This window comes from Equus przewalskii, chromosome 14 (assembly GCF_037783145.1).
Source record: "Equus przewalskii isolate Varuska chromosome 14, EquPr2, whole genome shotgun sequence".
In the NCBI taxonomy this organism is placed as follows: domain Eukaryota; kingdom Metazoa; phylum Chordata; class Mammalia; order Perissodactyla; family Equidae; genus Equus; species Equus przewalskii.
The window spans coordinates 12,471,823-12,612,580 of record NC_091844.1 but is presented as its reverse complement, the minus strand read 5'-3'; the positions used below and the strand labels follow the sequence as shown (position 1 = coordinate 12,612,580).

At 52.3% G+C, this 140,758-nt stretch overlaps 2 protein-coding genes across 11 annotated transcripts; both read left to right on the top strand.

Moving 5' to 3' along the window:
- The first annotated feature begins 20,516 nt into the window (after positions 1–20,516).
- Positions 20,517–37,465, top strand: PROM2 (prominin 2). Of its 3 annotated transcripts, none has more exons than XM_070573572.1 (24): positions 20,517–21,730; positions 22,419–22,468; positions 22,901–23,103; positions 23,197–23,317; positions 23,607–23,670; positions 23,958–24,047; positions 24,367–24,566; positions 24,952–25,026; positions 25,819–25,882; positions 26,135–26,294; positions 26,639–26,791; positions 27,774–27,897; positions 28,403–28,494; positions 28,622–28,706; positions 30,860–31,006; positions 31,514–31,585; positions 32,432–32,524; positions 32,665–32,718; positions 33,046–33,126; positions 33,342–33,410; positions 34,216–34,305; positions 34,530–34,636; positions 34,975–35,049; positions 35,264–37,465. In XM_070573572.1, exons 1-23 carry the CDS (start codon positions 21,256–21,258, stop codon positions 35,036–35,038), a joined length of 2,733 nt encoding a protein of 910 aa, XP_070429673.1. In that variant the 5' UTR covers positions 20,517–21,255; the 3' UTR covers positions 35,039–35,049; positions 35,264–37,465. The 3 variants fall into 3 exon arrangements, 2 of the variants coding, with proteins under 2 accessions (XP_070429673.1, XP_070429674.1); XM_070573573.1 differs by having other exon boundaries at positions 21,325–21,730; positions 22,901–23,051; XR_011526349.1 differs by having other exon boundaries at positions 21,329–21,730; positions 32,665–32,938.
- Positions 37,466–40,068: 2,603 nt separating this feature from the next.
- KCNIP3 (potassium voltage-gated channel interacting protein 3) lies at positions 40,069–135,710 on the top strand. 8 transcript variants are annotated; one of them, XM_070573581.1, is made up of 11 exons: positions 43,405–43,512; positions 57,485–57,650; positions 63,992–64,116; positions 64,240–65,305; positions 125,674–125,798; positions 126,277–126,346; positions 126,667–126,737; positions 131,249–131,356; positions 132,035–132,139; positions 132,838–132,900; positions 133,541–135,710. In XM_070573581.1, the coding sequence occupies exons 4-11, from the start codon at positions 65,167–65,169 to the stop codon at positions 133,586–133,588; spliced, it is 729 nt and encodes a 242-aa protein (XP_070429682.1). In that variant the 5' UTR covers positions 43,405–43,512; positions 57,485–57,650; positions 63,992–64,116; positions 64,240–65,166; the 3' UTR covers positions 133,589–135,710. The 8 variants fall into 8 exon arrangements, with proteins under 8 accessions (XP_070429681.1, XP_070429676.1, XP_070429679.1 ...); XM_070573576.1 differs by having other exon boundaries at positions 126,589–126,737; XM_070573580.1 differs by lacking the exons at positions 43,405–43,512; positions 63,992–64,116; positions 64,240–65,305 and adding an exon at positions 40,069–40,319.
- The last annotated feature ends 5,048 nt before the right edge of the window (positions 135,711–140,758 follow it).

The following is a 140,758-nucleotide window of genomic DNA, read 5'->3' as shown; positions in this document are numbered from 1 at the left end:
AGACCTGTGTTGTGGGGTGTGGGATGTTGGATATCTACTTTTTAGAAAGTGACTATTTGAGTCTTTTGTCCATTTAAAAAAATTCTGTCTTTTTTAGAGCTTCTGCAAGGCAAAGGAAACCAGGATCAAAACAAAAAGACAACTCACCAACTGGGAGAAAATATTTGCAAATCATATATCTGACAAAAGGTTAATCTCTAAAATATATAAAGAACTCATACAACTCAACAACAAAAAAACAAACAACTCCATCAAAAAATGGCCAGAGGATATGAACAGACATTTTTCCAAAGAAGATACACAGATGGCCAACAGGCACGTGAAAAGATGTTCAACATTACTAATCATTAGGGAAATGCAAATCAAAACTACAATGAGATATCACCTTACACCTGTTAGAATGGCTATAATAACCAAGACAAAAAGTAGCAAATGTTGGAGAGGATGTGGAGAAAAGAGAACCCTCACACACTGCTGGTGGGAATGCAAATTGGTGCAGCCACATGAAAAACAGTATGGAGATTTCTCAAAAAGTTAAAAATAGAAATACCATATGACCCAGCTATCCCGCTACTGGGTATTTATCCAAAGGACTTGAAATCAACAATTCGAAGAAACTTATGCACCCCTATGTTCATTGCAGCATTATTCACAATAGCCAAAATGTGGAAGCAACCCAAATGCCCACCAACTGATGAATGGATAAAGAAGATGTGGTATATATATACAATGGAATAGTACTCAGTCATAAAAAAAAGAGAAAGTCATCCCATTTGCAACAACATGGATGGACTCTGAGTGTATTATGTTAAGAAAAATAAGCCAGACAGAGAAAGGCAAACATTGTATGATTTCACTCATATGTGGAAGATAAACTAACACATGGACAAAGAGAAGAGATTAGTGGGAACCAGAGCAGAAGGGGGCTTGGGGGTGGGCAAAAGAGGTAAATGGGCACATTTATATGGTGATGGATAAAAACTAGACTATTGGTGCTGAGCACAATGCAGTCTATACAGAAACTGAAATATAATAATGTACACCTGCAATTTCACAATGTTATAAACCATTATGACCTCAGTAAAAAAAAATTCTGTCCTTTTTATTCATTTGTGGAAGTTCTTTATATATTTTTGATACAAGTCCTTTGCTAGATATCTGTATTGGGAATTTTATCTCCCACCATTTGTTATGATGAAATGCAGAAAGTGGGAGCCCTTCCTGCTGGCTCCTCCATCCTTTCCTTTGAGCACGCCCTTGTATTCCGATAGGGCAGGAGGTTCAGGCTCACTTTGTCCATTCCTTGCACCAAATCTGGAATCAGCCATTTTCCAAGGATTCTTGGTTCCTTTTGGTGAGGAATGATCTTTTTTCTTTTTTTGGTTTTGACATCTGGAGGTAGTTCTTATGTTTATGTGAGCAGGATTTATTAAGTTTTAACCCAGCATTTCCATTTTAAAGTGTGGGGAGTTTTACAGAACATCTGCCTCACCTAATGCTGATACAGTAGTTTACACAAATGTTTATTCTCCTTATTTTGCTGCTGATGTAGAATTGGATTCCTCCCAACCTTAGAAATAAAAGGAAACTTATACACTGCTGATGGGAAGGTAAAAATGCTACTGCCACTTTGGGAAATGGTTTGACCGTTTCTTATAAAGATAAACATATACCTACCCATTGACCCAGAAATCTGACGCCTGAATATCTACCCGAGAGAAATGGAAACAATTGTTCACAGACTCTCATACAAGTATGTACTTAGTAGTGCTATTCGTAGTAGCCAAAACCAGAAACAGCCCAAATGTCCATCAGCAGTATAGTAGAAAAACAAATTATGGCATCTTTACACAATGGACTACTACCCAACAAGAAAAAGAATGAGCTACTGAGGCATGGATGAATTTCAAAAACATCATGCAGAGCAAAAGAAGTCAGAACACTACGGTACGTGCTGTACGATTCCATTAAACGAAACTGTAGAAAAGACAAAACTGATCTACAGAGACAGAAGTAGAAGAATCACTGCTCCTGAGAGGAGGACTGCCTGGGTCGGCGCACAAGGGAACTTTCTAAGGTCATGAGCATGTTCCTTATCTTGATCGGGGTGTGGATTACAGAAGTGCATGTCTGTTTGTCAAAACTGTGCAGTTAAGATTTCTGCATACGTTCAACTCTATCCCAATCAGAATCCCAATGACATTCTTTACAGAATTAGAACAAAGAATCCTGAAATTCATATGGGGCAACAAAAGACCCCGAATTGCTAAAGCAATCCTGAGAAAAAAGAACAAAACGGGAGGCATCACAATCCGTGACTTCAAAACATACCACAAAGCTACAGCAATCAAAACAGCATGGTACTGGTACAAAAACAGGTGCACAGATCCATGGAACAGAATTGAAAGCCCAGAAATAAAACCACTCATCTATGGACAGCTTATCTTTGACAAAGGAGCTGAGGGCATACAATGGAGAAAAGAAAGTCTTCTCAACAAATGGTGCTGGGAAAACTGGAGAGCCACATGTAAAAGAATGAAAATTGACCATTCTTTCTCACCATTCACAAAAATAAACTCAAAATGGATCAAAGACCTAAAGGTGAGACCTGAAACCATAAGGCTTCTAGAAGAAAACGTAGGCAGTACACTCTTTGACGTCAGTATTAAAAGCATCTTTTCGGACACCATGTCTTCTCAGAGAAGGGAAACAATAGAAAGAATAAACAAATGGGACTTCGTCAGACTAAAGAGCTTCTTCAAGACAAATGAAAACAGGATTGAAACAAAAAAACAACCCACTAACTGGGAAAAAATATTTGCAAGTCGTATATCTGACAAAGGCTTAATATCCATAATACATAAAGAACTCTCACAACTCAACAACAAAAAATCAAACAACCCAATCAAAAAATGGGCTGGAGACATGAACAGACATTTCTCCAAAGAAGATATACCAATAGGCACATACAAAAGGATGGCCAATAGGCACATGAAAAGATGTCATCATCACTGATCATCAGGGAAATGCAAATCAAAACTACACTAAGATATCATCTTACACCCATTAGAATGACAAAAATATCTAAAACTAATAGTAACAAATGTTGGAGAGGTTGTGGAGAAAAAGGAACCCTCATACACTGCTGGTGGGAATGCAAACTGGTGCAGCCACTATGGAAAACAGTATGGAGAGTCCTCAAAAAATTAAAAATAGAACTACAATATGATCCAGCCATTCCACTACTGGGTATTTATCCAAAGAGCTTGAAGTCAGCAATTCCAAAAGTCCTATGCACCCCAATGTTCACTGCAGCAATATTCACAATAGCCAAGACGTGGAAGCAACCTAAGTGCCCATCAACAGATGATTAGATAAAGAAGATGTGGTGTATATATATATACAATGGAATACTACTCAGCTGTAAAACAGAACAAAATCGTCCCATTTGCAACAACATGGATGGACCTTGAGGGAATTATGTTAAGTGAAGTAAGCCAGTTAGAGAAGGACAATCTCTGTATGACTCCACTCATATGAGGAATTTAAAAATGTAGGCAAAAAGAACAGATTAGTGGCTATCAGGGGAAAGGGAGTTGGGGGGTGGGCACAAAGGGTGAAGGGGTGCACCTACAACACGACTGATAGACGATAATGTACAACTGAAATTTCACAAGATTGTAACCTATCATTAACTCAGTTTAAAAAAAAGATTTCTGCATACAACATATATAAAATTTTCCTAAAATGTGTATAAATATGAGTGTGTGTGTGTGTGTGTATGTGTATGTGCGTGAATTATGCCTCAGTTTAAAAAGAAATAAAAAGGGAAGGAGGGAAATATTAACTGCCTGGCCCAAACTCAGAGTTAGCTGAGTAGATCCCGTTAATTTAACTTCAGGGGAACATTTTGGCCACAGGAGAAAACTGGAGGTCTCTGCAGAGTTGCTGGACTTCAGGACGCTGCTGTCCAGGAGCTCACCTTTGATTCTACATTTTTAAGAGTTTCTTGGCCTTTTGAGAACTGCCCTGTAGTTCCTTTAGGTTTCACCAGGTGGCAGTGTTGTACCACTCAGTTAGGAGCCTAAGAGGACTCAGCTCACAGAACACACCTGTGCTCACGAGAACTGGTTTCCTCCTGTCATTACCATCATTCACTTTCAAGCAGACAGTATTACTCATCTCCATTACCTATTTAATTCACCAGCCTAAGCTGAAAATGACTTTTATCTTTTTCCAAAGATTACATCTAGGGTTCAAATGTGCCACCATGGCAGGTATTCAAGAGAATGTGCTGCGGGCCTGTTGAGAGAGGAGCTGAGGAAGAATTCCCAAAATGCCAAAATGTAATCTCCCAGAATGGTCGACCTGTGGCACCGTCCCCCATGGAGGGGTTCCGGGAAAGTCTAAGTGCTTCACCTCCCATGGTCACTCCTTCACAGAGCCACGCGCTCGGGATTTTCCATTTATCCAAGGGCCCCAGGCTTCACTGATCATTAGTACCATTTGCTGAGCACTTGCCACATGGCAGGAGCTGTTTTAAGTCGGAACATACATAGTATCATTTCTGCTTTAGGAGGTAGGGGCTATTAATAAAGCAAATTCTCAGGTGAAGAAACAGATGAAAAGGGGTTCTGTGATGTCCCAGTGCGAGGAAGAGGGGAGCCGGGCCTGACCCTGGCAGTCGGGCTCCAGGGCCACAATCAAGGCAAGTGGACCTAGGACTAGCCCCGGCCAGGGGCTGAGCAAAGCAAGAGGAGCTGCATCTTGGCTGACATTTCCAGGACAGCATTTTGCTTTTTATCCCTTCAAAACCCTGGGGTGGCTTCACCAGTTCAGAGATTGTCATTCTTAACACAATCCGAGTACTTGCTGACATTTGATCCGGGACTGCCAGCCCGTCTGCTTCCAAAGAGGATGAGGGGGTTGGTCTCTTTAGAAACCTTGTCTGTGGAGCAACAAGAAGAAGAAGAAGAAAATGATTCTGGGGGCCAGCCCCGTGGCTGAGTGGTGAAGTTCATGCACTCTGCTTCGGTGGCCCGGGGTTCGTTGGTTTGGATCCTGGGCACGGACCTAGCGCTGTTTATCAGGCCATGCTGTGGCAGCGTCCCACAAAGAAGAACTAGAATGACTTACAACTAGGACACACAACTGTGTGCTGGGGCTTCGGGGAGAAAAAAAAGAAGAAGATTGGCAATAGATGTTAGCTCGGGGCCAGTCTCCCTCACCAAAAATATATATATATTTTTTTTTAAAAAGAAAATGATTCTATTTTCCTGTCATTACTTGGCACATTTTTGTACCTGATCCCTTCAGTCGTTCCTACTAATTTAGTCTGCTCCTTTTTTATTTCTAAGGGGATAGAGTTACAGAAATATTCCTCCATTCGCCTGTGCTTCCAGCGTGGGGGTGAATACACAGTAGGTGCTCAGTGAAGGTTTGTGCACTGAATGGCCTTCTGAATTCTTGGCAAAATGCACCTGAAATTATTTTTAGTGAATTCCAGTTTGCCTCATTATGAGGAATGTCCTAGTCTCTGTTGGTACTTGTTTTTGAAAGATGCACTTTCTCCAGGGACGACTTCAAGCCAAGTTTAGCCCCTTTGGTTTTAGGTTTTGGAAGCACACCTTTGTCCAGGGTTTCTTATAAGGACTCCAAATCATGACTCTTTGTTTTAACTTTAAACACACACACACACACACACAGGTTTTAAATATTTATTTTTCTTCCTTTTTTTTAGGGCCCCAATTTTTTCATTTCACTTTTTTTTAATTGAGATATAATTGACATATGATATTATATTAGTTTCAGGTGTACAATATAATGAGTCGATATTTGTATGTATTGGGAAATGATCACTACAATAAGTCCAGTTAACATTCATCCCCTCACATGGTTACAATTTTTTTTCTTGTGATGAGAAATTTTAAGATCTACTCTCCTAGCAACTTTCAAATATACCAAACACTATTAACTGTAGTTACCATGTTGTACATTACATCTCCTGCCCTTATTTATTTTATAGCTGGAAGTTGTACGCTTTAATCCCTTCACCAATTTCTTCCACCGCCACCTCCCTGCCCCCACCTCTGGCAACCATCAATCTGTTCTCTGTATCCATGAGCTTGGTTTTGGTTTTTGTTTGTTTGTTTTAGATTCCACTTATAAGTGAGACCATATGCTATCTGTCTTTCTCTGTCTGAGTTGTTGCACTTAGCATAATGCCCTCAAGGTCCATCTATGTTGTCGCAAATGGCAAAATTCCCTTCTTTTTTATGGCTGAATAATATTCCACTGTATATACCACAATTTCTCTATCCATTCACCCATCGATAGACATTTAGGTGCTTCCATATCCTGGCTATTATAAAGAATGCTGCAATGAACATGGGGGCACATATATCTTTCAAGTTAGTGTTTTTATTTTCTTCAAATAAATACTCAGAAGTGGATGATCCATGAGGTTGAGCACCTTTTTCTCTTCCTTTTCATTTGCTCAGTTTGGGGCAGGCTGCTCCTAGCTGATGCCTGCTGCTGATTTGTGCCCCTTGCAGCCCAGACAGGACCAGTAGCCAGCACGCTGGCTTGTCACCCAGTCTCCCGCTGAGTCAGGTCTATAAAGGTGTTGCTGTAGAAACAACCAGAATAGGGGAAGCAGATTCTGACCTGTGGTGAGGAGATGGCTCTGACCCTGCTTGTCAGATGGGGAAGGAGAGCCTCATGGAAGGTGCCCTGGGGAAGGGGCTGAGGGGGTCTCTTGGGACCCCCAAAACAAGAAGCTTTGAATTGAGGCTCTTCTGGCTGCACATGGAGGTGAGACCTCAGATCTCTTGCCTGGAAGTGCGCCCTCCAGGTGGTTCTGTCTCAAGCGAGGCCTTCACGCAGAAAGCCTGTTCCAAGCTGTGTCCTGCCAAGGCTGCTCTGAGTTCTTCCAGTCAAGTAGACTCGTTTCTCAGAGACTCACAGTAAAATGGAGAGATGAACAGCAACATAATTACTCCATCAGAGGAGAGGTGTGGCCACGGAGCCGGGGCTGGGGCCTCAGACCCGGGGGCCCAGCCTGGGGCGCTAGGTCAGTCCTCCCTGGGTGGTGCAGTTGGAGGCTTAGCCACAGAGAACCACAGGAGGCACCTGGGTCAGGACACAGCAAGGCCGAGGGCAGAGAGACAGAGGCATGAGAGACCGGCACGTTCCGGGGCAGAGACAGCTTCAGGGTAGCTGTCATGGGGACAGAGGGGTGTAGCAGATGTCGCTGGAGATAGCAGTGGATTGTGAGAGGTTTCGCCAACATGGCCCTGACTGCCTGGTCCACACAGTAACTTAACTAGTTAGGATAGTCTCGGTTATGCCTCATTAACAGATTCCCTCCAGATCTCAGTGCCTCATCCAACAGAGATTTATTTTCACCTGGTCAATGTCTGATTCTGGCCGGGGTTGGTGTGTGTGTACGGGGGCTGGGGGTGGGGAGTGTTGGGTTTGGCAGCTTTGCCGAGGTCCAGGGATCCAGGCTGTTAGAGGTGCCACCAGCCTGTGACATCACCATCTCATTGTGCAGCTTCAGGTGCCCCGCGGCAGGGAGGCGAGCGTGGGACCTCACACCTGCTTTGCTGAGCTTTAGCCAAGAGTTACTTTAGCCAAAATAACTCACTTTGCTTCTACTTGTAGCCTGTTCACCAGAAGTGGTCACGTGGCCCCAACCCAACCACGAGGGAGGCTGGGAAGCACAGTCTTCCTCAGCACCCAGGAGAGGAGCTGAAACGGGGCTTGTGAACGTGGAGCCGTCTCTGCTGTAGCGGTCAACAAGTGTTGGGGACAGAACTTTATTAGGGCACTGAAGTATTCTAAGTAGGGCAGTGCAATGATCAGATGGGGTCCCCCAGGGGCCGCTCCTCACGATGGTGTGGCTCTGGGACTGGCAGTCCGCTGTCTTCAGCCGACTTGGGGGTGCGGAGGCCCAGGGCTGCTCCACAGTGTGGCAGGTGATGCTGAAATCTCAAGGGTTTTCTGCCACAGAGAGACAGAAGAGAGGGATTCCAGCTGTGCCCTCTCTGACCTGAAGCAAAGGCCACTTCTCCCTGAAGGTTTCCGGGGGGCTCCTGGTTGCCTGACATCGACCCAGGAGAGCTACATTTGACCCTGAGGCTTCTCGTCAGAGCTTCAGTTTGGTGGAACCTGGAGGCTCTGAGCTCACCGCAGAGCTTCTGCCTCCAGGGTTCACGCCCAGACCTGCTGCTCCGGGCTCCCAGCAGCTGCGGAGCAGAGGCCTCCTTCTTCCTGCTCCCTGTCTGCTTCCCCGCCCCGGGCTGCCTGCTGCCTGCTGAGTCTTGCCTTTGCCGCCCCGGTGCTTTCATCTCTGCCCTCATCTGGGTCTCACCTGCATATCCAGCTCCTGCTGTGCTGAGCCTGCTGCCGCCCCTCAATGCCAGACTTCCATCCACCCGCCAGTTTGCCGCCTCATTGCTTCACCTGACTTTGAAATAAGTGTGCGTCTGGCCTCCCTATTTCCTGCCTGGTCCCTGACTTAGCTTGGATCCTTGGTTCAGCTTATTCTGTTAGCTGCCCCCTCCTGGGTCCATCCTGCTGACACCATAATTCCCATTTTGTCACTCCCCTCTTTGAAGGGCCCAGTCTTCGTTTGGGCTCAGTGCCTCCCTCACCAGTCCTCCTGGCCTGGCCATCCTTGAGCAGTCTGTGTCCCCAGATTGTGGTAGTTTATCCCACAGGTCACCCCACTGGGTCATCAGCATTCACTCCAGTTGCCCCTCCATCAAAGACCCGATATTCTAGGAATCTTGGGTTTTCATCCTCTCTCCCTCTGGGACCAGGGAGACCCTGGCTGCAGGAGTAAAGAGCCCGACTTGAGCTCCCCCAGCCCTGGAAACTGGTGCCTCATCCTTGAGAATGATGCTATCTGGGCCAGAACTCCTCCTCCGGGCAATCAGCAGTCAATCTGTGAGGGTGAGGGGTCAACCTCAGGGGTCAACAAGGCCAAACTTTTGCATATGAGGAGATGGAGATCCTTAGAGGTTAATGAGTCTGAAGCCAGAGGCCAGCCTGGAACCCAGAGCAGTTCTCTCCGAGCAGAACGTGTCCTCAAGTGTCACATGCAAAGGCCATGCCAGTGGAGGGGGCTCACACCTCCACCCCAAACAGAACCCCACACAGCATTATCATCAGGTTACAAGTCTGGGTTTTCAATACCAGGATCTGAGACAGGAGGACGACTTAAGACAACAAGAGGAGGAGTGGGGGCTGCAGACGGACGGAAATTCCCTGTGGCGGGGATTGTGAGCGGGCTGTGAGGAACATGATGACTGACATTCGATTGGAAGGTTTTTCCTTCCTCTGTGGCAATTACCTTCCATTACCCCCTAACCTTTAGTCAAAGATCCTTACATAAATCTTTCAGTGGTGATTCAGGGACGAAGAAAAAGGGCTCAGCTCCCAGATTCCAGGTTGTGACGAGCAGTAAAGTGAGCAGAGGGACAGGAGACAGTCTTCCTTTGACCGGAGGTCTCTGACAGAGGAAAAGACCCAGAAAGGAAGTGACCTTGAGAGGGGTGATGTGGGCTGGGAGCTGAGCCACTTGGTTTGGACATGAAAGGAGGGGAGGACCTGGGGACCTCCAAGCAGAAGTCCCTGGATTATCCGTTTGTGCCTGCTCCTGCCCAGAGCCCAGTCCCGGGGGTACACTGGTAGGAATGGGCCCCAGGGCAGGGACTCGCTGCTCCCCTGCTCCCTGAGGGTCACAGGGAGCGGAACACTCACGGTATTCCACATCCGAGTTCGAGCAGAGGGAAATACGAGTGAAAGGGAAAAAGGAAGACAGGAATTATGTAGTTTAGGTTTGATCAGCACAGGATTCTGTTTTGATACAATTTATGGATGAATGTTTCTATTTTCCTCAGTACTATATAATTTAGTCTTAAAATACCTTCACTACTTGGGGACTAGGAGAGTAGAATACACATGTGTTGGGCAGCCAGAACGTCAGATGTTATTCCACAGTTGAAGGAAAACGTACACACTTTCTGAACTGTGCTCTGAGAACCAAGGCATCCGCAATCAAATAGGCCTGGGAGACCCAGGGTGGCATGAAGGCTGGATCTACCCAATGTCCGCACTCCCCTTTTCCTGAGTCGCAGAACCCTGGCGTTATTCCAGGCAGCAGAGCATCCAGCCCATGTTTCCCAGCCTCCCTGTAGCTATGTGTGGCCTTATGATCCAGCTCTGGCCAATGAAATGTAAATTCAAGGTCTGGGAAGGCTGCTTAAAGGAAGTTGCCTCAGCCAGGAGGGATATCAGCCCCTCCCAGCCATCCCCCAGCTTGGAATGTGAATGTGATGACTGGACCTCCAGCAGCTATCTTGTTCTGTGAAGCAATCGCGAGGTTAGAAACTGCTTTAGGATGATGGAGTAAACAAAAGAGAGAAGGAGCCTGGGTCATTGTCACTTCATGGAACTGCCAGGTTAACCATGGATGGCCAACCTCCAGTCTCATTTCATACAAGAGAAAACACATTTCTGTTTTGCTTTAGCTGCTGTTATTTTGGGTATTCTGACATATTCTATGGAATCTCTCCTAACAGATACACCTGACACAGAAAACTCCCTTCTGGGAGAGTCATAGTTCACATTAGCAAATTAAAGACAGAGAGAAGCTTTGCAATAAAGAAACTTATCACAGGCAGGATTCTAAAGATGCCCCTTGAAGATTCTTATCCCCTGGTTATTCAGTCAAACACTATTCTTGTAAATACCGTGATGGGACTTTGCAGACATAATTAAGGTTACTAGTCAACTGACTTTAAGATAGGAAGCCAATCCTGGAACATCCAGGTGGGCCCAGCGTGTGTCCCTAATCACAGACGAGGAAGCAGAGTCGTCAGCCAGAGAGACAAGGTGGAAGAGGCAGGAGAAATACAACAGACGGGGAAGTCAGAGGGATTCCGCATGTGGGAAGGATCCAGGGCTCCATTGCTCGCTGTGGGATGTCAGGCCTCACAGGCAGGGAGCAGAGAGCAGCTTCTAGAAGCTCAGGGTGGCCCACGGCTGACGGCCAGCAAGGAAACAGAGACCCCAGTCATGCAGCCAAAAGGAACTGGACACTTTCAACAAGCTGAAGGAGCCTGGAAGTGGGTTCTACCTGGAGCGTTCAGATAAGCGCTCTGACAATCCACCCACACCTTGATTTCAGCCTCGCGAGACCTGCAGCCAAGGAAACAGCCAAGTTCACCAGGACTTCTGAGCTTCAGAACTGGGAGATAAGAGATTTGTGCTGTTTCAAGCTGCTAAGCTTGTGGTAACTTGTTTCAGCAACAATAGAAAACAAATACAGAGACCTGATTACCTTTATTTAAAATATTAAACTTTTGTCAAATAACACATTCACATGGTTAAAAAATAAATAGTGTAAAAGGGATTATACTGAAAATCAGCAAAACCCTACCTACCCTTCTCTGTCCCTGTCACACTTCCCTCTCTTGATTCTCTTTTCTGATATTACCTCTATATTTCTAAATAATATGCTTATGCTGCTATATCTAGAGTTATGAAATTTACGAACTGTAGACATACCAACTTTCTACTATGAGCGATTAAAATTTAGCTCTTTTTTTCTTTTGAGGAAGATTAGCCCTGAGCTAACATCTGCTGCAAATTCTCCTCTTTTTTACTGAGGAAGATTGGCCCTGAGGTAACATCTGTGCCCATCTTCCTCTACCTTATATGTGGGACGCCTGCCACAGCATGGCTTGATAAGTGGTGCGTAGGTCCACGCCCAGGATCCAAACTGGCGAAACCCAGGCCACTGAAGCAGAATGCGTGAACTTAACTGCTGCACCACCGGGACGGCCCCTAAAATTTAGCTCTTTTATACCATACCTCTTCATCTTTCGTCATTGTACCAAAATAACTCTATGCTGACTGAATTCCCTATTCAAGGTTGGCCTGGCTTGTATGTGTGCAATGAGTACAATGCCTTTCGTATTCTGTTATGCAACCTACCTTGTTTGATAACTTCCATAATTTACTAGGCACATATGTTTATTTCCAAATAGTCCATGAGGCGCCTTCTACAGAGTTCTCCTTTATCCTAGAAATCCACCTCTTTAGGTACCTGTCTCCTCTAATATCACACACACACAAACACACACACACACACACACACACACTCAGTGCTCTTCTCCTGCCCTGATCTGCCCTGGGTCATCTCCAGATCTGAACAGCTGTCGCTCTGAGCCATCTCTTTGCCTCTCTCTTGGCGTGGCTTCACTGTTTCCCAATTCTTGCATCTTTCACATTCTTGGCTTGTGCCATCATTTTCAGGCAGTACATCCTCCAGTAACTTCCACGAAAAGGATGCAGGATATATGAATGTTTTAGGTCCTTCAGGTCTAAATTTTTAGGTCCTTTAGGTCTAAAATTGTCATCCATATGCCACTTAAATGATAGTTTGGCTAGTTACAGAATTCTGGTGGCGGGTCATGTGGCGTCTGCATTTGGAAGTCCTTGATCCACTGTCCGACGTATTAGGAAGGCACTGCTCTGCTGTCCTCTGAATTTGAAAGGATCTGCCCCACCGTCCAGCGCATTTGGACGTCACTGCTCACTGTAATCTTCATCTGGAGGCACTGCTCCAATGTCCTCTGCATCTGGACGGAACAATTCCAATGTCTTCTGCATTTGGAAGACACTGTTCCGCTACTCTGTGGATTAGTTCTGCTGTCGTATGTGCTTGGAAGGCAGTGCCCCACAGCCCTCCTCGCTTGCAGGCCCCCACCCACTGTCTGCTGCTGTGGAACCACCGCTTCCCTGGCCTTTGCAGTTTGAGGCACTGCTCCACACTCCTCTCCATGTGGAAGTCCATGCTCCCCTGTCATCTGCATCGAAGAAGCACCGCTCCACGGTCTTTTGAAGGCACAGCTCTGTTATCACTATTTTGGATGTCACTGCTCCAGCATCTTCTGCACTGGGAGGTGGTATTCCTCTCTGCTCTGCATGTGGAAGACTCCATCGCATTTGGAGACAGTGCTCCACCATCCGTTGAATTTGGACCTCCCTGCTGCTCTCATTGTTTCATTGGGAGTTCCCGCTCCAGTGCGTGTCAAAGGCGCAGCTGCAGTGTCCTCTGCATTTGGAGCCACTGCTCCTCTACCCTTTGCATTCCCATGGCACGGCCCCACTGTCCCCTGCAAGTGGGAGGCACAGCTCTGCCGTCCACTGCACTTCCTTGCCCTGCTCTCTTCCGCATTTGGAAGGCACGGCTCTGTTCGCCTCTGTGGCAGGGGCGTGGCCCTGCTGCCCCCCACATTAAAAGGCACTAGAGCTCTTTACTCCGCACGTGGAGGCCCTGCTCCTCTCACCTCTGCATTTGGATGTCACTGATCCAATGTCCTGTGCTTTTGGAGTCGCTGCTCCATGGTCCTATGCTTCTGAAAGGGCTTGCTCCCGTGTTCTCCACATTTCAAGAGTGCCATTCCGCTCTTCTCTGCATTTGGAAGACTCCTTCACTCCCCTCTGAATTCAGAGGAACTCTTCCGCTCTCCTTCACATTTTGGAGGCACTGCCCACCGTTTCTGCATTTGGAAATCACTATTCCGTTGTCCACTGCACTTGGATGTCCCTGTCCCAGCATCATCTTTATTTCAAAGTCTTTCCCCAGCTGTCCTCTGCATTTGGAAGGACCAGCTGGAGCGAGGTGGGGACCCTCTGGTGGCAGAGCTACTCTGGTCACCGACCTCGTCTGGTTTCCTGCTGGCATGTTAGCCCATCCCTAAGAGCTCCACTGTGGCCTTCCTGGCCCCCAGCAGTCCGTTAGCGCACCCACAGGCCGCCCTGGCCTTGGCAGGGAGTTCCCTGCAGCTCCCAACATTCCGGGGAGAGTCTTACTCCCCCACTCCCAGCTGGCCCGCAGCTAACTGCAGACTTCCCCAAAGATGCTCCCAAAGCCTGCATCCGCCCGAACCCCACCCCTGGAGATTCACATTGAGTGGGTGCAAACTGGGCATCCGCTGGTGATTCTAGTGGGCAGCCCAGTTGAGACCCCTGGGCGCCCCCTCCACTGTGTGGAAGGCCTTCATTCTATTCTTGCCTGTTCTTCCTGGCTGAGCAGCAAAGTTCCTGCTCAGATAACAGCTCCCTCACAGCCCCCAAAAGCCAGTTCTCCAAACCGAAGGTCTGGGGACTCACACCTTATCTCATCAGAAGGTCTCCCACGGGAATGAATAGTTTTGCTATTGTCTCTGTTCCTCAAAAGCTGGCGTTTCTTCGGGCGTATGATTCAGAAGGCCCTCCCACAGTTTTATGTTACTCATTTATGTTTTGGGGACACAGAATGACGTGTCATTCACACCCCACAGTGTCACTCCTGGTGGAGTGTGTCCACATGTTACACTTTGTGATACTTGGGTTTTAATTAGCAGTAACTGTGTGTTGGGTAAATGCACAGTGTGACACCTGTCACAGTGGGACCCTCATTCTGGAGTTGCCTTCTCCAATGAAATGGGGGTGAGGGCAGAGCTCTCGCTGTAGGTCACCTGGAGAGGAAAGACCTTCCTTTTGAAAGAGGCCCAGAGAAGCAACTGTCCACTTCCTTCCCACGTGCAGTGTCCTGCCTCCTGGAGGGACGCCACTGCGGACACAGGTCTGAGGGGCCAGCTGCAGTGGTGCGGGAGTACCTACTTATGACCTCTTGGGTATCAGAGTGGTTCTTACGTCCTCTCCCATGGTCTAGGGGGATCCTGACACTTTCAGCCTCATCCTTAGCCAGGGGAACACACCAGCTGCATAGAAAAGGGAAATGCTGCTGGGAGCAGAGCCCCGAGAGGGCTGGCTTGTCCCTGTCCTCATCCTTCAGTGGCTATGAACCAGGCTTGGGTGGCCAGGTCTGTAGAGTGCAAAGAACGCAGGTGAGAAGGGGTGGGAGGAGACAAGACAGACAGGTCTCTTGGCTGCTTCCAAATGTGGAAGACCAGAAGCCATTGGGGTCTTTTACGCTCACCTTCCTGCTCCTCCTGACCCTCGGGGTGGCTCCTGTCCTGGGCACGGGTGGCCTCTCACTGCACGGTGCTCCAGCCCTGACTCATCTGGTCGTAGCTGTTGCTACAGGGACTTCTAGCTCCAGGGCAGGGCTGAGCTGCACAGGACAACAGCACTGGGCCTCTGCAAGAGAGGCCTTCGACCTCTCAGGCCGGCTAGCATTACAAAGGCGTCTTAGGTATCTGGCCTCACTGTTGACTCATGCTAAATTGTGGTCAGCTAGTCCAGTATGCTCTTTTTGTTTCCACAAATCGTTATGAATCTAGGAATCTAGATTCTAGATAGTTTGTGAATTACCTATTACATTTTTCCTGGCTCCATTTCACGCTGCAGGTTTGAACCCACCCTTCCAGTGGACTGATTTTCTCTTGACCCTCATTCTGCCATCATGACCATGCGCCCTTCCTCCTGGCTTTGCGTAGTGGGTGTTGAGCAGGAGACGGGTTCTGATGCAGAGCAGGTGACACTCTGACACTTCCCATGGGATGGTTTTTTCAACCCTCTGGGGCATCACCCGTCTCAGTCTTCTGGTTATGGTTAGGTGGGCTCATCTTTCAGGCCTAATCCCCCTCTTCCAGGCCTCCACTCCTGAGGAGCCTCTGCTCCTACTTCCTGTCCTAGAGCTATCTCAAGGGGACAGAGGGTGGAGCCACTTTTTCCTAGCTGCGATATAAGATGTCTCTAAGACTTTCGGCATTGGTGCTCCTGGGCATCTGGGCAGGACATGCCCAAGAGGAGACTCTGGGGTCAGATGGAGCTCCTGAGAGTCTGATCAATGGTGTTGCCATGAGCCCCCAAGGAAGAAACGGACGCAAGTCACCTCCAGAGAGGGAACATCGACCATCTTCTCATGTGCCTATTGTGATGGGAAGACACTGGACTGGAGGAGATGTTGCAATATGGCCAGTGGCTCGTCTCCAGCGTGTGGCTGTTTCGCTTCTTCTATGTCAGGTCCTACTGGGAGCACAGCCTGCTCTTGTGATGCTCCTGGACAACGTGAGGACCCACATTGCCCCAAGATTCTGGAAACCAGACTTGCGTCTGTCTTCTCCCCCAGGGGCAATGGCTACAAGTGCTATGGGGTGAGGAGGGAGCTGACGTCAGTGTCAGATGTGGCCTGTTCCCTGACCTTGAGACAAGCTCTTGCTCCTGACCTTGGAGAGAAAGGGCAGCTGAGGGGGCTGTGGGAAACAAGGAAGAGGATGCCAGATAGCTGTGAGGAGGTCTGGCTCAGGCCAGAAGGTGCTGTCCTCCCAACTGACACAGACCAACAAGTCTTGAGGACATGGTGACCTTCTGGTCTCGAGGGGCTCCACCTGGTCACGCAGAAGGTGCAGAGCCTACCCAGGGGACCCGGGCTGCAAGGCTGAAGTCTTCGGCTGACCTGAAGCCTTCCTACAGTAAGTCTTTCTGGAGGATCCAGTCAGTACTGGGCCGCATCTTCTAGAAGCTCACCCTGCCACAGCAAACCAGAGCACAGCCATCTCTGTCGGCCTGGGCCCTGCCTGCCAGACTCTGACCACTTCTGACAAAACTGCCTTCCCGAGCTCCTGACACATCTGCTGCCTTCTGGGCAGTGCCCAGGTGGCCACCCTGAAAGTCGCACCTGGCCTGCACTGGTTGTCACAGAGACTCAGGAGCACTTTGCTGAAACCCACAAGCACCCCCGTGGCCTCTCTTTGGGCTGTGCCCGTCCTGACTGCTTGGCAAGGCTCAAGAAGACATTCCCAGGGACACGTCCTTCACCAAGGAGCCTCCTCCCTTTCCCGCCCCATCCCACCCCAGCCCTTCCTCGCAGCTTCACTCGCCACGGCAAGCACAGAATTTCCATTCAGGGACTCTCCCATCTATTCTCAAATCACATTCACTTTCAGACTTTCTGGCTGTGAGAAAATGTCCTACCTTTAAATGTTTTGAAATCTGCTTTCTTCAAGTCTAGGGAAACATTTATGGAGAGTACTCTGTGTGCCGGGTTCTGTAGTCTCGGCTGACGAGGGTGTGAGGATGAATAAAATACAACCTGTTTACATGGGGGAGACAGACTTTTTTTTCATGAGGAAGATTGGCCCTGAGCTAACATCTGTTGTCAGTCTTCCTCTTTTTTTCTTTCTTCCCAAAGCCCCAGTACACAGTTGTATATCCTGGTTGTAGGTCATTCTAGCTCTTCTATGTGGGACACCGCCGCAGCATGGCTTGATGAGTGTTACGTACATCCGCGCCCAGGATCCAAACTGGCAAACCCCAGGTCACTGAAGTGCAGCGTGTGAACTTAACCACCCGGCCAGCCCAGGAGACAAAATCTTGAACAGGTAATATGGAAGCAGGCTGAAGGTTTCCCCAACTCAGCCTGGGGGAGGGCCCGGGGCACCTCCTAGAGAAGATGCCCACCAGCCAAGTCTTAAAGGATGAACAGAAATGGGTGAAAGAGGGGGATGAGGTGGAGAAGGAAGATCAGACGGAGGGGAGTGTAGCAGTGAGAGGAGAGCACTACAGGAAATTGCCAGGGGCGCTGAGAGGGCTCCAGTGGCCGAGGGCCTGGTGAGACAAACCAAGGTATTCACTTTTACGCTGAGGCTGGTGCAGGAGCCACTGGAGAGTCACATGGTCCTATCTGCATTTGTAAGGGTCCATTCCAGAGAAACACTCAGGAGTTGACACTGGAAGGACACAGTTGAGTGGCTGGATGCAGGAGTGAGGGATGGAAGAAGTCAGGGGCGGTTTGGTGGTTTGGGGTGCAGTGGTAGAAATTCTCCAAAATATTCCCACAAAGTTACCCCATCTTCCCCTCTTATTGAATTCTTGCCCAGAAGCTTTTCACAACGATATACAGTGGGTGGCCCACGTGCCTGGTGCCTTTTTGGAACAAGAGTTCTGCACCCATGACTGCGACCAACATCCTTCTGACATTACCTCCTGCTCAGAAGACCGTCCCCACACACCCACCACACACCACGGTGGGCCCAGCAGCTGTGACTGTACCATGGGAGGCCGTCACCGAGGGCTGGACTGTGGGGGCCTGGGGGATGCTGCCTCAGATTGGCGCCGTCAGTTTCTTCCTGCTAGGACTCCAGCGCTGTGGGCTCTGGGGACAGTAGACCTGGGGACACAAGAAGACCCGGATTGACAGGACGGCCCTCCCTACCCTGTTGCACACACAGAGGCCAGTCCGTAGAGGATCCTGGCCAATGTGCAGTGGGGAGAGGCCTCAGCCCAGAGAGACCATCTGAGACAGAGCAATGGTACTCGATGGGTTTCCTATATCAGGCTCTGAGCCCTCCTGAGGCCCAGCACCCCCTCCCATGCTTGGACTCCTCAAATGCCCTGTAGCCCTATAATAAACTCTCACTTTTCAAACCCCTCACCGGCCTAAGTGGGTCTTTGATTCTTGCCATCAAGGAGTGTAGACTAAGACAACGCTGTGCTCTTTCTTCAGTGAGCTGTCCCCTTGGATTGGTTTACAACCCATTCCCAGGGCCCAGCACGGATGCCTGAGGCCAAAAGGAAGAGGAACTGGCCCTCTGCCCCACTGCGTCCTTGAGAACCGTGGGGCATCTCCTCCTCTCTGCTCCCAGTGGGGTGGCCCATGAGGCAGTCGGAGGGCCGTACCTGCTACCCTCGGCCCGACTGCTTTCTGAAGGGCAGGGTTCCCCCACGCCCAGGTCTCCACCGCCACTCCCCCTTCCCCAACCTCAGGGCTGTGGGGCTTGGGGACCATCAAACTTCTGAGGATGTGTGAGTCAGGGCTGGGAAGGTGGCCCCAGCAAGTGTTCCCAAGGTAACCAGGGGCAGCTCATCCCAGGTCGACCTAAGAATTTCTATGGAGGACAGAGGATCCCACGGGGGCGGGAGGAAGGGACATGCAGGTGTGCCCAGAAAGCTGTGAATATAAAGAGAGGGCAGGACAGGACCACCCTGGGACCCCCTTCCTCACTTCCAGAGGCCCTCTAGGCCTGCTGCCTGCAAGCCCCACACCCTTAGAGGCTGCTGCAGGGGCCTCCCTGCTACCGCGACGGCCCAGCCCCCACACAACTCACTTGGTCCGCCCCTCCAAGAACTTGATTATCCAGCAGTTTCATCTCCTCTTCTGCCCAGCACCCAGGGCTGGCCCCTGAGCTCCACTGCTCTCCTGGAGGGGCTGGGGGAGGGGAGGAGGCTGGGGCTGGCCGGCCGCTCTGATGATAGATTGTTCCATCAGGATCCTGCTCAGGAAGGAGACTCCTGGCTTGGTCACTGATTCGGGAAAGTCCCTTCTCCCATGCCTCACTTTATCCACCTGTCAAATGGGCAGATTCAGTGTCTTCACCAACCCTCCTGCCCCTAGGCTAAGAGAGAGGATTGGTATGCCTTGTTTATTTTTCTTGGGGGAAATCTTACCTTCAAAGTACAGTGCTTTTATTATAGACACTTACGAAAACAACAGCGGTGACAACTGACTGACTTCATTGCAATAGTTGAGAAGACAGAGAGAGTGGGAAGCATGACCTGGGGCCTGGGCTGCTCATTTCCCAAAGTCCCAAGGGTTTCTAGTCCTCCCCGGGGAAGCTGGGACCGAAACTCCCCTGCCACCTGTGCACCCAAGTCAGAAACTACAAAAAGCCTAAATGGCAGGTATGAATTGCACCACAGGTGGATTATATGAAGCTGGGAAAGGGCTATTTCCATCCCGCCGGTGGCAGGACTAGGATGAGAGTGATAGATCCCAGGGGAGTAGTTCCTTCTCACAGCTCACAGTGAGGAGGAGAGAGAGAGGAGGAGCAGGCCCCTGGGAGACCAGCCTCCCTGATGGCAGCCTCCAGGGGGCCATGGGGGCCCCAGCAAAGGCGGAGGGCTCGGTGAGTCAGATGGGAAGGGTGAAAGGTGGAGATGGTCACAGGGCAGTGTGGTCAGGGGCCTCCCTCCACATGCGGGGGCTGGGCCTCCAGGGGCAGTGCTGGCCCTGGACCCTCCCCAGACCTGAGGTGCCAGGTCACCCCCAGCCCATTCCTCTCTGCAGCCCTGATCCTCATCTCTGAGTCACCCTTTGATGAGGTTCCATTTCCTGTCTGCACCCCGTTATTAACTGGACTGTTCCTTCTATGTCCGTGTACTCTTGCGCCGTGGCTCTGAGAAAACTTTCGGGGCAGTGACAGGAAGTGTTAAGGACTGTGCCAAAAGCCCAGCCCCATCTCAAAAAAATGTCACTTCTTTATCACTGACCTTCCCATAGCAGCCAAAAAGCCCTGTGCCCCTCACCCACCCCACAAACGACAGCTGAGTTTGGGGGTTGCAGGGGCCACAGACCCAGCCCCTCCATCCAGGGCTCCCGTTGAGGGGGGAGCTGCCATGAAAACTCACAAACCTCTATTCTTTGAACACAAATAAAAATAAACATGTGTTTATTGCACAGAAACCAGAAAGTGCAGATGAGCAGAGAATTAAAAACTGCCCACGATCCCACCCAGAGATGATCACTGTTTCCTGCCTAGCCCTGTGCACTGTTTCATAATCAGCTTTTCGCACTTGTTAACACATTGTATCTTTCAGGTCAAAAGAGCCATTTCCACATCATTTTCTGGAATGACTGCCCAGTGTGTCACGTGAGTTGCTCATTTTACCAACTCCTTCGTGGAGGTGGCATGGGGACTGTTTCTGGTATGGTGAATAATGCTGCCAGGAACACGCTCCCTCCGTTTAGCAATATCTCCCTACAACCTGCTCAGCTATCCTCTGGGTATTGGGCACGCAGCCATGCACGGAACAGAGACCTGCGCAGACACATCTCCGGGTACATCCTCAATTAGTTCTTTCAGCTGACGACCGGATGGGGCACTGCTGGGCCGCAGGGCACCCCTCTGCTGGGACTCACCATCTCAAAGGACCGAGCCTAAGTGGCCCCTCTGAGAGCCACTCTAGACAAAGCCTCACGGCTTCTCTGCTCCAGATGGCCTGGCGCATGACTGGAGAGGACAGACCAGGCCCCAGGAGAAGCCCGGAGAGGAGCCTGGTTCCCGGGCCTGTGTACCAGTGTTGCCACCCCTTGGGCCAGGGCTTCACTGGGTGGCTGTTTTCCCAGCCTCCAGATTGGGCTGCCAGGTCTCGGCACGAAATATAATATTTGAAGTTGGGCCACCCTAGATAATACAGAACGACGGAGGTGCCTCCCCTCCCCAGTTCAGAGGCAGCCCTCTCAAGAGGATCTGGGGAGGGGAGAGGGCACCCAGGATCCCACCCCAGGCTATGAGGGCGGGTCCGGACCTGGCCCTGCCCCCCTACCCCAGGCCTCCGCCCCTGCCCTTCCAGCGTTCCAGGCGGGTCGGCGCCCAGGTAGATCGGGAGCCCAAACCTGTCGGGCCGGTTTTGAGAGCTGTGGGACCGAGGCTGGTGAAGGATGCACGGCCTGCCCCGTGCTCCGCCCGCTCTCTCAGCCGCCTGAGTCCGGCTCCTGCCTGCCCTGCAGCCCACCGGGCCGACCCCATGATGCGCGCGCCAGGCCTCCTGGCGCCCCTGCTGGGCCTGGGGCTGGCCCTGAGACTGCCGGGGTCGGGGGCCGCGGACTGCGGGTCCCTCGGCCCGGTGGACCGCCTGGCATTCGCCCCGGCGGCCAGGGCGCCGTGGATGGCCCCTCGCGTCCGCGCGCCGGGTCCCCTGGACCCCCTCTATGGCACCGTGCGCAGCTTCCTCTCCGTGGTGCAGCTGAACCCCTTCCCCGCTGGTGAGTGCGCCTCCTCCCCCGGGCAGTCTTTGGGAGTTGTTGCGTCCCCAGCCAACACCCCTGCCCCGCTCCACCGTGGGGTGTGCCTGCCCTGTTAGCAGGCACTTGGAAGGCAGGGTCTCCATCATTTCCCACTCCCATCTTCCTTCCCAGAAGCCCCGGGGACCCAGGGGTATCACCTGGAGTCGCTCCAGGACCTTCCTGTGTGACCTTGGGCAAGCCCCTTTTCCTTTCTGAACCTCAGTTTCTGGTCTTAAAGTAGAGGAAATTACGTTAGAAGTTCCCAAAGACCTGGTTAAGATTTTCTCTGGGTCCAGTGGTGCCAAGGGTTGGAAGAACCAGGAGGGGCTGCGCGACCCCTCCCAGCCTGTCTCCTGTCTCTTGAGGGGAAGGGTGCTAGGCCAGGCCCCTTCTCTGCTTTTTACCAGGCCAGTGGTTTCCCTGCTGCAGGGCCTAACTGTAGGACCCAGGAGGAAGGGCTGGCCAGGCCTCTCCTCAGCCACCCCCTTTCCTAGTAGCACCCAGACACTGCCTTCCCGGAGGTGCCCAGGTGGGGGGGGTGGGGGGGGTGGGGGGGGTGGGGGGGGTGGGGGCCCTCTGCAAAGCCCACCTTTGCCTGGCAGTGGGGGTGAGCACCGGGGCAGGGCAGTCGCTGCCCCCAAACCTCCAGCGTGGCTCTTTCCCATAGGGCTGGTAAAGACCCTGCTGAATGAGCCAGCTTCCGTGAAGGTGGATGAGGTGAGCCCTGGGGGAGGTGCAGGCGAGGCAGTTGGGTGAGCATGAGGGGCAGAAGTAGAAAGGCCTTGCTCAGCTCAGCTCAGCTCAGCCCACCTTGCAGCGTGTCCCCCAGGGTGGGGTCTCGGGCATCCCTTCCCCTCTTGCATGAGCGCTGTAGTCGGCAGACCAGGGTTCAATCCCCAGCTCTGCCGTTAACTGGCTGTGGGTTTGCAGTCAGCCCCAACCTCCTTGAACTTCAGTCTCCTCATTTGTAAGACGGTAAATAACAATGAGACCCTGCACCTCGTATGGGTTCAACCAGTTGCGTGCCCGTGCCTGCGCGTGCGTTCCCCCGCGTGCGTTCCCGCCCCTTCCGGTTTCCCCCTGAAGTCGGGTGGGGGCGAGCGGGGATGGGGAGGTCAGTACAGCGCTCAGGCCGTGCTCCCTGCCCAGGTGGTGCGGTACCAGGCAGGCTACCTGGTGTGCGCTGTGATCGCCGGCCTCTACCTCCTGGTGCTGCCTACCGCCGGCCTCTGTTTCTGTTGCTGCCGCCGCCGCCGGCGCTGTGGAGGCCGCGTGAAGACGGAGCACAAGGCGATGGCCTGTGAGCGAGGCACCCTCATGGCCTTCCTGCTGCTGACCACCCTCGTGCTGCTGTGAGGGGCGCCCAGGCCAGGCGGGAGGTGTGGGCCGAGGCCGAGGCTCCCACGGGCACCCAGCAAGCCCCTTCCTCCTCCCTGTCCCCGTAGGATTGGTGTGGTCTCTGCCTTTGTCACCAACCAGCGTGTGCATGAGCAGGTGGGCCCCAGTGCTGCGGCTGTGCCTGAGACTCTGCTCAGCCTCCGGGGGCTGTTCTCTCATGTCCCCCAGGTGAGCACCGAGTAACGCCTTATCCCCACACGGCCCCCTGAGCACCAGACCCAGGAGGGACAGAGCAAAGTGGGTCCTGCAAATTAGCCCGTAGCCTGCAAACTGGAAAGGGTGCCCCTTCCGACATGCACCTGACTGCCACCTGCTGGAGAGTCGCTGTGATACATAAATGCACCCGCAGTGTCCTCAGGGTGGACACCCAGCTGTACACCAGGATGGGGAAAGGGACCAGAGCGGGAGCTGTCGGGTGACAGGGGAGGAGCAGCCTCATGGCCCTGTGTTTGCCTAGGAGCTGCAGGCCGTGGCACAGCAGTTCTCTCTTCCCCAGGAGCGAGTCTTGAAGGAGCTGGATGGTGAGGGTTACAGCTGGCCGGCAGGCTGGCCAGCCCCAGGGTCCCCCTGCTCCGGCCTTCCTTGGGGGGCCCTCTCATCCCCTCATCCCAGGCTCCACCTGGGATCACCCTCACAGAGGTGGGGCTCGGGCCCAGCAGGGCAGCACAGCAGCCACTCTGCTGCAGGACCAAGAAGCCAGTGCCCACCTTGCGGAACCCAGTGCCAGGGTCTGGGGAGGCTAGATAGACGGGCGGGGAGGGCCCCTAGGCTCCTGGGGGGCAGCCCTGCAAACAGCCTTGCTCTCCAGGTGTAGGCGTGAGCATCGGGAGCGTGATCCACACCCAGCTCAGGAGCACCGTGTACCAGGCACTGGCCTCAGTGCACAGCCTGGGCCAGGGTGAGTGGGACCATCTCCTGGGTGGGGGTGGGGCCCAGCAGGCGCCCTCCTGGGGGCAGGCCCCGCTCTCATTCAGCACTAGTTTTCTTATGCCACCTCAGCAAGCCCCACCCATGACTTTCTCATGGCTTTATCCCAGGATCCCCTCTGGCATCCCTGTCTACCTCCTGGTTTAACGGGCCCTGGGGCAGTTCCATTGTACAGAGATTGTTGACCGCAGGTCCCTTTGCTTGGGGGAAGGGAAGACGTTCTGCCTCTTGCAAGGTCTCTGAGGATACCAGGAGCAGTGGAGACTTCTCAGTCTGGATGTGGGTCTCAGCCCTGCAGGTCTCCGTGGACCACCTCCGAGCCCTGAACGCCACCTCGGTGGAGCTGCTGGAGGGACAGCAGGACCTGGAGCCGGCTGTCCGGGAGCGCCGGGAGCACCTCCTCGCCCTGCTGCAGGAACCCAGCTGCCGGGGCTGTGCAGAGGCCCTGAGCCAGGCCCGCGCCCTGGAGCTGGGAGCCAACTTCAGCCAGGTGCGGCCCCAGGACGGAGGCCTCTCGGAGAGAAGCAGCCCCCGCTGCCTGCTGCCCCAGGGACCCCAGGCGGCCTGTGTTCTGGTGTTTCCTGAGATGGACTCCTGATCCTTTCCTCTGGCTGCTCCTCCCTTGTCTCCACACACCCAGCTTGATGAGGGTCGTCCTGGCTGTGGCCAAGCCATTTCCTAGGCAGGCACTGTGCGTGAGCTTCCGTATATTAGCCCCTTGAGTTCTCGCTGCCACTCCGGGCAGAAGGGTCTCTGGTGATCCCCATTTTGCACACAAGGTCACTGAGGGTTCAGAGGGCTCTGCTCCCCACCCTCCCCTAGGGACCCCTCTCAGGCCTCTCCATGGACTTTGTCATATCCCTCCCCCTTTTCAGATGCCCGCCATGGACGATGTCCTGCATCAGCTGAAGGGTGTCCCAGAGGCCAACTTCTCCAGCATGGTCCAGGAGGTGAGTGCCTGCCTGGTCTGCCTGACCTTTCCCCTACCTGGGAACTCAGTGAGGGGCCTCAGTTTCCCCCTTTTGGGGTGGTAACCTAAGACTTGGTTCAAATTAAGGCCTCACCTACCACATGGCGCCCTGGGCTGGAGGCTCATGATGCCCATTCTCGAGTACACATGGTCTGGTGGGGGAGGCAGGCCTAGAACTCAGAAGGAAGAGCTAGGACCCTCAAGGCGGGGGCTGGGTGGCTAGGTAGCAGGCACACAAGCTGAGCCCCAGAGGACAGGCAGGCTATCTTGGGTGGAGACGGGCTGTGGGGGAGGGCGCAGCGTGAGTCAACAGCTGTGACCCAGGGCCTGGAAAATGCCGGCGTTGGGGAAATGGTGAGTCAGCTGTGCAGGGTGGCTGGAGCGGAAGGTTCTAGGAGGGAGAAAGTGGGAGCTGAGGCTGGAAGAGTAGGCTGGAGCTGGACTTTAGGGAAATACACCTGGCAGGATGTGCGGGATGGATGAGAGAGATGAGAGGATGGCTGTGAGTCTACTGCAACAGTCTAGGCGAGAGGGGTGGGAGAGAAAGGAGGGGTCTTTGAGGAGCAATGTTTTGGGGAGTTGAGTCAGGCCGGGCCAAGGGAGGGGAAAAGAAGGCATGGACTAAGAGAGCAAAAGGAAGCCTGTTTCCTGATTTCTTGAGCTGGGAGAACCAAGGGGGGTGTCCTCCCTCTGGGCCTACTGACGTTGGGGTCCCCCAAGCTGGGACACCCAGGCAGAGAGTGGGAGGCACAGCCACCTTTGGTTCTGGCAGGAGAACAGCACCTTCAACTCCCTCCCGCTCTTGGCTGCCCTGCAGACGGCCGACATGGTCAGAGGTGAGGCCCTGCGCAGGGGCCAGGCTGGCTGTCCAGCGTGCCACCCCCACCGCACCCCTACCAAAGAGGCTCGTTGAGAGAGGAGAGGGGCGGTGGTGTGGGGTGGGGGAGAGGGAAGGCTGTCCTCTTGGCTGGGCCTGGACAGAGAACAGCCCCTCTCTGTGGGTCCCAGATGTTTTTCCTGCACATCTGTCTCCTCCCCGGGCGCCCGGGTGCCTTCCCAACCCCGTAAGTCCCTGCTGCTTTGGGCAGAGCTGAAGAAGGCCATGGCCCAGGAGCCTGGAGGGCTGAGGACACTGGCTGAAGCGTTCCCGGCCTGGGAGGCAGCCTCTCGCTGGAGCCGGGCACTGGAGGAGGTGGAAGAGAGCAGCCGCCCCTACCTGAAGGAGGTGCAGAGATATGAGAAATACAGGTGCCCGGGAACCCTTGGGGGTGGGGGTGGGCAGCCCAGCCTCTCAGCCACCCTGGGCCCAATTTCCAGCTCTCATCAACTCCTCATTATGCTAAGCCTCTGCCTCCCTTTAAGCCAAGACCCCTTACTCCGTGGGCCTCCATGTCCCCACTTCGGCTGTGTGCCCTTGGGATCTGAGCTTGGGAACCCCATTGGAGCAGAGGGTCCTCAGGAAGTGTCCACATCTCACTTCTAAAGCCTTAACCTTGGGGTTAGTGGCCTCACTCAGCCACCAGGTCCTACACTAGCCCATCCTGGTACCCAGCTGCCCGTTCTTGGTGACACCCGTACCTTCTCTGTGGCAGGTGGATTATGGGCTGTGTGCTGTGTTCCGTGGTCCTACTTGTGGTGGTCTGTAACCTGCTGGGCCTCAACCTGGGCATCTGGGGGCTGTCTGCCAGGGAGGACCCCAGCCACTCAGAAGCCAAGGGCGAGGCTGGAGCCCGCTTCCTCATGGCGTAAGAAGGGCTGGGGAGAGGAGGGCTGGGGAGGGCTCTCCCCACTGGGCTGGGCATGTTCCCCTCACGCCCGTGGACAGCTCCTAGTGTGGCTACATGAGCGGGTCCTGGGAATCGAGAGACTGAGCTCCACTTCTCACTCTGGCACCAACTTGCGGGTGGCACTGGACACACTGCTAGCCCGTCTGCGTCTCAGTGTCCTCATCTGTATAAAAGGGTTGGAATGAAGCAGGAATAGCAGATAAGAAGTGCTTCCTCCTCCCACACCAGTGGCAACTATAATAATCAATGGGCACTCATTCCCACCGAGCCCAGACACAGCCTCAGAATCCTTCTTAACCTAGCATCCAGGCAGCACCACCAATAGGAGGTGGCACCAGAGGTAGAATCTGTTTTACATCCCTGGACTAAATGATCTCTAAGGTCAGGGCTGCCACATTCACTTGTGCAGGCTGGTCGCTGCATAAAAGTGCCTGGCCAAAGGGGAAAATGGGGGCTGAAATCCAGCCCATGTTTCACTCTCCAAGCCTCAAAACCTGGCAGGGGGCTGTGCGTCTCTCACAAAGAAGCCCTACAGGTCAGCGGCACTGGTCCTACTCAGGCCCTCTAGGTTGTTGCCCCTGCTCTGGTGGGTCACGCCTGGCCATGCTGAGTAGTCCTGTTGAGGGCTGAGCTCTGGAACTGGTCACCTCCACATACCGCAGGCCCAGAGGCAGGCAGACCTGTCTCTTCAAACAAAATGGCTCCTGTCTCCCTTAGGCTGCCAGGGCACCAGTGATAGGGTAGGGATGGGGGAGGATGAAGTGGGGACACAGTTCTGAGTTCTCCCTTCTGCCCAGGAGGCCGAGTCCCTGGGTTCCTCTGCCCTGGGGCCAGCTCGCTGACCATGCTGGCCCTGGGATGTGGGTGGGGGCAGAGGGTGTGGTCCAGGGCAGCCAGCCTCCTCTCTCCTGCCTCAGCCCCGTCCCTCTGCCTTCCCCAGGGGTGTGGGCTTCAGCTTCCTCTTCGCTGCACCCCTCATCCTCCTCGTCTTTGCCACCTTCCTGGTGGGTGGCAACGTGCAGACGCTGGTGTGCCGGAGCTGGGAGAGTGGGGAGCTCTATGAGGTGAGCCTGCCCTGCTCCAGGGCCCCTAGGCAGGTGGAGGGACGTATAGGCAGAGCAGGAGGGCAGAAGGAGGTGGGAGCCAGAGAGGGCAAGAGGGAGACAGCAAAGGAAAGACAGAAAACCATTGAGGGATAAGGAGAGAGAGAGAGCCCATGAGTCCCTGGGACAGTGCTCAGGCCCCAAGGCAGGGACCCCCAGGGATCCCCCAGGCCTGAGCCCTTCTGTTCTCTGAACACTGAGTCTATGAACTGAGAATCCTGGTTCCCTGGCGCTTCGAGCAGTGAGCCGAGATGTTGGCCCAGATTCTCTGCTGAACACCAGGCTGGCCACCCCTCCTGGAGATTCAGGAGTCAGGGCCCAGGGTGGTTTGAGTTAAAGGCAGGGTTGGGTAGAGTCACAGGGTGTGGTCGCTGCTGTGCCAGGGCAGCATGGGACTAGGCCCTCGGGAGCTGGGACGGCCTTGCCCCCACCCCGCTCCAGGCCTTTCTCCCTGCCCCATCTCCAGTTTGCAGACACCCCAGGGAACTTGCCCTCGTCCATGAACTTGTCCCACCTTCTTGGCCTGAAGAAGGACATCAGCATCCTCCTGGCCTATCAGTGAGTGGGAACCCTGGGTGGGGGACAGGGTGTGAGAAGGAGCCAAGGTGGCCGTCCTGTTAGGGTGGTGTTAGCCCCCGCTTCCCTTTCCTTTCTCTCGTCTTCCATGCCTGCTGCTCCTCCCCAGGCAGTGCAGGGAAGGGGCTGCTCTCTGGAAGGTGCTGCGGCTCAATGACTCCTATGACCTGGAGAAGCACCTGGATATCAGCCAGGTAAGGGAAGCTTCGGAAGGCTGTGCGGACCCCTCCTGCAGCTCCCTCCTCCTCTGATCTTGCCTCTCTGGTGGGACTAGCTCCTTGAACCCTGCAAGAGAAGTCTGCAAGAGTGATAGGTACCTCGGGGGCAGAGTTCCCAGGTGCAAACTCAGGGCCTGCCCCTGGCTGGAGCCCAGGGGGGTTTGTAAGGTGTGTGGGTGGAAGGGAGCATGCCTGGAGGCTACCACCAGCTCTGAGCACTGTGCTCCGGGAAAACTGAACACAGCTGAGGTTGTAGCAGGAAAGGATGGTGTGTGTGTCATGACTGAGGACAGGCATTGGTTGGAATGCTGCAGTCAGAGTGGGGTGGTTGGGGTAGGGGATGTGACAGTGAAAATGATGGGGATGGAGTCAGGTGTCACTAGACGAGGCCTCCCCACAGGCCCCTTGCTGAGTTGTCACACCCAGTAGGTGGGGGCAGGATTCGAACCACCCAGCCTGTTCCCTTACCCACTGGACTTGGCTGGAACTTGGTGTGTAGAACTGGAGAAACTTATCCATGCTGGCAGAAGCCAGTTCTAGGACAAAGAGAAGGAAGAGCCGCTTCACGAGAGGGCATGTACTTTGAGAATGTGGTTCACCTAAGGGTGTACAGAAGCTGTGAAAGATTCCCTCCTTTCTTCTCTGCACGCCTAAGTGAGGTGGGAGGAAAGCTGCCTTGACTCCCAGGGTCCCTGGGGAGCCTTTCTCAAGCATATCCTAGGAAAACCCACATTTCTCCCGCCTGCTTCTCCTCCCATCCCCCCACCCTTAGCATAGTGACTCCTGCTTCTGCATCCTCTCCAGAGACCCTTCCCATGCCTCTTGAATCCACTGCCCATTCTCAGCCCATGGGGTAGGTTCGTCAGGTGGCCCAGAGTTCAGTCCCAACTCCACGCCTTAAACTGTATAACCTGGGGCAGTTTGCGTAATGCCTTAGCTGCCTCCTCCATCAGCATCTCTAACCAGATGAGAGGTCCAGGAGCAGACAATATCCCTGTGCTTGGCCACAGACGCTGCCCCATGGATGGGGGCTGGCCAGGGAGGGCTGCAGCAGGGAGCCTGGGCAGAGGTCCCATGCTGTGCTGGCTGGAAGTCGTGGCTCTCAGAGGGAGGGGTCTCAGGCCTGGTCCTGGGAGGGGAGGGGTCCGGTTCACAGAAGAGTCTGGACAGATAGGGCTTCAGAGGGAGTGAGCATTCCTTGGGGGCCATCTGGCAACATACAAATGTGACCTTAAGAGTACGTGTCCTGAAAGGCGATGATAACGAGCTTGTGATGCAGAGATGAATGAGACAAGTTGTGCTTTCCAGGGTGCCAGGAGGGCTCTGCCCGCCTACAGACATCTCCTGTACCTGTCAGTCACTGATGCCTGAAACGCTGGCCTAAGACCCCCATCTCTGAGAGGATTAGGCCTTTTCTCCCTGTGGGGAAGGCTGCATGTTGGGATAGGGAGAGGTGAGCAGAGCTGGGCTCCATTCTCTAACTTGCTGCGAAGCCTCGGGCAAGTGAATGCTCCTCTCTGGCCTCAGTTTCTCCTCTGTTAAACACTGTGGCTGAATTTCATGCCCTTTAAATCTCTTGCAGCAATGGTTGGAAAATACAGAGAGGCCCTTTTAAACTGCAGTCTGTCTTGGAAATCTGCTTGTGTCCATGCATTCATTCATTTTCACACACTCAACAAACTTGTACTGCGCCCAACATGTGTGAGCCTCTGCTCTAGACACTGAATGCTGGGTATGGATTGGGCAGACAAGGTGCCTCTCTCTTGGAGCTGGTGGCAGTAAACAAGTACACAAATAAATAATGTTAGAGTGACAGGTGCTATAAAGACCTTAACACAAGCTGATGTGATAAAGGTGGGCCGGGGAAGCTATTTTCTGTTGAGTGGCCGGGGAAGCTCTGTGTTACTATCCATTAGCCAGATAAGTGCTGAAGGAGAGCTGGGTCTTAGTGGGGTGGGTTGGAGTGGGGGTGGGGTGGGAAGCAGAGGCCTGCTGGGCGTGTCTGGGGGTGGCCCTAGGTATCCAGAAGGAGGACCCTAAGAGCCTGGTGACCACTCCCCTATGATAGCAGCTCTGGGGCTCTGGCTCAGTGACTGGGCATGCCTCCTGCCCTGTCTCCTCCCTCTCAGTACACCGCCAAGCTACAGCAGGAGTTACGGAGCCTCAAACTGGAAGTGAAGAATCTGGACTTGCTGAGCCCAGCTGCCCGCCGGGACCTGAAGGCCCTGCAGAGCAGTGGGCTCGAGAACATCCGCTACCCTGGCTTCCTCGTTCAGGTCAGCAGTGGGCACGTCAGGCCAGACAGGGGCTGAACAGAGGAGCCTGCAGCTGAGCTGGTTGAGGGGGGTGTCTCGCCTTGTCCTGGCCCTCCACCTTCCCTCAACTCCTCCACATGTCCCTGGGGCCTCTTCCTGTTGGGGGTATCCCCAGGTCACGTGCCGCAGGCGGGTCCTGGTGCTGCTACCTGGGCTGGGCGGGAATGAATCCGCCCCCACCCAGCAGCGTGTGTTGCTGTCCTTGGTTCTGAACCCACTACTGTGGAGAATGTTGGTGGGAAGCCCCCTGTTTGCTAGGTTACACGAGAGGATGCCTCAGTTTTGTTTTTTTTTTCCTTCTGTCCCAATGGGAAACGTCTGATATATTTCACAGGTTCAGGTCAAACCCACCGTGACTGATGTGTCACCATAGACTTAGCTGGTGTGGGGTTCTTTTGAAAAGACTGGGAATTGGGGGCTGGAGGAGGTGGAATCCATCCCCTCTTGGCCTCTCCTGTCTGTCTCCAGATCCAGAAGCCCGTGGTGAACACTGACATGGAGAAGCTGGCCCAGGAGCTGCAAGGACTGGCCCAGACCCAAGTGAGAAGGGAACAGACCCCAGTGGGCAGGCAGGAGTCAGCGAGAGACCTGGGACATGGGAGAGGATAGGAGTGCTCGGATTGGGGAGGGGGTGAGGGCAAAGGCAGGGGATTGAAGGCTGAGGCTCTGGACCCCCCTGGCTGGGCTTAAGGTTGTTGCAGTGTCAGTTCTGACTCAAGCTCTGCCACCAATTGGCTGTGTGGCCTTGGGCAAGTCATTCAACATCTCTGAACCTCAATTTCTTCACCCATAGAGTGGATTTTCCTCAACCTAGATCAGATGAAGTAACTGATCTGACATCATATAGTCAGGCAAGCATTTCTAAGTGCACACTGCTCGTGGACAGGATAGGGGAGTGGTCACCAGGCTCTTAGGGTCCTCCTTCTGGATCTGCAGGGATAGGCGTGAGGACAATACGATGGATCAGATATTATGACAGCTGCCCTCTAGGAGTTTAAACTCCGCTGGAAAAAATAGCAGTTTGTATTTATAAATATTTAAAGTTTAAGAAGCTCTCTTCAAGATCTCTCATAGACCCACACCAACCTTGCATGATGGGTAGACCGAGGAGCATTCTCAAGTTCAGCAGATGCCGTTGCGACTCAGACTGGTTGTGGGGCTCACTTTGGGGCACCGAGCAAGCTGGGAATGGACGTAGAACTTGGTCTTAGGCCCCCAAACCCAGGTCAGGCCGAGGAGCCTATGGAGGCCTCGGTTCTCTGCCTCTGAGCCCAGCGCTCTCCTCCTCCCCTTGGTTTGTCTGGTTGAACAGCTCAGTAAAGGATATACTGGCAGAGGCTGTCCTGTCCTGGGCAGAGTGCCATTCTGATCTCTGTCTCCCCTCAGGGCAGTGCTGTGCTGGGACAGCAGCTGCGGGAGGAGGCCCAAGGGCTCAGAAACCTCTACCAGGAGAAGGTCCTCCCCCAGCAGAGCCTCACGGTAAGTTTGGAGGCCCAGGGAGCCTGGGGCCTGGGAGAGAGGGGAGGCAGGGTGGGGGAATGAAAGAGGAGGGAGGTGCTGGGAACCACTCCCTCCCTATCCATCCCTTTCCCTAACCAGCCCTGATCTCTTCTCCACAGGCCAAACTCAACCTCAGTGTCAGGGCCCTGGCATCCTCTGCCCCAAATCTCCAGGTGGCTCCTGGGGATGGGGAGGATGGGGTGGAGCAGGAGGGCAGCAGAGGGAGGAAGGAGGTGTGGGCCCAGCTGGCTTGGGGCCTCGCCTGGTCTGCCAGGTCCCACTGGATGTTGAGGGTGGGGGTGGGAAGGAATAGGGGTGGAGGAGCGGATCCTTGAGGACCACCGTCTCCAGCCTCTGTGTCCTTAGGGTCTCACACCCCCACCCCGCCCCAAGGTGAGTATGTTGTGTGTTCTATGTTGAATGAAGGAATGGAGGAGTGAATGAGTGGCTGCTTCCTGACTGAGCAGGGCACCGAGTTAAGTCCCTCCCCTTTCCCACAGCTGGAGACCTCCGATGTCCTGGACAAGATCACTAACCTAAGAGGAGAGCTGCCTACCTGGGCCACCCATATCCTGAAGAATGTGAGTCGGGGGATGGGACGGGGCTGGGGGCTGCCTCAGAGCCGGAGGTGGGCTGCAGGGGTAAGGCACATGGGGCTCCCACCCCAGGCTTCTCCAGCCCTGTCTCCTCATCCAGGAAAGCCAGCTCGGCCTGTCCTGATGGTGCCAGGCATTGGGGGTAGAGGGTGCTGGTTCCTGGGACTCCTGCCAGCCCAGGGCTCCTCTCTTTCCTGCAGGAAAGTGAGTGTTTCCTGACCCGGGAGATGGGCTACTTCTCCCAGTACGTGGCCTGGGTGAGAGAGGAGGTGAGTCAGGGCTCACACCCCTCCTGGCCTCAAGCAAGCTCCCAGCGGTACCAGCTATTCTCTCCTCTCCCCTCCTCTGCCCGCTTGACCCCCTTGGGAGTGCCCGGGGCCTTCAGGATTGAACCCCAACTCCCGAACCTGGCATCTGTGCCCCTGCTCGTGCCCGACCTCTGCCACAGCCCTTCTCTGAGGCCTTAGTGTGAGCCAGGCTGGCCACAGCCTTCTAGAACATGCTGTCTACACCTTGCCCCCAAGCCCTTCCTCATGCCAGCCCCCTCACCCAGCTTGTCTGAGGCCAACCCAGTCATCAGAGTCCACCTCCTTCTGCTGGCCTTTGCTGACCCCAGCAAGCTATCTGGCACCCACACTAGGCCAGCAGGCGTCTTGGTAACCTTGAGTGTGTCTGCGTGTGCATGTGCACAACTATGTGAGCATACGCATGTGTGTACACACATGAGTGCAGTGCATATGTGTGTGCACGCACACACGTGTGTTACCTCTCCAGTGGGAGTGTGACTTAAAGCACAGTGCTTGGCACACAGTAGGGCTTAATACAGGCTGGAGAATGGGATGGAAAGGGCAGGAGCTGAGCAAAGAGCCCAGGTCAGTGCGTCCTCATCTCTCTCTACTCCTGCATCCATGTGTCTGTGTATAACTGTGCAGTGGCTCCAACTGCGTCCCTGTCGACCTCTCTCACTGAATATGGGTTGTGATGGGTGATGTCCAGGATGCTGCCTTGACTTGGTCACCAGACACTGTGGGTCTGTGTGTCCCTGCATGTACCTGCCTCATGTTGACACCACAGGTGACTCAGCGCATCGCCACCTGCCAGCCCCTTTCTGGAGCCCTGGACAATGGGCGTGTGGTCCTGTGTGACATGATGGCTGACCCCTGGGTGAGTGCTCACAGTTCATCAGGGCTCATGGACACTGAGGCCCCCATGGGAGGGGCAGCGTGAGCAGAGCCTGCCCCCAGGCCTGCCCTCAGCCCTTCCCCTCAGCTCTGAGAATGCTTCCCCATGCCCCTCATTGAGTCAGTGAGGGGACTAAGGGTGCAGAGTGGGCTGGAAAGGAGTCGCTGCCCAGCCACGGTGAGTTGACCTCACATCCTCTTTTCCAGAACGCCTTCTGGTTCTGCCTGGCATGGTGCACCTTCTTCCTGATCCCCAGCATCATCTTTGCTGTCAAGACCTCCAAATACTTCCGTCCCATCCGGAAACGCCTCAAGTGAGGAGGCTGCCAGAACCGTGGGGGGCAGCAGGGGCCCAAGAAGGAGACCTTCCAGCTGCCGGGCCTGGCCCCCTGCCACACCCCTCCTGAGACCTCAGGGGAGGCTCGGGCCCAGCCCTGAGGAGTCACACACTATGAGGAGCTCCAGGGCCAGCTCTGTGTGTCTGCCCCATAATCTTCTTGCTGCAACTCGTCCACCCAGCTTAGCTTCCTGGACTGTTTCTATACTGGAGAGATTCTGAGGCAGGAAAATCCGGGCTCTGGGTTTGCTCCCTACGTCGGGGCTGAGGCTCTGTGCCTGGGGACTCACTCACTCTCTTTCTGCGATGCCACAGCTCCACCAGCTCTGAGGAGACTCAGCTCTTCCACATCCCCCGGGTCACCTCCCTGAAGCTGTAGGACCCCAGTGGGTAAGTTTCCCCACCCCTTTGATTCGTTGGTGCCAGGGGCGGGGGTGGGGAGGAATGGGGAGGGGTTGGGATCTGGGGTCTCCAGGGCCCAGGAGGGCAGGAAGGTTCTGGGACTTGGGGTCTGGGCACTGGTCCCGTCCAGCAGGGGGCTGACAGCCTGAGGCCTGCTCTCCCCTCCTTCCCCCTCACCTATTTGGTTCTTAATCCGTGACAGGGATGTTTGCAGTACAAAGTGATGCCCAGGTTGCTGCCTGCCCCCTTGACTTGGCCTGGACCAGAGAACTCCTGTCGCTCTTGCCCCCAGAGCCCAGGTCACATGCAGGCCTGGATTGCCGCCCACTCCAGTTGTCTGACCCCATCTTACCTGTCTACCTCCATTCTGCTCAAGACCCCTTCACTCTTCCTCAAAAATGCATTTAACTTCTGTTGAACTACAGGGCCAACAGGTTCTTCCAGATGTCTATCCCTTATCCTCCTTGCTGCACTATATCAGCACCAGGAAGAGCCTGTCCTCAGCCTCTTGCGTGGGACAGACGCCCTGTCCCAGCCCACTCTGTCACCATGCCCCTCCCCTTGCCCACGCCTCCCCCCGCTGCTCTGCAGGCTCCTGGCCCCTTTCCTCATCTACCCTCCCCACTTGCCCCAGCTTCATTCTGTCCCCTCCCCAGCCCTTACGTCCTCTCCCCAGGGAAGCCCTTCTCCCCTTTGTTCCCTCTTGACCTTATCCCACCACCTTGCTGGCCCTCAGGGACCCCTGCCCAACCAAACTAATCAGTAAAGCCACCACGTAGGCCAGGGGCCAGCACAGCCCAGGTCTGGGCCGCTTGTGGGCTCGGCCTCATGGCCCCCAAGCCCTCCACAGACCCCGGCCTGGATTTCTGGTCCCCCAGGGTGTGAGAGATGCCTGTCACGAGGCTGAGCCCCTGCTTGCACCCTGGATTGGAAATAGTGCTGCTGTCCCTCAGCTCCTCTCTGAGCACTGACTCCCTAGGAAGGGACCTGAGATCTGGGCCAGAGCAGGGGCTCCCCCTCGGCTCCCCAGAAGGTGACGTCTTCCACAGCCCCCACCCAGCTTTCCCAGGAGGGAGCTAGTAGCCACAATAGGATTTTGCACTGTGGCCTTTACTCCCTCTGTCCTATGCATGTGGCATAGGGACATCCCTAGTCCATCCCTGTGCCTGCTCTGCATGTTGGACCCTGAGTTCCAGAAACAGGAAAGAGGAGGAGGAGAGAAAAGAGGAGGTGGACAGGACCTCCAGTCCACTAAAGTGTGCTCACTTTCCTGAGCCTTGGCCTTGGGTCCTTGACTCCAGGTTTCCCAGGTTAGGGCCCTGTATGCAGTTGGTGTTTAATGAGAGTTTGTGGAGAGGAGATTCCAAGGCCTCCTTTGCCCACAGGCATCTAGGGATTACCCCAGCAATCAGCAAGTGGGGAGAGGGCCCACTCTGGGAGCAAGCAGACCTCTGTTCACATCCTGGCTGTAACGCTTGTTAGCCAGGGCACCTTGAATGTGCTATGTGGGTCCCCACGACCTCAGTTTCTCCATTTATAAAATGGGGAGAATAGTCAGAGCCTCCTCATAGGGCTGTGAAAAGCGTGATAATGCATGGAAAGCCCTTGGCAGAGGCCTGGCACTGAACAAATGCTGCTGTTTTTTGCCATGACTGTTCTGGGCCAGGGGCAGAGCTGGGTCTGGGCAGGTACAAGGGAAAAGGGCGATGGGTCCCTGTTCAAAGGCGCTTTACGACTGTAGTCTGGGGACTAGCCCCATGGCCGAATGGTTAAGTTCACGTGCTCTGCTTTGGCAGCCCAGGGTTTTGCCAGTTTGGATCCTGGGTGCGGACATGGCACCGCTTATCAGGTCATGCTGAGGCGGCATCCCATGTAGCACAACCAGAAGGACCTACAACTGGAATATACAACTATGTATTGGGGGGCTTTGGGGAGAAGTAGGAAAAAAAAAAAGAAGAAGATTGGCAACAGATATTAGCTCAGGTGCAAATCTTTAAAAAACAAAAAAGGACTTAAAAAAAAAAGATTGTAGTCTGCGGAGTTTTGAGAGTCTCTGTTTAATTGCTTCTTACAAACCAGAAACAAATTTGCTACTAGAAATTGGGATGGTGCACACACAGTGTATTGTCACTATTACAAGCACACTCTCAAATGAGCATCCTTGCAAGTAGCACAACTGCCTCTTTTTGGCTTTCCTCAGAGGTTTTTTTGCTCGTTTCTGATCAGCTACCCTGTGCAAGGGAAATAGAGTGCCCTGCATTTTAAGAATGAAATTGATGGGATAAAAAAAGAAATAGAAATTATTAAAAAATTATTTCCAGTTCTCTTTCAAAATTGCCTACCTTATCTTTTACATATTTGAGTATATTAAACGTAGGTATTTTAAAGTTCAGTAACCCCCTAATATGGAGCCTCCATGAGTCTGTTTCTAGTGTCTGTTGTTTCTCTTGGTTTTTGTTAATTTCGTCTTGTCTCCTCACATACTTGGTGACTTTTGATTGAGTCCCACACATTACATCTGTTAAACCTGTAGAAATAATTCAAGGTGTACAATGAAGTTATCTTCTTCCATGAGGATTATGTTTACATCTGGCGGGTGGCTTGGGACCTAGCAAACCAGGATCTCTTTAATCTACTTTCAGAGATGATTTGAGTCCCTTGAAAGGACTCAAATTTGAGATGATGTGGAGTCCCCTGAAGGGCTGGTCTGCTTCCGGTTCATTTGTATTCCGAGGTCCCAACCCAAAGCACGAAAGATTTGCCGGGCACCCCCTCCTCTTAGTGGGCCTCATTTTTACCTCTTTAGCCCCAGAGGCTGTTAACAGCTCTGCTCAGCATCTCTGCATTCTCTTCCGCGATCAGTGGACCCCCTAGGGAGAAAGTAGCCCCAGATGCTGGCACATGTCTCTGGGTTTCCTTCTTCCCCAGATATTGGCCCTGTGATTCTTTAGTGCCTTGTTTGCTCCCCGATACCCCCAGTCAGACTTGAAAATATATATATATATATGTATTTTGGGCAGCTTTTTAGTTAACCTCAATTGGGAATTTAGTCCAAATGACCTAGTCCACCATGATCAGAAGTTTTAGTCCTAAAAAATTAACTTTGATTTTCCCTGCTAATTGGCAAAAGACTGCCACTCTTTGAATTTAGTTTCCAGAAACCTTGGCTCAGCCAATCGAACACTGACTTTTCAAAGTAGCTGAGTTTGGAGAGGCTTCCTGGAGCTTTGGTTACTTGGGAATGGAGGTGGCACTTGGCAGGTGACAGAGAGACAGAAATAGCCACAGAGAAAAATAGATTACATATTTCCTTGATTTTAAAATGCTGGCATCTTAAAATGCTAATCCTACTTTATATGTGCAACAAAGCCCCTTCCTGGTCACATTCTCATCTGTTATCGTGACGTCCCTGAAGGCAATGGGGATCATTGCCCTTGTTTCACAGTTAAGCAAATGAAAGGCTACATGGCTGATTCAAGGTCTCATAAGCCGAATCCAGCCAGGCTTTGGATTCAGGTACCCTGGTCCTGGTGGCCTTGGAGGTTTCCTCCTGGGAGAAATGCCAGTCCCCATTCCCTGTGGGCATGTGGGAGGGAGGCCCTGTCTCCAAGGAGATTTAATCCAAATGTCCTTGCTGTCCCTGTGGCAGGAGGAATGACAGATTGGAGGCCCTGGGAGTTCTGCCAGAAGCTCTAGCCTGGCCATCCCAGAGCAAAGACCCCGTGAGCCATGAGTGGCAGATTCTGCCAAAGAAACGCCGCAGGGGCCAGGGCGTCCAAGGTCCCGAGTGGCTGGCTACAGCCGTTCTGGCTGGCTTCCAGGTGTGCAAAGGAAGGGCCACCTGGCTAGGGTACTGCTCGGACTACCTGAAGGGACAAAGAGAATTAACATTTACTGAGCTCCAAGTATAAACCAGGAAGTGTGCTAAGCACCTCACATGAATTAACTATGAGATATGCACTGTTATTTTTCTATTTATTATGGCTGAGTAAACCAAGGCACAGAGACTGGATGTGGGCTGAGTAGAAAGGGCACAACCTGCCCAAAGGAATCAGCTGATAGTGGTGGCATTTCAGGCGATATCTGAATTCTCTGGGGTCAGCCTGAGGCTCTGCTCTGGGTGGTGATTGACAGTGTCCGTCTTCTCCGCCGTCCCAGAGCCGGAACCTCCCTACTCTTCACTGCTAGTGCCCGGTCTCTCCAGGCCTGAAGGCCAGGGACTGACCAGGAGGCTGGTGGCCAGGCTGGTCCACACACCACGTGCTGCTGGAACAAAACCACTTCTCCGTGGCCCCCATCCTGCCTTGCACTTCTTAGAGCCGTTAGCATCCACCCTGCTTACAGACACTGAGCACTGCAGCTCGGGGGGAGGGCAGGAGGAGGGCAGAGATGACCCTACCCCAGCCCCCGACCTCTGCCCATGGGTGATGCAGAATTTAGTCAACTTGAACCCTCTACACTGAACGGACCCAGGAGTCAGGTTTTGATGAGGTTAGAGGAGAGAGATCTGGGGGGAGGGGAGCAAAGCCCAGGGGGAGGGGTGAGATGCCCTCCCTTCACTTGAAGCCAGAAAGAAGGGCGTTTTAAAGAGAGTCCTCAGGGGGCTTCACGGTGTCCCACGCAGGTTGAGAAATCCAGTGGACTGATGTCCCACCCCCACCTGCAAAGTCAACAGAGCAAGAGACAGGCTGGCTGCTTGGCTGGCAGAGCCAGGAGAGGGCTAGCAGCCCAGCTGGGGCCTCCTGCAAAGGGGGGTCAGTGGGGGCCCTCAGGCCCAGTCCCAGGAGGCTGCCTAGAAAGTGAACAGACCTCAGCCGAGAGAGAGAAAGTAGAACTGCCGCGGGGTGTCGGGGCTCCTGGGCCCCCTGAGGCCCCCTGAGGCCCTGGTGAAATACCTAGTCAGGGGGACAGTGGGGAGTGCCCAGTGATGGCCAGACTCTGAGGACCTGTGGAGGCGCCAACAGGAGGAGGAGGCGTAGTTTTAAGCTTCCACCAAACCCAGAGTGTAGTTCCAGGACAGCTCCAGCTGGAGGGCAGGCTGATCACAGCCCCTGCCGGCTGCAGGCCCCCACCCGACCTGGGCTGGGCGGGGCGCCTGGGCTGCACAGCAGGAGGGCTGACCATGACAGGGGCCTGGACCTGAGCTGAGCCTGTTGTGTGATGTGAAGAGGTGGAGAGCCGTTGTATCTGCCAGGATTCTGTCCAGCCACGAGTGGGCAGGCAGCAGAAGAGGTCCTGAGGGTCAGTGGCAGACACAGGTGAGGCTGCATTAGGTGGCTTTCTGATTCCACAGTCGTGCAGGCTCACGGTGACATCCCGAATGCTGTGCTGTCCAGGGGAGGCTGTTTTTGGGTAACAGACATTTCTTGAGCTCCTGTGAGGACGGGGCTGAACATGCATGGAGAGACCCACCTCCTCCAGAGGGGCCTTCCTCATGGGCACCGGCTCTTGGTGGGGCTAGGGCCCAAAGACTGAAACTATGTATTGCGCGTCTCTCTCTCTCCTCTCCCTCTCTCTCTCTCTGCCCCTTGGCTAGGGGCAGGCAGAGTCAGGGCCTAGAAGAAGAGCCCAGGAAAAAGAAGCAGACAGGGGCTCTGTGGAGTCAGGCTTTGGGTGCCTGGGAGGAGTGACTGGAACTTGGGCCTGGAGTGAAGAGACCTGTGAGCAACAGTGTGGAAGGTCCAGAAGACCCAAGACTTGTGGGTGGGGGCAGTGCGAGCCCCTCACCAAGGTGGGATTTGAGTGAGGGCCCCCAGCCAGCTGAAAGGGCTACCCACTGCCTCCTCTCCTACTCAGTGTTGTAACAGGAGGAACAACCTTCCTCAGGCTTGGAATAATCCCTCCCTTTCCCCTTCCAAACTCCACCATCCTCGGGCTCCCACCCCTGACCCCCAGCGTGAGGAGAACCACAGCGGAAAGCGTGAGGCTGAAATATTCATGGCCAGCAAGGCGAGGTCCTCCTACAGCCTCCTCAGCCTTCTTTGGGTCTGATACACTGCCAAAGAATGTTTGGAAACTCCCAGGCTCTCTCCTGGGGAAGTTTGCCCTTGCCCACGTGCCCAACCCCCTGCTGGGGCCTCTCACCCTGCAGAGGCCCATGTGAGGAGGACCCCCTTGGGGGGGGGGTCCTCCGCCTCCGTTCCCTCCTGCCCTTTCCCCTCCCTGCACTCCCCGTGGGCCCAGCGGGCAGTGCCTGGCCTTGGACAGGTCCCCAAGGACTCCGGTGGAGGAAGGGGCAAGAGGTGGGTCAAGGATCATGGCAGGGGAACACACACCCCAAATTTGTGTTTATGAGGGGCACCCCCTCAGTGGCAGCTGCAGTGGGAGGTCCCCAAGGCCCAAGGGCTCAGTGGCCTGGAAGGGGAGGACAGTTGTCCTGTTTTGTCACAGCTCAAAGCTCGCTAACTCAGAAGAAAACATCTCTGAGCAGTGGAAGTTCGGGAAGCACGCCAAGCCAGGTGGGGGGGTGACTCTCCAGAGGGCGGTGCTGCCCATACCCTGAGCAGGGCCAGGCCTGTCCTGGACAGTGTGGTTGGTAAGATTCGCAGCTGATATATGGAACATGGGAGGTGGGTGGGATCTTCTGCTCGTGTTCCCTTTGGGATGAAAGGAACAGGCTTTTCGTACTAGCTTTGTCACTTTCTCGCCTACGACCCTGGGCAAATCCTTTAACTTTTCTGAGTCTCACTTTTACCATCTGCACAGTGAGATGACAACACTTTCCTCCCAAGGCCACTGTGAAGACTCAACATGCTCAGTGAGTCCCTGCTGGTGGGACCTCGCTCAGAGCCAAAGGTCGCCAGGTGAAAGGGCCCTGGGCTCCCAGGGAGCACGTCTGACTCAGCAGCCGAAGGAGGAGCTAGCCCTCACCTCTCCTCTGGGTGCAGCAGTGGGCTGGGAGCCCAGCGCGAGGCCTGGTCTGTACTGGAAGTCCAACTGGGCTGGACACCTGGACCACCTTCCACTCTCAAAACAGTCCTCCTTGCCTCAGTGGGTCAACAGCTCGTGACTATTTTCTTCCCCTGAGGATCTGAAAGTTGGAGCTAATTGGCTGGCTCAAAAAAGAAAAAAAAAGGAGAAGGTCGTGCAAGTGCTCTTGTGCACGCTGCAAAGGAGGGGGGTGTCTCAGGGCTCTGTCTCCATGGGAACCACTGGCACAGGCTGGCTCCTCAGGGTGCAGAAAAGGGAAACTTGGCAGAGGTTTTGGGCACCTGACTCCTGGGTGGTTTCCCTCGGGGCCGAGCGAATGCCCAGGAGTCTGTCCTGAGGGACAGGAAGGACCCCCTCCCAAGGGTGCCCAGGGGCCCTCTCTCCTTTATTCCTCCTTGCCCTCAGCCCCCCGGAGATCTGGCAAGGTCCCTCAGCCACCCTGCCGTGGTCCCAACCTCGCACCCAGGAGGGGACAGATGACAGGCCCTGGAGAGCCAGGCCACCTCAGGAGTATAAGGAGCTCAGGCTTTGGGGAGGGTTCCCACACTGCCAGGCCCCATGTGGGGTAAAAGGGAGGTAGTTAAGGGTGCAGGGACATAGGAAAGAGGTGAAAGGACCCCTGCATGTGACCCACGTGATGTGGCCCTGGCACCTGTCACCATCTCTGGGTGGTGAACCCCAATCTGTGAACCCATTGTGGACCCAGGGGCCCAGAGTGATGTCCCCATCAGGAGGATGCTGTGGACACTGGGGATGGCCAGAGGACATCTGCAGGCCTCTGGAGGGACACCAGGGAGACCCCTCCCCACAGCCCATCTTGATTGCAATGGCCCGAGGTCCTCCACAGGTCACTCCACCTGATGTCCATGAGGAGGGCCCAGCAGGAGGAGGGAGGGGGCAGTAAGGAGGGGAGGGGCTGACCTGTTCTGGAAAATGCCTCCAGGAGGCTCTGGGGACTCCACTGCTGCCCCTCCCCACGTTGGGGCAGGAAGTTGCCCCAACTTGCTGGAGCTCCCTTCCTCCTAGCCTGGGCTCTCTTCACCCCCCATCCCTCCCCGTGACCAAGGTCGGGGAGCAGAGAGTGTGTGTGTTAGAGAAAGAGACAGACAGCGGGGAGAGGTACAGAGAGAGCTGCCTGGTGACAGGGACAGTGGGGAGACACAGAGAGCCAGACAGCAGAACCTCAACAAGCTGAGAGGGCAGGATTAGGAACCATTTATACAGAGAGAGTGGGACAGAGAGCCTGGGAGGGGGACCAAAGAAATGTATAAGACAGACACAGAGAGAGACAGGGAGATTGAGGGAGGAAGGAGGCAGAGCAGAAGGGGTGGAGCGGGCAGAGGCAGCCAGGGAAGGAGGGGTGGGCAGGGGGCGGGAGAGGAGCTGCCGGTAACAATTACGTCTGGGTCCAAGCAAACATGAAGCAGCTGCCAGCCTGGCCCGGCAGTCCTGTTCTCCTCGGCTGCGAAGAGGGGCAGCCGGCAACAGTTTCCTTCGGCGCCCAGGATGCAGCGAGCCGAGGTAGGCGCTGGCAGGCTCGGGGCTCACTGCGGGGTGGGGAGCAGGGCTTCTGGGGGTTGCCCTGGACCAGGGAGACTTGTTGTGCCTCCTCCTTTGACTCCATCCCCTTCTGTCCCCTGTAGGGTCGCTTTTGGGAAAGTAGCTGTTGGGGTGTCCTGGCTGGGAGGCTAGACTCCTCGGGCCCCCTTTGGATGGGAGAGGATTTAAGTGTTTGTGAAACAGAAGCTGGACAGAGGAGGAGCCTGGGGTCAGCCACATGGCTAGTCCTGCTCAGTTAGGTCCCTAGGACAGGTGCCAGGGCAGCTGACCCTGAGCCTGGGCCCTCTACCCTTAGAGTTGGGGGAAGGCTGAGTGCTGGAGGGGCTGTCTTATGCTTGAAGGCTGCTCAATGAATGCATCTTTTGATTATTCAAGTAATTAAGGAATGCCCACTTCCTAAAGGGCTATGACACCCCTAACAAGGACACGTGTAATAGTTCGCACTCTGTGGGGCTGTTGGGAGGTTGCAGAGAGAGAATGCAAGGAAAAAGCCCAGCGTGGAGTTCAAAAAATAGTGGTGAAGTATTGGGAAGGAGAAAGAATAATTAAATGAAAAAGAATGAGGGAAAGGAAAGTAAGCCAACCCCCAGAATACAATAAAACTCAGAAAATCTGTCCTGATGCCTTGCGAGCTCCTCCTGGGTTGGAGACAGTCTTGCTTTGGAGGAAGGAGCACCAGGATTAGCTCTGACTGCCCGTAACAGAACATCCCGAATAACAGTGATTTGAACAAGGCTGGTTGCGTTTCTCTGTCATGCAGAAGTCCAGAGGGAGGCAATACAGGGCTGGCACGGAGGCCCATGGTCAGCAGAGACCCAGGCTCCATCTGTCTCACTGGCTTCATTCTTGAGGTTACCTTAAGGGCCAACGTGACTGCTGGAGCTCCAGCCAGCACATGCAGGCAGAAGGAAGAAGGAAGGAATGGCAAAAGACCCAAATAAAGCAGGGTCTTGTGAGTGAGGAAGAATGGATACCGGGCTAGAATCTTGCTGTCTCCTCCCCCAGCCCCTAGATGGATTCCTGCCTCTCTTTCACCCACAGGCACAAGCAGCCCAGAGCCAGTTCCAGGCCACACTGCCCCAGAGCCTGGACCACCTCTGCCCTGTCTGATCCATCTCCCAGGGGTGCCAGGAGGATCAGCAGAGGTGATGACATGAAACACTTCAAACACGGCGACAGGGCACGTTGCAAAGGTGCTTTCTCTCCTGTCACCTCAAGTCTCCCCAGCAACCTCCAGGCAGGCAGGGCAGAAGTAGAGAAACTTAGCACCTTGTCGCAGGCTCACACACTACATGCTCACTGCACAGATGTGCCACAGCCAGCACAGGCCATGTGCATCCACAGTGTCCATATGAGCATGCACTGCACAGCCATGCCCTGCAACTGTGCCCACAGCTGACCTGTGCCATGCGACCTGTGTGCGCACGGAAGTGGGGATTTCCACAGTCAGGCTGCACACGGATGTGCACACAGCCCACTCTGTTTGTCAGACAGAGGACACTCCTCCTTCTCTTGCCTGTCCACTGCTGGCCCTAACTGCCATGAGGTCACCCTGGGAGCTTGGCCACCCCTGGCAAAGGGGCAGAGTGAATGGCTTGAGTCCTGCAGGGGCATCTGGTCCTTCCCTTGGCCATTGTGACCCCACACTGCCCTCCACCCTCCCCCACAGTGAGCTCCTGGGCCCCAGAGGATCTTGCTGTGCCTTATGCCTGCCAGTGGCCTTCCTGGGCTTGGCCTGGCCAGAGGCTGGAGTGGGTCCCACCCCTTCTGGTGCTGGGCCGGACAGGGAAAGTGGTCCTAGGGAAGCCACCACTGGGTCCCTCACCAAGGTCAGCAGAGGGATTAATTATGAAAAATAACCTTCCTCTCTAGTGGCAGCAGGGACCGCAATTCAGAGCACAGGCTGGGAGTTGGCCTGTCCCATCTACCCTCAGCTGTCTGTCACTGTCACAGTCAGTGGCTGTCCCCAGTAACTCGCCACGAGTGTTCAGCTGCTCAGCCTTCTCCACCCACTCCCCGGTCGCTCGTGGATCCTCACAACATCCCAGGAGGGCAGGCACTGCCACTTCCCCTTCTGCAGACACCCAGGCTCAGAGACGGGAGCAGCTTGCCCAGCACAGCACCAACTCCATGAGCTCTTAGGAGAAAGGAGCAAACAGAATCACAGGCTTGGCTATAGTGGCATGGGCTGCCGTCCTGGGTCTTCAGGGAGTGAGGTCTTCATGGCCTGCCGTGCACCAGGAGTCTCTGCCTGCCCAGCTTCCAGCCTTCTTGCAGGGCACTTGTGGGAGGTGGACCCTAATTTGCTCCTCCATTTCCAAAGATAGTAGTCAAAGCCCCAGACTGAGACGGGAAGTGAAGTGGCTCTGACTTTTCTCCAGGTGGGGTCTGGGGGAAAGCCAGGACTGAAGGCAGGAGCCCTGAGGTGGCTATTCCTCCCTCCATGGCCTTGCCAACAGGCCCTGTGCCTGTATTATCTCCCTGGACCCCCATGCAGCCCACGACATAGCTCTTGGTAGTGTACCCACTTTAACAGATGAGGAAACTGAGGCCCTCCCTAGCTTGCCGGCTACAAAGTGTAGCTGAGATTTGCACCCTGCTCTGTCTTGTTCCAAAGCTCAGTTCCCTAAGGTATGGAGGGGGGACAGGGGAGGATGGAGAAGACGACAGGGGAGAGGGGCTGCCCGGAACCAGGCAGCTGAGGAGGCGCCCCAGCCCAGCTCTGTGGGGCTGGCTCTGTGGACTTGGGTCCCATTGCACCTTCTGAACACTTCAGTCAGTGCACACAAGCCAGACCCCACTCCCAGCCGCATCCCCTGGATTAGCCATGCAACCTTGAGCCAGCCACAGCCCCTTTCTGGGCTGTGGGTCCAGAGCTGCCAAGGAAAGGACTCTGCTGTTTTGAATTCAGGATCCCTTTTCTTATCAAAATCTTCCATAAGAGTGGGGGCTGCTTGGCTGAGTTGGGCTGGCTTGGGGCCCATCTGCTCTCCCCACTCCACCCCAAGGCATCTCTGGTGACGCACAGGAGCAGCTGCAGGGCCCTGAATGTGGCCTCTGTGAGGGAGAAGGGCAACTTTGGTTTCCAAGGCAAAGAAAGAAGAGAGGAGAGAACTTGGCAAGTCTTCCTTTGCTGGCCCTCCAGGCGGTGGGGGGGGAGGGGGGGGCAGGAAGGAGATGGGGCAGGATGGAGGTGCGGTGTGGAGTGAGTCACTGTGCTGCAGGCTCCCCCTACGCTCCCCCTCCCCAGCTGACTGATGTTTCCCTTAAACAGGCGCATCTGTCAGCTGTGAGCAGCCCACGGCCTAGAACACCGCAGAGCAGCCATGTGACAGGGAGAGAACCAAAGGTGCCAGAGGTGGATAGTGGGGAGCTGAGCAGAGCTGGGGCAGGACAGCTGAGAGGGGGCCCATCCCACCTCCCAGTTGGCCCAGCCTCCCCGCTCTGATTCCCCTCCCATAGGGCTGGCCCGTGCCTATGCCATGCTCAGCCTGGCAGAGCAACTGCTGGACTTTGCCTCGTTCATCCCCAGCTCTGCCCGCCTGCCCCCTGCCCTCCCCTACCTCCAGCACTCGGGCACCTCCAGGGCAGGCAAGAGGCGCATCAGAGTCCTCCTGTTGTGGGTGCCGCGCCCCTGTGCCCAGCCTGGCCTGGCCCTGTTTTAAGATCCTCTCTCACGATGGGCACTCTGGGCGGTGACCCCAGAGCCGAGTTCTAGCTGAGGTGGGGGCCCTGTGCCGATCAGTGGGGGTTGGGGCCACCACCGAAAGTGCCATGATGCAGATTCCCTACCCTGCCCCACAGGCACAGACATGCCCGTGGCCTATCACGGCGCCCATCCCTGCCACTGGGGGCCTTCAGCAGGGAGAGGCCTGGAGAGGAAGGTGGCCTGGGGAGGGAACATGGCTGTACCTCGTCAGCTGTTAACCTGGCTCTGCCTCAGGCGGATCTGGGCTCAGTCCCAGCCCCTTCACGCATTAGCTGTGTGTCCTCAGATAAGTTATTTAGCTCCTCTGTGCAGTGGTCTCCTCATTTTCCTAGGGAAATATCATGGACCTCCTAGACAAATGAGATCCTCCAACAACCCACTTAGCACAGCCCTTGGCACAGAGCAAGAGCTCCATAAATGACAAGATGTCAATGTTGTCATTTTCTGATTACTGAGAGCCTGGGAAGGGCATCCTGACAGGAGAATGTTGTCAATGAGCAGCTCGGGTCGACCCCTGGATGATGAGACGCCCTCATTGCCTGGGCAGCAAGGAGCAGTCAGGGAGCTTGTGTCCTGGCCGAGGTAGCAGCCATCAGAGGCAGGGCAGGAACAACCTGCTCTCCCCTCTCCTGCTCCAGGGCTCTGAGAGGGACTCGTCCACGCCGTGTGTGTGTGTGTGTGTGTGTGTGTGTGCATGTGCACGCGTGCATGCAAGTGTCTACAGGGGCCCATGACAGTCTCAGCTCCCCCCTCACAAGGCGAGCTGCCTGGCCCTCATCGGTGGGTATCCAGGGGTGGTTGGAGAATCGAGGCTCCCAGGAGCCTCCCCGTTCCAAATCCTCGGGGCCTGCACGACGTGACGCCCACTGCCACTTCCTGCCATCTGTCCTCAGTGATGGAAATAGAGCAAGTGATAAAGAGTGGGTGCTCAGTGAGCCAGCCTGCACTGCAGCAGTGCCCATGGATTAGGGGGTGAGACAGGTAGCCCCACATCTGAGCAGGCCTGCTGTCTCTGGCTGGCCCAGGTTCTGGCCTCCAAGCAACCCTCCTGGGAGGGAGGGAGGTTGAAAACCCAGAGACCCCCTCCTCCCACAGACGAGGCCCAGAGTCTCCTATCTGGTGGGATAAGCACTCTAAACCTCAGCTGCACTTTTGGATCCACTGAGGGGCTCCTTAAAAATAGAGCAGCGCAGGCCCCACTGAATCAGATACACAGCCCCTGGGCAGGCAGATGTGGGGAAATCTCCCAGGGGATGCTGGTGTGCAGCCAGCTCAGCAGAGTGAGTTGGACCTCCCTGCCAGACGCCACTGGGCCATGGGCTGGGCCTTGCCCTTTGCATAGACAGCCAGACCCTCCCTCCACAGCAGAAGGGTGGAGAACAGTGAAAATCACTCCTGCTGGGGGCTTTGTATACATCACCTTCCCCATAGGCCTGTGAAGACATACCATTACCCCCATTTTACAGATGAGGAAACTGAGGTTCAGAGTGGTCAAGTACTTCATCAAGGGATGCCCAGCCAGGAGGTGAGGGCCCGGGATTCAAGTCCCCATCTGGCTGACCGCAGACCTCTTCCCACTGTACTCAGCTGCCCGAAATAACATTACCCTGCCTGAAATCCCCCCACCCCAGTTAAATGCGCCTTCTGAACCAGTATCTGAGGGGTCCTGGTGGCCCTCACAAAGCTACTCATGCTGTTTTTTATCCATAAATGTCTGTAAACATTAGGGGAAAGTTAACTGTGCCTTTTGCATATGCATTGACTCACGTGACATTACCTCTGGGGAAGGGAGTTTGGGTGTTTTACCTCTGGTTTGCCCAGACCCTCCATGGCCTTCAGCCACATACCTCCACCCTCGACAGGCTGCTGTGCCTGCAGGTGACCTCCGCCAGCCTTCTCTGGGCTGCTCTTTCAGGTTCTCTGGAGTCCCGCTGACGAGAACCACAGAGACTGCACTAGCTTCTCAAAGGTCTTGTCTCGGTGCGGCCCCAACAGCCTGAGCAGATGGGCCCCTGAAGGACAAAGCTCTGCCCACTGGGCATGTGGCAGTCAGCAGGGACAGCTGCCCTGTGAGCGAGTGGCCTTTCAGGAGGCCTGTGGGGGGTGCAGAGCCATGAGGTGGGATGTTCCAGTTCAGGTCCTGTGGTTTGTCTAAAAGGATCTGGCCTCTCTCTAAGGTGTGAAAACTCCCAAATGATGGTGCCCCTAGTGGAGAGTCTGGACCATGTTCCAAGGGAGGTAGAGGCACAGGGGTCTCTCTGCTTCCTACATATTCATGGTGACTGGTGTCACAGTTTCTGAGGAGTCCCCTCGACCCCTCCATCACTATCCACATCCACAGCAGATCCTAAACACCCGTCACACTATTGTCTCCACCATCCATCCCACTGCCTGGACCTGACTCAACCTCCCCTTCGTCCCCTGGACTTGAGCAGCACCCCAAATTGGCCTCCTGCCCCATTGACACCGAATTCTCCCCAACACCGCATTGGGCCAGCTTTCTGAAACAACTCTGACCACACCCAGCTGGGACTTGGGTGGGGAGAGGAGCTGGGGTCACGGTGTGCCCTGGCAGGAAGAAGCTGCCCCAAACCATGTGATTGGCAGGTCCCAGAACCATCTAGAACAATGCTAGCCAACAGAAATGTAATGTGTGCCATAGGTGTCATTTTAAATGTTCAGGTAGGCACATTAAAAAAAAGTAATAAAAATGATAATAATACATTTTATTTAGTAATACATTTTATTTAACCCAATGTAAATATTACTGTTTCAAGGTATAATCAGTATTATCAAAAAAACTCATGAGCTATTTCACGTTCTAGTAAGTAAGGATTTGAAATCCAGCGTGTGCTTGCACTGACGTCTCATGTCCATTTGGACAGCCACGTTTCATGGTCCAGAGTCACGCACAGCAAGCGGCTGCTGCCTGGGACAGCTCGGACCTGGGGGGTCAGCCCCGCGGTGTTGAGTGGGCCCCTTGGCTTTCGAGTTTTCCAGGGGTTTGTACTCTGCCTTCCTTGATTTTGCCTTATCTGTTGCAAACTGTGCTATTGTGTTTTATTTTTTCTTTAAATTAACTCCTGTTTTAAAATTTTAATAAATTCATTTAAAGGAGAGTCTTTAAATCATTACTGTAAATGGAAAGCCAGGGGGCAGTCACTGAGGCAGAAGGTCACCATAATATGCCAGGAGAGCGAAACAGCAGCATGGAGTCCCCTCCCCACACTCCCCGCCCCAGGCTGCCTGCTGAGGCCACGCTCCGTCTTTGTAAGAGAGGACAGTTCTGGAGTTAGAGGGGCGCTCTGGGCACCCAGTCTAAGTCCTCTCCTGGACAGGGAGGAGCATCTCCCAGGAGCCCAGTGGCACAGACGCGCTCCCTGGAGCCACTGACCTCCAGCCAAAGCCCCCAGGACACACCTGAAGTGGAGCCAGTTGGGTTGACTCCTCGTTGACCTTGAGCGAGTGAGAACACACAGCACAGGGCCGGGGGAGCTTGGTAAGAGGGCGAGAGAAGGAACCTATTACAGGGTAGGTCTAAGGAACCTCGAAAGGTTGGTGTGAGCATTACAGAAGACAACCTCTGCAAACAGCTAACCCGGCACCTGGCACACAGTAGGGGCATCACCAGCGTGGCGCCCTTTCTGCCTCTTCCCCACTCCCCACAGGCCCGGGGACTTGGAAGGGAGCTGAGACCTGCCCCTAGCCCACCTGGCTGGGCTAAAGTCGAAAGTCTCTGCTCCGGGGTGAGTGTCAGGAAACAGTTCTGCGGAACTTGGTGAACCTCAGAGGAGGCTGCAGGTGCCCGGGGTCAGCCTAGGGCTGTTTCTGGGACCTGTCCCGGAACCACCACACTGCCAGATGTGCCACAGGGGACTCTGTAACCTCAGGGCCCAGATCTCCTGGCTTCATTAGTCTCTGCCACCCAAACCTGACCATCACCTGAGGCCCATGGAGGACAGAGGGACCACTCCATCCAACTTTAACTTTCCGTGTTAAAATGGTGCCAGCAGCAAGCAGGAGCAGGAGGAGAGAAATTCTCAGTTGAATTAGGAAGAGCATCAGGGGTCTTTCACCCAGTCATTTGTGAATATTTACTGGGGGCTTTGTGTGCGTGTGTGTATTTTTTAATACTCTTTTTTGTGCGTATGATGGTGTTTTTTTTTTCTGTTTAAAGATTGGCACCTGAGCTAACAACTGTTGCCAATGTTCTTTTTCTTTTTCTGCTTTTTCTCCCCAAATCCTCCTAGTACATAGTTGCATGTTTTAGTTGTGGGTTCTTCTAGTTGTGGCATGTGGGATGCCGCCTCAGCATGGCTTGATGAGCAGTGCCGTGTCCGCGCCCAGGATCCAAACCAGCAAAGCCCTGGGCCACCGAAGCGGAGGATGTGAACTTAACCACTCAGCCACGGGGCCGGCCCCATGATGGTATTTTTTCATTAAAACTTTATTGAGATCATTGTAGATTCTCACGGACTTGTAAGAAATAACACAGAGAGATCCTGTGTACACTTTACCCAGTTTCCCTATTGGTAGCATCTTGCAAAATTATCATATAAAAGGGACCGGCCCAGTGGCTGAGTGGCTAAGTTCTTGCACACTGCTTCGGTGGCCCAGGGTTTCACCGGTTCAATCCTAGGTGCAGACATGGCACCGCTCATCAGGCCATGCTGAGGCAGAGTCCCACATACCACAACTAGAAGGACCCACTATATGCAACTATGTACTGGGGGGATTTGGGGAGAAAAGGCAGAAAAAATAAAACTATTGTACAAGATCACACCTAGGGTGTTGAGAGTGTTACAGTCCATGATCTTATTCAGATTTCTCCAGTGTTACATGCACTTGTCTGTGTGTGTGGTGTGTGTGTGTTTAGTACTGTATAATTTTATCACACGTGTGGGTCTGTGTGGGTACAGAACACTTCTATCCCCACAAGGACCCCTCTGGTTGCCCTTTTATTGCCACACTTCCATTCCCCCCTCCTGTCTCTCCTCCCATCCTTAAGCCCTGGCCCACTAATCTGTTCCATTTCTAAAATTGTGTGGTTTTGAAACGTTACATAAATAGAATCATAGTGTATGTGCCTTTTTGAGGTTGACGTAATTCTCTGGAGAGTCATCCGGTCACGGTCATCACGCTCCTTTTGACTGCTGTGTAGTATTCCATTGTGTGGATGTATCGGTTTGTTTAACCAGTCATCCACGGATGGACGTCTGGGATGCCTGCAGCTTAGGGCTATCACAAATAAAGCTGCTGTGAACAGCTGTGCGCAGATGTTGGTTTGTTGGAATAAATGCTCAAGAGTGCAATCGCCAGGTGGGGTGGTGGCTGCTTTTTTAGTTTTTTAAGAAGCTGCCAAACCATTCTCCAGAGTGGCCAAAGCCTTTTGTGTTCCCACCAGCAGTGGATAAGCGGAATGGCTTCTCTGCATCATTGCCAGCATCTGATGCTGTCACTGGTTTCGATTTCAGCTCTTCAGATAGGCAGATAGTGATATCTCATTATGGTTTGAATTGGTGTTTTGCTGATGGCTAACGACGCTGAAGATCTTTTCACGTACCTATTTGCCAACTGTAGATCCTCTTGGGTGGAACGTCAGTGCGTGCCTTTTGCCCATTTTCTAACTGGATAGTTTGTTCTCTTACTGCTAAGTTTTGGAAGCGAAGGCCTCTCCAGTGTCGGGCCCTGCGATGGGGAAGAGGAGTTCACACAACTGGCCAGGGCCAGCTCTCAGAGCTGACGCTCTGGGGGCAAGAGACAGAAATGGAGCAGGAAACAAATAAACAGGCTCAGAAGCCATACGTGCTCTGAAGCACAGCAGGTGCTGACACGGGTGAAGGAGGGCAACCTGATAGAGCCTCAGGGCAGGGGGCCTCCCAGCACCTGACCTGGAGGAGGCCTGGGAGGGAGGAGTCAGCCTTGAACATCCAGGGGGAGAAGTATGCAGGAGGGGGGAGGGGGAAGTGTGCATGTGGAGGGAGGGGGAAGTGTGCAGGAGGAGGGAGGGGGAAGTGTGCAGGAGGGGAAAGGGGGAAGTGTGCAGGAGTAGGGAGCCATAGTTGCGAAGATGGTGCTGCGGGGAAAAAGCCAGGAGGGCATGTGGTGTGTGCAGAAGCCAGTGAGGGGCAGTGGACGGATGACACAGGCCGGCCAGGGTCAGACAGGGCTTGCCCCAGTGGGGCTTTGCAGGCCTGTCAAGGCCCTGGGGTTTTATTGGAAATGCAGCAGAAGCCACCAGCAGTTCCAAGCAGGGGTGAGAGGGGATTTAATTTGTGCTGGTGCCTCCTCACTGACCCGGCTCCCCTCGACTCTGTCACCTCCTAGTGCAGAGGCGCCGTGGGGTGAGGGGTTGGTGTGTCACATCTCAGGGCTCCCACCCTTCAGCGACCAAGAACCTCCCAAGTAAGGAGGAGGGAGCCTGGAGTCGTTACTAACACTCCCTGACAGCCCAGTCAGACCCTCTCCCAGACAGACAAGTGTCAAATATTCATGAGATGACCCAGCAGTCACTCCTCTCTCCTCCCGCCATCCGCCACCGTCTGATGGGCCCAGCCTATAGGCCTCACCTGCCTGGTGGTGATGTGGCCCTGCCCAGTCTGGGCCACTGTGGGCCCCTCCTCTCCCCACTGTAAGGACCCCCCAACCCACTTCACAGAGGGAGGCCATTACAGACCCTGCCTCTGGGGCTCACAGGTGGGGTCCTGGCCCTCAGCCAGGTGGAAGATCCCCCTCCTGGCTGATTCTCTCTCCCAGGGAGAACACACTTGCTGGGGCTCCTTGGCCCAGGAGGGCTCAGGACATTTGTAGACTGTTACTCTGACATGGTTAGGGGCCTTGGCAACCCCTTCCCAACTTCCCAGGCTCTCCAGGGGCCAAGCAGCACAGCCCGTGGCCAGAAGAGCACAGTACAGTGTGGCCCCGGCACGCCCCCAAACTTCTGTAGGACTTAGTTTCTTCATCTTTAAAATGGGGGCAGTGTTGCCAACCTTGTGGGGTCATCTTGACGATGAGATGACATTAAAGCCCAGAATAGAATGCACGAAGGGAGCTCTCAGCCCTGCCTTCCCAGGAGAATAGAACCCAGGCTCACCAGCTGGGTGTCTCCCACATCAGCCCAGGCCCAGGCTGCAAGACAGAATGCCCCCGACTAGCCACGGGCTCTGCAAGGGCAGCCCCTGTCAGCCAGCACCAGCACTGTTCCGAGATGGAGAAGTCCCATCACATGGCTCCTGCCAGAGGCTCTGAGGCTGGCCTCAGTTTCTCCTTCTGACATTCTCCACTAAGCCCAAATGCAGAGCCTACAGCAAAGAACTCATGAAATAATGGAGCACCAGCTGCCTGTCAACCCCCTAAGCTCCTCCTGGACCAAAATAAAGACTTTATTCATTGAGGCCAATTCTCTCCTGAATAAGATCATTAATAATGGAGACAGTGCCTCTCTGACGGCCTGGGCGGGACCTGTGTGCACGTGTGCATGTGTCTGTATGTGTGTGCATGTGTGTGTGTATGTGTGTGTGTGAGCATGTATGTGTAGGGGTCCTCCCTCAGCATCCCTGGCACCCTGGGACCACTTCCCACCCCTACTCGCCCCCTCTCTGCCCCATAGGGATGGTGAGCTCCCACCCTTACTGCAGCTCTGGGCATCGCCGACATCCCTCATTGCCAGGGTGACCCTTGGAGAAGGGGAGGAACGTGGGGGTGTTGCTGAGGGTGTGTGTTTGGGAGGTGGCTCAGGGGTGATGACTATGAAAGGGGGTACCAGCAGCGGGACCTGGCAGGGGAAGGCCCCAAAAATCAGGATAAGGGGCTTGGACATCGCCCTGTCTAGGCAGCCACTTCACCAAAAGCTGACCAACAGGCCAACTGCCTTGCCCCAAACGCAGACGGGCCTCATGGGGCCGTGAGCCACCTCAGTACCTGGAAGCTCCTCCTGCCTACCTGGAGCCTGCAGGATGCCCCACACAGCTTGTCCCACCCGGGCATTTGTGCAAACTCCACAGTTTAGGGGACATTTGTAGGGCTTTTCTGACTCCATGTGTTCAGGAAAGCCCCTACCAAGGGCATGAAAGAGCCTAAAAGGCCAAACACTTGCTCTCCCGGCGCCCCTTGCAGCTGGGGATTAGGCAGACGACCTGGGTGGGACAATCTGACTCCTCCACTCTTGACCTTGAGGCTGGAGCTAGTGACTCAACTGAGACAGCCCCAGCAGCAGCCTCCAGGTTCAAGGGGCAGCAGGGCTGTGAGGCCTCTGGGGGTCCCAGGCCCAGTGCCCCGGGAATGGCAGGGCCGGTAGCAGGGCGGGTGATATTCAGCAGCAGAGGTGCTCTCGTCAGCCTCTTCTGTGGGGTGACAGTGGCTGAGGTCTGGCTGTCCAGCCCCCTGCCCTTTGCCCTGGTCTGTCTTCCAAGCCTGGCCCTCTGTCCTTCCCGGAGGAGAGGCTGTGACCGGCCTGAGCTCCCCATTGCTGAGTCCTCGTCAGTTCGGTTGGCATCAGCCTGGGTCAGTCTCCACCCCTTGCACCTGAGAACCTGACCTATGCAGGGGCTGCGTTTGGGGCTCTGAATCTGCAGAACTCACCCAATTGCACATCTGTTTGTTGTTTACTTCCGACAACCATATACTTTTCAGGACCGCATAAATGTCGCACACATGAAACCCCACGACCTTGGAAAGACATCTCCAACCTGCCACCCCGGTGGCCATCATCCTGGCCAACCAACCCAACCACTCAGAACCAGCACCCACACTGGGGTGCTGCTTCTTCCCACAGCCAGAACTCAGGCAGTGCATCTGGGATAGAGCGAAGCTGGGGGCTGCCCGTGGCGGTGACCCAGCGGGCCTGGCCATACTATGGCACAGCCGTCCTGAGCCGTCCTGATGGCACAAGGGCAGAAAACTAGACTCCGCAGATGCCCAGAGGGGCCACTGTGGCCACTGCAGTGGGCTGCCTGTGATCCTCCCGGAGACCTCGCCCGTGAGGGGCCGCCCTGCCGCCAGCATGGACACTGAGGACAGGGGACAGATTGGGAGCCAGGATGAGGGGTGCTCGAAATTTTGCTGTAGGAAAACAAAGCTCACTGCTCTGGGGCCTCCGCTGTGACCCCGGCTGTCCTTTCCGATCCACACTGACGGGAGCTCACGTCCCAGCATCTCTTAATAACCCACCAGGGCTCCCTCCTCCAAGGTTCCTCCAGTCAGTAGTTCGTGCTGTTTCTTTCCATCATCGCCCAGTTTAGAGTAGTGGGTTCCATCGGTGTGTCCCCTTCCGGAGGAGGTCACTCAGGCTTTCATGCAGCCTCGGCTTGCCTCCGGTGAAAAGAGATTGAGGGCACTGGAGTGAAGTGAGGAAGCCCAACATTGCTGTGTGATCCTGTGCGGACTGGCTCCCCTCTCTGGGCTTCAGTCAAGTGAGGCGTTTGGATGGTGATCTCTAAGGGACCGTCCAGCTCTGACAACCAGGCCCATGCCAGGGTCGGGGGTTTGATGAGCAAGCCTGGACCTTCACCTCCCTCCTTCCAGGGCCCCATTGGTACTAGACCTGGGTGCAGAGTCGGGGAACCCATAGGCCCGGCCTCAGTCAGGAGCTCCTTCAGCGAGTAACCCCTGTGCAATCCGTGCTGTTGCAGAACTATGGACACAAGGACAGACCCAACTCCCTCAGCCATGGAAGCCAGGAAGGCTTCACGGGAGAGGTGACTTGCTGGCTGGATCCAAAAGTATAAGCACTGCTCACTGGGCTACACAGGGGCCCCTGCACGGCCTGGGGAAGAGCAGAGACGTGGGGAGAGAGGCATGTTCACAGAGTGTGGTTGGAGGAGAGCATGTGGTGGTTGGGGTAGGGGGGCCCAGTGTACATGGAGCCTCAGAGTAGCCTTGAACATCCTTGTCAACCCATCCCTCCACCTTGGGGCACTGGGGCTGCTTTTCTAGTGGACAGTGTCTGTGCCTGCAATGTGGCCCTCGCCATGCAGTGACCAGGGGCTCTTGGAGAGAAAGTGGGGCCGGTGAGAGATTGGGTGGGAGATCACCTGTACAAAGGACAACAGAGCCCTGGGAATTGTCCAGCCAGGACTGGGGGCTCCTAGCATGCACCCCTGGAAGACAAGACCTTGGATGGATTAAGGATGGCCTTGCCCAGGTGGTCGGGGCTGGTCTGGGGACAACCTGGAGGACCCCACTGTGAGCAAGGGCTCAGGGCTGCTCTGCCTGTTCCTGCTGCAGGAGGTGATGAAGGTGTCGGATGGCAGTCTCCTGGGGGACCCCGGGCGCACGCCACTAAGCAAGAAGGAGGGCGTCAAGTGGCAGAGGCCGCGGCTCACCCGCCAGGCCCTGATGCGGTGCTGCCTGGTCAAGTGGATCCTGTCCAGCGCAGCCCCACAGGGCTCAGGTAGGCGATGCGGCCGGCTGGGATGAGGGCGGGGACCTGTTCTGAGCTCTGTCCTATCTGATGGCTCAGGCACCACTCTGGGAACCCAGCCTGGACCACATCACCGCTGCCTCTGTTGGGACATGTACCTCCATTCATTCACACCCTTCCCCATTCACTGAGCGCCTGCTCCACGCAGGGCACTCAGCTCAAGACAGGACCCGTGGTGGGGGGAACAGAGGATTGGGATCATGCTAGGGTTTTCCCAGCTGGGAGGCTAGAGCCTGACAGGCCAGGCTCGCTCCATCACCTCACCGGCTGGGTGACCTCAGGCAGCTCACTCATCCTTTCTAAGTCCTCTGTACGAAGAGCAGCTGGCACATTTGAAGATGGGAAAAACATGTGCAGGGGCCTGGTGAGGGGGGCCCAGACCCCTCCTCAGTCCTGCCCAGTGCACCCCAGGAGCTGGTGCTGACTCTTGACCTTGGGTGGCATTCTGGGTGTCCATGAGGAACTGAGGGAAATGGCTGCCCTGCACTTGCTGTTGACGTTTTTGGTGTTTGCTGAGTGTGACACAGCAGGAGATGTAGAGGCGACCTCGTGCAGCCCCCATATTCTCACACACACCACATACTCACACATGTGCACACACGTGTGCACATCTAGCCACCATGCACATGTGAGTGCACACACACACATCACACACAGGTGTATATGCCACATGCAGGCACACACACTGCACACGCTCATGTGCTCTCACACACTCACATGCTCACATACTCATACCCGTGTGATCACACACGCAAGGTGTGCACCAGAGTCTGCCTCTGTGACCTCAAGGAAAAGGTGCAGACTTGGGCCCTGACAGCCGTGTCTTGTTTGTTGTCTCAGACACTCCCTGTGTGAGTGCCAGGGAGCCTGGGTCCCCTTACTGGAGGATGAGCACAGTCAGGGCCCAGCCTCCCAGGCTCGATGGGGGTGGGGTGTGGAGGGGACTGCCTGAGGGACCAGGGCTTTAGCAGCCATCCCCAGGGGGTCATGCCTGTGTGAACAAGGGACAGTGGCGGCCGCATGCCAGGTCCCTGTCTTTTACCCACAACCACACTCCAGGGGGCTCCCAACACATTCCAGCCCCTCCCTTGTGTTTCCCCCAGAGCCCCTGCCCATCTGGGCTGCTTAGTCACCCTGGCTGACATTGGTTCCCACCCTTCCCTTTCCCACAGCGCCTCCCACAGAGGAGCTAGTGTACGTGAATACATATGTGGGTCACTCCCCAACTTGGCAGGGCAGCGGGGAGGAGGGGACAGGTACTGCAGGTGGCAGCAGCATTAAAAAGTCACTACAGTGCATGCAAACAGCTTAACCAGGAAAGACACATCTTCACTGTGCTGTTTGTTCTGCTGCAAGGTAAAAACAATCAATCTTCCATTAGGGTAGAAACTGAGAGCAGACGTGAGCCGTGGCGCTCTGGTGTGGCCAGGCGCGTGCGCCTGACGGGCTCTGGTCTGCTCTGACTGACAGCTTCTCCACACTCTAGGCTCAAAGGCCCTACGGGGCTATGCCCCAGGGCTTTCTTGGCAGCAGCCCATGATGCCCACCTTCAGGGACATGGGCAGGGCTCTTCACACTCAGCTCCTCCCAACCAAGCTGTCGGGACGCATTTGCTGAAGACTTGTCACAGCCATGCAGTTGTGGGGGCGGGAGAAGCAGGGAGTGGGGCCCAGGACATCCTCAACCACCCCGCCCAGCCTGGTGCATTCCCCTGGGTGCACGTGTTTCCCAGACACCATGCCAGGCCCCAGGGGGATCCGTGAAGCACAGGAAAGTGAGGTCCTGTCTAGTCGGGTGAGGAAGGCAGAGCAGACCACTGAAGAGTTGACTGAAGCTCAGGGAGGTCACTTGACTCAGCAGGTCACACGGGTGTTAGGGGCCGAGCCACCACTCTGACCTGGAGCTTCCTCCACGTGCTCTGGGCAGGGCACCCACCCTGATGTGTGTCTTCCTTGTCTCTTCTCTCGGAGAGCTGAGGGAAGACGGAGCCCAGGGACCTGGCCTCTGTGGAGACAGCAGCCACCCTCACAGACTGAGGAGCCGGGACCCCAGTGTACCACTTGTCTCCACGGGCACAGCTCCCAGGCGTCAGTCCCTCCAGGATGACACTGTCAGCACGGTCACACTGAGGGCTTTGTGCACACGTGAAATGCTAAACCGGGCAGATGAGGCTCCTCTGCTCCTTCAGGAGCCTCCATGGGCTCTGGATGCAGAGGACAATCGGTGCCATGGAGCGCAGCTCTGTCGCCGTGCTCAGCGAGGCCCAGTGCGTGTCCTCAGCAGCAGGCGCCTGCGGAAGGCGGGCGGGACGCCAAGTCACTGCACCCTTGTTGTTGGGGTTTTTCCATTCAGCAGAATCAGGACAGAGAGACAGACAGATTTCTGGGACAGCTGGGAGCAGAAGCCAAGGCCCAGGCCCAGTAAAGGGCACAGGTGCCCCCGAGGCTCAGGCAACCTCATCAGAGGGTGGCTGGAACTCAGGGGCCGGGAGTCACGATGGCAAGGGCTGGACCAGATGCCGCTGTGCCCTGGCCATCACTCCTGGGCTGTGAAGGCTCCAGTTTGGAGTCAGGAGCTGGTCAGCAGCAGTGGCCTCTAAGATAGACATGCCCAGGAGTGGGGAGCACAGGGCTGCCGGTGCGGCCCCACCCCACCCAGGAGGAGTGCCCATCCTTGGCTGATAAATGCATCCCCCTTCGACAGTCAGGGGTCTGTCCTCAGTGACTCAGAGGCTGGAGTCTGACCTGCTCTGCGCGTCTTCCCGGCGTCTGAAAGTCCTTCCTGTCAGGAGGCCAGGATGCCTCTCCGGGGGCATGGCTGAGCCACCGACTGGACAGACCTGCTTCTCAAGTCTGGCTCCCCACCAGGGCTGTGACACTCAGCTTCTTCAACTGCAAAACCAGAATAATAATACCAGCCACCAAATAACCTGGGGTCCTGGCAGCGGACAACTGCTTCCAGGCTGGCTGGTTCAAGCAGAGGCATTTACTCCATGATGTTAGGAAGTTCGTAGAAACTCTGGAAGACCCGAGAAGGGGGCCAGGTGGTGACAAACCAGGGCCCTGCCTGTCACTATGGGAAACACCCCCCCATCCCAGGTGTTCCATTAGGAACACTGGAGCAGCAGCCACACGCCCCCATGTGACACAAGGCAACCATTCCCCAAGAAACAGACACAGCCCACCCCCTCCCCCAAATTCTTATCAGCCACTGCATCCATCTCTGCGTACTCACTTCTCCTGGGGTTCTGTCAATCCCACATAAAACCACAATGTCACCAGCAGCCCTGATAAAAGTGGTAGCAGAGAGGGCTGAGGACAAAAGGGTAAATTAATTTGTCTGTAATATATAAGGATATATAAATGCATGCTACCAGAATTTTAATGTGTTTGAAGCACCAAGATGCCCTCGACATCTTGTTTTAAAGTGAGATGCCAGATCAGATGCCAGTTTTCTGGGGTTTATCTGAACACTGGTCCCGTGGCTCCTGAAGCTTTCGCCCTCATCAGAAGTCTAAAAAACTGAATGGTTGGAGTCTGGGGGGTGATGATATGTGAAGAGGATTTCTCTGGAGAGAGTGTGCTGAGTCCGACCCCCCAAGTTGAGAGGGGGATGCTTCGGTCACCTTTTGTTACCTAACAAAATACCCCCAAATGAAGTGGTTTCAGACAACCACCATTTTGTCTTCTTGCAATTCTGTGTGTCAGGCATTTGGGCAGGCCTCCCCTGGACGGTCCTTCTATTTCACGTGGCACCAGTTGTGATTATTCACGTCCCTTTGTTTAGCTGGTGGCTGGGCAGGATGGTCCAAGAAGATTCCACTCACAGGTCTGGTGCCTCAGGGCCTGTCTCGCTCCACAGGGCTGCTTGGGTTTCCTCACGACATGAGGGTCTCAGTGTCCAAGATGGCTGACTGCCAGTGGAGGGGGCGTGGTTCCAGGCAGTTCTTGAGGCCTGGACTCCAGAGCCTACACAGCATCACTTGCACTGCACACTGTCGGTCAAAAAAAGTCGCTGGCTCAGCCCAGATTCGAGGGGAGGGGGCATAGACTCTACCTTCTGTGGAGCTGTGGTGTGAAATTTGTGGCCGTCTTTAATCTTCTGCAGGAGCCTCAACCAGCAGTCCATGGTGGAGGGATCCAAACTCTCAATTCTGAGGGATCTGAGACCTCAGTCGTCCTGCCTATAATCCTTCACTAACTTTTGTCACTGTATTTGGCAATATTAATAGATTCCCTGGAGACCTGACTAGATTTAAGATGTAGTACCCACCCCCAGCCCCGTGTAGCTGTAACACCTTCTCTCCTGGATCCTCAGAATCATTCACCGCAGCCAACCCCATTTTATGTCAGCTGGTCTGCGTGGTATGAGGAGCCCAACACGTCCAGGCACAGTCTCAGCTCCCAGTTCAGCAGACCCACTGGTGTCTCCCCCTTGGGGAAGCGTTCTTCTTGTGGGATCTAAAACCTCTAATCTTGAGCCCAAAGTATTGGAGATGAGCAGCAAAAATGCTGTGAGGGGCTGGCTGTGGGGTGGTGTGAGGGTCCACTGCCACCACTTCCCTTGGTTCCTGGAGCCATTATTCTGGCTGGACGGGGAGCAGCATATTCAGTGGTACGTCCAGCATCCGGCAGGACAGCGCCTGAATCTCACAGCTGGTGCTGGAATCACTCTGCGGTAGGCTCTTCCACTGTTCTGTAAGGCCAGCTGCTTCTGGGCACGGGGAACAGGGTGAGGCCAGAGGGTCTTGTAGGCATCGGCCTTCGGGCACACTTCTTTGTTGTCGAATGAGTCCTTTGGTCAGCAGCAATGATGTGTGGGACAGCGTGATGGGTGGTGGTGTTGGCAGAAGCGGGGCAATCAGGAAGGAAGGTCCATATCCAGAATGAGTGTCAATTCCAGAGAGACGGAAGAAATACAACGTAGCAGACCTGCCACCTGGTGGCTGGCTGGTCACCCTGCTGGCAAACTGGGCGCTCAACAGCAGCTGTAGCCAGGTCAGCCCAGTCAGGGGAAGTTCTTTTATTGAACCCATTAATAATCTCAGTCCACACGGCACTTTGTTCCTGGACAGTGCCGAGCAGCCAGGAGTACCAGCTGACTGACGTACACAGACAGGCCTTCTTGTCCACCTGACTTCTGAGCACCTCCCCAGGCCTGGGTGCCCTTTGGGGAGCATCCACAAAGGACAGTGACATTCTCACACCTCCTAGTCTCCACTCCTCCAGGTTTGTTCCCTCCACCTCCCTGATCCCTGAACAAATGGTAGCAACCACCTGAGAGTCCATGTAAATTTGTGCCTCAGGCTGTCTCTCCTTCCAGGCAACGTGGGCAAGATCTTCTCAATGTGCTGCCCGCCAGGAAGGCTTCCCTTCCCCACCATCCTTCCCCCAGGTGGGCTGCCATGTCAGCTCAGAGTCGGTGCCAAGATTTCTTGCAGCTCTGTCTATAAATTGTGTTTGAACGCTTGTCCTCCTCAAGAAGGAGATCTTAGGAACTCCCCACGGGGCCACAGGTGTGGGCTGAGGGGAAGGTGGCAATGCAGCTGTTACCGTGGGGGTTGGAGCCAGCAGCTTCTATACCTACCTCAGCCTTCTAGAGCCCCCGACCCTCATGCACAGCAGCTGTATGTGGTGATGGAGTGCTGCACACACGCGCCTTTACAGCCAGGGAGAGGTGGATACTCAGTTCCCGATGAGCAGCTCGGGTCTAGGGCCTCCTGGTGTCCCACAGCCAGGCATTCCAACTCCATGAGAGCCCAGTAGCTCAAAAGAGGAAGTGATCCTTGCAAAAGAAGCATGGCTTTGCTCAAAGCCTGAGGAGACCACAGAATGCTCCTGTTGGGCCTGCCATAGGCCCTGCAGAGCATCCGAATGTGCCTTAGACACACTGTGTGCCACTGCATGTGCTGGGTCAGCAGGCAGAGCTGAATGCACGCAGCCTGGACCTGCTGCACAGCCTTTGCTCAGGAAGCAGCCTGGAGCAGCACGCTCAACTGTGGCACACGAGACAGCCCACCAAACACTGCACCTTCTTTCACTGGTCAGGGTCGCAAGGCGCAACAGCTCTTCTCTCACCTTGAGGAGAGTATTTTGATTTGGCTGCACTTGCATATAACAGAAACTGCAAATGACAGTGGCTTAATTTAGACACAAGTATGTGTCTCCTCTGTGAGAAATCTGGGCTGGGTGGTGACTGGCACCAGTTTAGCAACTCGGGGATGTCAGAGTCAGGGTCTCTGGGTGTTTTACCCTTTCCCTCACAGTTGCAAGGTGGTTGCTCTGACTGCAGCCATCACGGTTTTGTTCCAGGCAAGAGGAAAGAGAAATTGGGCAAAAAGAGGAAGCAGTAGTGACTACATCTGTTACAGAAACCTCTGCAAGATTTATGCCTACATTTCATTGTCCAGCACTGAGCCACCCTGACTGCAAGGAAGGTGAGGGAATGGCAGATTTTTAAGCTGGCCCCATTTCCACCTCCAACAAAATCTGAATTCTGTAGGTGAAAAAACAGGAGAATGAATACTCAAGTGGCGTTCTCTGCCTCACGTGCCCCGTAGGCTGTTTTGATGACTGAGCGACTGAACACACTGGTGCCCAGAGGAGCTCGGCGAGCTGCCCGGCGCGCACTGGAGCGTGCACAGTGCAACGCAGGGGCAGGGGAGTGGCCAGCAGTCCCTGCTCCATCGTACACTTGGCTTTCCCTTATCCTCCTCATCAGAGGGACCCCTTCCCAACTCCCTGTTCTCTACTCTACAGAGGCACAACAGGGCTGGGAGACACGGTCAGTGAGCAGAGGCTAAAGGTCAAGAGATAGACAAAGGTCAGAATCCCCTCCCCTGCTCCAGCTCTGCCCAGGGCACCTGGTCCCAGAGCCTCCTAGGCAGGGGCTGGGTGGGAGCCAGGCTGCTCCTTTTCTGGCCGCAGAGAAGCCCTGGGACCTGGAGGAGGCCCCTTTGCAGTGAGATCACACCCTCAGCCGAAAATCACACAGTGGCACCTCCCCGCTTGGTGCTGGGAGCTCAGGAGCAATGCCCACCCCCACCCTCACCCCCTCCCAGCCCAGGAAGCTGCAGGAAGCCTTCTGCCTCCAGGAAGAGTGAGCTCCAGTGTCCTGAGGAGCCAGATCCAGATGCAAGGGGAAGGGGCCGGCCCTGGGACAGGAGTAGGGGCTGCTTCAGGAGGCCCAGCTCTGGCATGGGGGGCTGGCAGGCCACTGGCCGGCCCCTGGAGGCTCTGGGCTGAGGGCTGAGGGGCAAGCAGTTCTGGGAAAGGCCAAGAGAACAGGAGGCAGGGACAGAGAGGGGAAGGACTGAAACACCAAGTGATAGGAGAGGCGCTGAGATTGAGAGACAGAGAGACAGACCAGAAGGGGGAGAGAGGGAAAGTCCTTGTAGAAAGGCTTTGAGTGTCAGGCTTGCACTGCAGCTGGTAGGGCAGAACTGAGGGCAGGAACCAGGACCCCTTGGATCAAGCCAGGCCCAGGGATGGCAGGGCGCAGCAAGGCACCTCACCCGGCCGGGGGACCTGTGCTGAGACTGCAGGAGTGCCAGCACGGCTGCAAGAAACATCTGGGCGACATCATCAGCTTCTTCTTCCATTTCATCTCTGGAAACCTGGCTCGAGGTGAGGACTGCTTTAGCAGGACCAGGGACAAGGGTGCAGGAAGGGGCAGGTTTGGGGCTCAGAACTTTACCCACCTTGAATGGGGCAGGGATGACCAGGGGGGCAGTGGCCCTGAGAGCAGGACTGGAAGGGACCCCCCAGGCTTGGAGCCCTGCCCTGTGACCTGCGGGCGGGGAGTGCCAAGCCAGGGCTGCCAGTCTCATGGGCCTGGGGAGGGAAAGAAGGTGGGGAGGAGGGTCCCTTCTCCAGGGAGCATGGACTCAGGCACGGCCAGGCTGGAAAGCAGCCGGAGGCTCTCGGGCCGACCCACCGGCTTTGTGCACTCTTGACCCCACTGCTCTGGCCTTCTCCCCTCCTCCCTCCCTCGCTGGGGACCACTCTCCTCCATCAGAGACAGATATGATATCTGCAGAGAGGGTTAAAGGAAAGGAGCAAGTGTCTAGAAAGACCCATGTGTATAAAGTGCTCAATCAGTGATCGCCATCCTTCAAAATCTGTAAAAGCCAACCAACCTGGAATTCCGGCAGGGACACAGGGCTTCGCTGGAGCCTGTGCTCTCAGGCTTAGGCCTGGGGAGGGTCCCCGTGTGGAAGTGACTCCACAGCAGGTCAGGGCCCACTGCTGCTCTGCCTCCTCAGCCTCCGGCCCCCTAAGGCAGGTGCTCAAGGGCTGAGAGGGAGGGAGATGGAGGCTTGGCCTCGGGGACCAGGAGGCAGGCGCAGGGAGAGGGGCTCCTGCATGTGGAGACTTGGTGTTTTCTTGGCAGGATGCCCTGGGAAGAGGTGTTAGAAGCTTCACACCCTGACAGGAGAGACCCTCAGCACTTGGGGCCTCCGGGCCATCTTGTTCTATCCTGTTATTACAGGGATGTGAAGGGAAGTAGGCCAAAGAAATCACATGACTCCCTAAAGAGATATCAAATTAACCCCTAACACATCAAGATGAGCCAGTGTAGATATGTGACATGTTGGCCTTTTAGCCAAAGCTAAAAGCCTCTTGTGCTGCCCAAAGATGCTCATAGACACTGAGGGACAATGTGCCAACGCTGGGTGGGGCTGGGCTGGAAAAGCCTGACCTTTGTCCGCTCTCCGGGGTGGGGGCCTTGTCCCCCATCTTGTTCCCTGCCCTGTCCTGAGTGCCTGGCACAGAGCCTGGTGATAAATACTTGTCAAAATAATGAGTAACGTTTTAAGAAGAATAAAACATAAAATTGAGCATATAATCAATCATCTCAAACTGGCCAACTAATAACGGTTTAAAACGCTTAAAAGCAGCAACGAATCTCTAGGGATGAAGACAGGATTCTGACGTGACGAGCTTTGCAGAGGGAGGGCAGGTAGAGGTGGTAGTCTAGAGCGGGGACGCAAACTCAGGCGGCTCTGTGGGACTCAGGCCGATGCTGCCACAGGGCCTGGGAGCCCCGGGTCACCGGCAGCTTCTCTGAAGAAAGAGAGGTCTGGCTCTGCCCATGATGCCCTTAGCGCTGCCTACTGCTGCTGAGGCGTCCCTCTCCAGGCGGTCATGTTGGGGGAGGACAGAACTTTGAAGATGGCAGGCCCTGGGCTGCTTCTCTTTGAAGAGAGACATCTGCAGGCCGGGCCAGTGGCAGAGGGATGTGTCTGGAGTCACCAGGGTGCTGACCGTGACCCTACCAGCTGGTGACCTTGAGCATCTCTCCTGACCACACTCAGCCTGGGCCCCTCATCTGTCCCGTGGGGACATATGACATAGCACCGGCTCCACAGGGCGGCTGGGAGGGTCAAGGGGAGCCCTTGCTCATTGGAGTTTCAATAAACTGGCATCTCTATTGTCTGGTAGCTTCATGCACCTTTTTCAAAACTTTTTACCTGCCTGGTACACTTGCAGGCTGATGGGCACTTTCTCTCGCTCCCTCTGCATGTCTCCCTGTCTGTCTCAAAAGGGAGGGAGGATACGGCAGGTCTGTGTCACCTAAGGGTGTGATCTGCCTGTTGCGCCTCAGGTCCTTCATCCGACAAAGGCCTTGCTGGTCTCCCTCTGAGCTCCGTCCAGCTCTGGTGGATGCTGGTTCTGGGGTCCTCAGAATGGTGGGGGGTGGGGACAAGCTGCCTGGGTGCAGGGAGCAACGAGGCCAAGAGCAGGCTGGGTGTGAACCCCGAGATGCAGCTGGGAACAACGTGGGTGGCTGCTAAAAACACAAATACTTGACATCAATGTATGGAACAAGCCAGGGGACACACGCTTCCTCATCGCCTCTGACCCTTCTAGGCCGCTCTGTGGAAGTGCTCTTCCCTGCCCTTTGGATGAAATTCTCTGCAGATCCTGTGGTCATCTTTCAGGTGTTAGCAAATACTCGGGTATCCTTTTCAGCCCAATATCACTACTGCAGACCCTCATTCACTTGGGGAGCCCCCTCCCTCGACTCGTCTCAGGCCTAAGGGTGGAGAAGGAAGGCAGAGTGTGGGCAGGGTCCTGGTGAGTCCATTCCTTTTTCACTTTGTGCCCCACATGGTTCCGGGGCCAGGCCAATGCCACCTCCTGTCGGCTGCTCACGATGCCCATTAGCCTCATCTCCTAACTATTGAGACTGCCCCTCCGCAGGCAGTCTTTTGGGAGGGGGATGGAACTTTGAAGACGGATTCCCCCAGCCCTCTTCACAGGGTGTGAGGGAGCTCTGCAGAAAGGACCTTCTGCCTCCATGACCATCGCTGGGCGCATGTCCAGTTCCCTCCCCTCACTCTGGCTGCCTCCGGCCAGTGCAGCTGCAGCCATCACCCTGACCTCCTCCAGGTGTGGGTCAGACCCACCTGGCCCCGCATCCCCCATACTCCAGGGACACACGCCCAGATCCCCACAGGCTTCCCAGACGCCCTCAATTAGACAGAGGACTGAAGTCTTCCGGGTGTGGGGAGGAGGGAAAACACCCCAGTACACCAAGCAGCCTTGCCAAAGACATTCCTTTCCTCTGCCTCACCAACCTTTCTCTTCTCTGCCCTCTGGTGGGGTGAGTCTTGGAGCCAGGTTCCCAGTCCCTTAGTGTGACCTGCATAGGTGGTCTTGGTCTGCCTAAACTTTATAGGAAAAGTCATTTTAACACCTGGATATAAGACATGGAGACCACATCAAGACAGAGGAGAGCCATCTTCTGGGCCACTCACCCCACCCTCTAGCAAGTGCCCAGACCCCAGGTTCCCAGGGAAAAGGCAGGCATGGGGCAGAGACAGGGAGGGGCCAGGAGCCAGGAAAGAGGGCTCAGGCTTCAGATTGAGGCAGCAGAGACCCAAGATTACAGACAAATTTGGGCACAGCTGGCTTGAATTGACAAAGCATCATTCTCCATGTGTTAAAAATATCCTTCTTCTACGAATAGACAGAGTGTGTGTCAAGGTTCTGTTGAAGTCCTTAATGTGGGAACCAGCAGACTGACAAAGCTGATTCAAAAGAGAAAGAAACACAGGGGTTTTTAGAGAAGGTGGAAAGAGAAGGAACACTGAGATATGACTGCTCAGTTAGATATGAAACTGAGAAAGATCCAGTGCAGTAAAACCACCATGTGGGGTCATCTTCTCTGCCACAGAGAGGAGGAAATCATTGCATCTTATCAGGTTTACAGGCCTGTAAAACGTCTGGGCCCTGATCAGTTGCTCTGCTCAGTTCCGCTCCCCTGGAGAGTCAGATGCCCTGGGCAGGATTAGACATGCTCCAGCAGGACCCAAAAGGTCACGCAATGCTCTTTGGGCTTTATTTCCACAATTTAAAAACAATTTTAAACAACAAAGAATCTTATCCTTGACACTCATGGCTGTTAAAAGGTAAACTGAGGCACATTAAAAATTTCAAGAGCTTGGGGCCAGCCCCCTGGCATAGTGGTTAAGTTAGGCACATTCTTCTTCTGTAGGCCGGGTTCACAGGTTCAGATCCCAGGCATGGACCTACACCACTCATCAGTCACCCTATGGAGGTGACTCACATATAAAAAATAGAGGAAGTCTGGCACAGATGTTAGCTCAGGGCGAATCTTCCTCAAGCAAAAAAAGAAGAAGAAGAAGAAGAAGAAGAATTTCATGAGTTTATTTGAGCATATCTCAATTTGGATTCGGCGCCAAGCCGAAGGTGGTTAGGAGTGCTCCACTGACCGCAGCTAGGGAAGAGAAGATGCTAAAGCAAAGCGAGGAAATGAATTGATTGCCCACAGCCTAAGCGGTTGTGCTATTGGGAAAGGCTCGTTGGCTGTTTGTGATTCTTTGTTCATAAGTTTCATTTTCTCAGATTTAAGTACGTTGACTCCAGCTCAGTTTTCAGTTGATTGCAGAGGCCACCAAGGCTTCGGGGCCACTCCAGTCTAACGGCCTCCTTGTTAATTACTTTAACAATTCCCTGCCTCTCATACATGGGAGATTGACCAACAGTTGGGTATTACTGCCACTCTGTCATCCGCAGGGTTAAACTGTTCTTGTCTTGTCATGAAACTCATAGGGTACTACGTCAGGCTGTGGAAGAAATGATTTTGTTCTTCATCCTGTTTCTGCTTCTCCAAAGACAGTGAGACCATCTGATGTCCAGCTGATGGCCTCGAACGTGTGTATAAGACCCTTGAGAGAACACAGCACACCAGGGAGGGCACAGTGACAACTGTCAGGAGGATAAAATGGGAGACCGAAGTGTGCTCCTCGGCCAGGGCCCCCATGAACCAAATCAGTGCTATCAAGTAAAATAATATAAGAATGTACCTGAAGAGCCATCAACCCGTTTTAGCCAAATGGCCTGTTTGTTAATTTCTTGTGTTTGAGTTTCTACTACACAAGAGGCGTTGATTCAGGTACAGCTGGAGGTAACTGCTATGGCCCAGACTCCTCCTTATCCAGCCAACAAGTAATCTAAAGCAACTCTATTATCTAAAACCACTTTATCAGCTCAAAATAATCCCTATGCCAAAAAGGCATATTTTGCTACCCTTTGTTCCTTGCCTTTGAAATTTCTCCAAGAAGTTTCCAGTCTAGCATTTGAGCTGGCAGATGGCTCCATCTCGGTGCTCTACTCTCAGTCCTGAGAACAGCCCGGTTCAGTTAAGCAGTCATGTCTCATTTCAGGAGGAGGTGTTGCGAGTGGCTCCCCAAAGCCAGGCCTACGTGGGGCAAGCAATCAGGTATTTAATAAGAGGCGTTTTTATGGAACAAAAGAAAAACAAAGGGCAATGGTTGGAGCAGACTATAAATCAGTTCTTTTTTTTTATGATTTTATTTTTTTTTCCCTTTTTCTCCCCAAAGGCCCCCTGGTACCTAGTTGTATATTCTTAGTTGTGGGTCCTTCTAGTTGTGGCATGTGGGACGCCGCCTCAGCATGGCCTGATGAGCGGTGCCATGTCCACGCCCAGGATTCGAACCAGCGAAACCCTTGGCTAACGCAGTGGAACGCACGAACTTAACCACTCAGCCACGGGACCGGCCCCTATAAATCAGTTCTGAGTCCAGAGGGCAGCCAGTTGAGAAGATGTCTAGATGTTGGACTCGTAGACGTTGGGCTCAAAGCATCTTTTGTAGTTTGTAGTTTGAACGTCTCTGGTGACGTCATCAGGTGTTCTAGTACTTTCTGAGTGGCCTACTCAGCAACAGGCACACAGCTTACCCATGACGAGCTGTTGTGTGATTTCTCTGAGGTTTATATCAAGTTGTCCAGCTTCAGTTTGCAGGGCTTCAGGAAGAGGGCGGTTTCTGCTCTCAGTGAGTCCACGTCAGACGTGTGGAAGAAAATTGGAAACATTCATTTGGGAAGTTTTAGCCAGATATTGGAGGAAACTAGAAGAATTTAGGATCCAGCCCCATTTACAGGTACATAACAAAACCTCAAAGACAGTGAACAGGTCTAGAATTTGACATCCACAAGGAAGTATTATCGTTTTCTACAGAAACATAATTTTTCTCCCTACAATTACCCCAATTTCCAGTAAAGATAATCATAGTTAAGACAAATTTGTTTGCATAATTCTAGTCTCATTAAACTTGCCCTGATTATCTATATAAGAGTAACAAGAGTGGTGGTTTTATGTATATTCTTAAATATGATATTCCAGTTAAAGCTTGGTGATAGCTAAGGGGCTTTGTTGGCTGCATAAAGTCAACTCTAGTTTATTAGATTTTTTAAAAGCCTCTTTAGGATAAGAAGCCAAGCCAAGGACTTGTCCAGTTGTGTCTTCTTATAAGGAGAGCAGATTCTCTTTTTTTTTTTTTTTGAGGACGATTAGCCCTGAGCTAACATCTGCTGCCAATCCTCCTCTTTTTGCTGAGGAAGACTGGCCCTGAGCTAACATCCTTGCCCATCTTCCTCTACTTTATATGTGGGACGCCTGCCACAGCATGGCTTGCCAAGCAGTGCCATGTCCGCACCCAGGATCCGAACCAGTGAACCCCGGGCCGCTGAAGCAGAATGTGCGCACTTAACCGCTGCGCCACCAGGCGGGCCCCGGAGAGCAGATTCTTACTGAAGCTATGCAGATACCTATATTGTAGTGAAAAATAAGAATATCCCATAAGAGGTTCTGGATTCTGGAGGGATCAGGCAGAGAGAAAAAGATAAATATTCTATTTTTGTTTACAAAAGTATACTTTACCTAAATTGCTGTGTTATACATAACTTAAAAGAAAGGAGAAAAGGAGTTCTTCAGATTTGGAAAACAAAACATTGAAGAACCAGCAATGTCTCAAAGTCATAAAACATAGTTATCCTTATCATCTCATTCAGCCCTGCGTAATTAATTCTTGATGAATGCTTGATCTGGGGTTAGCAGCTTTATGAATCCATCAGTTTCTCCATTAGAATTCTGAAAATTATTACCCAGTTCAGAGGTGTAATCTTAAAGTTGTCAGAAATCTGCACTTCTCAGAATTCTTTCCATGAATCTCTTTGAAAAAGAAGCACTTCTGCCAAAGCATCAGAGGGAAGCAATGACTGTCTGTAAATGTCAAAAAACTTAAAAGTGGCCATGGTTAAGGACCTGATGAGAGTTCCTTTTAATGCATTTAACAAGGAATTTTTGTTATGTGCGTGACATACAACATTTTAAGATAATTACTAGAATTATGATTGATAACATAATACCAGGACATATCAGATCTCTAGGAATTTCATACAATTTCCGGAACTCTTACATAAATAACATCTATCCATAGGAATAGAACCTAAAGAAGGTTTAGCATCACTTCTTTGACAATTCTTCCCATGTAATTTAACATATCAAATAAGCCTAATTCATTTAACATCTCTCTTTTGTAAGGAGAGAGAACAATCTTTTGGGATGTTCTGGAGCCCTCTGGAAAATTCCAAAGTTAGTTCGAGGTCAAAAAGACTTCATGTAGAATTTGATTATGGGAAGTTTATAAAAAATATCAAAAGGTTTGAACACTTGATTAAATACGATCTTGGCAATCTATTCAACCAAAGTGATAAAGACTTATAAGGCAAACAAAGGTTTGTAAAACCAAACAAACAAAAAAACCTTTGAGATTTTGTAAAAAAAAAAAAAAAAAAAAAAGCTTAGCTCTTGTAAAAACCTTAGCTCTTTCAATAGAGAAGACTCAATTCTCCTAATTAATCAAAGACCTGATAAAGACAACATGAAGAACAGGAAATTACTTTGGGAAGACACAAAATCTTTGCTTTCCAGGTTGATTACCCAAAAGTAAGGAAAAACCTTTCATAATCTCTTATCAGGAACAGACCAATAGTTCAAGAAAAGTTTATAATTTAACAAGGGAAAGAGAATTACATTTTAATTTTGCATAGGCATACTATTGATATTAAAGCTTATCTTTAAAACTCTTATAATAAATCCATTAAGTTTTAGCCAGCTTGACCACATAAGATTTTTTTCTCTCTCTCTTCCTACTTTCTAGATCCATTTAGTTTTTGTGTCCTTTATTCTCCTCTTTCTCATTTTGAAACAAACAGTTTATTCTACTTTAGGACGAAATAACTCTCTTTCCTCTTAACAAAAATGCATTTGCATATTTCATACCTTTTCTTACCAAAAACACATCCTACTTCCTTGCACACAGAGTTGTTTCTCTTATTATTTCTAGAAATTTTAATTACATATATTGATTAGTATTCTTAACTCTTGGAAACCTTAATTTCTAGTGAGCTAAGAATGAGCAATTGTGGACTATCCGTTACACCAGCATTCTATAGATTGGCAAACATTAATACATTCCATAATTTCTAGAATCATATACTTCTTCATAGTAAACTTTTCAATGCAGCTCAAAACATGTTTGTCAACGGACCTGTTGATGCAAAATAACCAATAACCATTCTACAGATAAGAGAGATAAGGTTCATTTTGCTTGAGCCAAATTAAGGTTATAACCTGGGAAGGCAGTTTCCACAAAGGAAGAAAGCGTTCTGGAGAAGCATGGTTTTCAGTACAGTTTTATGCCTTTTTGGAACAAAGAACATACATTAAACACACCCAGGTTACATATCCATCAAAGTTTCAAAGAGGTATTCAGTTGCAAATTAGCAGGTCAACATGACCCTGATGTCAGGAAAGGGACAAATACAGGCATTACCGATAGGGCGTTACTGACACTGGTTAAGGTCAGAGGTGCAGGAGGGGAAGTATGTATTGTTATCTTAAGAGAGAGCATTCTTTAATGGTTAAAGCAGAAGTACAGTGTATGTTTGATAGGCCGTGAGTCAGGCTTCTTTAGTTCAAGATGAATCCGTTTTTTTCTTTTTAAGGGTGTGCTTTTTTTTCCTTGGAGAGGAAGATTGGCCCTAAGCTGACATCTGTTGCCAATTTTCCTCTTTTTTTCCTCTCCAAAGCCCCAGTACATAGTTGTATATCCTAGTTGTAGGTCATTCTAGTTCCTCTATGTGGATGCCACCACAGCATAGCCTGATGAGTAGTGTATAGGTCCACGCCCACGATCCAAACCGATGAACTCCACGCTGCTGAAGTGGAGCACACAAATTTACCCACTCAGCCATGGGGTCGGCCCCCAGAATCAGTCTTGAACCAGAAGTTACCCCATATACCTCAAAAGGTGAAAATCTCTTATCAGACCCAAATATCTTTAGTCTCTCTGTAATAAGAAATCCAAGATAGATAAACTTATGTTCAGTAATTAGTTTCAATATTTTATCTTATTTGGAAATTGTTGGGAAAAGCAGTCTCACGCCTACAGTCTTTCAACCCCCCACTCAGCTGCGTCAGAATGGGCCTTGGGCCTGTAACGCTTCCTTACCAAGAAATGAAGAGCCCACATAGCCTGTCCTGGGCTTATCACACCATGTGGGAATATCCCTTATCAATGCAAAATAACCAATAATCATTCTATAGATGAGAGAAAGAAGATGACCTTTGCTCGAGTCAAGTTGAGGATTACAAGCCAGGAAGGCAGTCTCCACAAAGGAAGAAAGTGTTCTGGAGGAGCATCGTTTTCAATATGTTTTATTCCTTTTTAGAACAAGGAACATACATTAAACACGCCCAGGATACACATCCATCAAAGTTTCAAAGAGGCATTCAGTTGCAGATTAGCAGGTCAGCATGACCCTGATGTGGGGAAAGGGACTAACAAGGGCCTTACCAATACCAGTGGACGTAGGAGGGGAGGGATGCATTGTTACCTTAAAAGAGTGCATCCTTTTACTTAGACATAATGTTTAATCCATTCTTTGCTTTGATGGTTAAAGCAGATGTAAATGTCTGTTTTATAGGCCATAAGTGAGGCTTCTTCAGTTCAAGTTGAGTCAGTTTTGAACCAGAATAGCCACCCCATATACCTCAATATGTGAAAGTCTCTTGTCACCCTCCTTGTTTAATTTTCTGAGTATTCCTTTGTCTCTGTTTAAAGTGTGTGCATCACACGGTACCTAGCCAGGGCACTGTTATATCTGTCCTCTGTGGGGAGGGGGCAGGGTTCTTCCATTGTGACTTGAGAGGGGTGCTCATAAGTCAATTGCCCTGAATCCGCCATGGGGGGAGACCTGCTGGCCATGGGGGACCAATGTCCACTATGGAAATTGATCTTGCTCTGTCTCTTCTCTATGGACGTAAAGCATCGATCCATCCAATGCTTGACTGTTGTGTTTCTCTTGGCAACTTCAATACCAGGGTGCAGAGGGCAGAAGTGTTTAGGGTGCTTCACTGGGATTGGTAACCTATGCTCCGGGCCCTACTCCCTTGGGATTTCTGAAAAGAATAGGTGGGCTTTGAACTGCTTCTAGAGCTGCATTTCTGTTCTTGTAAAGACTCAATTTGTAAGACAAGAGCAACTATTTTCAATTCCTCAAAGAACTGGGTTGCAGCCTGAATGATATGAAGGGGCTGGACCCACGCATCCAACTACATTATGTTCAATTTGCTTCTTTATATCGGAGGGAAGATTTCAACTAAGGTAGAAATCAAAAGACTCCTTTGTTCTGGATTTAGAGCTGTGTATCTTTGGAATGTTTTAATAAATTGTTCCACAAAGGCTTCAGAATGTTGTCTTTCCCTCTGGATACATAGTTCCATTTTAGCTTAGGAAAGACGGCCTTAAAAAAGTTCCTATCAGGCTCTGAATATCAGTCTCCAATTCAGACCACTTCTGACCCTGGAGCTCCTCTTAAAGAAAAAATCCTTCCAAATATCTTACCATTAGGTTTTAGCTGGGACGAACAATAAATATTCCTGGCAGCAATGAACTCTTTGAAAGAGACAGTTTTGATTCCTTAGTCTTAGAAGCTTCAGCACACCAATCAAAAATGTATCCCGTTGTGTTTGGAAAGTCTGAGACCTTTTTTTCTCTAAGGCATCTCATAAATGGATAAGCTTATCTAGGTTATAAGTTTCCCACACTGCTCATTAAGCCATGCCGTGGCAGCATCCCACATACGAAATAGAGGAAGACTGGCACGGGTCTTAGCTCAGGGCCAATCTTCCTCACCAATAAATAAGTAAATAAATAAAGACACTGTTTTTTTTTTTTTTTTTTTAAAGATTTTATTTTTTCCTTTTTCTCCCCAAAGCCCCCCGGTACATAGTTGTGTATTCTTCGTTGTGGGTTCTTCTAGTTGTGACATGTGGGACGCTGCCTCAGCGTGGTCTGATGAGCAGTGCCATGTCCGCGCCCAGGATTCGAACCAACGAAACACTGGGCCGCCTGCAGCGGAGCGCGCGAACTTAACCACTCGGCCACGGGGCCAGCCCCAAGACACTGTTTTTTAAAAAATTTTTCTTGCCTGAGGCCTCACCATGGACTCAGTCCAGTTTAAGTTGGACTCGGTTCAGTTTAAGCCAGAGAGTTCACCGTGTTTGAGTTGGACCCAGGCCAACCCTGGACCCAGTTCAGTAAAAGAAATGTTCAAATAAAGCTGGAGAGCTCAGTTATCCGAGAAGGACTTACCCATGACCTTCAGGTGTGGTGAGAAAGCAGTGAGCACAAAGGGCTCAGCGGGTGCCTCCACCTGGTTACTGGTTGCTCCGGTGGGCCATCAGGGGTCTCCTTCAGATCCCACTTGTGACACCAGAGCTGTTAAAAGATAGACTGAGACGCACTAAAATTTTCAAGAGTTTATTTGAGCATCCATTGATTCGAATGGGGCAGCACCAAACCAAAGATGGGAGCTCCACTGACAGGAGCTAGGGGAGGGGTTTGTAGAGAAGATGCAGAAACAAGGCAACGAAATGATTCGATTGGCCACAGCTTAAGCAGTTGCCTTATTTAGGAAAGCCTAGTTGGCTATTTGTGTCGCATGTTCTTAAGTTTTGTTTTCTCAGATTTGAGCACATTGATTCTGGGTTAGGTTTTGGTTTGCTTACGTGGGCTACCAAGGCATCAGAGCCACCTCAGCCCAATGGCCTCCTTGTTTAAATACTTTAACATAGGGGCTGGCCTGGTGGCGCAGCGGTTAAGTGTGCACATTCCGCTTCGGCAGCCCAAGGTTCGCCGGTCGGATCCCGGCTGCAGACACGGCACCATTTGGCCTGCCATGCTGTGGCAGGCATCCCATGTATAAAGTGGAGGAAGATGAACATGGATGTTAGCTCAGGGCTAGTCTTCCTCAGCCAAAAGAGGAGGATTGGCAGCAGTTAGCCAGGGCTAATCTTCCTCAAAAAAAAAAAAAAAAAGGTACTGTTAACATAGCTCTGCATGAAGCAGATTGCTTCTAACCTCTCTGAGCCTCAGTTTCCTCATCTGTAAAATGGTCACAAGAATAATGAAGCCATTAAGAAGGCTGTTGTCAGATGCATATGAAAATTTCTGCACTGGGGGGTGGCCTTTTACCTTCTCCCTCTTGCTACCCCATGGGCTCCTGTACTGGCTTGCTTTACATTGATGGGTGATGTTGGACGAGTTACTTGGCCTCTCTGAGCCTGTTTACTCATCCATTGAACGAGTATAATAGACGGTGTTTTTGAGGATTCTACCAGACTCTGTCAGGGCCTAGGGCAGTGCTACCACTCACGGCTTCAGGGGCAGGGCTGGTGATAACAGGGACTTGCTGCGTGACTCTGAGCCGAGGCTTCCCTCTTCCTGGGCTTCCGTTTCCTTATCTGTGATGTTAGAGCTGGAGAGGGCAATTTTCAAGGTCAAGGAGCAGCTCTAAATCCTGTGTTTTCTCCCCATCCCCTTTACCCAGGCACAGGGGCCCGGGAGCTGGGATGCATTTGTGCCTCCTGCACCCTGGGACGGGGCCTGCCTTCAGAGCCACTGCCCACTGCCTCTTTCCCTGGCTTCTCCCTAGATGCTCTTTCTGGGTCCTGAGAGACTCTCTGCCCTTTGACCCCTCAGAGTGCCTCCCAAACCTCTCCCCAGGGCCTTGCTAAGGAGGCAAGTTCATTAAAAGCCAACCCTGAGCAGCTTGATGCTCTTCTTTAGCTTTAGCAGGAGGTTGGGGCTCTCCAGACAGATGTAATAGGCTGCTGTGGTCCCCGCCCCTGCTCCAGCCTCCCCCATTGCCGGCAGGGGGTGCCAGATCAGAATGGGCAGGAGAGGGGTGGATGGGGACATAGAGGGAGCTCAGTGGGAAGAGCTTGGTGGGCACTGACTGGCAAGGTGGGCAAGGGGAGACCCCAGAAATGTGTTTGAGAGCCACGTGCCCAGACACAGGAGTCCTTTGGGCCCCATTGTCACCTTTCTATGCCAAACTCTTCCTCCATTGTAGTGTGAGTGTGTGTGTGTGTGTGTGTGTGTGTGGAGGGGTGTCCCTGCTGCTGTGAGACCCAAGTCTCTGCCCTTTGGTGGAAGGGAGGGAAAACAGGAATAGCTTCCAGACGCTCCAGGACGGGAGGAAATGTCTTAGCGTCATGATTGGGGCTGCTCAGGGAAATGGCAGAACCTTGGTGACAGAGCGACTGGGGCCCCCAGGCTGACCTTCACAGGCTGGAGAGTCTGGTGCCCATGGGCCTGTCCGCCCCCTCCCCCCACCCAGTTTCCAGCGGGCCTCCCTGTTTCCTTGCCTGCCTGCCAAAGCGGCTCTCTTTAGATGCATTCCCCCATCTGACCACCAGGAGGCAGCAGGGACCAACACGTCTGCCACGCTGGACCATTTTAATCTTAAACCACCAGCTCTGCATTTTCTAACTCTCCTCCTTACCCTGCTACTCCCACACCTTCACATCTTTGGGGCCTAGGGATACAGGGACCTGGTGTTCCCAGGCTGCCACCTCTCTTCCATGACACATCCTTGCACCCCGGCTCCTGATGCCCTGAGCTAAGCCCTGGACAGGCTGGGACCTTGTCTCCAGCAGGCGTCCCCTGCTGCCCATGAAGTGTGTGCCCCACTCACTAGGACTCTAGTGCTTTAGGGTGGCAGTGGTTCCTTCTCAGGTCACCCCCAGAGGCCTCAGGCGGGTAGGGTGAATCTTAGGGTGTTCATAGGAGGCCTTCTCTAGCCACCCTCCTCGAGCGTGGATGAGGGAACAGGCTCAGAAGGGACCACATCCACACCCTGGGCTTGCACCTGACGGGGGGCAGGGGGACTATAATGATCTAACACCAGTGCTTCCCCAAGTGGACAGACCAGGCTCCTGGCCGCCAGTCCACAGGCTAGTACATGTCTCCAAGATGAAATGAAGAAAGATGAGCAATGAACTGACAGTCAGTAAACCATCTGTACTCCCTTTCAATGGTTCACGTCTTCATTCTCGTTTGAAATAGTGCTGAAGATAGAGAGTAGTTAGGGTTTTTAAATTTTTTTTAAATGCCCTTGCATTGCAAAATAAAGATGACACTTGTATGGCCTCTTCCAAATTTGGGGGGAAACATAAGGGGTCTATAGAAGCCTCAGGACCACAGTTGTAGGCCCCTGCCTGCCTGAGTCTGGGCTGGAAGGTGAAAAGGGGGCCCTAGTGACAGGAGTGACAGGCAGAGGCCAGGGACAGGATGGGGAGAGCAGGTGTCCTGGCTGGGCCCCGGAGGGGGAGGGGGGCTGGTGGGACATTCTCCCCCACCTCCCTTCACAGCAGGGTGAAGCACTGCTGGTGGGGTCCACAGGCTGGGGCCCCCCCCTCTGGTGGCCGAGAACTGTCCCTCTCAGAAATGACAAGCTGAGGATTGGGCCTGAGCAGTGACCAGATCTTGGAACTGGAGTGGGGAGTGGCGGAGACCGCACAGGCCTCGGAATGGAGCGCAACCAAAAGTAGACGAATAATGAATGAATGAACCAATGTGAGTGAGAGACCGAGGGAGTGAGCTAAAGGAAGAAAGGAGCAACCAAGGAAGCAACTGTCCAGAGTATCAACCCAGCACAGGCCAGCAGCAGGGGAAAAGCCAGTGAAAGCCTGAACCACTTCTAAGTTTTCAAAAAGAAAACAGAAAGAGCAGTGAGAGGAAGGGTTCGCGGAAACCTGTAAGCTGTGGCAGCCAGGGGTCTGGCTGAGAGCGGGGTGATTGCATGTGGAGGGTCCTTCAGCCAGGCCAGTGGCTCACAGGGCCAAAGCCACCATCTTCCCCTATCTCCAGAACAGAGGGGCTGCCCCAGGAGGGGAGCAGGGATCCTGGGTGGGGGCAGGTCAGGGGCCGATGGAGAGGGCCAGGAGCCTCAGAGTGGTGTACAGGCACCCAGCTTCGGGAGGGCAGACTCCCCCGCCAGCTCTGTCCCGTCAGCCAGTGGCTGTGGCAGGTCCCTTCACCTCTGTGAGCCCCTGGCCCCACTTGTACAGGTGGTGGAAAGCACAGAGGGCTGCTGCTCTTTGTCGCTCATTCCTGGCTTCCTTTGCTCATCCGTGACTCTCCTACCAGAGGTCTCTCCCTGGAGGGGGCCCCTACCACACATGTTCCACCCAGCGAGCAGCCAGAGGCAGCTTTGCAAACATACCTAAGTCTCTCTCCTGCCAAAAACCCCTCGGTGATCCCCTTGAACCCTGAATAAATTCAGGGCCCTGTGGGATCTGGCCCCGCGGCCCTGCTCTGCTTTGGCAGGATGTTAGCGCACGTGGTCCTCTCTGCCTAGAGCATCTGCACAGCTGGCCTTTCCCCTCCTTCAAATGTCATCTCCTTGGAAGACTTGTCCTATCATCCACCACAAAGTCCAGCACATACCAGGTGCCTGGTCAAATGGCATTTCAGACTAGTCTCTCTTTTGGGGATTCAAACCAGACTCTGTTCACTAGACCAGAGCTCGTATAGAGCTTGTAGATAGCAAATAAGACTTCAGGACGCTGCCCACCCAGTTCAGTCCTAGGGACCCCGGGTCAGCAAGCCAAGGCCAGAGCTCCTGCAAGTCAGACTACTGGGCTGCCTGTGCATTATGCTATCTACACCCGTCTTGCCTTTGGCCACATTTGGCCATTGGCCAGTAGGTGCCACCACCCTTCACACAGACACACACACATACCCAAGTATGCCTGGCAGCAGGGGACACTGTTACATTTACAGCCACAATTTGTGAGGCTTCTGAGCACCTGCTGTGGCCAGAGCAAGGGGCCGTCCGAGGTGAAGAGGGGACCGGAGTGGGAGGAGTGTGTTCTCTGTGTTGGGCAGGTGCTGGTGTCCACCCTATGCCCTCAGCTATCCTCACTCTGACCCTGCAAGGCAGGCGTCACCATGATCCCCATCCTCCAGGAGTCCCTGAGGTTTAGAGAAGGAGAGATTTGTCCATCCATCCATCCATCCATCTGTCTGTCCATCTATCCAATACACATCTATGAAGCACCAACTGAGCCTGGCACAGGACAGGGCTTGAGGCCAGCTGGGAGGGAGGGGAACTGAGGAGGCCTTCCCCTCTGCCCTCCCCCACCTTGCAAGGCCCTACCTGACCCTACACCAAATATACCTGGGAACCTGCTGTGGTTGGGTGTTGCAGCCAGGCCTGAGCCGGGGATATTTGGGGACCTGCTGCCAGCCTGTGCTGGACAAACCTGGGACTCCATGTGCCCTGTACCCCCGGGGGGCTGGGAGCAGAGGCAAGGGTCTGGGTGCAGTTTATCCTTGCCCTCTCCCCATGGGGATCTCAAAATCATGCCCCCCCCCCATCTTCCCTGGGCCTGGGAAAATGAATCAAACACATGGCAGACTCCACCCCCCGCCAACCCCTGTGGCCTTCCTCTTGAACCTGCTGAGTTCTTATGGCACAAATGGGGAAACTGAGGCCTGGAAAGAGAGTGTGAGCTGTCCAAGGTATAGGTCTGGGAACTCCCAAGACAGTGCTCTTTTCTCTCCTCCACACAGCTGTCTTAGCTTCAGTGTCCCAGTCTGGGAACACAAGGGACCCAGACAGGGAGGCTAAGGGCTCTGTCTCAGGGCTCCAAGAAGGGCGATGTGTGTGCCGGGGGCGCTGAGCTGTTTTCAAGCACTGAACTCACGAGGTGACTCTGAGATGAGGCTGGAAGCCACCATCTGCTGGCTCAGCTGTATGAGCGTGTGCACATGTGCGTGTGTATGTGTACACGCTCACTATCTACACGTCCTCTGTGATCGATGCGGGCTTCGAGACTTCCTGTGCACTGGGGCAGAGACCAGCGCTGTTCTTAAAGCAACATCCTCAGTCCACGACCAGACGGTCCTTAGAGACGGGCCCACTGACCGCTGGGACAGCCTGGCCAGTGCAGGCCCCCTCAGAGCTGGATCACAGGGTGGAGGGGCTGCAGAGCCGGACTCACCCTGGCAGAGGAGTAAACAGAGGCCGGGTGCCCTTTCAGCTGTGGCCTTTACCAGCCCTTAGACGTGCCCTCAGGTAAGTGGGCTGCTGGCTGGGGGCCGGGGCACCTCTTAGTGGCCTATGGAGGGAGAGGGGATGCCATGGAAGAGGAGAGGGCAGACAGTAGGTGAGTCTCAGTGTAGCCCAGGGGTTCCTAGAAAGGGTAGGAGGGGCCTGGACTGTCACTTAGCAGCTGTTTGACCTTGGGCAAGCCACTCCACCTCTCTGAGCCTCAGTTTCCTCGTCTGTAAAATGGAGAGTGACAATAGAAGAACTCTCCTCTCTTGGCTGCTGTGGGGATTAAATAAGACACAGCACTTAGGCCAGGAGTGCCTGGCACACAGTAAGTACATAGTAAATGCTCCGGCTCCCCCTCCCAGCTGAGCCTCAGAGTGTCCCCACACCAGCCACCTCATGCTTATGGGGCTTCTATTGAGAGCACCCCACTTCTGAGACTTAAGCTGACCCTGTATGTTAACTAAGCAAGGGTCCAGGTTAAGACCAGAGGCTCAGCGTCTCCTCCCAGGTGGGCCTCCCCAACTGACCCACTGCGCCCAGAACAACAGAACCTGCATTTGCTGAGTGCTGGCCGCCCTGGGCATGGCCAGGAGTGCCCACATGCACTGAGGTGTGTATCACCAGCCCATTTCACGGATGAGTCCTGAGGTCCAGGAAGGTTGAGCAGCCCGCCCAGGGTGACCCAGCTAGGAGGACCCAGCTATATTAGACTCCAGAGCCCGTGCCCTCGGGAAGCCTAGGCCACAGGGCCCCCCATGGTTGGCCTCATACAGGGAGCAGTTGGGGGAGACAGGACTGGACGAGGGAGTGGGAGGGGCAGAGGCTGCACCCCTCTGGCTGGCCTGGTGGGAGTCTGTTGGGCATGGCCTCCTGTGGCAAGTACGTAGCTGGCGCACACAGTCACAATTAAGCCGAGTAAATATTTACAGCCATTACGACAATTGATCGCCTTCGATCCTGTGAGCTGCTGCGAGAGCGCCCTGCTTACTCATGCTTTCTTAAAAACAGCCTCTTCTCTAGCACGTCTTTAATAATTCAGCTCCTAATTGTCTCCAAACAAACCTGAAAACGCCAACTCAGGGTCTTCACCCCCACCCTGGTGCTGCTCCCATCCCCCCTTTCCTGCTGCAGACCCTGGCCTCTCTGCCCGCCTGTGACCACTTCCGGGAGGGACTCGGGCCTGATGGGTTCCGGTGTCCCCTCCTTTGGATGCTGCGGTAGCAGCAACAGCAGAGGAGAGGAGAGCCGGGAGTCACTGAGTCGCAGGGCTGGAGGAGGGGGTAGGCAGGAGCAGGAGGGTGCGGCCACCGCTCCCAGGGAACCCCACAGTGCTGAAGAATGAGGAGGGGAAGGCTGAGGACACGGGGGCATCTTGAAGTGACAGGGGATGCCCATCCTGAATGGGTCCCTGGACAGGCCTCAGGCCAGAAACTGCTCCTGCGTGGGCTGGGGTGGAGATGGAGACAAATCGATATTTACAGTGTCTCCCGGGTGAGAGGGCTCCTGAACAGGGCTTCCTGGCTGGCGGTGCTCCCTGGTGCCCTCTGGGGGCCATCTCTATATGGGAGGGGTGCATCTGGGGGACTGCGTCATGTCTCAGCCCTGCCAGCCTGGCAGGGTGACCAGGGGTTACTAATAGCATCTCTCTGAGCTCCACTTCCCTTCTTCCCAAGGCCCAGGCAGGGGGACACAGGGGTGCCAGGCAGTATCTGCCCAGTGAAATCCTTATGGCCACTGGGGACGGGCCTGGCTGAGGCTGACACCATGCAGCTAATGAGTGGTGGCCCATGTTGGGCCAGCAGCCCCCACTGCAGAGGGACCTCTGGGCCAGGGCACCAGAGCTGTGGTTCCCAGTCCCTGTGAGGTCGCCAGGCTGGCGCTGGTCCGGCGAAACTTCTGAGACTCCTCTGCCCTCCAACCCCAGGTCAGGCCAATAGCATCCAGCTGTACTTTCACTAAACAAGTCCTGGAGCTTGTCTGCCAGAGGCTGTCTTGGGCCCTGGGGACGCAGCAGGGAACCGGACAGATCAAACTCCCTCTAGAGTTCACAGGCTGTAAAATGAGACTGATAAGCAAATTACACATTAGAAAGGGGTAGGGCTACAGAAATTACACAGGCAGGGAAGAGGGCTGGGGGCGTCCAGGGCAGGGCTTGGCAGGACTGTGACATTTGAGTAAAGACCCGAGGCGGTGAGAGAAGAGCCAAAGGGAAACCTCTCCAGGCTGAGGCACAGCCAGGGCCCAGAGGTGGGGTAAGCCAGCACGTCTAGGGAACACAGAGGTGGCCTGTGTGCAGGTGCTCAGAGAGGGCACAGCATGGGGGCAGATCAAGAAGGGTCTATGGGCCACTGTGGGGCTTCAGTTCTTCGTGGGAATGAGGCGGAACCCAGGGGTTTGAGCCGAACGGTGCCAGGAGCCGCCTTCTACTCCGAGCTGACCCTCCTGCTGCTCCTGGGTGGAGAAACCGCAGGGGCCAGGAGGGTGCGGGGCTCTTGTGGTCACCAGGCACCACGGGCTGGGGCAGGGTGCCAGCCACGAGGCCGTGAGTAGCAGGCGGGTCCTGGAGGCATTTTGAAGGTGGCGCTGAAAGGATTTACTGCTGGATGGAAGGAAGGGTATAAGAGAAAGAGAGGAGTTGAGGATAGGGGATAGGCGAAGGCTTTTGCCCTGAGCTTCTGAAGATCTGAGTGGTTTTGCTCCTGGGAAAAATGGAGGAGCAGACCTGGTGTGGGAGGTGATGGGAGCTCAGCTGTCGGATGTTAAGTTTGAAACATCTAAAGACGTCCTAGTGGAGGTATTGAGAAGACAGCTGACAGTTGGGAGAGGAAAGAGGTTGAGATTGGAGAGAGAAAATGGAGAGTCATTAGCACATAGATGGGATTTAAAGCGAAAAGACTCGACAGAAGTGGTCTAGAGCCGAGCCAGGCACGCACACCAATGTTTAAAGGCTCCTGTGCACACCCCCAGAGCTTGGCCCATGACATCTACAGAAAGTTTTTATTCTTTATTCTGTCCAGAAAAGCACTTATCCATATTCCAGAAATTGACCTTCATCCTGCTCTAACCATTGGTTGCGATGAGGGCTTCCAGTGTTTCACATGTTTATTCGTCTAGAGGTGGGCACCTGGCACTGCCAGGCCCGTCGTAGCAGGAGTAGCCACTGGCCAGGGCAGGCACTTGGCCCTGGCTGGGCCAATGAGACAGTTCCCAGATCTTTGGACAGCGTCTGGAGCAGAGAGGCTGTGACACATGTGGTGGCTTGTAGTAGCCAAGAATCAAGCCATGTGGAAGAAGCCATGTGGGGAGACCGAGGCTGACACCCAGAGTCAGAATGTGAGAAGTGGAGAACAGTTTGAGCCCTTGCTTCTGGTCATCCCTGCCCCCTTCTCGTCCTGTGGTTTTGTTTAAGGGCCGATAAATCCCTTTGCCTGAGCAGGTTCAATCAAGGGAGCTCTAATACAGCATCTTGGCAGCCAGGTGGAGCGGGGAGGCATGGACAGGGGAACCGGGAGGCCCAGACATGAGGGAAAGACTGGTTCTCCTAAGCCCTGGACGGATGCCCCAGAGCCAGGCCCATGATGGGCGTGTGACACACAGTGCTCGCTGAGGCCGAGACCAGATGCAATACTGATTGCGAGAACATGTTAGTGACCTGATTCTACTCTGAGTCCCCTATTTTAAAATACATATAAGGCCTATGTTCATTCTTTTGGGCTCCTGATGGAGGTTTGACTGTTTCCTTGTTTGTTGATTTCATCCACTAGGAACCTCAGGGAAACAATGAACGTATGGGTTAAGTTCACGCAGCAGCCAGGGGGTGGTTTGGGTTCACGGCTCAGGGCTCTTCCTTCCCATTGTATTCTGAATGCAGGCCTCTGCAAGGCCCCTTGTTTGGGGGACCTGATGGCATCCCTACCAATGGACAAACCTGTCTGCACACAACCGTGGAGCAGGATCCAGGGGGGCACCTCTGCTCAGGGCCAGCACACACCGGGCTCGGCAAGTGCCAGCCTCATGAGCCTTATCACACTCCTCCTGAGAGGGACCGAGTTCTGCTGGCATTTTACATGAGTTAGTGAAGGAGACTGGGCCAAGACAGTGAGGCGCATCTCTGCTTCCAGCTCTCCTAGGAAAGACAACCAGAAAAGAATGAAGAAGGGGTACCTCAGTGGGCCAGAAATTATGAGGAATCCCCAAAAGGCACCAGACAGGTGGGATCACACTGAGGGAGGGAAATGCAGTGCAAAGGTGCTTAGAGAGAGTGCAGCCTTCGGACTCGGTGGGTGGCAACAGAGAGCAGGAGAGGCGTGGAAGTCAGAGCATCTGGGTGAGGGCTGCCCCCACCACCCGTCTTTGCACAACAGTGCCCACGCCAGAGCAGAGCTAAGCAGGGGCACGTGGACCTGAGAGGCAGGAGTGTCCTGGGTGACCGACAATGCCAAGAAACACAGGGAGGAACCTAGTCCCAGACGGCGAACCGTGGGCACACCCGTCACGTCGTCCATCCCCCCCCCGCCTCACCCTCCCTGCAGGGGCAGATCCACATGCGTGCAGACGTGGACCCGTGCCCGAGAGCTACCCAACATCGGAGGGAAACCAACAATATCAAAGAGAGGCATCAAGCTCAATGAAATGGAGAAGTAACACACAAATCAGTAGAATTACTAAGAAAAACAAAAGAAAAAAGTATAGAATAAGTACAATTAATATTGTCAGAGATCCTAGGTATAGAAAAGAATATGTATAGTTAATATGCTCAGAGATCTAAGAAGACATTATGTGCATCCAGAAGAATCAACCATCTTGGAAGTGAAACCATAATTGCTGAAATGTAGAAAATTTCATAGACGGGTTGAATAGCAGAATGATTGCCCTAAAAGGCAAACTAATGAGCTTGACTCTCTAGCCCAGAGCTTTTATCGAATTATATATACTAAAAGGTAAAGAGATGAAAATATGAAAAAGAATTAAGAATCACAGAGGAGAGTTTCAACTTTCATCTAAAAGGAGTTCCTGAAAGCAGTGATTGAGAGAACAGAGAGGAGGAAATAGTCATTAACAGAAAAATCGTGAGTGTCATTTCATTTAGGCTTCCCAGCAGCGCAGCGAGGAAGACACACTCTATACGGGAGAACCCAGGGAGAAGGGAAGGGCCCCTCAGCAAGGAGGAAGTCCTGCTCCCAGGTAGGCCTGGACTCCAGAGCTGGGGTCGTGCTAACGAAGACATGCTGGATGTTCTCTGGAAGCTTACATGGTGGAAGAGTGTTTCTCCAAGTGTGGGCTGTGGGATATTAATACGCATCACGTGCAGAGGGATTCTGAGGTCAGATGCATTTGAGAAGTGCTCGTCAGAGGATGTTAAACAAACTCAGGCACTCTGTTTTGAAGGCAGTGTGGGGTTTAAGAGCCCTGGCTGCCTGTGGAACCAGTCGGACCTGGGTTTTCAGCCCTTCTCTGCCTCTTTTTGTTTTTGTGATGTTTGGGAAGACTTTTTGCCCTTCTGGGCCTCGATTTTCTCATCTGTTAAATGGGAATCATAATTACACCTCTGGCCGTCTCCCAGGTTTTAAGGACCGGAGGAAATGATAGGCATGAAACCGCTTTATGACCTGGAGAGTGTACTACTCTGCACCTGCCTGTCTCATGTGACTTCTGACACTAAGTCCTCTGTCTTCTTGCTGCTTCAGGCCGTGATGGGCAGCTGTACAGACTCAACTTTTCATACACCATTTAGAAAGTTGGACTCCAGAGTCTGTTCTTTCGGTAAATATGTGAGCGAGGAGAAGAGGCCAGGTTGCTGACTTCAGGGAACCCCTGGGCAGCACCGTTGCCTGTCCTCATGCCCCGGACCCTTGGGGACAGCGCAGGGCAGCCAGAGGCCCACTCCCTCCTGCTGCTGGGGTGGGGATGCGCTGCGCGTGCCCCTCCCACCCCCTCAAGCTGCTGCCAGGTGTCTTTCAGATGTTCAAGTCCAGGCGAGGTGAGGGCTGAGGAAGGAGTTTTGGCCAAAGAGTTGAGAGGCCTGGACTCTTGTCCCCCCAGGCCACTGTGTGACTTCACAGCCCCTGGCTGGGCCTCACTTGTCTCATCTGTGAATGGGAGTTGGGAGGAAATCACTGCAGCCTCTCCCACCCCAAATCTGGTCATGCTGCGGCTACAGTGGTCACAACAGAAAGAACAAGACAAACCCTCCATTGCTCTTGGAATGAAGGCCTGACCGACCTCTTCGCCTCATATCCTGGCCCTGCTTGGCCCTGCCTCCCGGTCTGCTCTCTGTGGCCCGCTGCACTGGCTTACCTTCAGTCTCCCGCCCACCCCTTCCCTGCTCACGCCATGTCACATTCTCCTGCCCTGCAGCTCACAGCCCGGCCCATCCACCCCCCAAAGTCCTCATCCGCTTCTTTGCCTTCAGAACTGTACTTGCAAATGTCCAAGCTCCCTCTGGGAAACCTGCTCTGGGCCTCAAGCTTGGGATGGGAGCTCCTCTGACGTATTTCTCTCATCACGGTCTTTGCCAGTTGCTATAGTAACAGTTCGTTGTCTGTCTCCCCCTCCGGAACGTAAGCTCCTTGAGGCCAGTGGCCATGTCGGCCATGTTTAATCCCGTATCCACCAGGCACAGAGCAGACACACAGTAAAATACGTGTTGAATGAGTACATGCATGAGTGAGTTTAGGCCTCTTCCCACTCTGGAATCTTACATGTCTCTGGACTGAAGGAAGAATCAAAACCATTTTCTTCCTCTGGGTCTAGCCAACAGACATGTCTGGGTCCTGACCCTCCTCCGGGATGGCCTCACAGGGACCCACCCCAGCCAGGCTCACCCCTCCCCTCAGAGAAGGGGGAATGCTTGTGTGTTTCCCAGGACCTTCCGGAGCATGTGCACACATCAGAACCCTGATGCTCCTGGAGTGCAGGCCGTGGGTGAGTCTTACCCTCTATTATCTGAAGTTGTGACTGGAGATATCAACAGGGGCGTGGTGAGGATTAAGTGATATTATGTGTGTGCGTCTCTAGGAGAGTGCTTGGCACATAGGAAGCACTCAGTAGACGAAGCTGTTGAGATGATTATTACCCAACTCCCTCACCTTAATGAGCTCAGAGAAGGATGGGCTGGCTGAGGCCTTGCCGCTCCTGGGAGACAAACGCAGGACTCAGCTCCAAGACTTCCAACTCCCAGCCCAGGGCTGCAGCGTCTCCCCTGCTGTTTTCCATCTCAGACCAAGGTGTCGATTCCCGAGTCCTTCATCAGCATCAAGCTGACGCAGGGCGTCTGTACTAAACATACCTCCCTGAGCTGCCAGAGGCCACTGCAGAAGCTGAGACACCCACTCCAAGTGTCCCGGGTGGAAATTCCCCAAGACACCCTTGGGCCCTTGGCTCGAGTTCAAACAAAAAATGCTTATGTCCAGACATCTTCACAGATCAGCAGCAAAGATGCGACTGGAGAGCACTTAGCATCAGTGTCATAAAACATGAGGATTAATGACCCTGTGTGACTGGGGTGAATGCCAGGGGAAACAAGCAGACTCTGAGTTGGCCAACAATGCTTCCCAAATCCCTTTGAGTGCAGGGCCCCAGCCTAGATTCAGCGGAGGCTCACATCACATGATACTAGTTAACATGTGCGTGGAGCCCCTCAGTGATCAGAGCATTCGTACGCATGAGTGTACCTGATTTTCACAATAACAATATGAGGGGGCAAGCTAGGGGTTAAGAGATGAAGAAACTGAGGCCCAAGGAGGTAGAAGCAATGTAGCTTAGATTACACAGCTCTGGATCTCCTGACTCATCACTACCCAGTCCTCTTGCCAACACAGAGAAGTGGGAAAGACAAGAAACATAAATTTACCCAAAGATACTCACAAGTCAACATGGTGGGCATTGTACAAACTCCAAGGATCTGAAGGAAGTTGCTGAGCAGAGCCACAGCTGGCCTGATTGGTTCCTGTCATTCGGGGCTGCTTGGTTCTCCTGGACTAGGGCTGGGTAAGGATAAGAAAAGAGACAAGGAGAGACGAGAAGGCTTCCAAGTGAGAGAGGAAATGGGAATCTTCCACCACAGGGAACCAAGGAGCAGGATGAGGGGATCCGAGGACAAGGTGCCTTCAAGCGTCCCTCCTTCCATCACCTGTCCAGTAATACTAGACCCTTGTAAACCCCTGGGACAGCAGATGGGAACTTGGATATGCCTTGAATGGGGATGGAGGCGTAAAGAGAGAGCCTCTCCTCCTGACCAAGGGAGAATCAGACAGGTCATGGGACAATCAAAAGAGAGTTTTCCCATAAGTAGGCAGTGACGGTCCACCACCACAGTGACACTTGGAGACATGTCCACGTGGCCAAGGTGCGCAGGCTTCTCATGCCTTCCAAGTCTTTCCAGATCACGAGAACCATGGAAACCAGAACTGCCTAAGTATGGAGCATGAAGCTCCTTTCCTTCCAGAAACCACTGGCCCTGATTCTGGCCCAAGATTCTGAGCGATCCCACAGGTCCTGTGCTGGGCAAAGACTTATTCCCAGAAGCTGATTCCGACACAGGAAACTTCATTTCTTTAGTACTTCTTGTGGAACGCGTCTACTCGTGACAAATTCTCTCAGTTTTTAACTCAGAACGTCTTAACTTACCAATCGTTTTTTAAAGACATTTTTGTCTGGGTATGGAATTATAAGTTGGCCAGTTACTTTCCTTTGAGCACTTTGGAAAAATATTTTTCCACTGTATTCCGGCTTCTGTGATTTTTGTTGCAAAGCCTGCCATCATGTGTATTACTCCCCTGAACATCTTTTTTCCTCTGGATGCCCTCACGGTTTTCTCTTTACCTTTAGTTTTCAGCAGTTTGACCATGACGTGCCTAGCTGTGGTTTTCTTGTATTTATTCTGCTTGGGTTTTGTTGAGCTATTGAAACTGTGGTTTGATATTTTTCATCAGTTTGGAAAGTTTTTCTGCCATTATTTCTTCAGATTCTACTTCTGTCCCTTTCTCTCTCTCTCCTTCTCCTGGGACTCCAATTTCACATTTGTTAGACTTTTTTTTACTTTGTCCCACATCTTCCTCATGTTCTTTTCTGGTTTCTTCCTTCCGTTGAGTTTTACACCATTCACATTTACTGTAATTATTGGTATGGTTGGATTTGTGTCTGCCATTTCCCGACTTGTTTTCTATTTGTCTCCTTCTGTTCTCTGCACCTCCTTTACTGCCATCTCTTGTGCTAAACAGGTATCTTTTAGTGTACCATTTCAATTCCGCTGCTGATTTTGAAAGCTGCATTATTTTGAGTTTCTTGCTTAGTGGATCTTCCAGGGATTACAATATACCTTTTAATTTTACACAGTTTACGTCAGAATACTAACTTAATTCCAATAAAACATAAAAATTTTCCTGCAATATATTTGCTTTTTCTCTCTCCTGCTGTGCGCTATTATTGTCACATAAACTACACCTATAAATGTTACAAGTCAAAGAATACAGTGTTATAATTATTGGCTTATGAAAACATGATTTTTAAAGAAGTTAAGAGTAGAAATTAGAAGATAGTCTTTTAAATTTGTCCACATAATTACAATTTCTGGTGCTCTTCATTTTTTTCTTATAGATTTGATTTACTTTTTTTCAGCCTGAAAGATTCCTCTAAGTATTTCTTGTAAAGCAGGTCTGCTAGCAATGAATTCTCCCAGTCTTTATTTATCTGGGAATACCTTTTATCTTGTCTTCATTTTTGAATGATAATTTTTGCTAGATAAACAATTCTTGGTTTATAGGTTTTTTTTTTTTTTTGTAGCACCTTGAGTATGTCATTCCACTGCTTCCTGGCCTCCATTATTTCTGATAAGTCAGCTATTAATTATATTGTTCCTTGTACGTGATGTGTCATTTTGGCTGTTTTCAAGATTTTCTTTTTATCCTTGTATTTCAACTGTTTGACTGTGATGTGTATAGGTGTGGATATCTTTGTGGTTATTATCATTTACTTGGGGTTCTTCGAGCTTCTTGGATCTGTAGATTTGTGTTTTTCATTAAATTTTGGAATTTTGGCCATTATTTCTGCAAATATTTTCTCTGCTCATTTCTCTCTCTCTCCTGTTCTTCTGGAACTCTCCATCACATAGATCTTGCTATGTTTAATATTGGCCCAGAGGCGTCTGAGGCTCCTTTCATCTTTCTTCAATATTTTTTCTCTCTGTTCCGCAGATTGCATAATTGCCATTGATTTATCTTCAGGTTCACTGATTCTTTCTTCTGCCAGCTGAAACCTGTTGTTGAGACCCTCTAATGAATTTTTAAATTTCTCTTATTTCATTTTCCTCTCCAGAATTTCTATTTGGTTGTTTTAGGATTTCTATCACTTTATTGAGATTCTCCATCCATTAAGTCTTTGGTAATACTTTCTTTAATTCTTTAAATTTGCTTTCCTTTAGTTATTTAAATATATTTATAATAGCTACTTTGAAGTCTTTGTCTGCTAAGTATAGTATCTATCGATACTCAGAGACAGTTTCCATTGACTGCTTTTTTTCCTGAATGTGAGTTGCATTTTCTGGTTTCTTGGCATGCCTTGTAATTTTTTGCTGAATACTGAGTCAGGCACACGTGCAGCTGTGTGTGGCAGACGGTGTCAGCTTCTTCTGCAGGTCACCCCTGCCCTCAGGGTTGGAGGCAGTGAGAAACAGACGTGGGTGTGTTTGTTCTCACTTCATTCTCAGCCTTTCTTCATATCTTCTGGTCCTGCTGACCTGAAGCCACTTCAGGGATGTATAGAGACAACAGCCATCCCTAGACTTCTCGCCCAGCTCGCACAGTTGTGTAGGGTCTCCCTCTCGCAATAAAGCCCTTGTTCCAAACCACTCATAGTGGTTCTGCCTCCCTGATGAAACCCTGACTGGAACAAGATCCCAATTCTCTGTTAAAATTTAAACTTCATCTTTTCATTCATTCTGTCCATTTCTTTTACTATCCTTAAAAACATATTAATTATAGTTACTTTGAAGTCCTTATCTGCTAACTCCAACATCTGGGTCATCTCTGGGTTCCGTTTCTGTTAACTTCATGACCAGTCACTTTTTCCTCCTTCTTCTCATGTCTGGTCATTTTTCACTGCATGCTGAAATTGTGAGTGGCATGTTGCAGAGGCTCTGGATTAGTTTCTCTCTGTGCAAAGAGTGTGGAGTTTTGTTCTTGCAGGCAGATACATTCCTGGCAAATCACACAAATCCCATTAAAGCTTGCTTTTAGATTTTGTTGAGGCAGGTCTATTTCAGTTTTTTCCCTTATTCATAGCATGTATCCCTTCTCTTAAGGCATGGTCTTAATCCTAAAGTGTGGCCGTTCTGGGATCTCAACAGAAAGCCAAAGGTGTTCACAAGTGTTCTCCATTTTGGCTGGGCCTGAATCTCAATATTTCCTCAGAGCTATCCAGCCTCTGAAATCTCTGTTCAGCTCTTAGCTCCCCTGCAGCTATTCTCTGAGAACCCCCTGGAGTTTCTTCCTACTCATGCACAGCCTAAGAATTGACCAAGGACCCACGGGATATTTTCATGTAGATTTCTGAGGCTGATCCTTCTCTGGCTCCCTCCTTTCCAGACCCCTGCCCCCTCAAATCATAGTCACCTTGGCAGTCTTGGACTTTGATCTCTGTTTCCACCATCCACTGTGACCACAAGTGCTAGGACATTTTGCTGCCCAGCATTTTGGGAAATAAGCTCAAGGATAAAGATGAAATGAATGTGGGGATCATTTAGTATGATTCCCTTCTCTCAAGAATCATTATCCTATGTTGGTTGCTGTCTGATGCCTGCATATAGTTACTATAAATATTTTGTCCAGCTTTTATAGTTGTTTTTAGTGGTAAGTCTGATGCCAGCTATTCCATCACGATTGGAACCTTCCTTTTCTGCACTCAGAGGGGCTGAAAGAGGTAATGGCGCTTGTATGGTTAAAAATACAGATGTGTTCAAACTCATCGAGGTTCCTGCTTGGTCTCTGAGTGTGTCATTGGGATACGCAATGGATCCTTTCTCTGTAAAAATAATAGAAAACACAGACCTTATTGAGTACCTTAAACAGCAAATAATGCTGTTCTAAGTGTTTTACATGTACTAATTTATTTTACCCTCACACTCACTCTGTGATGTAGACACTATTATCATTTCCATTTCATAGTTGCAGAAACTGAGTCCTGTTGAGGCTAAGTTACTTGCCAAAGGTCACATGGCTAATAAGGGGAAAAGCCAGGATTTGAATTCAGGCGTCTGACTGCAAAGCCTGCATTTAACAGTGCATTTAATAGGGCACTACGTTACGCTGCCATGTAAAAATGATCCCAATATTTTTACAATTTTGTTATAAATGTAAGTTACAAGAAAATCACGTCAGCAGAGCCTTAAAAGCTACAGCTTTTCCCCCCAGGCTGCATTTGGATGTGCAGACTCTGTCAGCTTCATTCATTTCTCTGGATGAGGTTCCCTCCTTTGCAGTCCTCCTGTCTCTGCCTCAGTCCAGCCACCCTCATCTCTCACCCGAGCTCTTCTCTGTCCTTATCATGGGATTTTCTGCCTCCAGGCTTGTTGTCTGAGCAGCAGGAGCAGAGAGAAAAGCCAAGCAGCTAGGCTAATGAGTACTGGTGCCGACTGGGGCCAAGGAAACCAGCCCAACCATTGGGTTAGAGTGTGGGCAACCTGAGGAGAGCAGCAGAATAAACAGCCGGGACCCTCAGTTGGGGACTGAAACTTTAGAAGGAAGCTCTCAGCCCCAGACTGGTGACTGGCAAGGAACAGGCAGATCTCAGGCAAGGCAGAGGCCCCCAGGAGCCAATGTGGCCAGGGCAGGAGGTGGACGGGGAGGCAGGCAGTGTGGGGCGCACCTGCCACCTGTCTGTGGCACTGCCTTCAGAGTGAATTCAAACCCAGCTCTGCCTCTTACCAGCTGTGAAGACTTGGACACATCTCTTAAGCTTCAGTTTCTCTACCTTCAGATCCATTTCCATTGATTTTGACTTTATGGAACAGAAAACCTAAGTAATGGTGACTTATATGAGACAGGGGTTGTCTTCTCAAGCAATGGGAAATCTGGGGTAGGTAGTTGTTAGGTTTAGCTTGGCAGCTCGAGTCATCAGAATCCAGGAAACTATGTCCTTCTCTCATGGCCTTAGGTAGAGCCATCATAACTCCATTCCAGAAAGGAGTGGGGAGAAATGGCAAAAAGGTGTATGCCAACTGAGTCTGCCCTACTGCCTTTAAGATGGTTTCCTAGGAGCCCCACCCAATGACTTCTGTTTACATCCCATTGACCCAAACTGTGTCACATGGCTCTCCAGCCACAAAGGAAGCTGGGAAATGGAGTTTTTTAGCAGAGCACTTGTTGCCCCCAAGGAAATTACGATTCTGCTGGAGAGCAAGAACGGAAGTACAGACACTAAGTCTATGCAACCAGAAATCTCTGCCACAGGGGTAAACGGTGTTATTTCCTCTATCGTCAGGGTTGGCATGAGGATGAAACCAGGTCATTCTTGCAAAGCACCTAATAGATACCTGGGTCAGTAAACGGCAGTGAGTATTCTCAAATTTGAGGAACTTCTTTAATGGCCCGTCTAAGAAATGTCTTCACAAGAGGCTGACTCCCCTGTGGAACGCTCACCAGGACCACCCACAGAGTAAGGGCTCAATAAATACTTGCAGCACTGACTTGTCTAAGCCCCAGGTAAGGAGACACCCGTCAGCAGAAGCTGGTAAGACACAGTCTGATACCTTTTTGAAGCCCTGAGTTGGAGGAAATTGACCCTTTTTACTTGATATCTCTCTACCCAGTGGGTGGGAGATGAGAGTTTGGGCCCTGGGCCTAGGTACTATAATGAGGGGGTTATCAGCACAGACATCGTTGCTCATCTCCCCCAACCTACCCAATACCTTGTCCCTCTTTAGAGAGCTCTGGTTTTAGCCCCTGGTTCAGGTGTCTCCCTTCCTCCTTCACCACAAGTAGAGCTGGGCCTTCTCCCTTGCCCCCAAGGCAGGGGGTAGTTCCGGTTAATCAGAGCCATCATGTTTGCATTAATTAGGGTAGATCAGGTGCTGTAACACTGAGACCCCAAAAACCCAGTGGCTTAAGGACAAAGAAGCTTATTTCTCTCTCCTCTGATGATCTCAAGGTGAGTGTTCAGGTTGATGGCCAGCTCCACTCCACGCAGACATTCAGGGCCCAGAGGCCTTCCACCTGGTGGCTCTGCCAACACCTAGAGCTCTCACTCTTGCACAGTTAGGGCTGGGCACTGCTCTGTCTGGTCTCCAGCTGTGGGGATGGGGAGGAGAAGCCACGCCCAATGCAGTGAGGACCCCGCCCAGAGGTAGCACACTCTGCTTCTGCTCACATTCTTCTGGAGGGAACACAGTCACGTTCCCAGGCCACGGGGGTTTTGGAAATGTAGTCCCGAGCTACCTGCGTTCAGGAACAGCTCCATCTGTCACCACGGGGGTGGGGGTAGAATGGATTTGGAGGGATGACTGGTGGTCTCTGTTACTGTCCACCAGCAAATGTCTGTGTACGTCCTTCTTCCATGCACAGAACACCTTCCTCCTTCCCTAAGGGAGACAAGGTAAGAATGGGAGTGACACAGTAGGCAGTGGTCCACAGCAATTGTTAAATCCTGCTAGACAGAAGTCGCAAGTCCAAGTATCATTGCTGCCAGAGCGCTCCCTGTCCACACTCAGGGACTGAACAAATGCCGATCATTTTTTGAGATACGTTTCCTGCAGGAACTCTCATGCTTGTTACCCAAAACTCAGGAATCTAATAGATTTGGATGATGCATCACACTACTCACAATCTGAACGCACTCCAGTCATTCTCACTCTCCGAAATGAGGACATGCACGGCTTCGGAGAGCGAGGACTCTTGGGCCACCTGCCCTGGCAGCAGAATGAGAAAGCTCAGTCGGCCACCTCAGCCCTGCTCTCGGGGAATCCCCCCTTGTCCACTGTGCTCCACGGTCCCAGCCTAGCCGTCCAGGAGGGCCTTCCCTGTCCGTTTCCCTCTTGGCCACCTTTGCAGCAGTGTTGGGAAGCGTGCCCTCCCTTGGGAGCGTAAAGCTGTCCCAGTTTTCTGCTGGTCGAGTTGCGAGGGCCAAGAGTTATTGTAGGTCTTGATTAGTCACAGGCTCCTTTGGGCCAGCCTTCTGGTCTCTACCACAATATCAGTCCCTCAAAGACTTGCTGGTTTCTGGTCCATTTGCTTCCAGTCAGTTCTGTGTTCAGTAACTGCTACCAAAGTTCTTTTCTGAATATAGCTCTTATAGCTGCTTTAGTTTCTGGCTTCCTTGTTCTTCCTTGTTCTATGTTCTCTCTCACTTGAGCGGGACCGCCTTTGTCTGGCTTGATGTTTGACTGACAAATCTTAAAGGACCTTAGAAAAATGTTTTTTGCAGTAGTCTTGTCTCTGTTGTTTGGTCATAAGCAGTTTGCTTTTCCAACATTGCGGAGCCTTCAGTATCTGTTATCTCCCCCTTCCCTTCCACCTCATTTTCAAAATAGCCAGCTCTCATCTGTTCTCTTCTCTTTCCTTAAGGAATTTCTTTTAAAGCTTATTTCTTTCTCCATTAGCACCTCAAGGCGAGTGTTCCAGATTGGTGGGAGTCTCTGTTCCGAGTGGTCATTCAGGCACCCAGGTCCCTTCCACCTTGTGGCTCCACCCCACCCCGCCCCTCCCGGGCTTGTCATGATCTGCATGGTTGAGGTTGGTCATCAGCATGTCTGGGTTCCAGCCAGTGGCAAAAGAGAAGAGAGAATGAGGAGGAGATTCTCACTGTCTTAGGGCCTCCGACCCCAAAGCAGCACTCACCGCTTCCACAGGCAAGAATGTAGTCACACAGCCATGCCTAATTGCAAGGGGGTCTGAGAAATGCTGTCATCACCAGGCAGCAACGTGCCTCATTAAGACTTTTTCACTGTAGAAGAGAGGAGAACGAGTCTTGGTGGAGAGCTAGCAGTCTCTGCTACAGTGGTGGTCTCATCCTCTCGCCAGCAACTCATTTAGGAATGGCAAGTGGAACAATTCCAGCCAATGAAACACGAGGGATCGTTCATGAGAAGCTTCACAGGAAAGTCTTCCTCACTATAAGAGAAAGACATGGCCCCATGGAAGAGATGGTCCCTTCTTTTTTCCCAGGACGTTGTCATGTCAGGCTGTGATGTCTGGAACTAGGCATCCATCTTGTAATCATGGGGGGAGCAGACTGTGGATAAGGTAGATGGCCATGTAAGTAGGTGCAAGAACCCAGGTCCTTAATGATACCGCTGTGTCTCAGCTGACTGCCCCTGGAGCCATCCTTGTGCTGGATTTCCCTTGTGTGACATGGTACATTTCCTTATGGTTTAAGCTAAGTGAATGGGAGGTTTTCTGTTACCTGTTGCCATAGACCTCTGGCATTTCATCTGAAGCTGGGCCAGAACGGAGACTGCGTGGATGGGTTCAGGGGTCTGCCTGATTGGAGAGCTCAGACAGTACCATAAGATAAACAGAACTGGACTCCCTTGGTGTCACTTTCTAGGCGATCTTGGCTCCTAGGAAGAAGGCTCCTCCAGGAACAAGGTCGCTCGTGTGTGTGTTGGGGTACTTTCACATCCATCAGCTTGTCAAATTCTCATCCTTTACAGCGTGACAGGCAGGTAAATATCACCAAGTGACTCCATTTTGCAAGAAGGAAAGGAAGGCTCAGAAAGATGGTGTGCCTGGAACAAGCCTGCCAACAGGTTAAAGTTGGAACTAGAGACTCGGCCCTGGTTCCTCTGGACTCCCAGTTCAGTGCTCTTGCTAACGACACCGGGACAGCCTCTGCTGAAATGACTGGGGAAAAGGCATTATCTGGCGTCCCATTAATTATTTCATAAATACTCCTATGAGTCAGGTAGCCCTGTATCTTCAGGAAGCTTACAGTCTAGCGGGAGAGCAGAAACAAATAAATAAACACACAAGTAAGCATCTAGGTTCACATTGTGATGACTGCGAAGAGGGAAAGGGATGGGGGCCAAGGTAGAGACTAACAAAGGGGAGGAAGTCAGGAAAGACACCTCTGCAGAAGTGACGTTTAAGCTGAGATCCAAAGGACAAGTAGGCATTAGCTGGGTGAAGGGGAGGAGGAAGGGCCTGCCTGGCTCAGGGAACAGCGTGCACAGAGATCTGGAGGAAGGAGAGTCCTGCGCTCACTCAGGGAGCTGCAAGTGTGGCTGGGGTCACGTGAGCTAAAGAGAGGAGGAGGGCCCGACCACTCAGGTCTAGAGGGGCAGGGTGGTGTTGAAATAAAATCACAGGTCTGCATCTGGACTGCTTGGGTTCAAATCCTGATGCTGTGGTAATATCAGCTGTGTGCTCTTAAGCAAAGAATTAACCACTCTGTGCTTCAATTTCTTCCTCTTATCACGTCCCTGCCTTATCGGGAGCTGTGAGGAATGAAGGAGATGTGTTGAAGTGCCTGGTACATAGCGAGTGCTCAGGAGATGTCAGCTGCTCTCACGGGGCTTGTTAAGGATTTTGGGTTTTGTTCAATGAGTAATGGAGAATGCGTTAATCAGGACCCTCTCGGTTTCAAGGGACAGCAACACAACTCACATGGGCTTAAGCAACAATAAGGGATTTGTTGGCTCATGTAACTGAAAGATAGAGGTTTACATGCGTCATCAGGCAGAGCTGGATCCAGGCACAGAGCACTGTCAACTGGACTAGTCTCCTTCTCTCTACCTTCTGCTCTACTTTTTCGTGAGGTGACTATGTTCTCAGGCTTGCTGTCCTCATATGGTAGCAGGGTAGCCACATAGCTACCATAGTAAAAGAGAGTGCCTCCCTCCTGCTTGTCCCAGGGCCAACCTCACGGAGGACTCTCGTTGTCCTGGCTCCCATCTGGGGCTCATCCCTGAGCCAATCACTCTGGCAATGGAGGAGTGGTGTGGGGTGGAAAGAGAGGAATTGATGCTGACCCACCAGTTATATCCCCAAACCTCTGAAACCACTGGCCTGAAGCTGGCAGGGGCCAGGGTTCTACAAAGGGAATTGGGGTGCTGTTACAAATCAGGGAGGGGAACGCCAAGCAGGCAAACACAACCAGTGTTGAGTCAGAGAGCCCCTGGGTGTTTTAAGCAGGGGAAGGACAGGATACGACGTTCATCTTGAGATGACCACTCTGGTTGCTGAATGGAGAAGAGATAGGAGGAGCACAGAGTGGAGGTGGGAAGAGGCATTGGGGATGGAAGTCAGGAGTCCAGCAGAGAAGGACGATGACACGGCTGGGCTGGTGGCAGTGAAGCAGAGGATGAGAAAGAGGCACAGTGCTGGGTCTTGGTGATAGACTGGGCAGGGGTGGGGACAGGCGGATGCCAGGCTAAGAGCCAAGGTTTTGGCCTGAGCAGCTGAGACGGGGAGCTTGAAGGGGGGCACGTTTGGGGGAAGATTGAGAATTTGGCTTTGGATGTTCTGCTTTGAGGAGCCTTAGGACATCCATGGGGAGGAGCCCTCGAGGCATTTCTTTGGGGTGTGGAATTCCACTCTTGGGCATTCTTGTCTGATTCGTATGAAATACGAGAAGGATAAATAAATTGAATAATGCCTGCTCTGCCCATTGGAATGCACTAGAAACAAGAGAGGGCTGCCCTCCAGCAGAGTCGGGTTAGGAACAACTTGCTGAGCTGTTTGCAGGGAACAGGTCCCTGGAGCAGCATGTGCCCAGCCCAATGTCTCCCTTAAGAGTCAACAGACCTCTTGGGCAGCTAGAGTAGGCTGGGGCATCCAATGAATGTCAGTCACACTGAAGGGGTCCCAGCCCACAGGAGCTAGCAGTGTCACCGTGGTGAGAAATGAGCAGTACGGGATGACATGGAAGATGTCTGGGCAGACAGCCGAAACACAACCCAGAATGGTGTGGCCCAGGCAGCAGCAGCTGTGGGGATTCAGAGGAGGAGGGGGTTAATGCAGGACTGGCGTAATCTGGGGTGGCTTCATGGAGGCAGAGCTAGAGTGGCAGCATCAATATTCCAGGCAAAAGAAAGATCATGACCTCAGGTGTGGAGCGCAAGCCCAGGGTTGGCCCTAAAGCAGCTGGTCTCTGAAAACTTACTAAATTAGACCAGGACACCAGGGCCTCCCACACATCCTGAGGTCTTCAAGTGCAGGCTCAGGGCCCTCAGCCTTCCCCTGTCGTCTGAGGAAGAGTGAGCCGCTCTTTGCTTCTCCGGGGCAGCCCTCAGCAACCTGCCCTGGAGTGATTGCTCTGAGTGCGCCCCTCCCCTCAGCCTTCCTTCTCCCCCATGGCAGGGAGCTGGCAAGTAGCACGTCAACACCCAGCATGCTCCCTGCCACACGCGGCACTGGGGGATGGTGGGGAGGGGTGAATGCATGCCAGAGCAAATGACCCCTGGGAGGGGCGCTAGAGGCAGCTGGGAAAGGCCTGGCCTGGCACTTCATGGGTGTGGGGAGGACGTATAGTCTTGGGGGCTTGTCTGCCAGCTTCCCTCTCCAGGTCCTGGGGAAGCCGGGGGTGTGATGGGGCCATCAGCCCAGCCTCAGTGGATCTGGATTAGCCCCAGAGCTGGCAGGCCCCAAGCTTGTGAGCGAGCGGGGGAGTCAGCTTCCCATCCATTAGGCCCATGGCCCAGGCAGCTAATGTCGAGCGGACATTCTGCTCTCAGCCCTGGTATCCACTTAGGCATCGTTAATATTTTACGCTGCACAGCCAGGGGAATCAATGTCTTGTTTATAGCTCAGTGTTTATGGGCAGTCATTGAAGCTTTCATGGGGAAGATGCTCAGAGCACCAGGGGAAACTGAGGCAGGGGAGCAGGGTTGGGGCAGTCTCAGGAGGACCCCCAAGATGGCTTCCTTTGCTTGCTGGGTTCTCTGTTCCCTTATCTCGCATTTGGCACCCTGTACACCCTCAGCTCTGAAAACACATCATAAGGGGCCACCAGAGCCCACGACACGTGCCAGCCTTATCTCATTCAGTGTTTTACAAGCCCTGCAGAGGCTGGATTATCTCCCCACTTCATGGATGAGGACACAGGCTTAGAGAGGGGAGGGATTACTGGGCTCCTGACCAGACCACTGACCGAGGATTGGCGGTAACTAGCTGGGACGCAGGCTAGATTGTGCTCAGCACGTAAGTGTGTAAATTAGATTGCAGGAGGCTCGTTAACCTTTCTGGACTTTTACACACTTTAGCAGCTCCTGTGCTCCCGCAGAGCTGTCTTCTCCGGCGATCGTTAGCATCTCTGCTCAGGACTCTTTCCTTTGGTCAGTGGAGGCTCACCGCATGCCCACGTAAATGGAATTGAAAGCTGTGCATTTACAGTTCTTTAAAAATATCTCCAATAACTCAGACCTTTAGCCAGGTGTGTTAAATAGAGAGGTTGAGGTTGACTACACATGCCGAAAGAAACCGCAGCCTCTCTCCCCTTCAGTTTCCACCGGAAACAGCTGTCCTGGGACAGCGTCTGCTCCGGAATCTGGCAGGCCTGGGCCATACCTGTGCCGCCTTCCACAATCCACCCTCTAGGTCTCGATTTTCTCACCTGTAAAACGGGGGCAGAGGAATGCCCACTGGGGGAGCCCTTGAGGATGACTAGGAAACCTAAAGGCTTGGCTCATGTACGCTGGCTCCGGAAGGGCCCTCAGCCACGCACGCTGCGGTTTCTAACCCGACCCGGGCACTGAGCTCTGTGCTTGGGGCACAGAACACGCTCAGTGTTTGTTGAGCGAATGACCGAGTGGGTCATAGAGGCTCCACAAATGGAAGCTGCTATTGTTTGGCCCTAGGTCCAAACAGGGCTCACGCTCACCGGCCTGGAGTCGAACTGGATTTCCCCCTCCCCTAAGACACCGGGAGGACTGAAGAACTCGGTGTTCGCGGCAGCCCGCGCTTCCCGCCCTCTGAAGTGCGGGGCTGGGGAGGACACCCTCGCGGTGCAGTGCCCGCTGGAGGGCAGCAGAGAGTCACGGCTCTGGCCCTCGAGTCCCAGAGTTTAGGGGCTCAGAGGATCCCCGGCTCCGCCCTGCCGCGCCCCCTCCTCTCCCCTTCCTTTCTCCTTCCCTCGGCGGCTTTGCTTTCCTACCCAGTGCCCCTGGCAGGAAGAAAGCGATCCACCAACTAATTACACTCCTTTGCAAGGCCTGCTCGTAGCACTTGGCATCCGCTCAGCTCTTTCCCACAGCCGGAAGGCAGGCACCAGCCCCTCTGTATGCAAGAGGCTGCGAGTCCGACCAAGGTCACGCAGCAAAGTCAGGACTTGCACTTGGCTCCATTCACTCTAATGCCAAAGCCCACGCTCCCTCCTCAAGCCTGGAGTGCACGCCGCTTTCCAGAACCGGAGAAGTTTGGACACCAACTTTTCCATTTTCAGCGGGGGCCAGACCAGGGCCAAATTCAATCTCCGGCCGAGGGCTGATAGTTGTGGGAAATACCCCGGGGCGAGAGGGCTTCCCGGATCCTCCGAAGGCCACTTCTGCGCTGGCGGGCCAGACGGAGAGCGACGGTGGCCAGGCTCAGCACCCCTAAGCCAAGAGAGTGGAGCCCCGACTCCGCTCAGAGAGCCATGCCCGGCTCCCTTCCTCGCCGGCCCAGGGCCCCAACCCTGCACAGGCGGCTGGGGGAAACCGCCGACCGCGCGGCCTCCCGGGGGCTGGCCGGGTAGCGGTGGCTGCGCGCCAGGCTCGGTCCAGGGGCTGGACCGTGCGGGGCGGGGCCGCCTCCCTCCGCCCCTTCCCCGGGCTCGCGCGGGGGGGCGCCGCAGGGGACTCCTCCCCGGGTGGTCGGCGCGCCTAGGCCAATGAGCGCGCGGGGAGCCGCGATGGAGGCTGGGGCGGCCCGGAGTGCCGGGGACCCCCGCCGCCGCCGCCGCCGCCGCGCCCCCGCGCCCCCGACCCCGCAGGGCTGGAGAGGGGCCGAAAGAGGCGCGACACCCGCGCCGGGCATGGAGGCGCCTCTGGCTCGCGCCGGCCGCCCGCGCTGCGCTCCGCGCCCCCGCCGCGCCTCGAAGTTTGCCGGCTGACTCGGAAAGTTGCGCTCGGGCTCCGCCGCCGCGCCGCGTCCAACCTCCGGGCGGGCCCCAGCTCGCCGCCGCCCTCCGCGGGCCCCGGCCCCGCCGACACCCGCAGCCCCGCCTGCCGGGGGCATGTGAGCCGCGGCCTCCCCAAGAGGCCGGGCGGGCTGCACCGGCCCCGGTGCCTCCCGAGGCAGCGCGCGGGCGAGGGGCACGCCCCGGCCCCAGGCAGCCCGGGCCGCCATGGGCCTCCAGGGCATGGAGCTGTGCGCCATGGCCGTGGTGGTGCTGCTGTTCATCGCCGTCCTCAAGCAGTTCGGCATCCTGGAGCCCATGTCCATGGAAGGTAACGCGTGGCCACCCAGCCCTCCGCTGCCCTTCGCCGGGGGCCAGCGGGCTGCGGGGAGGGAGCAGCACTCGCGCTCCGGGGCGCGGGTCCGCGGCCCTCGGGCAACTGCGCTCCGCCGCCCGGGCCGCATCAGCCGCCGCCCCCTCGCGACTCCGGAGCACTGAGCCTGGGACGGAGGGGGCAGAGAGGGCTCGGGCTCCGAGGAGCCCCAGAGGGGACGGAGCCGCGGCGCTTGGGGTGGGTGTGAGTGAGATGTCGCTGACACCTTGAGCGGGCATCCTTGGCCGTCCTAGGCCCGCCCGTCCCAGGCCCGCCCTTCCCAGGCCCGCCCGTCCCAGCCGCCTCGGATGAGCACAGCCGGCTTGGGCTGCCCGGTGGCGGAAGGTGGCTCAGGGTGAAGATGACAGGAAGGACCCTCAGCCTAGGGTGCCTGGTGGCGGCGGCGGGGAGCAATATAAGGCCTCTGCTGCGCGATGGGGCTGTCCCTTTTGCCCCCTATCCCACATCCAGTTCCCCCTCCCCAGGCAGGGCTCAGGCCCACGGGATCAGCAACCAAATCCTCAGGCGCCGCATTTCTGTCCCAATAAAATATTAACTAAGGAGACAGACCTACTCTTTAATCCGACACTGACAACTTCTCTGGGACCCCGGACAGGTGCCCTTGGAGCTGCTTCCCAATCCTTGCTACCTCCCTGAGACTGCTGGGCAGGTTAGCAGGGGCAGTCCCTCCAGGGCACACCCATTCTGAAGGGGACCTTGACCCACCAGGGCTGTGACTTCCCTTCCCCTCAGTTCCAAAGAAGCAATTGCAGCCCTGTACCTCTGAACTGTGGGGAAGGGGCCAGCCTGTCCTGTTCGTGTCATCTCCACCCCCCTGCTGTCCTCTCAGAGGAGGATGGGCATCCTGCTTGCCTCAGCACTCTGCTGACCTTGCCAGGCTCCAGCTCCTGGGACTGAAACCCAGATGCCCAGGACAGGGGGGAGGAAGAAGCTGCCCTTGCCTCTGAACTGCCCGGCAGCCCCTGCAGCCTGGGGATGCACCCCAAACCCCCGCCAAACGCTGCTGGGGGAGGAAGGGGCACAGGGCCCAGAGGCAAGGCCCTCCCTCCATTCTGCCCTCAGAGTCCAGGGCTGGTTCCTCACCTGAAGTCCATGGCCACGTGCCCCTCAGAAGCAATTGGGCTCCATGACACCTTTTCTAGGTGAGTTCATGAGCCCCAGAGAGAAGGGACTTGCTTAAGGCCATTCTGAGAGATGCCACTCTGAGCTGTAGATTTTACTTGGAGGAGAAAGTTGCCCAAGCTGGGCCTGCACTTGGCTGCGTGCTGACTCTGGCTGGGGAATCTATGACAGGGACTTAGTGGGAAATGCAGGTGGTTGGCATGAGGTGGGGAGATGAGCATCCTGCACTGTGTGCCCCCGAGGCCCCCTTCCTCCTGCAGGGCACTAGCACACCCCCTCTACTCTGTCCTTTCCCCACCTGGAGTCTGCGGAGGGTGTGGGGGGCTGTTGGTGCTCGGGGAAGCCGTGGCCCCTCCATTGCTCTTCCTTGTTTCCAGGGCCCTCCGGGGACCCCCAGGGGCCAGGAGCCCCAGCCAGCCTCACTCTAGTTAGTACTTCAAAACCCTCCTAACTGAGTCGGAGCCGCTCACAGGGCTGTGCCGGTGTGGAGTTTGCCTTTGTGATTTCTAAGAAGGGCTTTCTTTACAGGGCAGACAGTATGCACAAGACTACCAATGCTTTATTCAGCCTGTTGAAAAACCCACTTCAGGCTCTAGTGAGTTTCGCTTTTCTAGTATACTGGCCCCCTGGCAGTTCTGGGGTCTTGACACAGTGGCAGGAGCACAGAGCCTCAGAATCAGCCAGGTCTGAGCTGGGATCCCGTCACCCACACATACTAGCTGTAAAACTCCTTTAAGCTTTCAGAGCCTCAGTTGGACTATCTGTAAAGTGGGGCCAATAATAATTCCTGCCCCATAGGGCTGTGGCAGACTCATAACTAGTCAGCTGGGCTTTAACAGCCCCCAGCACCGTTCTTGGTGTATACTAAATGCACAAACTTCGTGAACCACTGGTATCACCAATGATTAGCAATAGAGTGATTACTCGTAATAACAGAACTGACTTCATGCTTGGAAACATTCTGTCACTCATACAGGCCTCCCCTGCCTGCGTCAGAGGGAGTTATAAGTTGCAGATGTTCTGTGTTGATGGGGAGTGGTGCCCGGTGGGTGCCTGAAGGGCCCATTGGCACGCAGTGTCTAAGGGACTGTGACATAGGCTGTGAGGAGCCAGGCCCTTTGGTCCCAGCCTGAATGTGAGCTGGCACTGAGGGACTGAGCTGGTGCCCGGCTCCCCTCCAGGCATACGCGCAGGCCATGGCGTATCTCTTGTCCTCTCTGAGCCTCTGTAGTTCTCCTCTCTAAGAGACCAGGATTACCATGCCCCTGGGGATTGTTAGGAACTAATGGATCCGGGTTGTAGGGATGCAGCCTTCTAGAAGTAGACGCAGAAATCAACAGGCTTCCTCTGTCTGCCCTGGGTCCCCTGGCAGTCTCTGTCTCTGGGTGACTCCATGGAGGGAATTCCAGCCTGTTTTGGCCCCACGCTTCCAGGGTGACTTTGCTCACTTCCTCGACCCTCAATTTCCTCATCTGTAGAATGAGGATAATCACAGAGTGTTTTCCCCTCTCCACGTCACGGGGGTGTGGTGAACGAAAGCACTTTGAAAAAGTTAAAAGTGGAGCTCAGATCTCAGGGACTCATTGAGTGGGGCACACAGTGAAAGGCGAGCCTGGGCCGGTGAGCCCTGGGGCGGGCTTGCAAGGCTGGTACAGGCCCACACCAGGCTTTTTTGTCCACGTTTGCTTGACCTTGCCTGCTGCTGCCTATCCCAGTTCCGATTTCCTAAGTTCTGGAGTGGTAGCTCTCAGCTGAGGGCAGTTTTGCTCCTCAGTGGACATCTGTCAACGTCTGGAGACATTTTTGACTGTCACAGTTGGGGAGAGGGCACTGCTAGCATCTCGTGGGTAGAGACCAGGGATGCTGCTCAGCATCATGCAGTGCACAGGACAGCACCCCGACAAAGAATGATCAGGCTGGAATAGCAGTAGTGAGGTTGAGAAACCGCGTTCTGGAGGGAGCCCTGGCCAGGGGCTAGGACAACTGCTTTTCAGCCCTGACTTAGTCACTGACATGCTGTCATTAACTTGGGAAAGTCACTTGTCCCATCTGAGCTGTATCCTCATCTGTAAGTTGGGGGTTGGATTAGAGGCACCATCTCCCCTGGGAACTTTCCCTGGCTCCCTGCCCCCTCGGGTTGTGTTAGGTAATGCTGTCCTGAAATTCTCTATGTCCCCATCCCCACCCAATGTGGGCTCTCTGAGGGCAGCAGGGGTTATGGCCCCAGAGCGTGCCCAGCACTGCCTGGCAAACAGCAAGTGTCGAATAAGTATAAATTGTATGCCATGGTCAGCACACACTTATTGGGCACCCCTTGTATGCCAGGCAGTGTGAGGCCCCCAGGAGCACAAGTAATTCGAGGTCTTAGCCCTGCCTTTAGGGTAGCCCTGGGTAGATGCCATCTGAGGGGAGGGTCCCTCTGGCTTGGGTTGGGGCAGCCAGGCTGGGCTGGAGTGGAGGTGGATAAAGAGAACAAAGGTGTGAGGGGGAGAAGGAGGGTGCCCAGAATGGAGATATGCACAGCCTGGCCCACCATCCCTGCTCCTCCCCCCCAGAAGTGGCCCCAGTCCTCTGCAGCTACCCTCTGTGCAGAACCACCCACGGGGGCCTGGCCTTGCAAAGGCGACCTGGGAGCCTGGTGGGTCCACAGCCGACTCTTGGCTTGCAACAGGCCAAGGGGCCACCATTATTCCTGCTTCTCTTGCTCTCCTTCCCCCCAGCACCCTCTGCTACCTTCGCTGGGGGCCCAGTGATACTCTGTGCATCCTGGATGCCCTTCTGCCTGGCAGGGTCCACCACTCTTTGTAAACTGCAAGTCCCTCAGAATTCCTGCAGCCCCTGGGCAGTGTTTGCAGATCTGGGATGCTGATGACAATGACAGTAGCCAGCATCTAGTGAGCGCTCTCTCTGCACTACACACTTTGTGCATATCATAATTTTGTCCCATTTTGCATACAAGGAAACTGAGGTGCAGGGAGGATAAGAGGCATACCTGAGATTACTCAGCCAGCGAGTGGCGGAGCCAGGACCCTTCCGAACCCGGGCACACCTGTCCTGGATGAGTCTCTAACTCCGCAGGGCCAAGGGGGCCGTGGACACGGCAGTGCATCCCAGCCTCTTACAGAGCCAGTGTCAGGAGCCCAAAGTGGAGGCAGCCGTCCGCTTTGGATTGGGGTGGTGGGAAAGGTCTCTCTCGGGGAGCCGTGTGGAGACTAAATCTGTGAATGTGTACAAAGCTCAGAGAGCAGTGCCAGCACGGAGTAAGCGCTTTATGTGTTGGCCGTTGTCATTTCTGGCCAAAGATGTCCTAGCCCAAATTCCCCCCAGGGTCACATGGACTAACTGTGTACTAGAAGTTAGTGGGAGAGGAGGATGCATTTGACAGGCCCTTGCTGTGACGGAGATCCTTCTTCATGTGCTCTGTAAGGTCAGGACACCTGGGTCCCGCCTGGCCGGAAGGCGCTGCCCGCAGGCCCGCTGGACCAGACTCTGGGGAAGGGAAGGAGAGAGGCAGTCTCCGTGTGGGTGACTTCTGCAGATGGGGAGGGGGGCTGGAGCCCGAAGCACGATGTTGCTGTAGGCTGGGGGACTTGGACAAGGCCCCCTCCTTCCCCAAGTCAGTGCCTTGACTGTTGCATATTTAGACACAGTTGGTGGTTTCAAAGTGGCTTAACCATGGAATTCAAATGAAGTCTTACTTAAAGGTCCAGGAGATAGAAGGGAGACTGCTCGAGTTGAAAAGGGAGTCTTGCCCAACAGGCCTCCCCTGACCCCGCAGCGGTCCCTGGGGCTGCTCTGTGGGACTCCAAGATCTAGGAGTCACCTGACCAGCAGGGACTAAGTGAGGGCTGGGATCCCCCAGCTGGGTTTAGAGGGATGGGAGCCAGCGAGCGTGCACAGCACTGGGAGTTCTGCTGCAAAGGGCAGCAAAGAGGGGTAATGGCTGGAGGCAAAGGAGGCTCAAGAGAAGATTGCACGGCCTACGGGGGAGCCTCGAGAAGGCATCACGGGCGGCCCAGGGAGGCGTCACCAGCTCGTGCTCTGGGGGAGACCACAAAGCACCCATCACCCAGTACCCAGTGCCTCTTATCTCAGTGAGGGAAAGAGGTGCAGCCACCTTTGCCAAGTCCCCGCAGATGGGTCCTGCACAGAGTGGGCTGCGTGGAGTACAGGACAACAACCTGGCCTGGGAATTTCCTTGCTGGCCAGAAGCCCAGTTCACAATCCATCACGCTGTGGTATGATTTGGGGACATTCAACTTTAAAACAACTTTTGAAAAGCATCATGCTTTCACTCCTTTGACAAGGTGCTTATTTGATAGAGAGGTTCAATCTTTACTGCTGACCTCTTGGTTGTCAATGCCTACTTGATGGGGTGTCCAGGACTAGCCCCTGGAGAGGGGAGAGGAGGGCAGAGCCCAGGGAGAGGTAGAAGGAAAAGAGACAGTAGAAGCAGGTTGACTCTGCAGTTTGGTGAACAAGGCTCCTCAGAGTGTTGAGGAAAGCTGTGCAAAGAGCTGTTTAGGTCCACTAATTGCCAATATAGCCTGTAATTGCAGAAAGTGGGTGTGAGGCCTGTGGCAGCTCCTAAGAGATCCGGCTGTTTTTCCACTGAGACAAACCACAGAAGGACGAACTCTTGGATTTCTCCCGTGGAAGAGCCAGGAGAGGCCCCCGGCATCCCTTGGGAGCATGCAGGGTCCCCAGCAGTGGGCTGGATGTGATGGAAGTCAAGATGAAGGAGCCAGGTTCCCTGCTCCTGAGACAGTTCCAGACAGTTCCAGGGTTAGGCCAGAGGACTGCGCAAGGTATCCTGGAATCAGGCTCCTTAGGGAAGGGACAGCCAGCTCCTCTGAAAGGAGAGCAGGAAAGGGTCCTCAGAGCCCAGGAATCGGGTGGGCACAGAGAAGTGGGACATACTTCCCAAGCCAAGAAACAGGAGAGATTTCCTCTGCCTGTTGTCTTCTGCCTGTCAAGGCATAATTGTCAGAGTTAACACTCGACTCTCATTTGTTTAGCTCAGGAAGGGAACAGGCAGGCCCGCAAGCTGTTTCAGAACCTGACTAAGATTACTACGTTAGAATCAAAACTGGCTAATGTCTCACAGGGCGATAATGGCCAGTCACTTTAAGGGTTATATTTTCCATGGACAGAAATCATTTGCATTCCTACTGGACACAAGTGATTTGCAACTTATCAGTTTTCTACAAGTTGCCATCTAATGCACAGTGCCTGGGCCTTGATGGAGAGGAAACAGTAAGTCCAGCAAAGTTTGCTGTAGACGGCGCTCCAGCATGACATTGAAAGGCCACTCAGCAATCCTCCTGCTGTATCTCCCAGTTCTGGGGAGTGTTAACGCCCACGTCTTGGTGGATGACACCAGCAGGCACCTGGTTTCCCAGGTCAGAAAGATGGGGTCATCCTGGACTCTGCCCATCCCGCCCTGGTCCACTCAGTGGCTAAGGACAATGGCTTCTTCCTTCCTGGCGTCTCCTGCCAGCCCCGTCTGCTCTCTTCATCGCTTCATTTGACTGCCCCAGCCAGAGTGGCCATTCTGGAGTGGAGATCAGACAAGGCCTTCCCCTGCTGTGGGCCCTTCCATGGCTCACCTTGGACCCTCTGCCCAGGGGGCACTTTGACCCCCTTCTATTTGTAGTCCTTGGACCTGCGTCATGAAATATCACCTCTCTCTCTGATTCCGCCATCCCCTCCTTGCCCAACAGGTGTGAGCAACAGGAGATGTTGGGGCCTGGGACAATCTGCTCAGGTAGGCCCTGCCTAGAGACACTAAAATGAAAACCCAAGGCAATAATCCACATACCCACCCAAGGAAACAGCTGTGTGGAGCTCCATCCCGCCGGCGTGTGTTATGGCGCACCCCCACGCGCCGGCACTGTTCAGAGTGGGTGCAGCCGTGAGCAGACCACCGTCCCTGCCGAGGTCCCCGTGGTAGAGAGACTGACGATAAACCAGTTGTATTGTTCTGCTTGAGCTGCCATAACAAAACACCGTAGACTGGGCTTCTTAAACAACAGAGTCGATTTCCCCACAGTTCTGGAGGCCGAAGGTCAAGGTGCCAGCAGGTTTCTGGTGAGGCCTCTCTTCCTGGCTTGTAGGTGGCCGTCGTCTTGCTGCGTCCTCACACAGCCTTTCCTTGGTGCCTGTGTGTGGAGAGGGGGTGGAAGGGGGGAGAGAGAGGGGAGGGGATAGAGAGAGAAAGACGGTGATCTCTCCTCCTCTTCTTATAAGACCCCCAGTCCTATTGAATTAGGATTCCACCCTCATGACCTCATTTAACCTTAATTACCTCCTGAAGACTCTATCTCCGAATACCGTCACACTGGGGGTTAGGGCTTAAACGTATAAATGTGGGGAGACACAATTCAGTCCATAGCACCAGATAACAGAGAAGCATGCGTATGGCAGGGAGTCATAGCCAAGTGAAGAAAGTGAAACAGAGATGAGGGAGAGATAGTAATGGCAGGGGGTGGCACCTCTGGGGAGGGACCATTTGAGCAGAGGCCTGAAGGGAGTATGGATTCGGAGGGAAGAGCATTCGAGCCAGAGAGAACAGCGAGTGGGGGGGCCTGTGGAGGGAGTGTGCCTGATGGGTTTGAGGGGCACAAGAGGCCAGGATGGCTGAAGTAGAGAGAGCGAAGGGAGAGACGGGACTTGAGGACACGGACGGGAGGCGGGGGGGGCAGGGTAGAGGGGCACACTTATCGGCTATTTAAGGATTTTGATTTTTATACTTGGGAGAGGTTATTGAACAGAGGAGTGCATGAGGAGGATATGTTTTCAGCAGCTTCCTCCAGCACTGCTTGAAAAAAAGACCAGCGGGATCCAGGGCAGAGGAAGGGAGACGAGCCAGGAGAGATGCTGGAGCCGTGGACCTGTGTGGGGGCTGTGGAGGTGGGAGAAGGGTCAGAGGCGGGATCGGTGTTGAAAGCAGAGCTGGCAGGATTTGCATGTGGGTTGAGGGTTGGGAGGAAGGTCGATGCCCAGGGTTTTGGCCTAAATGTGCAACAGGATGGAGTTGCTGTCAGCTGAGCTGGGGAAGGCTGTGGGTGGAGCAGGTTTGGGGGGAAGCTCCATTAGGAAATGTTCCATTAGAGAACCTCCTAGACATCCAAGCGCAGGTGGAAAGCAGGCAGGTGAGTCTGGAGCTCGGGGAGAAGCTAGCCCCCATCCCCTAACTGAGGCTTGACTGCATAAGGAGCTTTCAGACTTCGCAGGTTTAACACCTGTAACATTTTTTCTTCATTGTTCTCATATGTATTTTTCATACTAATGATTTTGAACACCTCTGTGTGTGCTTATTAGCTTTTTGTTTTCTTACCTATAAATTGCCTATGTATATCCTTTGACCATTTCTCTTAAAATTGCTGTTCTTTTCTTATTTTCCAAGTGTCTGATGTTTAATCCAGACCAGAGGTATGTTCTCTCTCTCTCTCTCTCATTTTCTCTTGCTCTAGGACTCTAATTACTTTTAAACACCTCAATCAAACTCTAATAAATGCAAATATGTATATATTTGATATATGAGTTACAAAGAATAATATAATGAACTCCAGCGAGTCCATCCTACCCCCAAACACTGGAGCACCGCCAGCCTGCCTCTTTCCATGAGTTCCTCTCCTCTCCCACCCCTAGAGGTTACTACCTGCCAGATTTGCACTCGTCATTCCTGGATTTTTGTTCTTATTTATAATTTTACCTCTTATGTATCCCTACAAATGTATTGTTTGGTTATTCTTGGTTTTGAGTTTTATAAAAAATGGAATCATACTGGTCTCCTACTGGTTTTTCATCCAAGAATGTTTCTAAGACTCATCCGTATTTCTGTGTGTTACAGTAATTCATTCATTTTTCACTGCTGTATAATATTTCATCTGTTTATCTGCTCTGTCATCAGCGGACATTTGGCTGATTGAAGCTATTGTTACTGTAGGGAGCTCCAGTGAATATTCCTGTGCGTGTCTCCTGGGCGTTGAGCTTCTCTAGCATGATACCTGGGGGAGGATTCCGGCAAGTAGTTTTCCACAGTCGTTTGTGCCAGTTTGCACTCTCACTAGCATGTTTAAAAATTGCCATTGATCTGCATCCTCTCCAGCACTTGGCATTGTCAGCCTCCTTATTTCATTGTTATTATTTCCTGCCAGTCTAGGAGGGGTTGCATTCTCATCGTAATTTGCATTTTCCTTTATTGAGTTTATTGAGGAGGTTGAGCCATCTTTCATGTGTTTGTTCATCTTTCTGGTTCCCTTTTCTGATGCTTCTCTGTTCTGGACGTTCTCCTCTATCAGTTGTAACCACTGCACATTGTCTTCTCCCATTTTGTTGGGTGTCTAACTGGCTGCAGTGCCCTTTGTTGAACAGAAATCCTTAGTTTTGATGTAATCAAATTCATCAATTTTTTTCTTTTATGGTTCGAACTTTTGAAGCTTTAAGAAATCTTTCCCCACCCTTGGGCTAGCAAGAGATTCTTTCACATCTTATTTTAGCTCCACGGCTTACCTTTCATATTTGGGTCTTTAGTTCATCTGGAGCCCACTTTTGCATGTGGTGTAAGAAAGGAACATGTGCTGAGCCAGTTTTCCTAACACCACCTACTAAACAATCTGACCTTTCCCAAATCTTCTGTGAAGTTCTCTCTCTACCTCGGTGTCTTTTTGAGCTCTCTGCTCGGTTTGTTGGTGTGTTTGTTTGTTCTTTTTTGTTGTTGTTGTTGTTTTGAGAAAGATTAGCCCTGAGCTAACCACTGCCAATCCTCCTCTCTTTGCTGAGGAAGACTGGCTCTGAGCTAACATCCATGCCCATCTTCCTCTACTTTATACGTGGGATGCCTACCACAGCATGGCTTTTGCCAAAGCGGAGCCATGTCTGCACCCAGGATCCGAATCGGCGAACCCCGGGCCCCTGAGAAGTGGAATGTGCGAAGTTAACCGCTGTGCCACCGGGCCAGCCCCTGTTTGTTTGTTCTTGTACCAATCACACAATTTTTATCACAGTGACTGTGCAATATGTGTTCGTCTCTTACAGGGAAGAGTAGCACTCTTCCATTCTGGATTTTTTTATTCCTCCATATGCATTGCAGAGTAAGTTTATTGAGGTCCTTAAAAAGTCCAACTGAATTTTTAGTTGGTGTTATGTTCAACTTACAGAGTACTTTGAGAGAAATGACATCTTTATAATATTACGTGGTCCTATCTAAGGTGGAAAGTCTCATTTATTCAGATTATCTTTCTCTATAGAACTCCTTTGAGTTTTGGTTAATACTTAGATACTTTTTAGTTTTGATTGTTATCTTTTTAATTATATTTTCTAGGTGGTGATTACAGCTGTAGAAAATTGCTATTGATTTTCGTAAATTAATCTTGTATCTGGCAACCTTATTGAACTCTCATGTGTATTGATTCTTTTGGTCTCTCTAGGGACCACAGCATCTACAATTAATGTTAGTTTTATCTTTTACTTCCCAATTCTTACCCCGCTTGTTTCTTTTCTGAAATTTCCTTAGAGCATTGGCAGGACATCAATTAGCGGTGACTGTGGCCAACCTTGGCTCGTCCCAAATCTTAAAGGGAATGTGGCTGAGCCTTTCCCATTAAATCCAGTATTTTCTGTAAAGAAATATGTGATTTGCAAATATAAGCTGCATTAGGTTGAGTTCCCTTTGATCCTAGTTTTCTAAAAGTTTTCGTTTGTTTATTTTAATTATCAATAGATGTGGACTTTATCAAATGCCTTTTCTGCGTTAAGATTTTCGCATGATTTTCCCTTCTTATACTCTTACAGATAAAACCTTCTTGATCATGGTGTATTTTTTTTTAATTCAGTTGGATTCAGCTAGCTAACATTCGTTTAAGGTTTGCATCTATGTTCAAAAGTGAAATGGGCATCTAATTTTCTTTTTGTTTGTTTTTCCAGGTTTATTGAGATATAATTGACATATAACATTTTGTAAATTTATAAATTTATTGTGATTACCACAATAAGGTTACTTAACACATCCATCACCTCATATAATTACCTTTTTTTGTGTGTGGTGGTGCTGAAAACATTTAAGATCTACTCTCTTAGCAATTTTCAAGTATACAATACAGTACTGTCAACCAGTCACCATGCTGTCTGTCAGATCCCCAGAACTTACTCCTCTTATAACTGGAAGTTGATACCCTTTGACCAAGATCTCCTCATTTCCCCCATCCCCCAGGCCTTGGCACCCACCAATCTACTTTCTGTTCAATGAGTTTGGCTTTTTCTAGGTTCCACATATAATGAAATCATACAGTGTTTGTCTTTCTCTGACTGATTCCACTTAGCATAATGCCCTCAAGGGCCATCCGTGTTGTCACTATAATTTTCATTCTTGTATCGCCGTTACATGATTTAGGAATCAAGATTGCTGTGCTGGGCACTGGATTAGCAATATGGAAATCACTGGTGATCCTTTTAAAAGCAGTTTGCATGGAGTGGTGGGGCAAATGCCCCACAGGACTAAGTTCAGGAGAGAAGAGGAGGAGGGGCAGTGAGAACACGAGTTAAAGGGGGAGAGAGAAAGGCAATAGCTAGAGGGGAGGGGACGGTCAAGGGAGTTTGCTTTCCTTGTTTTTTTCACTGGAAGAAATAGCAGCAAGTTTGGCAGTTTTGTTTATTTTATGTTTTGGCCCTCTGGGGCAGAAGATTAAGTTTATCATATTCTTGGTTTCGTGGGACAGTGTCAGTCTTGACTCATTTAAAACCCCTCTCTTATTTTGTTTATTTTTTCCATTTTATCCCCCCATTTCCTTCCTCCTGTCTAGCAATTATTCTAATTTTTATTTAATTTTTATTGTTTCTAATTTACATACAGTAAAATTCACCTTTTTTGGTCTCCAGTTCTCTGAATTTTGACAAATGCAGAGTCGCGTCACCGCTCCTGCAGTCAAGATACAGAACGATTCCATCAGCACAAAGAACTCCCTCCTCCAACCCCTTTTGTAGTCAGTCCCTCCCCGCCCCCCCAGCCCCTGGCAGCCACTGATATATTCTCCTTCCCTGTGCTTTCTCGAATTTTATCTTTTCCAGAACGTATAATTGGGGTCATACATGACCTGGCCTCTCGAGTCTGGATTCTTTCACTTAGCTGATGCACTTGGGTCATTCACTTTGCTATGTCTATGAACGTTTGTTCCCTGTCATTGCTGAGTAGTATTCCTCCACGTGGATATACCACAGTGTTTATCCACTCACCAGCTAGAGGACATTTGGGGTATTTCCAGCTTTTGGCAGTTGTGAATGAAGTTGCGCTAAACATTTGCATAAAAGTGTGAATATAATAGGTTTCATTTCATTTGGGTAAAATAAACAGGAGTGGGACTTCTGGGTCGTGTGTATGTTTATAAGAAAGTGCCTGGCTGATTTCCAGAGTGGCAGTCTCGATTTCACTCCTGCCAGCGAAGTGTAACAGTTCCCATTACTCCACATCCTCACCAGCGCTTGATATTGTCAGTATTTGTTAGGCGGTTCTAGGAGGCATGCAATAGTATTTCATTGTGGTTTTCGTTTGTATTTCCCTAATTGCAAATGGTGTTACACATCTTTCTGTGTGCTTCTTTGCCATCTGCATATCCTCCATGGTGAAGTGTTCGATCAAGTCTCTTGCCCATGTATTAATTCGGGTTGTTTTCTTCCTGCTGGGTTTTGAGAGTTCTTTATATATTCTGGATATCCTTTGTCAGATACGTGATTTGTAAATATTTTCTCCCAGTCCATAGTTTGCCTCATTATTTAACAGTATCTATGCAGAGGAAAAGTTTAATTTTTTATTAAACAGTACAATTTATCAGCTCTTTCTTTTATGGATCACGCTGTTGGTGTCATGTCTGAGAACTCTTTGTCTAAAACTAGGCTATCAAGATTTTCTCCTATGTTGCTTTCCTAGAAGTTTTACAGTTTTATGTCTTACATTTAAATCTATGCTCCATTTTGAGTTAATTTTTGTATGGTATATAAGGTTTTTCATTTTTTTGTAGATGAATGCCACATTTTTCCAGCACCATGTGTTGGACAAAAACCTATACTTTCTCCATTGAATTGCTTTTGCACATTTGTCAAAAATCAACCAGTCCTATTTGTGTGGATCTATTTTCGGGTTCTTTGTTTTGTTCCACTGATCTGTATGTTTATCTCTCCTCCAACACCAAACAGTCTTGATGATTATAAGTAAATAAGTCCTGAAATCAGATATACTGATTTCTCCCACGTTATTCTTTTAGCTATTTTATTTCCTTTGCCTTTCAATATAAGTTTTAGAATCAGTGGGTCTGTATCTACAAAAGAATCTTCCTGGAATTTTTATGGAATTGTGTTAAATCTGTAGATCATTTGGGAAAACATCTTTAGGATGTTGACTCTTCCAATCCATGAACATGGTATGTCTCTTCACTTATTTAAATCTGCTGTGATTTCTTTCATCAGCATTTTGTAGTTTTCAGCATACAGATTATGTGCATGTTTTGTTAGATTTATACCTAAGTATTTCATTTGTGCAGTGAGTGACTGTAAACGGTATTGTTTTTTAAATTTTGATTTCCAATTGTATATTGCTGGTCTATAGAAGTGTGATTGGTCTTTGTGTGTTGAGTTTGTATCCTGTGACGTTACTAAGCTTATTTATTAGAGGATTTTTTGGTATATTCTTTGGGATTATCTACATAGATAATCATGTCATCTTTAAATAGGGATAGTTTGGGTTTTTTCCTTTCTAATCTAATCAGTATGCTTATTCTTCCTTTCTTTTTCTTTCTTTCCTTATTGCATTGGCTAGGACTTTCAGTATGATGTTGAATAGGAGAGGAGAGAAGAAAACAGATATTCTTGCCTGGTTCTCAATCTTAGAGGGAAGACATTCAATCTTTTACCATCATGCATGATGTTAACTGTAGGCTTTTTGTGGATCCCTTTTATCGAGATGAGAAAGTTCCTTTGGATTCCGATTTCCTGAAGGGTTTTTATTGTGAATGGACATCGAATTTTGTCAAATGCTTTTTCTACATCAATTGATATGATCATGTGTTTTTTCTTCTTTGGATTATTAACATGGTAGATTATGTTGATTTATTTTCAAATATTGAATCAGTCTTGCATTCCTGGAAAACCCCATTTGGTGTGGTGTATTATTCTTTTTACACATTGATGGATTCAGTTCACCAATCGTTTGTTGAGAATTTTTGCATTTATGTTTATGAGGAATATTGGTCAAATGATGTTTTTCATTTGGGTAGTTGGTGATTTTTGAGGAACTGGTCCATTTTATCAAAGTTATTGAATTTGTGTGCAGAGACTTGTTCATGCTATTTCATTTTTATCCTTTTGATATCTGTAGAATCTGTACTTATTTCCCCTGTTTCATTCCTAATACTGATAATTTGTGTCTTCTCTCTCTTTTTTCTTTTCATTCTTGCTAGAGTTTTATCAGTTTTATTGATACCCTATTGATATTTCCAAGAACCATCTTTTGGTTTCACTGATGTTCTCTGTTGGTTTTTTGTTTTCAATTTCATTGATTTCTGCTCTTATCTTTTCCTGTTTCCTTCTGCTTGCTTTGAGTTTAGTTTATTCTTCTATTTCTAGCTTCTTGAGGTGGAAACATTTAAAACCTTTTCTTTTTTCTAAAATATGCATTTAATGCATTAAACGTTCTCTAAGTACTGATTTAGCTGCATCCCACCAATTTTGATATGTTATCTTTTCATACGCCTTCGATTCAAAATGTTTCTATTCGCTTCCAGTTATTTTCCTGTAGATCTTGATTTCCATTTGATATCATTTCCCTTCATCCTGAAGTACTCCCTGTAGCATTTCTTGTAGTGCAAATCTACTGGCAACAAATTCTCTATCCTTCATTTATCTGAAAAATGCCTTTATCTCACCCTCCTTTTTGGAAAGATATTATCACTGGATATAGAATTCTGCATTAACAGGTTTTTTTCTTTCAAATATTTAAAGTGTCATTCCACTGTCTTTTGGTCTCCGTTATTTCTCACGGGAAGCCCATTGTTTTTCTTATTGCTGTTCTCCTGTGGGGCTCCGCCTCTCCACTGGCTACATTTAAGATTGCCTCTTTATCTTTGGTTCTCATCTTTTGCCCATGATATTTCTATGTGTGATTTTCTTTTTATTTCTTCTTCTTGGGGTTCACTGTGTTTCTTGGATCTGTATATTCATATTTTTCAACAAATTTGGGGAAATTTTAGCCATTATTTCTTCAAATATTTTTTTACGTCCCAGTTTCTCTTTCTTCTGTTTCTGGTATTTTAATTACATACATATTAGGCTGCTTGATATTGTCATTGAGACCCTATGCATGGTTTTATTTATATTTTTTTCTCTTTGTTTGCAGTTTGGATAATTTCTATTGACCTGTCTTTAGGATCACTGACCTCCTCTGCATGGTTCAAATTTCTGTTAAGTTCATCAAGCGTATTTTTATTTTAGATATTGAATTCCTTTTTTTCAGGTTTGGAAGTTCTATTTGGTTCTTTTTTGTAGTCTTTAGTTCTCGCCTAAGATTCCCATCTGTTCACTCTTTTCTTTCCTTGAAAGCTTTCAACATATTGATGATAGTTGTTTTAAAGTTCTTTTATAATAATTCTAATAATTTAAAATCTAATAATTCTACTGACTCCTGTAGCTCTTGATTATGGGTCACATTTTCCTACTTCTCATGTCTTTTAATTTTTTATTGGATATTGTGGGTGGTATATTGTAGGGAATCTGGATTATATTATCTTAATATAAAGGCTGTTGAGTTTTGGTTTGGTGGGCAGTTAAATTACTGCCAGATTATTGGTGGTCAATAAATTGATCTTGACAGGACTTTATTTTAGACTTAGTTCGAATAGGTTTATTTTTACTTTGTCCTTAGTTCTAGAGCACAGCCCTTACCCTTGGACATGAGCCTTGCTCTGAAAGCATGGCCTTTCTGGGGTTTCGACTGAGTGCTGGAGCTGCTTAGTGAGATATCTCCATTCTAATTGAGCCAGAACTCCAACTTTTCCCATTATTGCATGAACTCTGAGAGGTCTTTTCAGGTCTCTGTCCCCCTACCCTCCAACAGCTGCTCTGGCCTGAGCCTCACAGAGTCCCATTCTGAACATGTATAACCCAGCCTTTGGCCAAGGCCCCAAGGGGAACCTCCACACAGACTTGTGGGGCCACTCCTCTGTGTGGTTCCCTCCTCTCCAGGACTCTACTCTTCAAATCCATCTGCCTCAGCTGCTCCAAACTCTGATGTCTGCCTCATCTCTGCCTCACTGCTGCTCCCTGGCTTGTGCTCTCCTTCCCTACATCATGGACCAGAAAGTGTCCCCAGCCAAGATCCAGGGTGAATGTGGAGCCCACTTCATCTGTTTCCTTTCTCTCAAAGATCTGTGCTGTTGTCCAGGACCTTTAAACACTTGCCTCATATATTTCTTCCAGTTTTCTAGTTGTTTGTGATGGGAAGGTAAGTCTGACACTCACTACTCCATCATTAAGCTGACAGAAGTCTAAGCAGTATGTTTTCTTTCTTAAAATTGAGGTGTAATTTACATACAAGAAAATGCACTGGTGTTAAGTGTTCAGTTCAGTGAGTTTTGACAGTCGTATGCACCCTTTCAGCAACCACCTGCTGTACAGCTTTCTATCACCATGCCTTAGTGTTACCTGTTCTAGAACTTCATATAAATAGAATCATACAGTATGAACTCTCGCATGTCTGGCTTTTTTGCTGAGCATAATGTTTTTCAGATGTTTCCATGTTGTTGCGTGTATCAATAGTTCATTCTTTTTTTAATGGAGTGTAGTGTTCCGTTATGTGCACATGCCACAAATCCATTCTTCTGTTGATTGTTTGGGCAGTTTTCAGTTTGGGACTGTTATGAATAAAGCTACTATGAATCTTCTTGTGCAAGTCTTTCATGGACATATGTCTTCATTTATCCTAGGTAAATAGGGTCATAAGGTTGATGTATGCTTATAAGAAACTGCCAAGCAGTTCTCCAACGTGGTTATACACTTTTACACTTTCACCAACAACATAGGAGAGTTCAGTTGCTCCATGTCTTTGCCAGCATTTGGTGGTGTCAGTGTTTTTGAAATGATAGATTATTGGGTATTTTGCACTTTGCATTGGAGCATTTGCATTTCTTTGACGATTAATGCTGCCAAGCATCTCTTCCTGTACTTATTGACCATTTGTATATCTTCTTTTATGAAGTGGTCTAGTCTTTTGCCTATTTTAAAAATTCAGTTAGTAGTTGTATTCTTGTTGATTTGTAGGAATTCTTTATATATCCTGGAAATGAGTCCTGTGTCAGATATGTGCACCGCAGATATGTTTTCCAGTCTATGACTTGCCTACTGAGTTTCTTATTGACTTTATTGGTTTTCCTGTATGTTTATCTGTTTTCTTTTTCCTTGATTTCTACTCTTATTTTTATTATGTTCTTTATTTTAATAATTTTTGAGTTAAATTTGCTCTTCTTTTTCGAGATTCTGAAAAGCATGGATCCTGAAGCTTATATCACTGGCTTTACACCTATATTCTTTTCTAATAAAGGAATTTAAACTAAAAATTTCCCTGTAGGCACAGCTTTACCTGCATCCAGAAAATTTTGATATTCTGTGTTTTCATTATCATTCAATTCAATATATTTCAAAATTCTCCTTGTGATTTATCTTCTCTGCCCTATGGGATAATTAGAAGTGTGTTGTTTAATTTCCAAGTACTAGGAATTTTTTAGATATCTTGTTTTGGATTTTAATTTAATACCATTTTGGTCAGTCTTGTTTTATCTTCAAACATCTGATGTATCTTGGTAACTAGAGAATGTGCTCTTGAAAAGAACATGTATTCTACAGGTGCTGGGCATAGTGTTCCATAAATATTAATTAGATCAAATTGGTTGAGAGTGTTTTTCAAATTTTTTATGTCTTTACTTGTTTTACCATTTACCGGAAAAGGATATTAAAATCTTCAGCTATGATTGTGGTTTATCTCTTTCTCCCTTTAGTTCTGAATTTTTCGCTTCAGGTATTTTAAAGCTCTGTTACCAGGTATATACAGTAGCCCCATTATCTGTGGTTTTGCTTTCTACAGTTTTAGTTACCCACAGTCAACTGTGATCTTTAAACATTAAAAGGTAAATTCCAGAAATAAACAATTCACAAGTTTGAAATCGTGCTCTGTTCTGAGTAGTGTGATGAGATCTCACTCCATCCCACCTGGCACGTGACTCACCCCTTTGTCCAGTGCATCCACCCTGTATATGCTACCCACCTGTAAGTCACTTAGTAGCTGTCAAGGAACACTGCTTGTGTTCAAGTAACTCTTATTTTACTTAATAATGGCCCCAAAATACAAGAGTAGTGATGCTGGCAATTCGGATATGCCAAAGAGAAGCCGTGAAGTGCTTCCTTTAAGTGAAAAGGTGAAAGTTCTCAGCTTAATAAGGAAAGAAAAAAGCCATATGCTGAGGTTGCTAAGATCTACGGTGAGAGTGAATCTTCTATCCGTGAAATTGTGAAGAAGAAGAAAAACTTCGTGCTCGTTATGCTGTTGCACCTCAAATATGTATGTAAGGAAAAGACATAGTATATATAGGGTTTGGTACTATCTGTGCTTTCAGGCATCCTCTGGGGGTCTTGGAACATATGCCCCACGGATAAGGGGGTACGACTGTATATATATTTCAGGTTGTTCTGTCTTCTTGATGAATTAATCCTTGTATCATCTGAAATGTTCCTGTTTGTCTCTAGTAGTGTTCTTTGTCTTAAAGTCTACTTTATTCTGTATTAATATAGCCACACCAGGTTTCTTATCCTTTTTCTAAATCTGTCTGCATCTTTGTGCTAAGGGCATCCTTTTTGTAACTAGCATAGAGTTGGATCTTACCTTTTCATCCAGTCTGAAATGTCTGCCTCTTAATTGGTGTAAGACCTTATTTTAACATCCCTCCATGCTGCTTTGTGTACCTCTAATCCACAGCACGGTTCTCCCTGGCGTGCATCCCCCATATTGTGCCCACCTGTCCTGCCTTTGGTGGACCCGTGGGATGCCTCCAACTCCCCCATCAAAAATACTGGTGCCACGAGCATCCGTGTGCAGGTCCCCTTAGTTGGGTAAGATTCTCTTTGGGATGTTTACCCAGAGTGGGCTTGCTGGCTTGCAAGGTTTGTGATACTTAACTTGACTAATGATTGCCAGATTTAACAGTATGTCCTTATGGTGATGGGAATGATCCAGAAGGGAGGGGAGAAAGACGATAAGGAAGGAGGAAAGAGTGGCAAGAATTACTGGGACCACAGGCTTGAGTAGGTGAGAGGGGGCAGGACCCACTGCGCAATCGGAGGAGTTTGCCTTAGCCAGGAACAAGGACAGCTCATCCCTAGAGCAGGAGGCAACGCAGTGTCTGGGCCACATGCAGGGAGCTGGGTAGGTGTGATGGTAGGAACTTGGGGAAGTTTTCTGCTGTGGCTTTTATTTTCTCAGTGAAGCTGGCAGCAACCTGAGGGTAAGGATGAAGGAGGAGGTACTGGAAATTTAAAGAGAAGGAAGGTGTGAAATCGCTGTCTTGGAGACTGGGCATGTGCATGGACCAAGGCATCAGAGCCCGATGGCTGGGCAGTTTTCAGGGTGCTCTCGAGGTGAGTGTGAGCAGGCTGTGCTCAGGAGAGGCCCGGGCACGGCGCAGGCCCAGCAGAGGGCTCTGCAGGCTCGGGGGGAGGCTCCGCGCGCACAGTGCAAGGAGGCTGCCTCGCAGAGCTCACTCTGCAGAGGGAGAAAGCCAGCAGCCGTGCCGATGGTCACGGAGGGCCACACGCTTCTGCGGGGTGCACGGGGAGGCCGGAGATGTGACAGTGCATCGGGATTGCTTCCCATTCAGTGGGAAGTTCTGTGATACGTGAGCATGCTGCTCAGCAAGGTGCAGGAACTCAGGGCTGTTTTGTCTATAGCTGTATTTTGTGTTATGAAAGTGATACATGCCATACCAAACAAAATTAGGAAAAGGTAAAAAACATCATAAATAAAAAAGTAAAGCTCACCTGAAATCCACGTCCCCCAAAGGGAGCCATCGTTAGTTAACATTTGGATGTGTTGTTACTAAAAAAAAGGTCTGGTCCCTGCCCTACAGGCCCTTGAGGTCTGACTTCTCACCTAAATGTGAGCAACACCCCACAGCAAACGCAGCTGAGCAGCTGCCTGTTAGGCTGTGATGGGCCAAGAGTGGTGTCGTCCCCATTCCTGGGGGAAGTCAAGGAGGTGGAGTGGATGAGGTGGCAGAATTGGGTATTGAAGGTCAAGAGACCCTTGAGCCTGTCCTGCTGTCTTTTTCCCTCCAGCCTCCCCTTGTTCAGTGTCTCTCCAGTACAAGACCAGCTCCCAGCCCCCATCCCAGCATGTGGTTGAGAGGGTGGGCATGCCCCAGGTGAGGTAAGTGGGGAGGGCCCACTGTGTGAGGAGCAGGGCAGCAGAGCAGCCATGGGGCACATCTCCTGAGTGTGCTGTTCCGCTATAGCTCCTCCATTTGTGCAGTGCACAGCCTGTGTGGCCGTGCATGGCAGTCATGCAAGGAGATTCCCTCCAATCCCTACTTCAGCCTGTGGCCTGGTGCCCACACTGGAGCAAGATGGAGGAGCGGGGCCACATGTTCCACCTTCCTGGGTCTGTGTCCCCCTCCAGACAGCAGCGACAGTGAGCTGGAGCTGTCCACAGTGCGCCACCAACCAGAGGGGCTGGACCAGCTGCAGGCACAGACCAAGTTCACCAAGAAGGAGCTGCAGTCCCTCTACAGGGGCTTCAAGAACGTGAGTGCTCCCCATTCCCCCAGCAGCGGCTCTGACCCACCCAGCCCTCCTGTCTCTGGATCCAGGCTGGAAGGACTCTGGCCCAGGCGAACCTTCTAGAAACTTCTCCATGGCACAGTAAATATCCCAGGGGCCTTTACAGGGCTCATGTTTTGTAGGATAGCTGTCTAGGGGGTGGGCCAAGACCCAGAATCGGTATGCAGATGGCACCACATTCCTTTCTGTGTGCCTCGATGTTGGCACAGGGGAGGAACATACAGAGAGACCAGCTTGGCATGAGGGGACACCCCTCCCACCTACCCCCTCCTGCCTCACCCTGCCCCATGGCCAGGCTCGCTCCAGCCCAGGGCTCGGTGGAGCCCAGCAGTGGCTCGGGCAGCAGGCATCTCCCAGAGGCAAGAGAGAGGCCAGCGCTGCAGAGGCAGAGTGTGGGGCAGGGGATGGCGGAGGTTGCTGAGGGGGTGACTTCCTGCTGCAGGAGTGTCCCACAGGCCTGGTGGATGAAGACACCTTCAAACTCATTTACTCGCAGTTCTTCCCTCAGGGAGGTGAGTCTGAGGCCAGGAGTCCACCCCCGTCCCCCTCCAGCCCAAGCTCTGCAGAGGGTGGGCATCCCTTTTACGGGGCGGGGCGGGACCGGGGGAGGGGAAGGGGGGACACACCACGACGACGACGACCTTCACCTCCACCTCTACCCTCCCTGCCACCCCTTGCCTTCGAGGCCTGGTGCTGCCTCTGTCCTGTTGGAAGGGGGGACTTCAGCCCAGGACACAACTGGAACCCTCGGCAGGTCTGTCTGGGATGGGATCGGGGCTCGAGCTGCCAGGGAGCCCCAAAACACCCCAGCCCTCGTCCTCGCTCTTACCAGATGCTACCACCTACGCGCACTTCCTGTTCAATGCCTTCGATGCCGACGGGAACGGGGCCATCCGCTTCGAGGTAGGTCCCTGCTGACCCCTCCACACCCCCTGTCCCTGCAGCCTTCTGCGGGGGTAATCGTCCTGCCCTGGTGCCACCCCTTCGAGGCTGTCCAGAGGCTCAGACATGGTCCTGGCTGTAACTGGTCCAGTGTGTCGCCCAGGGAACGAGGGGACCATGCGTGGCCAGCCATGGGCCCAGCTGAAGTCCGTGGAATTTGCCCCTCCTCGCTGCCTTTTCTTCCATTCCAGCGCCGCCAGGCCAAGGGAGCCCCTGAGGCGCACGGAGGTGGTCGTGACCCACGGGAATTTGCATTTGAAGAGGGGGCAAGGTTTAGCTCAGAGGTCTGCGCTAGGGTGGCGTTTCAGGCCCCCTGCCCCAGAGTTTACCCCCTGGCCAGGAAGCAGGCAGCGCGCCTCAGCCTGAGCGGCCCGATGAGAGGTGAGGGAGCCTGGGCCCCGCTGGCGCTGGCGGGAGCGCCCACCGCCCGCCACCTGCCGGGATGCCGCGCTGGGCTCTGCGCAGGCGCACGGCCGGCCCGCATCCTTGGAGAGATGCCCCAGCGGTGGAGCCCGCGCCCTAAAAATAGCTGCAGGCTAAAAGCTGAAACCTTTTCGGAGGAAAACCTCGCTGGGAGCCGGCCTGATCGATACCGCCCGCTCGGCTCCAGGGCCAAGGGCGGCGGGCAGGAAAGCAGCCGGCCGGCCGGCAGGGCGGGCTCGGGAAGCCCCGGCCGCCGGGTAATAATAGCTCGGCGATAACGCGCCGCTCCGGGTTCTTGCGCCGCCGCCAGCCCGGCCCACCGACACCCAGGCCAGGTGGGGCCCCCCGAGGCCACTGCCCTGCTCACACGGTGACCACGGGGACCCCTCCCTCTCCGGGCCACGCTCTTAGGGCCAGGGCGTGTGTAAACGTGCAGTGTTTTCATCTTTCTTTAAAATTTTCACTGATACCTGCGCATCGTAAAAAATCCAGTCAGAACGAAGAAGTAAACAGGGAGAATCATTGTCCTCCCCCGCCCCTCCCTGTGACCGTTTTCTTGTGTTTCCTTCAAGAGACACCTGAGACTTCCGGGAGCAAAGTGTGAGAAGGAATCTAGTGGGTTCCAGCCATGTGGACCCAGCCAGGGCTTCGCTGGGTGCCTGTTATTACTCAGACATCAGCGGTGCGTGGCAGGTGTCAGGAAGGCCTCCGTCACCCTACTGTGGTCGTCACCCTCGCTCCTCTGAGGGAGGGGTCTGTGGTCCCTTTAAGGTGGCAGGTGGTGGGTCTTTGTGTTGGGGGTGCTGTCAGTGGCTGAGTTGGGGGTGCTGGCGCTGAAGCACCTTCTCAGAAGGTCGCTCATCTGTGGCCTCATCCAGGCCTTCCCAGGGTTTCTCTGCATGTGGAATTAATTCCTCTGGTTTCATCCGGGTATGTTCGTTTACTTTGAGGACCTTGATTTCAGTGTTCTGCTCTAGGAAGGCTTTTCCAGGAAGGGAGGAGGGCACATGTCTCCCCAGGGACCCTCCAAATGGCACAGCTCCAGGCTGGGCGCACCCTGGGTTGGGATCCCCGTGGCCAGAAAGGCTCCTGAGGGGTGGGGGTGACACTCGGCTCCCCTCACTGACTCAGGCTGAACGTTTCATCATCATGCTCCTAAAATGGAAAGTCAGATTGGCCCATCAGTATTTACAAGATCAATCCTTCTTGTATATTCTTGAGAGACAAGACACATATTAAAGGTTACCCATATGGTAAAATACTGTAACTTCCCTGCCCTCACCAAAAAGAGTGACAGAAAGCAAAACGGCAAACCAAGCAAAGCTCAGCATTGCCAAGCGGGAGCTGTCATCCCACATCCCCGCTCAGGGTCTAGCAGCGGTTCTGGTCCTCTTGGATCCTGCGGGATGCACCCACAGGAGGGAGCTTCCTGTTGGCCCACCTTCACCAGGCGTGGGCTGTGCGCACACAGATGCGCCGAAACCCTCGTGCCATCCCGGGCCTCTCTGATTCAACTCATTCCTCATGCCAGTGACATGCACAGCTTTAAAAACAATTCTTCAGACTGCTGGTGGCTTTTCAGCACCCAGGATCAAGCCGGGCTGCCCAGCCAGCTCGAAAGTGATATTGGCCAAGCTGCTCGTTTGGAGTTATGGCCAGGTGGGTGTCTGGAGGAGCGGCGGCTGCCTCTCCATTACCTCCCCCTGCAGTCACCTGCTCCCTGTGCCGTTGGCCAAGCTGGTGTGACTGCGGTAACCAGAGAGAATGCCCACAACCCCCGTAGTCACACACTCTGTCCCACCCTCTGGCTGAGCTCCTGCTCTGTGCTCCACCAGGTGCCCCTCGTGTGCCCTCAGGGGTGTCTTAGCCTGGAGTCACTGTGTCACCGCAGGAGCCCCTCCCCCTCCCTGGGCCCTGCCTCAGGGACAGCTGCAGAGCAGCGGCTCTGGATGTGATGGGCTTTGTCCATCTCAGAGTTAAGGGCAAGGAGTTACAACTAGTGACGGTCCCACGTGAAACTGCTGTGTGGGGCTGGAAAGTTAGAACTAGCACCCAGATGTGGCTGCCTGGACTTGGGGTCATCTGTGTGTAATGGGCCAGTGGCCTCACAGGGGACGGTCCCACCCACCTCTCTCCTGGTACTCTCACAACTATACCACACACGCGTGCTAAGGAACACTGACTGGGGACATTCGTGGGTGGAGGCTGACCATGAGGGCTTCTACACAGCAGGCCGGGGACTGTGAAGACAGGATGGGAGGACGAGGTGCTGGGCCTTCGCATTGCTTCTCCTTCCATGTATTTTCATTTTCTTCACTTACACACACACACATGACTTGAGTCCAGTAGATTTACAGGGTGTGCTTTGGAAAAAAAGCAGTTAGCCACCCCCACAACCCACGGAGGCAGCCACCTTCCCCTGTCTGCACGGCTCCCGACGGCCCGCTCTGTCGCTCCTTCCTGACTGTCGGCTTGAGACGCTGCCTGTTGACGCTCCACCCTGGGTGATGGGGAGTCGAGGCGCCACGTGCCTTTCCCGTCCTCAGCTTTCCGACAGAACCGTGGGACTGGACTGGACAAGGACACATCGTTTCCTCGGATGCAGAGCCTTGCAGGAGCTGCGAGGAGGCGCTCCCCTCCGGCACATGTTCTTATTCTGCCCACAGTTAAACGTTGGCCTGACTCTTCACTTGCTGCTCTCTGTGGCCTCATCATTAGTGCAGCCCCAGGCCCTCTCCAGTCGTCTGATGGGCATCCCTCTGCAGCGCCTCCCCAGCCTCCATGGGGACTGGGTGCCCTCTGGGGACCTCTTCCCCTCTCTCCTGGTTTGGGTCTCCAGGTTCCTGAATCTGTCACCTTTGTCTTTCTTGCTTTACTCTCTGTTTTCAGGGGCCCATCTCCCAGCAGCTTCCTACAAAAGAGGACGTGGGAGGTGACTTGAGCCTTTGGATGTCTGGAAGCATCTTTGTCCTGTTCTTATTCTTGCTTGCTGTGTTGCGTGGGACCAGAGCTACCTGCGGTGGTGGCCTCGCTCCACTGGCTTCTCGCCTCCAGTGTTGCTGTCCAGAGGCAGAGCCTGCCCATTCCTGCCCCTTGTACAGGATCTGCTTTTGTTTTTTCTGTTTGGTTTGGTTTTTCTCTCTGGAAGCTCATAGGATCCTCTCTTTGCTGCCCATTTCCTGAAGTGTCGTCGTGCTGTATGCCAGCAGGTGACACCTCGGGCTGCCTCCATGCGCGTGCTGGGCCTCGGCAGGGCCTGGACACGCACAGCCTTCCGTGCTGGGAAGTCCTTTGCTGCTTCTGACGTGCTTCCGTCTGGCTCTTCCTGCAACTCCTGCTGTCCGACTGTCGGTCCCTCCGGAGGGCACCTCTTATCTTTCTCTTTTCTCTCCCATTTTCCAGCTCCGCCTTTTCATGCTACTCTATAGAGGATTCCACTTGCTCTTCCAACCCTTCTTCTGAATCTGTCATTTCCCTTTCTTGTTTTGAATTCTGAACAGCTCTTTCTTGTTCTCAATTTTCCTTTTTTATAAAAGGATAATTTTTTTATCCTAGTCTTAATTTAGGGTGCCAGATTTCTAATCTCTGAATCTGATAGTTTCTGTTAAGTTTTTTTCTTCGGGAGTAATTTTCGTTTCTCCCAAATTGCTTTACTCTGTTTCCCTTAGTCTCTCTCTCTTGTGGTACAGGCTTCCTGAGATCCAGAAGATCCAAAATTGGAGTGGGGATCAAGTGGAGTACTCCCCATTATTAAAAAGCCCCCCAGATCTTCCCTATCAGTGGCGATGCATTAAATGGTCTAAGACACCATGTATTTGAGTCTCCTTATTTGAGAAGATCAGCATCAGCCACCATTCCGTCCATTCCATCCCTGCCACACACACACACACACACACACACACGCATTCACACACTCACACTGTCTTGGCCCACTCTGTCACGGAGGCTCCTCACCTCTAGACGTGTGAATCCCAGTGGAAGCCACACAGATCACTGGAAACAGAGTCTGGTATTGGATTGTCACTCCTCAGCCTCCCCTCCCTCCATAGGACTTTGTGGTTGGCCTCTCCATCCTCCTGCGAGGAACCGTCCACGAGAAGCTCAAGTGGGCCTTTAACCTCTACGACATTAACAAAGATGGCTACATCACCAAAGAGGTACGGGGGTGGCTGGGGTGGTGGCCCATCTGCCCCGCCTCCCCTCCCACCGCTCCCCACCCCATCCTCTCTTCCTCTCCTCTTGTCTGCTCCCCAGCTGTCCTGTCCCACCTCCCTGTCCGGAGATGTGGCTCTCAGCCTAGCGCTGGGAGGGACAGGCAGCCAAAGACTCTCCTCCTCTCCTGGGCTCTCGGTCCTGGACGCCCGGGACATCCAGCTCAATAAGTGTTCTCAGATCATCCTTTCTTACAGGGAGGGCCTGAGGGAGACACAAGTGGAGAAGCTGGGGTGGGGGACTGGCCTTGGCTCCCACCAATCCGTGTAGGCAGTGTGGTCCCTTCAGGCAGGGTGCAAACGGGTGCCTCACCACACAGGCACACAGTCGGGGTTTTTTTGCCCCAAACAATTTTTTTGTATATGAAATAGTTGCAGTAGTTTCAAATTTGAGCGATTGCACATAAAAACCTATCTCCAATGTCTCATGGAGTCGGAAGCTCGTGCTGGGCAGACTGGATGGCGGGGAGTTGGTCTCTGTCCAGCTCACACAGCCCCTCTCACTCATTCACCCCTGCCCTGGAGGTGCCCCCCACTCTGTAATGCAGCCCCTTCTCCTCGAGCCTTCCCAGCCCCCACATCCTTGCAGCCGAGCTCATGCCACCCGCACCGGCCCCCTTCCAGGAGATGCTGGCCATCATGAAGTCGATCTATGACATGATGGGCCGCCACACCTACCCCATCCTGCGGGAGGACGCGCCTCTGGAGCACGTGGAGAGGTTCTTCCAGGTAAGCGCTCCAGCCCGGGCCATGCAGGGAAGGGCAGCCAGAAGAGGACGGGGCTCCTGCTCTTAGGGTGACCCTGGGCAAGCCGCTTCCTCTTGAGCCCCTCTCCCTCCCATGAGGAGGTTACACTTGCATCCCCCACTGGCTGGTTGTCAGGATCCTGAGGAGTGAATTAAAACACCAACCCCACTCCTGATCCGCTGAACCTCATCTCAGGGCAGGCCGGGGCTCGTGGATTCCAAGACAGCTGTCACCCCGGGCCAGTGTTCTGGTGCCTTCCAAGAGCTCCTCCAGGGAAATTCTCTGTGAGAGGAGTGGGATTGGGTGATTTTGCTCTGTGTCCGTGGGAACTAGAGGGGCTGAAGGCTCCGCCTCCCCCTTGCTGGGGGCCCTCTAGACACGTGGCCCTTCTGTTCTGGCTGCCTGTCAGGGAGGTGAGAGCATCAGATGAGCGGGGGGATGCATTCTGGGAAGCGTGAGCCTAGGAGGAAGTGTAAGTCAGGGAGGTGCTGGAGGTGGGGAGCAGACTTGAAGATGCCAGAGAGGTCAGCTGTGGGTGGGAGGTGGCCTGGATCCGGGGGAGGGGACAGAGGGAACAGGTTAGGGTGGAGGGAGCCCACCCACTGCCGTGTCCTCAGGCCTTGGGCAGGGGCCGTCCCTAGTGGGACACAATCTCACTGAGGGCATGGCTTGGGTTGCAGAAAATGGACCGCAATCAAGACGGGGTGGTGACGATTGATGAGTTCCTCGAGACCTGTCAGAAGGTAGGTGGCATGGGGAGTCGAAGACACCCAGGATCCTGCCCCTGCCTGTCCCCAGGCCCTTCCCCACCTCCAAGCCCCACATTGACTCTTTCCTCTGAGCCCATCCCCTCCCTACCCGCCCCTGCCAGCCCTCGACCCACGTGGGCACACCACCCCTCAGCCCTGCCCTGTAGTGCCTCACGTCAGAGGGCAGGCATGGTGGGTGTCATTAGGAAGGGTGATTAGGTCCTGTGGCCTGCAGGATGGGGTCACGCTGGGAAAAGGCCCCTGGAGCCTCCCCAGCATTGCTGCTGACCCTCCTCTGCAGAGCTCCCTCCATGGGGCAGGACACCGGGCCTCCACTGGCCTTGGCCACCTGCCTCACTCCCAGGGCGGCCTCCAGTTGCCCCCAGCTGTGCACAGTAGGGAGGTCTGTCCATCAGCGAGTTAGCAGCTCCCAGACGGACTTGCAGCCAGCCTGTGGGGCTGAAGACGGGCTGTGCTGGACCAGCTCCCCCCTCGCTCAGAGAGCCAGACAGAGCATTCCCTGTAGGCTTCCGAGTCCCTGGCAAGAATCTGTTCCCGGGGGTCAGATTTGGGCACTGCCCCGCCCTGCCCACCCAGAGTCTAACCTGGCCTCCTGTCCTTTCTCTCCACGCAGGATGAAAACATCATGAGCTCCATGCAGCTGTTCGAGAATGTCATCTAGGACATGTCGGGGGTTCCCTGAGTGGCCATTGCCACCCCTGGCCCCGAAGAAACCTCAGTCCTGCCAGGAGCAGCCTCCATGAGAAACTTTTTTCTAATATATTTGGCAAAAAGTGAACAGTTTGCTCTAGACACACACATGCACACACACACACACACACACACACACACACACGGACTCCATTCCTCTGGGCTGGCAGAGGGAGACAGGGTCAAGGAGGCCTGAGTCTGGCTGGGAGCTGGATTAAGGTGACAAGAGCTGAACACCCCTCGCCAGGCCCTGTCCCAGGCCAGTGGGGCGAAGCCGCCTCCAGGTGGGCAGCTCAAAGCACAGCGTCTGCAGGCGGCCGGCCCTGGGTGTTAGCAGGAGAGTGCTCAAGCTTTCCTGCAGAGGAGGGTCCAGTCTCCAAAGCAAAGGTGCCTCCTGTGTGTGCCCACTCGCCCCGCCCTCCTGCCACCCTTCCTGCCCACCACACGCGGGCCAGGTTCTGGGGGCTGCTCTGGCCTACTTGTCCCCCCAGCCACTCCTTGCCCACCAACCACACTCCCAGAATGCCCCTCACCACACGACCCTGGAGAGCAGCTGAAGGTCCAGGAAGTTCTGATGAGGAGAGAGGTGGTGATGGAGACACAGCCTGCTGCTTTGTGGACATGCTTCCTCCGGGTCCCAGGATGCCTGCCACTCCACTGAGCTGGACAAGCTCGGGTGCTGAGGGGCCACTGGGCTCCGTGCCCTCTCCACCCCAGGAAGGGAGGCCTTTCAAGTTCAGGGATTGGGTTTCTTGGTGGAGAATCTGAGGGGAATTGTCTGCCAGCGCCACTGGATGGGAGAAGCCTTCCCTTGCCCCAGTCCTGGCTCAGTGGGGATGCAGTGGGTGGGACCGCCCATACCCTCAGCCTCTAGGCTGTTTCCCTCCAAGGTCGTTGTTGGTCCTGAGAAGAGGTCCTATGGCTCAGGGCTGGCAGCCGGGGAGCCCAGGAGGCGGAGCGGGCCTGGGAAGGGGCTTCTCCCCACCTTACCCCTCTGCCCCATCTCCTTTAGCCCAGGAGTTTGGCTGAGCACCGCCCCCCTTCCTGGGTAGGGGCCTGGAGCAGTGTGGCTGCTCCTCCACCCCAACCCCCCACAAAAAGCACAAGCACCCCCAGCAGCTCAGGTCGCAGCCCACGAGGAGAGCCAAGGACACTGCTTTTCCAAGACAAGGCCCTCCTGGTGGGCTGAGGCCTGGGTCTCAGCAGCCCCAGTACAGGTGGCCCTGGGGAAGAGGTGTGGGGGTCAGTTCTGTGCCTCAGAGCAGCAGGGGCTCGAAGCCCATCCCCAGCCCAACCCAGCCCAGCTCATCATTCAAAAGCACAAACCCTGGGGACTCCGCTTGGCTGGGTTCTGCTCTGGGAGTGGAATCTGGTGTCACCTTGAAGCCAGAGCCAATAGTGAGGGCTGAGGGCCCTAAGGCCGGGTGGCAGGATGACAAAAGTCGCCAGGAAAGAGAGAGAGAGAGAGAGAGGCTGCCCCTTCCTGCCCAGGCCTCCCAGAGAAGGAACCCAGCCCCAGGCAGCACGGGGCCCTTGCAAGGAACATTCCCACGTGATACATTCCATCGGCTGCCGTCCTATCGCTGCTCAGGCCTGGCCCCAGGGGGAGCAGGCCCCTCGGAGGCAAGGCTGGGCAGCAGAGGCTGTGAAGACTGGTCTGGCTCAGCCATGGGGACCCCTTGACACCCACACACAGGTGATCCTCCCTCCCAGAGCTGCACTGACACCCCATCTCCAGTCTGACTGGGGGGTCGCTCTCCTCTCCTCCAGGAGGGTATCAGCTTTCCCTGGCTCAGGGATCTTCTCCCCCTCCCCTACCCCTAGCCCGAACCTCCCAGCTGGTGTAGCTCTGCTTCTAAAGGCCCAAGGCCATAGAAGAGGGTCACCACCATTCCCCTGCCCCTCCTGACCTCGGGCCAGACTGGCTACACGTCCAACCAGGAGTGGTGTGTCTCCCGTTCTGGGACAGGGACTGGCGGCATGTCTGCATGGCAGAAGCATCTCCTTCTGTGCGGCTTGGGAGGGTGGTTCCTGTTCTCAGTGCCCACCAATATTCAGTCTGTATATTTTAATAAAATAAACTTGACAAAGGAGAGGGACTCCTGTTGGCTTTATCCCGACTCTGAATTTCAGTCCGGCCCCTCCCATCCCTGCTGCTATTAGCCATGGCTCCTGCCCAGTTCTGTGCTGGTAAATGTTTAACATTCCCCGAATTGTAGCGTTTGCAATTTTCACGCTCGATTTCAAGTTCCCAATGTGACGTCACAGAAGGTGGAGTAGGGAAGAGATGCCCATAGTCATCCTCGGAGTCTTTACGAGAAGCTCCAGTCCTGCAGCCTATACACAGAGCTGGGGGCAAGGTGACTTCTTGAGGCGCCATCTGTATTTCGTCCCCACATCATTTTTCTTTGCCAGTTCCAGGAAGTCATTTCTGCATGTCCCCTTGGCTAGAGGGTGCAGGTCACAGGGAAGAAGCAGAATTTGCCTGAAGACATCTTCCTTTCCTGCTATTTTCAAAAGTATGAACTCAGTGAGGGTTATGCAGAGGAGGGGTAGGAAATGAGAACCTGGGGGGAGGTGAGGGGGTTCCCCAACTGGGGGATGAGGAAGAGGGAGGTTCGGGGGGGGGGGTCTGGCAGTGTCATGTGACATCACCTCCATGGTGAATACAGACATGGGTCACCAGGTTTGGCTGACGGGCATCTCAGCAGTAGCTGGGAAGACAGACAACAGGAGCCTCCTTCCACCACCACACAGAAATGCTCGACTCCACCTGAGCCCCAGGGCCTTGGCACAATCCAGGCAAGGGAGCTCTGATCTTGCCGTCTGGGATGGGGGATGTCCTGCATTTGCTCTGGGCTGGTCACTGTGCTGAGCACGTTCACCCTGGTCATGGCCTGATGAGCACAGTTGGGGAGGTTGGGGCTGAGGGCTGTGAGGACCTCTCAGCTATTAAAGAGTAGAGCCAGGAATCGGACCCAGGCAGGTGGCTTTGCGCCAGGTGTAAGCACTGAACCACCTCCTTCATGCTGGGCCATTGAGCTCAGAGGGGGAAAGCCAACCCAGCCGTTATCCATCCATTCATCCCTTCATCATCCATTTATCCAGCAGTCATCCACCCGTCCATCATCCATCATTCACCCATTCACCCATCATCCATCATTCACCATCCATCCATCATTCACCATCCATCCATCATCCAACCATACACCCATCCATTTGCACATCTATGTCCCACTCACCCACTCAGCATCCTCCTGAACTGGACACTCAGTGCAGAGGGGGAAGCCGGGCTGTGCCCTCTTTATGGCTGGGTGGCAGTGAAGGGCCCAGGAGGAGCCATGGGCTCAGGGTCAGGAGACCTCTGTTCTGACCACGCTACAAAACTCATGTGGCCTTGGACAAGTCCCATCCCCTCTCTGGGTCTCAGTCTAGGAGAAAAGGAGGGAACACTCCCCAACTCATTTAAAGACTGATAGTATCAGGCTTTTAAAAAAATCAGTCATGGATAGGGGCCGGCCCTGTGGCCGAGTGGTTAAGTTCACATGCTCCGCTTCAGCGGCCCAGGGTTTCGCCAGTTCGAATCCTGGGCACGGACATGGCACTGTACATCAGGCCGTGCTGAGGTGGCATCCAACATGCCACAACTAGAAGGACTCACAACTAAAAATACACAACTATGCACCGGGGGGCTTTGGGAGAAAAAGGAAAAATAAAATCTTTAAAAAAAAAATCAGTCATGGATAGAATAAGAAAGAAAAATTACAGGACAATCTCAACTATAAACAAAGATGTAAAAATCAGAATAGTAGTAAACTCATTTCAATAATGTTACATATGCATGGTTTATATATATAATATATATATTATATAAATATAATATATCATGACAGACTTGACTTTGTCCCAGAAATTCAAGGTTTAACATTAAAATATATAGACACTTCAGTTTCCAATAATATGGAATGTCTAGGTATCTGGATTTACTCCTTCCACCCAAAACTAAAAATCTAGAATAAAATATATAAAATACCTTCTTAGAAGCATCCTAAAACTGGCAAAAAGGAACAGCATTCCTGGAGTGGGAACTGAGTGGAGGTGGAAATTCAGAGAGGTGAGCAGAGCCCCGAAAGGATTTTCTGAAACAGATGAGCTTGACTGAGCTTTGGTGTCACATCCTTTCAAAGCCCAAAGTTCAAGAGATAAAGCCCATGGCCCAGCCAGGTGGGGAATCTATCAGGAACTCCTTCCTCCGTAAAACCCGGAACCACCAAAGAGTTACGCCCTCAGAGATAATGAGAGTAAAACAGAAGCAAACCCGCCCAGCCCCAGCTTCTTACCCAGGCGAGACAGCAAGAAAAGTTGGCCATCTCAAGCCCTGGCATGAAACAGAGTGGGAAAATTTACCCCTAAGAATTAGGAAGCTTAAGTTGGACCCCATGTAAATTTGCCCAAATTCACACTGAAAATATGCTTGAGAATTTAATTTGCAGAAATCCCCTGTAAAATTACAAGAAAATGAGCAGATTTCAGTTAAAAAAAAAAAAAAAAGACCAAATACTCAAAGAAACAAGGCACCATGAATGAGATTTAGCAAAAACAACAGGCTGCATAAGCAAACCCACAAGGGCTTCAGATAACAAAATTATCAGACACAACTACAAAATGACTGTACTTAATAATGCGGGGTCAGTGAGCCGAGGAGTCGAAAGAAAGATTTCTTAGACTCTCAAGATCTGGCAGTAGTGCTCTTTTATTTAGAGAATAGTATAGAATAGCATGGGGACAGGACCCATGGGCAGTCAGAGCTTCTGCTGCCACTGCTTCTGCTGCCCCCGCTGGCATGGGGACAGAGCCCACGGGCAGGCAGAGCCGCTGCTGCTGCCCCCGCTGGCATGGGGACAGGACCCATGGGCAGGCAGAGCTGGTGCGTGGGGACAAGACCCACGGGCAGTCAGAGCTCCTGCTGCTGCCCCCAGTTGAGGGTTAGAGCTAAATTTAAGGCATAGGTATATGATTCATCTCTTTACAAGACAAAGGAAAGAACATGAAAAAAAAGTTAAAATGGTATCAGTGTTGGTGGGGTCTGGTCATTGGGTGATCCCATGACTTTTAGACAAGAATCAAATCAGATTAAGTAAAGGTTAGAAAGGTTAGACGCCACCACCCTAAACCAGTTACATGAGATTGCCAGACAGCAACCAACTTAAGTTCTTGCCTTCCCCATTAAGAGCTTCTAGGGACAAGGTCATCTCTCCTCTTCTTCCTGGTACAGAGATGGAGGCACCTTTTACAGATAGAGATTTACCTTACAAATGTAAATGTTTCCCAACAAAGGGGCAAACAAATTCCACTCCTTGGAGCCTGAATCTCATCTGTAGTTTTAAAACTAACCAGCCTAAAAATCCTCATCATAAGCCATTTTAAAATTAAGCAGCCTAAAAATCCTCATCACTTAATATGTTTAAAGAAATAAAAGACAAGCTTGAAAATACATGTGGAAAACATGAAACTGTAATGAATGTCTATGCATAGCTGAAAAAAAGAATAAAATAAAACTTCTGGAAAGACCCAGCTGAAGAAAGAATCAATGACTTGGAAGGTAGATCTAAAGAAATTATTAAAATGTAGCTTGGAGAAACAAAAGGTAGTAAATATGATAGATCAATAAACATAGAAAAAAGAGCAAGAAAGCATAACATAAATCGACATGGAGTCCTAAAAGTAAAGAAATGAAAATGGGAACGGCTGAGAAGTTCCAGAATTGATTAGACACTGTATTAGCCAAGGATCCCACAGAGAGAAAGAGAGGCAGAAATTTTAAGAAATTGGTTCACACAATTTTGGGAGCTGGCAAGTCTGAAATTTATAGAGCAGGCTGTTAGGCTGGAAACTCAGACAAGTTGAAGCTGCAGTCTTGAGTCCAAAATTCACAGAGCTGACCCGCAGTCTAGAAACTGGGGTAGAATTTCTATGTTACAGTCTTGAGGCATAATTCCGTCTTCTTCTGGGAAACCTCAGTTTTTGCTCTGAAGGCCTTCAATGATTGGATGAGGCCGACCCACATCATGGAAGGTAACCTGCCTTACTTAAAGTCTACTGATTGTAAATGTCAATCACCGAATCTACCGATTCTATCTAATGTATATCCACCGAATACCTTCACAGCAACATTTAGACTAGTATTTGATCACAGCTGGGCACCACAGTTTAACCAAGTTGACACAAATTAACCATCACAGACACCAATTCACAGATTCAAGAAATAAGAATAAGTCTCTAAATAAAAGGAAAGTCTCAACTAGACGTATTATAAGGAAGTTGCAGAACAGCAAAGATGAAAATCACCAAGGCAGCCAGACAGAAAAAGAGCAACACACTCACAACTGACATCTCGTTGACAACAACAATGCTAAAAGACAGTGGAATAGCATCTTCAGTTTGTTGAGAGAAAATAACTACCAACATAAAATTTTATACCAGGCAACATAAAAATATTTTCAGGCAAAGATAACTTGAGAGAATTTGCCACCAATAGACACTCACTAAAGAAAATGCCAAGAGATTTACTTCAGGTAGAAGCAGGGCAATGGCCCCAGCTAAAAGGTCTGAGGTGCAAGAAGCATAAAGAGCATAAAAAGCAGTAAATATTAAGTCTAAACAAGCACTGATTGTATAAAACAGCAGGAATAATGCCTTGTGGGATTTGAAATTTTAGAAAAAAATTAGAAACAAAAAGCCAAGATAAAACTAAAATATATGGGAACAGTAGCATTTAAATTGAGGGTAATATAATATTTGGAAGGAGGAGAAAGGTACCAATTAACTTCAGCGTTTATTAAAGTAAAATTTTAAAGAAATGCAATGTTAGATGCAAAAACAATGAAAAAGAAAATCTATCAGTGTAATTTCCGAAAGTTGCCACCACAATATTTCTAGTGCTACATATTCTTCCAGACTGTCTCTGTCCCTCACCAAGAGAGAGAATTTATTTCCTCCACCCTTGAAACTCAGTAGGACTTTATGTGACTGTCTTGGTGAATAGAATGTGGCAGAACTGATGCTGCTTGACTCCCAAGGCTCGGTCGCCCAAGGCTCGGTCGCCAAAGGCTGCTGCGTGGTTCTCTCTCAGGACGCTTGC

Excerpts from the sequence above, each read along its gene's own strand:
- KCNIP3 (XM_070573574.1), top strand. Across the intron at positions 57,651-125,673 it reads CGCAGCCCCACAGGGCTCAG|ACAGCAGCGACAGTGAGCTG; the intron begins GTAGGCGATGCG and ends GTCCCCCTCCAG. Across the intron at positions 126,738-131,248 it reads ACGGGGCCATCCGCTTCGAG|GACTTTGTGGTTGGCCTCTC; the intron begins GTAGGTCCCTGC and ends CTCCCTCCATAG.
- PROM2 (XM_070573572.1), top strand. The coding sequence starts at position 21,256 with ATGAGGGCGGGTCCGGACCTGGCCCTGCCCCCCTACCCCAGGCCTCCG. Across the intron at positions 22,469-22,900 it reads CTTCCGTGAAGGTGGATGAG|GTGGTGCGGTACCAGGCAGG; the intron begins GTGAGCCCTGGG and ends CTCCCTGCCCAG. Across the intron at positions 26,295-26,638 it reads CAGAGATATGAGAAATACAG|GTGGATTATGGGCTGTGTGC; the intron begins GTGCCCGGGAAC and ends TCTCTGTGGCAG.